The sequence below is a fragment of the Polyodon spathula genome, chromosome 27 (genome assembly GCF_017654505.1).
Source record: "Polyodon spathula isolate WHYD16114869_AA chromosome 27, ASM1765450v1, whole genome shotgun sequence".
Classification (NCBI taxonomy): domain Eukaryota; kingdom Metazoa; phylum Chordata; class Actinopteri; order Acipenseriformes; family Polyodontidae; genus Polyodon; species Polyodon spathula.
Window position 1 is genome coordinate 4,058,516 of NC_054560.1, and position 140,105 is coordinate 4,198,620.

At 42.4% G+C, this 140,105-nt stretch overlaps 12 protein-coding genes across 32 annotated transcripts in view; 6 read left to right on the forward strand and 6 right to left on the reverse strand.

The window, feature by feature from the left end:
• Positions 1-2,198: 2,198 nt before the first annotated feature.
• Positions 2,199-14,369, reverse strand: LOC121301479 (megakaryocyte-associated tyrosine-protein kinase-like). Of its 2 annotated transcripts, XM_041230924.1 has the most exons (13): positions 13,900-14,369; positions 12,980-13,039; positions 10,872-10,985; positions 9,814-9,929; positions 9,066-9,285; positions 7,386-7,479; positions 7,228-7,293; positions 6,715-6,814; positions 5,887-5,971; positions 5,739-5,812; positions 4,630-4,825; positions 3,495-3,584; positions 2,199-2,951 (listed from the first exon to the last, which is right to left on the reverse strand). In XM_041230924.1, exons 2-13 carry the CDS (start codon positions 12,986-12,988, stop codon positions 2,760-2,762), a joined length of 1,356 nt encoding a protein of 451 aa, XP_041086858.1. In that variant the 5' UTR covers positions 12,989-13,039; positions 13,900-14,369; the 3' UTR covers positions 2,199-2,759. The 2 variants fall into 2 exon arrangements, with proteins under 2 accessions (XP_041086858.1, XP_041086859.1); XM_041230925.1 differs by lacking the exons at positions 5,739-5,812; positions 5,887-5,971 and having other exon boundaries at positions 2,200-2,951.
• Positions 14,370-16,918: 2,549 nt separating this feature from the next.
• On the reverse strand, positions 16,919-33,601 carry LOC121301446 (zinc finger RNA-binding protein-like). 11 transcript variants are annotated; one of them, XM_041230848.1, is made up of 19 exons: positions 33,519-33,601; positions 29,671-29,920; positions 28,744-28,858; positions 28,176-28,403; positions 27,135-27,442; positions 26,580-26,762; positions 26,105-26,327; positions 25,618-25,769; positions 24,652-24,771; positions 23,991-24,130; positions 23,188-23,332; positions 22,633-22,820; positions 22,216-22,381; positions 20,178-20,352; positions 18,914-19,008; positions 18,465-18,560; positions 17,684-17,795; positions 17,429-17,526; positions 16,919-17,164 (listed from the first exon to the last, which is right to left on the reverse strand). In XM_041230848.1, exons 1-19 carry the CDS (start codon positions 33,569-33,571, stop codon positions 16,985-16,987), a joined length of 3,027 nt encoding a protein of 1,008 aa, XP_041086782.1. In that variant the 5' UTR covers positions 33,572-33,601; the 3' UTR covers positions 16,919-16,984. The 11 variants fall into 11 exon arrangements, with proteins under 11 accessions (XP_041086782.1, XP_041086787.1, XP_041086789.1 ...); XM_041230853.1 differs by having other exon boundaries at positions 22,633-22,805; positions 23,188-23,311; positions 28,185-28,403; positions 29,656-29,920; XM_041230855.1 differs by having other exon boundaries at positions 22,633-22,805; positions 23,188-23,314; positions 28,185-28,403; positions 29,656-29,920.
• A 931-nt stretch (positions 33,602-34,532) lies between these two features.
• On the forward strand, positions 34,533-42,339 carry LOC121301132 (caytaxin-like). 3 transcript variants are annotated; one of them, XM_041230254.1, is made up of 13 exons: positions 34,533-34,916; positions 35,233-35,330; positions 37,196-37,251; positions 37,842-38,072; positions 38,527-38,706; positions 39,248-39,350; positions 39,636-39,767; positions 40,114-40,200; positions 40,335-40,433; positions 40,917-40,942; positions 41,240-41,278; positions 41,511-41,580; positions 42,013-42,339. In XM_041230254.1, exons 2-13 carry the CDS (start codon positions 35,254-35,256, stop codon positions 42,026-42,028), a joined length of 1,116 nt encoding a protein of 371 aa, XP_041086188.1. In that variant the 5' UTR covers positions 34,533-34,916; positions 35,233-35,253; the 3' UTR covers positions 42,029-42,339. The 3 variants fall into 3 exon arrangements, with proteins under 3 accessions (XP_041086188.1, XP_041086189.1, XP_041086190.1); XM_041230255.1 differs by lacking the exon at positions 42,013-42,339 and having other exon boundaries at positions 40,917-40,952; XM_041230256.1 differs by lacking the exons at positions 34,533-34,916; positions 35,233-35,330 and adding an exon at positions 36,299-36,564.
• Positions 42,340-46,378: 4,039 nt separating this feature from the next.
• On the forward strand, positions 46,379-51,952 carry LOC121301256 (nicotinamide riboside kinase 2-like). 3 transcript variants are annotated; one of them, XM_041230420.1, is made up of 8 exons: positions 46,379-46,496; positions 47,901-47,991; positions 48,761-48,809; positions 49,023-49,197; positions 49,537-49,608; positions 49,988-50,094; positions 50,278-50,363; positions 50,468-51,952. In XM_041230420.1, the coding sequence occupies exons 1-7, from the start codon at positions 46,471-46,473 to the stop codon at positions 50,361-50,363; spliced, it is 606 nt and encodes a 201-aa protein (XP_041086354.1). In that variant the 5' UTR covers positions 46,379-46,470; the 3' UTR covers positions 50,468-51,952. The 3 variants fall into 3 exon arrangements, with proteins under 3 accessions (XP_041086354.1, XP_041086355.1, XP_041086356.1); XM_041230421.1 differs by having other exon boundaries at positions 50,471-51,952; XM_041230422.1 differs by lacking the exon at positions 48,761-48,809.
• Positions 51,953-59,492: 7,540 nt separating this feature from the next.
• On the forward strand, positions 59,493-65,496 carry LOC121301656 (protein-lysine 6-oxidase-like). Its single transcript, XM_041231231.1, has 7 exons — positions 59,493-60,796; positions 61,394-61,502; positions 62,373-62,510; positions 62,695-62,851; positions 62,942-63,037; positions 64,064-64,179; positions 64,451-65,496. The coding sequence occupies exons 1-7, from the start codon at positions 59,722-59,724 to the stop codon at positions 64,455-64,457; spliced, it is 1,698 nt and encodes a 565-aa protein (XP_041087165.1). The 5' UTR covers positions 59,493-59,721; the 3' UTR covers positions 64,458-65,496.
• A 6,178-nt stretch (positions 65,497-71,674) lies between these two features.
• Positions 71,675-75,709, forward strand: LOC121301488 (myeloid-derived growth factor-like). Its single transcript, XM_041230942.1, has 6 exons — positions 71,675-71,870; positions 72,847-72,897; positions 73,103-73,164; positions 73,289-73,370; positions 74,086-74,158; positions 75,068-75,709. The coding sequence occupies exons 1-6, from the start codon at positions 71,694-71,696 to the stop codon at positions 75,145-75,147; spliced, it is 525 nt and encodes a 174-aa protein (XP_041086876.1). The 5' UTR covers positions 71,675-71,693; the 3' UTR covers positions 75,148-75,709.
• Positions 75,710-77,793: 2,084 nt separating this feature from the next.
• On the reverse strand, positions 77,794-87,008 carry LOC121301487 (tumor necrosis factor alpha-induced protein 8-like protein 1). Of its 3 annotated transcripts, none has more exons than XM_041230938.1 (2): positions 82,736-82,962; positions 77,794-80,146 (listed from the first exon to the last, which is right to left on the reverse strand). In XM_041230938.1, exons 1-2 carry the CDS (start codon positions 82,770-82,772, stop codon positions 79,581-79,583), a joined length of 603 nt encoding a protein of 200 aa, XP_041086872.1. In that variant the 5' UTR covers positions 82,773-82,962; the 3' UTR covers positions 77,794-79,580. The 3 variants fall into 3 exon arrangements, with proteins under 3 accessions (XP_041086872.1, XP_041086875.1, XP_041086874.1); XM_041230941.1 differs by lacking the exon at positions 82,736-82,962 and adding an exon at positions 86,141-87,008 and having other exon boundaries at positions 77,797-80,146; XM_041230940.1 differs by lacking the exon at positions 82,736-82,962 and adding an exon at positions 86,550-87,006 and having other exon boundaries at positions 77,798-80,146.
• Positions 87,009-88,271: 1,263 nt separating this feature from the next.
• Positions 88,272-93,100, forward strand: LOC121301528 (coatomer subunit epsilon-like). Its single transcript, XM_041231009.1, has 10 exons — positions 88,272-88,414; positions 88,931-88,993; positions 89,300-89,400; positions 89,689-89,841; positions 90,104-90,157; positions 90,497-90,578; positions 91,170-91,325; positions 91,615-91,683; positions 91,867-91,941; positions 92,673-93,100. The coding sequence occupies exons 1-10, from the start codon at positions 88,310-88,312 to the stop codon at positions 92,718-92,720; spliced, it is 906 nt and encodes a 301-aa protein (XP_041086943.1). The 5' UTR covers positions 88,272-88,309; the 3' UTR covers positions 92,721-93,100.
• An 88-nt stretch (positions 93,101-93,188) lies between these two features.
• Positions 93,189-102,481, forward strand: LOC121301527 (ceramide synthase 1-like). 3 transcript variants are annotated; one of them, XR_005947627.1, is made up of 8 exons: positions 93,189-94,510; positions 96,056-96,215; positions 96,547-96,727; positions 97,286-97,447; positions 98,008-98,155; positions 98,815-98,960; positions 99,236-99,417; positions 102,298-102,481. XR_005947627.1 is itself a non-coding variant. In XM_041231008.1 (8 exons), exons 1-8 carry the CDS (start codon positions 94,253-94,255, stop codon positions 99,336-99,338), a joined length of 1,128 nt encoding a protein of 375 aa, XP_041086942.1. In that variant the 5' UTR covers positions 93,189-94,252; the 3' UTR covers positions 99,339-102,481. The 3 variants fall into 3 exon arrangements, 2 of the variants coding, with proteins under 2 accessions (XP_041086942.1, XP_041086941.1); XM_041231008.1 differs by having other exon boundaries at positions 99,236-99,263; positions 99,294-102,481; XM_041231007.1 differs by having other exon boundaries at positions 99,236-102,481.
• Positions 102,482-102,538: 57 nt separating this feature from the next.
• LOC121301553 (nicalin-1-like) lies at positions 102,539-111,932 on the reverse strand. Of its 2 annotated transcripts, none has more exons than XM_041231039.1 (15): positions 111,594-111,932; positions 110,133-110,323; positions 109,044-109,188; positions 108,703-108,797; positions 108,027-108,107; positions 107,694-107,797; positions 107,104-107,192; positions 106,484-106,623; positions 105,872-106,068; positions 105,636-105,723; positions 105,225-105,263; positions 104,679-104,842; positions 104,521-104,574; positions 104,199-104,277; positions 102,539-104,060 (listed from the first exon to the last, which is right to left on the reverse strand). In XM_041231039.1, the coding sequence occupies exons 1-15, from the start codon at positions 111,766-111,768 to the stop codon at positions 103,998-104,000; spliced, it is 1,704 nt and encodes a 567-aa protein (XP_041086973.1). In that variant the 5' UTR covers positions 111,769-111,932; the 3' UTR covers positions 102,539-103,997. The 2 variants fall into 2 exon arrangements, with proteins under 2 accessions (XP_041086973.1, XP_041086974.1); XM_041231040.1 differs by having other exon boundaries at positions 105,890-106,068; positions 111,594-111,930.
• A 23,236-nt stretch (positions 111,933-135,168) lies between these two features.
• On the reverse strand, positions 135,169-137,672 carry LOC121301259 (sphingosine 1-phosphate receptor 4-like). The gene is made up of 2 exons (XM_041230427.1): positions 137,536-137,672; positions 135,169-136,586 (listed from the first exon to the last, which is right to left on the reverse strand). The coding sequence occupies exon 2, from the start codon at positions 136,466-136,468 to the stop codon at positions 135,305-135,307; it is 1,164 nt and encodes a 387-aa protein (XP_041086361.1). The 5' UTR covers positions 136,469-136,586; positions 137,536-137,672; the 3' UTR covers positions 135,169-135,304.
• A 1,795-nt stretch (positions 137,673-139,467) lies between these two features.
• LOC121301254 (hemicentin-2-like) overlaps positions 139,468-140,105 on the reverse strand; it is a 15,158-nt gene continuing 14,520 nt past the window's right edge. Inside the window, exon 13 of the mRNA XM_041230418.1 lies at positions 139,468-140,105. This exon is cut by the window's right edge and continues 1,791 nt beyond it. The gene's annotated coding sequence lies outside the window, so the exon portion shown is untranslated.

Here is a 140,105-nt window from a genome sequence, read left to right on the forward strand (position 1 = left end):
AATGTCTGTGACCAGTGAAGTCACACATGTGCAGTATCCTTATGTGGTCCAATAACCTGAAACAGACCAACGCTAGTCACTCTAGCCTCGATTAATATTTGCCTTTTACAATCCCCCATCCCCTTGAGCAATAAGCTGCAACATCTTTTCCTCTTAAGAAAGCAAATGCTATTCCACTCAAATCCTTTCATTTGTATTTCATTATATATATATTTTTATATATTTCTGCTAATCCAATTAGGGGCTCCGGAAGACGCAGGAGCAATCCATCTCTGCATCTCTCAGGCTTGTCTTCTCCTGTCCGAATGAGCGTTTCAATCTGCTGCAGTCCCGCGAGGGAACAGGAACAAACAAGCTTCAAGAGCTCAAAGTGTGTGACCTGCCGATTCCAGGGGCAAGCCCCTGCACGATTCTGTAGCTCTCTGTGTTTAAAAAACAAAGTCACATTGCTTCCTGCTCAACCTCTCTTCAGTAGTGGCTGATTGGAAAACTCATACAGTCTCAGGGATGGAAATAAGACTCCTACTGCATAGCACTTTCACCCATTCCAGGTTTTACTAGCAGCTTGATTAGCCACAGTGTACAGGTGACAAGCTCAGGTGTCTTATTAAACTCATAGGAAAATCAGGAATGGGTCAAAAAGCTATACAATGAGAGTCTTATGTCCATCCCTGGTGGACCTTGATACCATTAAGCCTGTCTCCCTAAACCACACTGCCTCTCAGTCTTCTTCCTTTTTCCTCCCAGTCCCTCAGTAATGCCCCCTCCCTTTATGACTAAAGAAACATTCTCTAGCCTGCTGTCTACTGTTTCATTGATCTACAGCGAACACTTTTCCATCTGCCATATCCATGAATTGCTCAAATAATAACGCCCACAAACGGCAGTCCCAGCCCGTAAGTCATCTCCTTAATTTGTTTCTTACATCAGCAGTAACATTCAAGATTCTGCACATTAAGCCTCTAGTCCCTGGCCATATTGCAGGGTAATGATTTGACCGGAAGATGTGTGATCTCAGCTCTAATCCACGATCAGCTGTATCTTACACGGTTCCCAGGAGGGCGTTCGGACGGGAATTGATTTTTCAAACTCGTCTCGTTCTGGGTACAGCCTTCTCAGAAACCCTGCAAGCATTCAGCCCTGCCCCCTCCGTGAACGATTCAATCAACACTCCCCAGCAGTCCTTTATCAATACAACACACGTGTATTTTGATATAGCGCCCTTCACGCCATGGCATCCCAGAACGCTGTGCAGAAGTTGAAAGCAAAACAAGAGTGCTCACTTGTGCAATACACTCCAGCTCCAACCAATTCCAGAAAAGCAGGTTTTCAATTTTAAGATTGCAAAGAGTCAACCAAAATAGAATAGACAAGACCGGAAACCAAACATTGTGAAATATCAGGGCATATATTTTCAATACTCCAGTATATGGTTTCGCAATGAGAGAAAGGTCGGCTTTGCCTTAATGTATTGTGTTGTGCATTAGAAACCGCACTTGCATTTAAAACAACTAAAGTTTATTTTTGCTTTTGTCACAACTTATGTACAGACATTTAACTAACACAGTTAGCTACTATAATATATATATATATATACTGTACAATACAGGCCCATGCAGTGCATTCCATCCTGAATAACAGAAGCTCACAGTGTTTGAAAAATGTATACATTCTTAAGTATTCCACTCTCTCCCAGCCCTGTAAGAAGCCTTTGAGTTTTCCAATCTACACACAAAGACACTCCCGTCCTGCGCTGAAACCAGAAGACCACACCGACTCGCTGAGCTTCTGCCCTAAACCAAAGAGCACACTGCCTTGCGGGAGGCGGAAAGGCAGTTCTAGTTACCCCTGTGCCTCTGTGATGCATCTAAGCTCAGGGGTGACCAATGAAGAGCGTGGGGAAGCCCTTGAGAGCTGACCGGTGCTTTCACATCCATCTCTTACCTCTTTTTAGCTTTATTCCCATCATAACCCACTGCTGCTAGCAGTCTCTTTTAATTCAGGGTATATAATCCACATCTAGATAATACAGCTGGATTCAAGGTGCTATAGCTGCAGTTCACATGGTCTGATTGCAGTTCGAACTACAGCACATGAACGAACCAGCAGTAGCTTTTCAGCATAGTCCTGCATATTCCATAGTGAAAAAAAAAAATATATATATATATATATATATATATATATATATATATATATATATATATATATATATATATATATATATATAATTAAATATAGGTGTAGAAAGACAGGCCAGGTGAGAGAATTCGAATATTGAATTTAGGCAATATTGCATTTAGGGCAATTCATTTCATCACTTTTTAAAAATAAAAAATTACTACCTTTTAGAGTGCCAGCAGCAATCTCACTCGCCATCAAAATGTTCACTGTATCAGTGGCTGTAATGAAAATGGAGCACACAGGGTAAGCTGATAGCGGTGTGGTAGAGTGGTCTCAAGAGCAAGCAACGGCTCTCGGAGAACGTTTCATGTGTTCGAAAGAATCTAGTAAAGTTTGACACTGGCCTGCTCTTTCTGCTCCAGGTGAAGAGCGTGGTCCGTCTGTCGGTGCCAGATTTTCAACACAGTGAAAAGGGGGACCAGTGGTAATATTGCTAGTGCTAATAAAAGAGGCAATAAAATGGATTTGAAAAGTGATTAGCGCTTCCTGAAAGCGCTGTGCAATGGGAGTCTGGTGCTAGGCTGCATGGGAGAAGCCTCTCTGTTGGTGGAGCGGTGGGGGTGTGTGCCCTGGCTGGATCAGCTGCTTGGCGTGGGCTCCCAGCTTCGGTGCTCCTTCTCCAGCTTCTCTCTCAGCTTGCGGAAAGACGGACGTTTCCCAGGATCGTTCTCCCAGCAGCTCCGCATCAGGGCGTACACGGCAGGGGGGCAGTCCTCCGGAGCCTCCATGCGATAGCCCTTCTCCACCTTCTCCTTCACCTCCTTCAGGGTCTGGGGAGTGGGGAGAGACAGCTAGGGGTTAGGATTAGTCTTTTACGTGGTTTATACATACAGGAAGAGACTATTCTGATGAAAAATTGGACTAAAACTGGTCACATCTTAAAAGATTTCAGCATGAAGTTATATTAGTGATATAAAAGAGGTTGCAAAACTATTACAGCTATCCCTCAGCACCCCCTATTGTAAGATCCTTTACACTGCAACATGACAGGCAGCACTAAACACAGAGCTCTTACTCAAATATCTTTTTTTTTGGGGGGGGGGGGGGGGGGGGGGGGTAAACCACTGCCATTCAGAAACCAGGCATGGGAATAAGACTCCGATTGCACAGCAGTTTCACCCATTCCAGGTTTTACTATCAGCTTTTACTACAGTGTATTTAGGTAACAAGCTCAGGTGTGTCTTGCTAAACTCCAACCAGGAGTAGATCAAACGGCTGTGGAATGGGAGTCTCATTTCCATCCCTGGGGAACGCTGTTCTAGTTCATTAGCCCTCTCTATTGAGCGAGTTGGTACCCCTGAATCCAGACTCACCATCTTGGGGTACGGCTGCCTGCCGTAGGAGAATGTCTCCCAGAGCAGGACTCCATAGCTCCAGACATCCGAGCGAGTCGAGAACTTTTGCTGGGGGAAGAAGAAACAGTCAGAGAAGTGCAGTGTGGGGTGGATCACCGGCAGAGACTGAGCGTGCAACACGAACATCAGACACACACTTCCTGCGCAACCTGCCTATTCCACAGTCCAAGAGTAACTTCTGTAAAGTCACATCCCTTACTTCTATCCTATTCACACTGATGCAGGGACAGAAATAAGACACACTGGCTAATGAAGCTTGCATTAAAACCCAGAACGGGTGAAACTGCTATGTAACAGGAATCTTATTTCAATAGCGACTGACCAGAACACCCCCAGTATTTAACTCTGTAAAAAATCACACTGGTTTTCCCCACATGAGTGATGTACTGTAGTGGCCCTTATTAACAACCTATAAGAAACGGGTTTATAAACTTTATTATCCAGCAGACAAGCTGTCCAGCAGCTAAAAAAAGAGCTTGGCATTTATAGGGTTAAGGCTGTAACGTGCTTTCTCTTTGCCTAGAGATTGGGTTACTAATGTCCCCAGTGCTGTCTGCCCCTACTGTAATTGCCTCTCTGACTGTATTGGGCACAGCAAGGGGTCCCAAATCCAGCAGCCGCTCTCCTCTACAATTAGCAGGCCAGCCCCTCCGTGAAAAATGGGGCGCAGTGAGCGGCCCACTCCCCAGTCTGTTACCTTTGTGTCCCGAAGGCTGTAATTAGCCCAGGAATCCCGGATTATCAGGGGTCAGGTACATGACTAGCCCGGCTAGACAGCCAGGAGAGTAACAGGAGATGATAATGGAGCAGAACTGGAGGAAATGACAGGGCGCGACACATCAAACAGAAAACACAACTCTGAACAATCCCCAGAGCCTAGAATAAGTCTCCAAAAATATAAATATATCAGGCCTCAGCATTCCAGTGTTGTCTGTTATAAAAGCCAGTTAAAATCATCTGGGGCAAGAGCTTTTAGTTTTTATGTCCCTCCTTGCAGAATTCAAGCCACACTGATATCAGGAAGTCAGTAGTGATGCATTGGTTTGAAGGGTGCAATATTAAAATGCACCGCCCCCCCCCCCCCCCCCCTCACCTCTTTCTTCAGTGCTTCAGGGGCCGTCCACTTGACCGGCAGTTTGGCGTTGTCTGTGGATTTTGGTTCCACCTTGGCCAGGCCGAAGTCGCTGACCTTGGCCACGTTGTCGCTGGACACCAGGATGTTGCGCGCAGCCAGGTCGCGATGGACAAATTTCCTGGACTCCAGATACTCCATCCCTTCACACACATCACTACCAGCGTCACAGGAGAGAGAGAGAGAGAGAGAGAGAGGAGAGAGAATAGAGAGAGAGAGAGAGAAAGAGAGACACTGACACTAATAAGCCATTCAGAACTTCAGAATCCTCAGTAACTATGACTCAAGCAGACAATCAGCAAGTACCTTCGTCAGCATATACATGTTTATTTCAAGAAAGTGTTTGATCAGACTGGGCTCTCTGTCAGCGTGCATGGATCGGACTGGGCTCTCTGTCAGCGTGCATGGATCGGACTGGGCTCGCTGTCAGCGTGCATGGATCGGACTGGGCTCGCTGTCAGCGTGCATGGATCGGACTGGGCTCGCTGTCAGCGTGCATGGATCGGACTGGGCTCGCTGTCAGCGTGCATGGATCGGACTGGGCTCGCTGTCAGCGTGCATGGATCGGACTGGGCTCGCTGTCAGCGTGCATGGATCGGACTGGGCTCGCTGTCAGCGTGCATGGATCGGACTGGGCTCTCTGTCAGCGTGCATGGATCGGACTGGGCTCGCTGTCAGCGTGCATGGATCGGACTGGGCTCGCTGTCAGCGTGCATGGATCGGACTGGGCTCGCTGTCAGCGTGCATGGATCGGACTGGGCTCGCTGTCAGCGTGCATGGATCGGACTGGGCTCTCTGTCAGCGTGCATGGATCGGACTGGGCTCGCTGTCAGCGTGCATGGATCGGACTGGGCTCTCTGTCAGCGTGCATGGATCGGACTGGGCTCTCTGTCAGCGTGCATGGATCGGACTGGGCTCTCTGTCAGCGTGCATGGATCGGACTGGGCTCTCTGTCAGCGTGCATGGATCGGACTGGGCTCTCTGTCAGCGTGCATGGATCGGACTGGGCTCTCTGTCAGCGTGCATGGATCGGACTGGGCTCTCTGTCAGTGTGAATGGATCGGACTTACAGTGCAAAGCGGAGCAGCTGGCGAGCGTTGATGAGCGAGCGCCCCCGAGACCGCAGGAAGTTCACCAGGTTCCCCTGAAATAACAGACGCATGGTTTAGGACCGAGCGATGTGTAACCCTCCTCGCGCAGGAAGAGCAATGGACCCACCTTGGCCATGAACTCCGTGACGATGTGCAGCCCGTTGTGCAGGATCACCCCGAGCAAGCGCACCAGGTTACTGTGCTGCAGCTTCCTGACAGAGACGGAGATATTCACAAGATGCATTTCTACATTGGACTGTCTACAGCTACGGACAAAGGATTTGTGGCACCCTATTAAATTAACTCATCTTGCTTCATAAAGTCGAATGAAATCTGCTAAAGAATGTTCCGTTAACATGTTGAATTACACATCCCAGCGCTTTGTAGTTTTCCATATACTTAATGAAAAAAGTGATTGAAAAAATTGACATTTCAGATAATCCTGTACCACTATTTTGGCTTCTGGTAGATTTTGTAGTTTCTTTGATTACACGATTAAATAAAGGATCTAAAATAATGTTCACAGCTTTTTTTAAATGATGTCTCAATCCCCAAATTGTAGATGATGCAAAACTATTGGCCATAGGCAATTGTGTGGGGTGATAGGACGAACCAGCCAAAACCTTATGTGAGGCAAAGGGTTAAACAAATATTAGGAGGAACTGAAAATAGGGAACATTTGAACTTGTGCAAAAGATGGTCTGTAGCGGAAACAATATTTCTGACACATCATGAAACTGGTATTGTCAAGAGAACAGAGTGCAAACAAAGTTCAGCTTCACACACACACACAGTTAGGCAAGACATACAAGACAGAGTGCAAGTGAGAAAGCAACCTGAACCCTCTCCTGACGACAGACCGCCGCCATGCCCGTAACTGAGCACTCTGATGTCTCTTATAACTAGATGCACAGTATAGAACACAGTGGTCCACAGACAGGCAGACCCCGCTTACGTCATGACTGCGGTTTCCTCCAGAAAGGCCTGGGCGGTGACATCACACTTGATGTTCTTCACAGCCACCTTCTGACCCATGTACTCCCCTTCAAAAACAGCTGGGGGCGACAGAGAGCACAGAATCCGTCAACTCACCTGCCTGACCAGCTGCTGCTGTAATCGTCCAGAATTCAACAGAGGATGTAAATTATGTATCTCTGGCCGCTGGGCCATGCAAAGGTATTTCCTGAAACTTTGTCCACTTGACATTGTTTCTTCTAGTTTTTATTTTATTTTATGGATGACAGTCAATGAGATCAGAGATCTTTAAAGCTGATGTAGACATAAATTGTATTGCTTCCTTAAATGTACTGTATTCTGATGGAGTTATGGCATCACCTAGTGGTGAAGAGAAGAATAGCGTCTGCGTATGCAAACCCTGCTTGATTTGCAAGGAAGAAATAACTCCCATATACATGTAGCATAGAAATGTACTACTGTGAACTCTAGGAGGGCATGGCATGGCACTGACCTCCAAACTCTCCCTCTCCGATACTCTCCCCCAAGGTCAGTTTCTCCATGTCCAGTAGCCACCCCGCTGCAGAGAGTTCAGGACAAACCATCATCAGCAGGTTGCAAACAGAGAGCTTTCCGAAATGTTTCAGTGCGCTACGGGATTGAAAAGCCCACCTTTGGAAAGCTCCTCCGCGGCTGACTTGGTGCCCTCTTTCTGTTTGGGTTTCTGCAGGGTGGTGGCGATCGCTCCCTTCTCCTTCATGTAAGACTGAAACAAACACTGCCCAGTGAACACACAGCCCGGTGGACACACAGCCCAGTGGACACACAGCCCAGTGGACACGCAACCAGGTAAATACACAGTCCAGTGGACACACAGCCCAGTGGAAACGCAACCAGGTGAATACACAGTCCAGGCTGATTGTGGGGAAGCATATCAACGTTGCACAGGACTTTAGTGTGCGGCGCAATGTTGAAATGATTCCCCACCTCACACTGGAACAGTAAGCATGGCAAATTACGATCACAGCAGAAACAGGGGAACACACAGAACGTACTGGAAATTGGAGATGCTATGAAGTCTTTAAGCTCAAGGTGGCAGTATAACCAGTAGCACAGAGGACAGTGAATTCACTTCGTTCATTTCATTGCATGCGCAGATGCAGAGCGAACTAGGGTTGTGACACATTGTCAACTAAACGCACTTCATTGTTGACAGTGATGGTTTACAGCAGCAGCATTCTAAAAAAATCTTTCCATTTTATCTGAGAGAGAAACGCGGGCTTGCTATTTGCAACTCAGGAAGCTGTCATATGAGACGCGATTCATGACTACTGCACCACAGTACAATAACCTCAGGTGCGAACGTAACGGGGCTGCTGCCAAGAGTGACCGAACCTGTGCAAATAACTTCTCCATTGCAAAATACTGTTAGATGCAGATAACTTTTAAAAAGGAGGTAACAAAGCAGGCTTGTACCCCGTGGGTCATCAACAATGATATTCACTGGCTTGCTGTCGGTAAGTCATCATACGAAAACCTTACAGATAATCACTTCGCAATGATTTTAATAACTGACAATAAAACCATGTGGAAGACACAGAGAAAGTTTTCGCTCGCATTACAAAAGATGTAGAGTTTGGACGTGGCCTTGAGTTGAAGTAGACTTTGTTATCTCAAAGGAAGCGAGAAGTTTCCATTCTGCTGTGGTCACTCACACCTCCTGCTGCTTCTCAGCAGCTTTTCTAATCATTCAGTCACTGGTTTCACACTTTCTGCAATGGGGTTCCCCGAAACATCCGAGGCAGAACAGAGGTGGAAACAAGACTCCTGCTGCATAGCAGTTTCAACCATTTCAGGTTTAAATGCAAGCTTCATAAGGCACAGTCCATAGGTAACAAGCTCAGGTGTGTCTGATTAAACTCCCAATAAAACTAGAATTGGATGAAACTGCCAAGTAATGGGAGTCTTATTTCCATCCCTGCAGCATTTCTTTGACTCACTTTAAACTACAAATGAAGATTAGAGGGGTCACAAATGGAGATTAGACAAAGGGGCATTCAGAACAGAAAATAGTAGGCACTTTTTTACACAGAGAATTGTGAGGGTCTGGAACCAACTCCCCAGTAATGTTGTTGAAGCTGACACCCTGGGATCCTTCAAGAAGCTGCTTGATGAGATTTTGGGATCAATAAGCTACTAACAACCAAACGAGCAAGATGGGCCGAATGGCCTCCTCTCGTTTGTAAACTTTCTTATGTTCTTATGTACAGCTTTCACATGAAGTCACTTTCCCTGCTGGAACAGATTTAAGGCCAGTTTGCTAGAAGGCTGTTGAATGCAAGCCAGTGGTACCTGGATCATGTCAATGAGGTTGTAGAAGTACTGCACGTGGTCAATGGTCAGCTTGCTGTCCTTGTAGATGACCCGGTAGTGGATGACCTCTCTCTGGAAGCTCACACACAGCACGTAATCCCCGGGGTGACGAATCGACTCCCGCACCAGGAACAGCCCGTCCTCGGGGGGAGCGAGCTTGAGGACCGCCTCCGGACCAGAGATCTTCCCATGGAACCACCTGGGTGTGAGAGCGGAGGAGGTGGTGGGTGAGGAGAGGGAGGAGGTGGGGCCTCTCCCCCCTCCCCCAGGGGGTGAGGAGAGGGGAGGAGGGGTGTAAGAAGGAAAGGGGAAGGAGTGTGACGAAAGGGGAAGGAATGTGAAGAGAGGGGGGAAGGAGTGTGAAGAAACAGGAAGGAGTATTTTTGAAAGAGGTAAAACTCCTCTCCAATATTTCAATTAGAACCAAACTAAGCAATATAATCCCAGTTCTGTTAAGCACTCCCAAAGTGTTTGTTTGAATTTTAAAAATATGAGAATGGAAGACAGGAGGCAACGCTTTGAAAATAAGGTGTCGAATAGTGTTAAACATTTACCACACTGACAAAATAAAAATATGCATTGAAAATCTAGAGTTCAGTTTAGTGAAATGTATTTCATATTCAACATTTATAAGTGTTATTAAACCCCATATTGAAACTAATGCTGTAGTTTTCGCACAATCCGCTCCAGTGAACTTGAATGACTTGTGAGTCCATGCTGCACTCACGGCATGAGGCTGAGGCTGGGGTCCACTCTGATTGCCTCCCTCTCTCGCAGGCAGCTGGCAGACACCGTGCCCTTCTCCTCTGTCTTGTTGTGCTGGGCCAGGTAAACCCCTTTGCCCTGAGAGAGAACGCAACATTAGCACTGAACACACAGCCTGCTGCATCACACCAGAAAGGCCACAGGACACACCCAGCCTTAACCAACACTGTCTTCAGTTTCAGAGCTGCGCAAAGAGATTACTAGGCATTTGGATCTAGGTGAGGGCCGCTGGTGTTGATCGGGATAATTCACCACCACAAGCGAACCAATCGAAGCCACAGCTGCTTGGGTTTGTAAGGATCGCTGTTCTCCACAGAGTCTCAGAAAAGCAGCGATCAGCACATATCAAAACAATCGTTTCTTCACTTGAAATGGTGAATCAGCCCGATCGACACCAATCACTCACACCTAATTATCGACTCCTGATTTCAGTGGAGAGCTCACTCAGCACAAGCAGTTTGTGCAGCATAATTAACACGACAATACAATGCACATTTATATAACATTCAGCAGACCCCCAAACTGATGTGACACAGCCGTCGGAAATGTCTTTGTGTCAAACAGTTTGTATTACACAGCTCTTGTCTGATAGTTTGCACCACATGGAAATGGTTACATTAGGATTAGCAATACAGTTCAATTCTCATTTAATTATTACAAGACACGCAGAATTGGGTGCTTTTTCCAGTGGGGTGGATATTGTATCTATCATACTTTACAAATAACCTTTTATAACACAATGCATTATCTTAATAGATTGCTAATTACCTATAGTAGTATTTATAATCTTAGATCTGTGTTTAGGTTTTTCAGTTGTTAAAGTTTGTTCGAATTTGAAAAAAAGGCATTTGGTTTTCTTGCTCCATGGTCGGAAGAAATTTAGTGTCTTGAGACTTTCAAAGGAAGGTAAGCGGGCAGGTTCTGCCCCCAGGCTTCATGTTTAAAAGCCCTGCCGCAGGGGGGCGGTATCCTGATCAGGGTAAAGACACAGTCTGCAGCGCAGCAGGGCAGGGTACTTACCAGGCCAGCGTCCACAATGGTCAGGATGTCTCCCTTGTGGTAGCTCAGCTCCCCTGCCTTGGGCTTGGCATGGTCACACTTGGCAATGCACTGAGTACCTGGCAACCAGCTTTTCTAAAGGGGTGGGCAGAAAGAAAGAAAGAAAATGCAACAGTTAATCGATTAAATAGATTATTTATTCCCATGGTTTTTATTTTGCATGCTAAACACTGATCAATTGATAAATCCTCCTGTGTGTGTGTGTATATATATAGTGTGCAGGGAGAGGGTTAATTCCTCCCTGCTTAGAAAAAAAAAAAAAAACATGTGCAAATGCACCCTTAATTGTTTTGTTAATTATCCCCTGCACCTGATGAGCATTGTAAATTAGAGCCAGGTGCAGGGTATTTAAGAAAGGCAGCCAGTCTGCCCAGGGCTGCTGTGGAGAAAGAAGCAGGAAGGTGTGTGCTCTGTTTCTGAGCAGTCACAACTGTGAGTGCGCTGTGTTAAATTGTGTTCTGTGTACGTCTGTCCAGTGTGTTAGTTAAGGTGATCCTGTCTGTTTATTAGTGCTCTGAGGGAGCTGTTTTTGTTTACTTTATTTTGTTTATTTTATGATATTAAAAGTGCGCACAAGCGCTCTAAAACTTTAGTTTTTAAAGGGGCACCGAACCGTGGTGAGGTGTGGTCATATGTATCTATCTCTTAAATGATCACGTTCTCTCAATGCATATATAACATGTATACCATATGTGTGTTCTGTTGCTTGCCTTGGGATAACAAAGCCTCCTCTGCATTATTGAACAGTTATTTCCTGTCATATTCAATCAAGGGTCTGGTTGCTGTCTGAACTTTAAAACTGACTGAATGGGAACAGTGGGCATTGTTATACAAACAGCACAACAACATGTTTTTAGCAGATTTGTGATCTTGAAGTGGTTTTTCCAATCTCTGCAAGGTAGAGCCCATCAAACTGTTCAGTGAAGAACCAAGAAGACAGATTCTGAGGGAGAGGAGCCCGTCCACCCTAGCGGTGCCTGTCGGTTTCCTGGAAACTTGCTCACCTCAAAACCGTCAAACTGGGTCAAGTTCATTTCACGAACCCACTGCACTGCCTCGCCTGCTATTTCACGTTTAAATGCATGTGAGGAAGCAGCCTGTAAAATATTTCAATGCTGGTATCTGTAGTGCTCTATATTTACTGATCCCACATTGTGAATAGTGTGAAAGCACTTCCTCTGAATTTTGTTTTTCTCCTGTTAAAGTTTACCATGGGTTACAATGCTTTCCCCATAATTGCACTATCCACTCACCATACCCTGGTTTCCCTTGATTCGATTAGTCTGGCAGATTGCAAATGCGTTAGAGGGCAAACACAGCTCAGTGATGGTGAGAAGCATTTTAAAATCAATTCCATTTATCATCAGTCCCAACATTATCGCCGATCAAAATTACAACTAGCAGTATTAAAATGAGCTTCTCACAGTGGTCACAAATTACTTCAATGGAAGCCAGCGTTGGTCAATTTAATTGGCTTCAAATAAAAGCAGTTAAACAAGTCACCAGAATTATCCTTCAAAGGGATTGGAATTGAAAACGAGGAATTGACCCAGACCCTGGTCATAAGACTTGTATATCTATGAGTTATCACTATCAGTAGGTTATCAATGCTTGCTACCACAGCTTGAGAGCCTGGAGGGAGAAAGACACAAGGGAGTGAGTGAGGATGACAGGGTTAAAAACAGTGTTAAACATAGAAGTCTACCCTAATGTGCCCCCATGGCAACTACAGAATGAACTCAAAGCAAGGCTACACATAGATGGGTGTATACAAAAACTTAGCAAGTGTGTGTAAATAAATATATACTTTATTAGCATACAGAGAATTCTGTACTGCATGAGTGGTGGAGCAAAGGTTGATGGACCTGCCAAACCTTCCGCTATGCAATCTGTAAAACAATAACAACCAGGTTCTTTACATTCCCAGTGACGCCTGACAAACAGCAGGCGAGAAACAGGACTGACCCTTCTGATCTGTATTCTAGCAAAGGAATGGCATAATCAACCAGCGTGGAAAGAAAAAGAAAACAATTGAAAAAGAGGGAGAGGGTGGGGGAAATCACACTTACAGATGACATCTTGTTGATTCTGTTTCTGGACTAGTTCATGAAGCTTGTACAGAAGACCACCTGTGAGATGGAGAGAAGGACAGTCAGCAAAGGTACAGTAGATCTGGAGGAGACTCCATTCTACAGGACAGCCACATGCCAATAAGCTTGATTATTGCAGAATTCAATAAACAGGCAGTGATCCTGTGTATTTTAGTATGCAAGTGAAGATGGTTATAGTCTGTAGCTGTTAAACCGTGTGCAGAAGTCCAACAAGCTATGGGAGACTATTAAAACCTATTTCACTGCTGTGCATTTGCCACTAGGTACAATCTAATTGAACCTTTGTTTACTGAACAGAAGGCTCAGGGCTTGGTGAAACAGTGGGGCTATGAACTGGGCGGTCAGCAGGAGACCTGGGCTCCATTAGAATGACAATGACAGCATTATTGAGTGCTGAAATTAATTACAATCATACTAAAAACAGTGATGAACACCTGCACACATTGGATCTGTACAAGGACATCAATCACAGGAACAAAACAAAAATAAGGAAGACTCAGTAATAAACTGCACACACAACAGAAACTCAAAACATATCCTTAACAGACTATCTATCTATCATTATATATATATATATATATATATATATATATATATATATATATATATATATATATATATATATATATATATATATATATATATAAAGTAACCTGTTCTCGATTATTATTGGTGTGTCGACTAAAGGTTTTCATAAATTACAAAATCAACAATTGTATATCTGGAACATGTAGAAATAACATTGTTCCGTAATGTCAAAATTAGATATTGATTTATGCATACAGACAGTGACATTTGTCATCCATCTGTTAACTAGAAATCATACCTAAATTAGACAAGGAACCCCGTCTACATCACCCAGGCTTGCACTCCCTCACCTGCTGCGTTGTGTGTCTGTTTCTATGTCCCGTCGAGGCTATGACATCGCCGTTGTTGTCGCTGGATACTGAGCTCTGTGCTCACCTGCTGCAGAGACAAGGGCCAGACAAAGTACTGCATGATTTCTTCACCCCGGCAGACAAGCAACCAGCAACAACAGCGCTCTCATTTCCTTACACTGCAATACAGAGAGCTGCCTGCCACACACGGTCCTAGTGCCCGCTGGTTTACAATAGTCCGACTGGTTTCACAGCCCACAATCCTAACTAGGGCGGACATGGTCTCAATTGAAATCGATTTGATCTCAGTCTGCTGCCAAAGTAAATGGGCAGGTCTGAATTCAGATCGATTCACCAGTCCCAGTGGCTGATGGAAATGCACGTAGTCCAAGACTAGTGCTAATTAGGATCTGTGCAAACGGCAGTAAATAACACCATGTAACAATTTTTGTTCCTGGGTAGCAAGTGTTATTTCCTAATTGCTTATGCCTCAAAAGTATAGAAAATGGCTATTATTCCTCACAAACTTTGCTTTTGTGACCAGGACAGTGATATTTCAAAATATCACTATTTCCAATAGAAAAACAGGCAAATGTGTGTTTTTCGTTCACATAATGTCAGAAAAAAAACAACATATGAATCCAAATTAAGTTTACAGTATAATCGTAAATCTCAAAACTACTCACTTCTAAATCTTTTGTAGTCATTTTTGTATTACTTTAGTATAAATACATGTTAATTTGGATTCATATGTTGTTTTTTTCTGACTATGTGAACGAAAAGACACACATTTGTTTGTGGGGAATAATAGCCATTTTCTATACTTTTGAGGCATAAGCAATTAGGAAATAACACTTACTACCCAAGAACAAAAATTGTGTTACATAGTGTAATTAAAGGCCACAGGGTTGCACTGCATTTCTCCAGGTTCCTTGGAAATTACAGAAACATTGCACGCATTGCAAATTGCACGCTGTTGTAAATTATCATGCAAACAAACATGTAGAGACAGGTCTTGAGCTGGAATGATCAGTTCTATTGTTATTTGTCCTAAAAGTTCAAAATTATTCATACACCCGCCTTAATTATTGCAGAGAATAAATAAAGCTTTGGGATAATATAATGCTGGTATACTTTGGCATGCCAGCACTGCAGATAACCTTCAGTCCGTTTCAAAGGATTGTTGGCAGTTTCACCATGTGTACGATCGTGATTAAATGGAAGTCACACCACATTTAATTTAACAGTGCATCCCAGGTCTTTGGCAGAAACAATCTTTTTACATACCACATAAGATAAATACAGCAGTAAAGAGCACTTTCAGACAGCATGGTGAACACGTGTCATGTAATGTAATGGGGGAGTTTCCTGCTTTATCATGGCCACAGTTATCAGAACAAGCCACCTGCAGCCTTCAAAAATAAAACAATACAACAACGCGGAAGTCTAACTTCCTCATTGTATTATTTTTAGCCAGCACTACAAAGACATTAAAATATTAAAGCCACATACACACTTGTCCTTGTAACATTTATAAAATAAAATTAACAAATAAGGGAACTGTGGCAAAAAGACCTACTGATTGTGACAGTATAATTTCACATTTATTTATAAAAAAGGGGGGGATTTTGCAAGTAACATTTCGAAAAGATGATGGGAAGTCAAAGTTGTTTTATTATTTTACATCAGTGGCAATAAAATGAAACTCTTATGGTTTAAAAACGTAAATGATATAAACAAAGGAAAACAGCTGTGTATGTACTCGTTGGGCTTTTTCACCCCGGAGTGGCCTCTCGCCAGACTTTTCGCAGCCAACACATTCACTGATCACACACTTCTGTAAACCCCAGGCCCTGTGGGCAGAACCTGCTGTTGGCTCCCCCACAGCCAGTGCCAGCTGTCAACAGCTACACAAGCTCATGCAGACTCTGATTACATAGCAGTTTGAGTCACCCAATATTTTACTGCAAGCTTCTGGCACACCTGAGCAGGGCAAAAACCTTGCTAATTTTGCAAGGAAAATGTAGCCAAGGCTCAGTAAGGCCAAGAGTGTTTCAAACTAGCAACACATCCCACAGATGTGACTTACACACCCACACCCTTGTTCCTTGTGAAGAGTGTCACAGGGCAACACTACTGTTTTGAAAGTACCATCTGCTCTAAGTAAGCTGACTGTGTGTGTGGGAAGACCACCTACTTGAACTGTCTAGAATTCCAGAGAAGACTCCTTCATTCGCATATATCTATTCGATATATATATATATATATATATATATATATATATATATATATTTTTGGCGCACATCTTTGCAACACAGCAATTGGTATGAACGCAACAGACATCACATCCTTCTAAGGAAGATACCCAACACAGTAATAAAAATCATAATACTGATGCTTTAGGCTGACACGACCTCTTAATCTGTTCTTAAGAGATATTTTATATATATTATACCAATTGCCAGCTAGGTTAGGGTAAAAGCCTTGTGCTACAACGAGCTGCTAACATCCAGCCCCCATCAGCACCCACAGCTTTGCAAGTTTAAAAAAATAGAAATAAAAATTATTTTTTTTCAAATATTTGCTCAATTGTAAACCGGTAAAAACAAAACTGGCCTTTTACTAGTGAGGTTTCTGATTTACAGAGGAAAAAGACTTCAAAATTAACAAGTGCGTTGGAAAAAACAGCCTTGGATTTTAACCTTGGAGTTTATTAGTGTTTGGGAGGGGCTCACAAGTATAGTTCTCATATCAATGGTTCGTTTCAGAGTTACCTTACTGTGGCATATAGTATATAGCATATATAATATATATATATATATATATATATATATATATATATATATATTTTTTTTTTTTTTTTAAACCAATTTAACATAAATTTTGTTTAGATGGTATGAAAGTTCCTCCCTCAAATCCACCCTCCCAGAAAAGAGGATTAAGGTACAGTGGGGGTAGATGGTGGAGGGGTGATTTTTAACTGTGTCCAGATTAAAAAAAAAAAAAATTATATATATAGTATATATATATAAAATGAAAGTTGTGTGAACTTCTTTGTTTCAAGCGGTTGTTGCTAGGACAGTGGTTAGGCATCGTCTGAGTCTTCCTTTTTGTCTTTCTTCTCCTCCTCTTCCCCGTCGGCCGTCTCGCTGGTGTCGAGTCTTCGTTTCCGGTTGCGAGCGCTGGTGCGGGCTTTGAGCGTCGGCAGAGAGTCCATCCCCAGGGCTTTGTGAATCTGCCGGAACGCCAGTAATCTTAAAGCGTGCTGTTAAGAAAAACAGGAGACAGGGGTCGAAACCGTTAATCGTCGCTTGACACATCTAGGGAGACACCTTTTCAAGAGGTGTGTTATAAATGAATCAGGGTTTGCAGACGCTGAACGCGTTAACAAAAAGGTTTCCGATTAACTTTTTTAGAATATGTCACTTATTACAATATCGACTATAGGAAAAACTAAAAACACACAACGGTCCAGTCTTTGTGCTTGAATCCTGAGGCAGCTGGTGCATCAAAACACTGTGTATTGTACCTGAGCACTGGCCGTTACGTCATCCCTCGACTGGCTGGTCATACTTTCCAGAGCGTCTGTTTGGTCTTTCTCGCAAGGGTCCAGCAGCCCAGGGCCGCCTGTGTTGCAGAAATAAAATCAAACCTCTGCAAGGCGCATCTCTGTAGAATGCTGCATTCGGCACACGTTTATAAAGCTAAACTGTGCAGATTACTGTATCGCCTGCAGATCACTTAACAAAAGTTTACATGGACTTGTACAATGCTAGATACAAACCTTGCAGTAGAATCCCAGTGGCTAGACATTCTAAAACTCTGCGCATGGCTTCACCCGGGCTGAGGGGTGCAGGCGCGCTGCTAATTGCCTTCTCAACCAGCAGCTCCATTGCCTACAGGAGAAACCAGAGAGGCTTGCTTAACACACTGGAAGCAAGCCTGTGTTCTACCGTTGCCTGCTTTTAATAAAATCAAAATAAGCAGTTTTCTTAAGCAATAGGAACAGTAAAACTATTATTCTGCTGTTCGGAGTCCAATTGGAAGACATTATGTGACTATTGCCACATGGGGCGGAAAAGTGGCGAGGACTGGAATTGCCTAGAAGTATCTAACAGCAAGAAAATACTCATAGTTCTATTTATACAGAAAACAGATTTCCGCATTAGTTTCTCTCTCTAGTAACACCCAATGCAATATAAAAACAGGGGCTGACTTAATTATGTAACAGAATAATGAACCGTCACTCTGATCTCACTGTCATTTTAAATGGAAGGCTATAATAGTTCTGCTTTCTAGTTGGAACTATAGCTTGCAAAAAGGCACTACAAGGAAATAGACTGCAGTCCATTATCCCTAGATAATTCTGGATTTGGAATACCAACAATCACTGCCTGAGTGGGACAATAGTCAGATCCTGATCCAGCTGTTGCAGTTTTGGGAGAAACATTTATAATGAAACCTCAAGCTTACTCAAAAATGCAGACCAAAAGCTGATCAACTCGCATCTGCACCAGTATACCAAAAGACATGGTCCTGGATACAGCTAAACAGTAAGTCCTTACCCAGTCAGGCAGACAGCCCCAGGTAGGCACACGCTGGCACAAGTCCCTAAGTACTCGGATAACGATCACACAGGACTGCAAGCCGTTGGCCCGAGCCTAAAAAACAAAGACATGAAAAAAAAGGGAGACTCCAGTATGTACCAAGACAATAAGCAAACCAATCACCTGTCTGCTTGAGCACAAGCAATTGTGTATCCGTTTCTCTCAAGATGACAAGTCTAAAAGCACAAGGATTACACTGGAAACCATTAACCAAGTGTATAAAATGTTGCATGCAACTGGAACAGTGGAACTGCCAAGAAGATCACAGAAGCGATTAAGGCTGATAATTCCACCTTGCCCAAAATAAATCAAGCATCCTTCACAGACCACATATGTCCCATCAACGGGAATAAGGCAAGTTTCCATGTTTGCAAAGTTTAAATAAATGACTGTCTGGGTACCCTTACCTGAAACCACTTGGCGTGACGGAGGGCAGCGAGCGAATCCAGGCACTTCTGTTTGTTCAGGACGTCCGAAGGATCAGGCTCAGATGCTAGAGTTCCTGGGGAGAGTGGGGGGGGGGAGAAAAACACGGGAACGTCTAACTTGGTGCAAACAGCGACAGCACCTTGGGTTCCCGATTTCACATTCAAGCCACAGTAGGGACGAGGACAAGGATTTATGTTTGTTCAGTGGAGTCCTAAGGCTAAAAAAAAAAAAAAAATTGGGAAATCTGTACTTCAATTTCTGATTGCACAAAAGGCTTGAGGATATTGGTTTTGCTCATTCACTGCTAAAACATGCTAAATTGTGACTTGCACACAAGTGAGGGTAGGAACTAAACCAAAAAGGGTTGAACTACAGAAACCTGACCAGTGAGATTCAACTGCAGCGGCTGTGTTGGGAACATGAACAATTTAATAAAACTTATACAAAAGGCAAATAGCCAGCAGATCCTTTCTTTTTTTTACAGCATCAGGGTCCTGAAATGGAAGACTGCAACTTGGACTAAAGACTGCGACATTCTTCTTCAATATACAAAGAGTTTTCCAAACTATGCACCACATTGCATATGCAGACAAAAAGGCATTACCACATGAAGTGTGAATCGTGGCACTTAAGGAAAAAAAGTGCTTGCGTCCAGTATGGTAGATATTTAAATTAGGATGTCAAGAGATCTTTATTTGATCGAATTTAAAGTTTCTTACAGTTATTCCCCACACTCGGGACACCATTCTACTGGACACTAAAGATGTTTAACTGAATTTGGAATTTAATAAATTGAGTGCATTGGATCCACAATTAAATTTTGGTAAAATCAGATGGCCGGGGGGGGGGGGGGGGGGGGGTTAATCTAATCATTTGTCTACTTACCTCATGATTGAGAGATTAAAACAACAGCATTAACATGGGCTCATGTTTGAGATTGACAAACAGCCTTTAGGTCAACCACATTCACACCCCTCCACCCCCAGCCTCCCTCAAGTTTCCACTGCACACCCAGAAGACAATCCCTGCCTAATAGTGGAGTAACATTTGCCACTGGGACGCAGAAAGGTCAGAGATCCCTGCTTTAAATAAAAATAAGGAACTACTTAGGGTTATATAAAATAATAATCCAGCCAATTTCCTTTTTTTTTTTTTTTTTTTTTTTTTTTAGTTTTAGTTTTGCTTCGGATTCTGAAGCGAGAGGGACACAGTGCAGTGGACTAAAAGCGTGGCTCCTCTAACCTTTCTCAGCCGCCTTGTCTCCTGCCTTTTCGTCCTTCTCAGTGGCACTGTCCTCCCTCATCAGTGGCGACGTGAGAGAGATGGTGACCTGCATTTGAGGTTCCTTGCTTGAACAAATCACGATGCTGGCCTCCTCGGGACGAGCCACCACCTCACACTGTTCCTCCGAAAACGTCTGCCGGTTAAAAGGACACTCAATTACACAGTCTACAGGGTGTACAAAATAGGGATAAATCTGACTTTTTTTTATATGGGGGGGGGGGGGGGGGTGAGAACTGGTTGATAGAAACTGCACAGCCTCATTTCAGGGACATAAATCCCAGAGGGAAATAGTTTTAAATCAAATCACACTGGAAGTCAGATTTCACACTGCCAAGTAGTACCACGGGTGTAGAATGTAAAGAGCAGCAGTCTGCAAAATTTTAACGAGACTGCAAAAACAATACAAATGTTTTTTTTTTTTTAAAAAAACCACACACACAGGCTTTTGAGCTTGTATTCCTTGCTTAGTGAAACAGAAAATATCAGAAATAAATCGGTGGGGCAAAGGGGGTACCCAGAGCTTGCAATATTCTAGATTAGTTCATGCAAGAATCTAGAAAACAGCAGCCGGGGAACCGAAAACCGCTGGCTCCATCTCTCTCTGCAGACGACATGGTCGCTGCCCAGTAGTGGCGATACGAATCCTTGAAACCACCCAACAGTAAACAAGTGGAGTAAAAACCAAAATTACAACACTGAAGCATAAGCCACCAGGGTTTAAAATGTCCACACCCAATCAGATGTGAAAGACAGCGTTCACAGAAAATAGCCAATACCTGGCGACCGCTGTGCATGAATTGAGATCCCACCTATGAACTGGGAGTGAGGAGTTGACTCAGTGTTGTGATCTGCTGTTTTTACTCATCTCCAGCACAAAAGGAATTGAACACTCAGGTCACGCAGTTTTACACCTCGTCTGAAGGAAGTATGTTTGCACTGCCAGTTATGGAAACCGATCAACATAAATAGCATCGCCTTCTCCTTTAGATCCTTCTTTGACCACAGGCTCATTTTAATAGTTTGACTGCAAAGACAGCAGCAGGTGGACATTTAAACTTGTCACTAGAAAAGTACTTCTACACTGCTCCCACACATATTAAATGATGCTCCCAGGGCATAAAAAGTTGTAGTTGGCAAAGGAGTAGTTTCCTTCTCCCCTCCCAGTCCTTGGAGATCCAGTCCAGGTGTTTGTTTCAACCCAGTACAAAATCAAGCTTTAAAATCAGTACTGTCCAATGTATAGAATAAGCTAACTAGCTATTAGAGAGGCTGAGCGTGCTATTAGACTCTGCAAAGCAAAAAAAAATTAAACAGGCTGTTGGAAACCACTTCAATAGAGGTGTCCAACACGCCATATGGGAATGCATGCCCAGTGTTTTTGTTAAAAGCATCCTGCAACTGCAAAATGAAGCCCTGTGTTGTGAAACCAGTTTGCGTTATCCTTGCTAGGGGAGAATTCCTATAGCCTTTTCCTCTTAAGCCTGCAGTTTTTTGATAAAGAAGAAGTGAAACTGACCACAAAACTTAGCAGAATCCAGATGAGGGAAAAAAAATTTCCATATATGGAGCTGGTGCATAATTTCAATAATAATGAGGGTACTTTTTTTTTTTTTTTTTATCAGATTCAACATCTAATATTTCGAGACCTAGAAACCAAATGAACAATCTGTTTCTAAAGAGTACAGATAATGTAATCTAATACTTGTCTCCCCACCCCCACAGAGAATCAACACAAAGCAAATAACACTTTAAAAGACGTGGACAAATAAGTCCCAATTTGCACTGCAGTTTTGAGTAATTTGAGCTTTTACTATAAGCCAAGATACAAGGAAAGCTCACATGCACCCAAGCAGCACAGTAAACACCTGAACACAACGCTTACTGCTATGAAGTTTAAAAGATTCCCCCAGTCTATGTGGACTCGACAGTTTAAAACTCAGATTCGACGCTCAGGGTCTGTGGGTGGTGTGTCACCAGTGAAGAGCTGCTCTCTTACCCGCAGCTGTTTAGGCAGCAGCTCTGCTATCTTCTGCAGCAGGGACACAGTGGGTTTCTTAGCAGACAGCAGGATGAGTTCCACGTTTCTGTCCCCGTGAAGCAGAAGACCCTTGGCAAGGATCCCGACACGCATCACGCCCTTTAGCACACGGCAGTCTGTTTTGCTGGGGGGGAGTGGGGTATGATGGTCAATCTATCACAAATCAACTGATACTTCTAGTCCCTGAGCTCTAACCTCCCCCACAAAGCACACTGCCTCCCAGTCCCTCAGCTTAACCACACACAAAAGCCCTTGGCTCCACACTGCTTCCTAACCACTCGGCTCAAAAATTACTAGACTCAGCTCCCCAACCTCTAGCAGGTCACCTAATGCTTCAGCTCACACTGCCTCCCCAGTCCCTCAGGCTTAACTTGCCTCTTGTCGGGGTCGTCCTCTTTCTCTAGCAGGGAGTCCGAGACGAGTTTGAGCGCGCGCTCCGCGTGCGAGACGATGTTCTGCACAGCCTGCAGCTCCTCCTCCACGGGGTAGATAGTCGAGTGCTTCGCCATGATGTGACGGTCGTCGGAAGAGTCTGGGCGCCGGGTGGGCTTGGGGGAGAAGAGCTAATAAAACCAGGCCCTTTTAGCACACCAGCAGGACTGCACTGCTTTCCCATTAAAACCATTTTGAAAGGTGCAGGCAATTCAAAATACATTTTTCACATAAATGCACTACAATAAAACTTCCTCCTTCAATGCATGTATTAACGGCACATATACTAAGTGACACGGACAGTATCTTACCAATATGTTTAATTGGCACTCCTATTGTACAAATCAGTCTTGCTACTCTTACCTTTTAATTTTACCATCAAGCCTGCAATCAAGGTTTACATATTACAGCAAGTTACACACATCCACTGAACTGACCTTAGGTCAAGCTTGTAATACTGAACATTGCAGGTCATTTTAATCTGATAGTGGTACGCACCAGAAGAGGGGGGACCGGCATGCCGGGTCGCCCCATTAAAGGGGGAGGGGGTGCCATCCTTCGCTCCCCCCAGTACAGCTGCTCTTCCTCAATCCGCCTCCAGTACATCTCCTCTTCATAGCGCCTGCTGGGAAAACCACCCAGACTTTGTAATGAAAAGAAACAGCAATTAATAAAATGCAGTTAAACTGCTTTTCTAATCTTAAAGCACTGTGGAAAGGAAGCACACGACAGAGCGAGCAAACTGCAAGATGACCTTCCAAATATAAAACACAGGGTGATTAGAAAGTGAGTTTACCACATCAATGATATGGTGGTAAACTTATTTTCTAATCATCCTAGAATGATTGAATGAAGGTATGCCTGTATCAATCATCAAGAACAGATTTACTAAACTTAGCACTTAATGCATTTTATACTTTGTTTCTTATAAAATGAAAAAAAAATACTTTTTTTTTTTTTTTAGTGCTGGGACAAATATTCGATCAACTGCTTGAAACATGAGGTGCAAAATGACCATGTTCATATTCGTTTCCTATAATATAACTTACGATTGCCAGTATCAATAGATCATGCCAAGAAAACACACATTCTACAGTACAGTGTTTTACTCAAATAAAATGCATTAGGTAATCTCATAGGGGTACCATTTCATTACTGTAATATGATACTGACACACACAAAACTAATTAAATAGACTATCCATTTGAATTTTGAACAATTTTTTGTTCCAGCACGGTACGTTTTATTCACAGGTGACGGCCATTCTTAGCCATGCTAGTCCCCTCCTGGGGCAGACTGACCCCATCTCCATGTGCCAGTGCTGCTCATCGTCCCTCCGCCTCTTCAGAACCGCCTTCTGCTTCCTCATCTTGCCATCTTGAAGCTTACGGGCTCGGTTACTGGGCTTGATCTCCACCGGCAGCTCAGGGTTCACCTTCTTCTACAGGAGGGAGGGAGGGAGAGAGTGTGAGAATGAGAGAGATTGAGAGAAAGACCATGCAAGGGAGAGGAGAGAGAGAGAGCGTGCAAGGGAGAGGAGAGAGAGATAGTTCATGCACAACTTTAACACAAGACTTCTCTCCAAAACTCCTGCTTAAATTTAAAGGAAAAACAAAAACAAATCTAGTCTGCTTAAACGGGTTGCTGTCGGTATTTAACTTGGATTTTCAACACTGCTGCCCATTTGTAAACTGTGATACACTGATTTTTGACAATACAATGCAGGAGGTGAAAAAAAATTAGTCTGCCTTAACTTCACCTCATAACTATTCATCGAAGTCCCATCTGGAGACAAAACCACTTTGAAGAGAATATTGAAAAGTGTGAAAATGCTTTGTTGGACTGCCACCTAATGGCCAGGATCCTGCATATACACAATCTCACATGTACTCAAGCCAACCTAAACTAGCCCCAACAGTGCTGCTCCTTGACTCCAGTCTGCTCTCACCTACAAGCCCTTACCTTGTACTGCAGCCTGTGGCGACGCCCCTTGAGATGCATGTCCTTAGCATTGGGGTCGTTGAAGCTGCATTCACACAGCTTGCAGTGGAACCGGATCACTTTGCCTTCATCGTTACACACCTGAAAGACAGCCTTTGTTTAGATCAAAGCAGAAACCAACTTGAGTGTTTGCTAAAACCTCCAGAGCTATTGCAAGGTCTAGGTTTCAAATGCAAATCTGAGCATGTAAAATACCACCCTAGTACCACCCCCCCCCCCAGAACACACACCCAAACTATATCAAAATGAAGGCCTTGCAAGGAACTGCCAACGGCAACCCTGAGACCAGGCATAAAATATAACATGTACATTTCTTACTCAACCTTCTGATCTAGTCGCCAGCAAATGCTGATTTCAGAATCAAAAAAGATCAAAATACTGATTCAGGACTACAGTTCTCTCTCCACTCAATTCCTCAGATATGGAAAATGTAAACAAACAACATCTGTTAAAAGTCCACTTGAACCTGAATGTGCTTTGAAAGCTAGCGTTTGTAAATCAGTTAATATAATCAAGTATTAAAATCTATAACCTTTACACCCACAATACAGCTGTGGCCAAAAGTTTTGCATCACCTAAAATTTTAGGATTGAGACCATTTGAAAAATAAAAGTTTAGATTTTCTCTTATCATGTAATCAAAGAAACTACAACATGACATTGCAAGTCTACCAAAAGCCATAACAGTAGTACAGCATTTCATGTTAGACTTCAAAAAGGTCGCATTTCAATTTGTCAGCCTTTCACTAAGTATTTGGAAAGCTACAAAGCGGTGCGCAATTCAATATGTTAACGTAACGTTATTCAGCAGGCTTCGTTCGAATCAGAATTTGTTAATTCTACAGGGTGATACAAAACTTTTGGCCACAGCTGTACATTACAAAAACAATCCCAAAGCCCTCTACCCTCCCCCCTTGCAGTCTCATACCTCCTCCACATAGTCGTGTCCAACAGGCTGCACATCACCCTGCCCCCCACAGCCATCCCCATCGTCTTCGAGATCGCTGTGCGACTCTGTAGCTGGTGCTGGTGACTTCACCGGCACCACCTTTGGTACCATGGTGGCAGGCTTGTTAGCACCTACATGGATCAGGAAACAAAATCCATGAGGAGTCTTAGATTGAGTTTTTATTGAACACAATGACCAGAAATAACCTGATGCACACAGTGTATTACCATACACTCACATTCCTCCTAACGGCCATTGAGAATTATTATTATAATTTTTTTTAATCTTAGAGGAGTGAAAACATCTTGCAAGGACATTATGGGGTAGACAAATGTATACTGCTTGCCACATGGACTGGTGTGGAAAACAAAGCAGGTTGAAGCTGACAGTTTAAGAATCTGTCAGAATAATTTATCGCAACAGAGCAGCTCATCAGTGCTGTGAAAATAAAACCTTCAAGATGTACCAACAAAGGTGATCTTAGGGGTGACGGGCTTCTTGGCGGTGGCCGGGGGTTTGGTGGCATTGCTGGTCGTGACGGCGGTGGGTTTGGGCGGGGCCACAGTGTGGGAGGTGGTGGAGGGAGCTGGTTTACTGGCCGTGGTCGTGGTGGTAACTGGGGCAGAGTTTACCATCACAGGCTCAGTGGAGGGAATGGGCTTCCCAAGCTTGGTGTGCAGCTTCACAACCTAAAAAGAGGGGAACACAAAACGGTTAAAAACATCTTGACAGTTACAGCTTACAATCATCTTCAATTCCACATTCTATTTCAAATTCTATTCCCCTTCTTGATACAAGAACAACCAGTTCCCCAAATGAAATCTGCCTATTTGAAAGATTTGGTGAACCAGCCAACACGCAAGATAACAAAACTTGAGGCAAAACTGCAAGCAAGACTACAATGCATTTCTGCCACTGCCCCCAAAAACTGCAGGGTGTACCTTTTGGTGCTTGGCTCCCCGGATGTGCGCTGCATAGGCGTCTGCGCCAGTGCAGGACACGTCACAGAGCTCACATCGGAGCTGTGTCTGCACACCGCGTGGCCCATTGTTCGCCTGGTTCCCAGACTTGAGGGCTGCCTCTTTCTTCTTGTGCTTCTGGCCCTCTAAATGCTCGTGGTAGGTCTGCAAGGGAAAGGCACGAGACAGTCAGCGCAATGGCTATTAGAAAATGGTCTATTAGGCGAGGGTCAAGCCAAGTGAAGCTCTCCGCAGAGGCGAAGTTGACCGCAGCTTTGAGGAAAGCAGCGAATCAGTGCAAGCAGCAGTTTCTTCAACTTTTTAAACAGGAAAGTTAAATTAGCCCAAAAACAACGCCGTGGCCCTCACCAGGGTCAAATCGAATAAACCGTTTCTCTTCTCTAACTTAGCCCAATCAAGACCACAGATCCTCACTTGTGTGGTTTGTGCAGCTCCAGCTTTAGATCAGATCACCGCAGGTTTCTTTGTATGCAGCAGATATTATAAATGAACAGTTTCAAGCTTGCTGACACACACCTGTGGACCGGCACAGCTGATCTTGCAGATGTCACAGTAGTGGAGCTGCGGCTGTTTGGGTGGACCCTTGGGCTTCTGAATCTTGTTCTGGAAGATGGGTTTCTTATAGGTGTTGCCTGTGAGAGTGGGCGTGGTGATGACGTTGCTCCCTGCATTGCTCCAGGTGGCGTTGGTAGGCTGTTTTGGGGGCTGTGGTTGCGTGTGCTGCTGTGGGGGAGGCTGCTGGTGCTGGTGCTGCTGTTGAGCAGGCTGGTAATAGGAGGGGGTGGATGTGTAGCCACTGGTGTTGTAGCTGGAATAGCTAGAGCCTGTCAAAAAGATTTATGTAGGCAGAAATGTTAGCTGTGCATCATCCATAACCATAAAACACTCGATGGTGTTATATGAAGCAATGCTAATTAAAAAGAACACTGACCAACTAGAATAACCTTTTCAGGCTAGAAGACTTTCTCAAACTTCAACAGAAAATAAGATGAACCTTTAAAGAAAATATTGAATTTGTACCTTCCATTTTAACAATTTAACCACCAGAACAAGCACAGCAGCAAATAGCATGCTAGAGTTGCAAAAATAATTGTACTAGAAATTCATCCTTGAGAGGAAGCTACATGAGAAAAAAAAAAAATGTCCCCACATATCCTAAAAATCCCAAATCAAGGGATGAAAACAAAACTCCCATTCCATAGTGGTTTGATCCATTCCTGGTTTGACTAAGAGTTAAATAAGACACACCTGAGCTTGTCACACACCACACTATGGCTAATCAAGCTTGTATTAAAGCTGGAATGGGTGAAACTTCTATGCAATAGGAGTCTTCTCTCCATCCCTATAAATTTGGTACAGACACACTTATTTTGTGCATGCCAGTACAGGAGCTTTAAAAATCCTGTCCTGTAAAATGGCATTTGATTGAGGGGTGCCTTCTTTGAAGCACTTACTACAGCTGGTTGGTTGCCATACAGGTTTGTCTGTACATCTAGGACAGACAGAATATTTATGAATGGGAAAATAAATAAGCCAATAAATAAAAGGGAGACTAACCCTTCTTACCAGAGTAGGAGGTTGGGACGGTGGAGCTGTAGGAAGAGCTGGGAGCGTAGGAGATGGAGGTTGGGGCTGGAGACTGCTGTACGCTGGTGGACACGGGGTAGATATTATAGCTGGTTGAAACGGCGCTGGCTGGGGCAATGGGCTTTAAAGCTGTGACTGGTCTCTGAGGAGGAGGCTGGCTGTAGCCACTGCTGGCCTGACTGTAACCCCCTTTCACACCTGCAACACACAAAGCGAGGATCAGCCCTTGAATCTTTACCCACCTAGACGCTGAGCTGCCCCGCACAAGACTGGGCAACAAGCATGAAGACAAAATAAGGGCTGCCATCGAAGGGTTATGTATTTTATCTTTTTTTTTTGCTTGCATTCAAAACGTAAAATTTGATTGCCAGCACTGGGGGTCAAAGGCGCCAATATGCTATGCCCCAAAAGCCAGGAGTTTGACAATATTGTAATATCATGCCTTTCCAGACTGAGCTCCAGTCTGGAAACCAGATGTATAAACCTTGAGGGGCTTTATACCACCTAAGGACCCCAGCCAGGATTCCCAGTAACCCACCTGACTGGTAGTACGCTTCTGTAGGCGTGTGCTGCACCTGGGTTGCTGCTGCCAGATAGTACTGCTTATTCTCATAATTACTGGCAGCTGTAGCCCTTCCATAGCTATAGTTATCCTGCAAAATAAAAAAAGTATTTTGACTAATATGAGTAAATACGTGGTGGTGGTGGGGGGGGGGGGGGGGGGGACAAAAAACAGACATGGAGCAAATAAGTACAGCAGTAAATTGCAACACAAAATGCTGGTTTGTGTTTTGTACAAGCTGAGTAACAGCCCTTGACAGTTCAATTGTTCCAGGGAGTAGATATGCAATTAAGTGGGATTCAAAAGTAAAGCGATGCTTTTGCTGGTTTCAACCATTACCGTAATTACAGCGTTATGTATGAACGCAAAATTTTCGGCGAATCATTTGGGGACAATCCAAATGACCAAACTTTATTACCCTTGCAGATCACATTAAAAGAAACGAAGCGACAGAACATGGGCAAGTACTCAAAATATATAAATGTTTTTCTATGTACGGAAGCCTAAAACCGTGCAATATGTCAGGGCACTATTGCCTAAGCATGGGCTATCATTTACACCATGCACAGTTGGTCCTATTAAAAGGTTTCATAAGAAACCTTTAATTCTGTGCACTGGCGGGTTTATGAAAGCCCCTCGTAAGCACAGTTCACTTTCACGGTCAAACTCAATTCAACGTGGCTATACTCAAAATTAAAAGCAAAGTTTTGAGTTTAATCAGGTCAGCTATCAAAAAAAAAACACTGTAGTGCATACACTCAAAAAGACAGTTCTTCCATATCACCATCGGTAAGAACTACTGGAAGATCTGATACTCCGGTATGGGGATTACATCATTCATTTAAAAAAGTCATGCAGTTGATTAAGAGAGATATTGAACGGACTGACCGTTGCTGTATAGACCTGGTACGTCTGCTGTGCTGTTGTGGGCTGTGGTGGTGGCGGCGGCGTGGCTTCCAGCTGACGGGCTCCATACACATACTCTGCCCCCGTATGGGTTTGGTAGCCCTGGTAGGCGCCGGATGCCACTGGTCTGGCAGACTGGGCCGCCGCAGGGGCGTACGAGGCGGTCACTGCATGGGCCATGCCGGGAGCCGGCTGGACCGCATAGCTCGCCGCTGTCGGGTGGGAGTAGGCAGTAACAGGCTGTGTGCTGCAGAGGGGTGAGAGAGGGTGAAGAAAAAAGCAGCGTCAGGTTAACACTGATGGAAATAAGACTGTATAGCAGGTCTGCCCATTCCAGGTTTTACTCTGAGCTTGATTAGCCATGGTGTACATGCAACAAACTTGGGTATAGAGCCCCCTCTTAATAATCTGCAGTCCACCAATCTAAACTTTTAATCCAAACTTTTTCCACCTCCCCAGAGCAGTTAATATTAAAAAAAAAAGGGGTTTCTGCTGTACCACAAACAAAAACTACAAAAATGTTTAATCTTCCAATGAAGATGACATTTTGAGGATCATGGAGTGATTTCTCTTTTACACAACGTGTGCCACTGCAGACTCTGTTCTCCAGTGGTTTCCATGGCAGCCTCATTTAAAGAAAACCAGCTCTGCCAGGTCATAAAATGTGACATACAATTCCCTGGAGGATTAACATAAAAGTTGGCGCATTCAAAATTCCCCGTGCCTTCATCATGCAGATGTATTAAAAAAAAGGTACCATGTGCAATATGGATAATTATGAATAATTGCTTTTTTGCAATGTTTTTTTTTTAATCTAGATAAGTCTACATTTCAGCTTCATTCACAGGTGTTACTGTAACATTTCATTGTGAAATGAGTTCGAGAAAAAGTTCCTAGTGAACAACAAACAAAACTGAAGCGCAGGTGGGAACCAGTAATCATTGTCCAATTACTCATTCTCTAAAAACCGAGGGCAAACTTATTGTCCCAAACACAATCCTGCATCATTGATGAAATTGTCCCCGAGGCAGGGAGTTCTCGCACCAGGGATGCTGCAAAGCACCACAAACTTCACTGGCACACTGCATTTCCAGAACCGATAACGGGCAGGTTATGTAAAACACAAACAGGACAACAAGTCTGTTGGTCCCAGACTTAGAAATCAAGGCTAGTGTTACAAAATGCATTTGGGGCACCCTGAGGTTTAAAGTGGGAAAATATTTTTTTTTTTTTTGCATTAGTCACATGCAGCTCAAGCGCAAAGAAAAACAAAGGGTGGTCCACTCCACCACCAATACGAGTCTTCCATGTCCATGCACTTCCAGCAAGCAGAATATTTCAGCTTTCAGTGGGAAGAACATTTTCTGTTTAATCTGTGTAGTGTCTGTGTATATGAAGTAGCCTCTTAATTAATTAAGATTAATTTCATTTCTTTCATCAGGCTCACAGATACAACAGTCAGAGCTGTTATAATAAAACCAGACCACTGTACTTCAGAAACCTATCAGCTCTACAGGGATGAAAGCAACCAAATGGGTGAGAATATGTGGGTTATGCATTATATCTGGGGAACAGATGGTGAATGGACAACGAAATGTATTCCAGGTGTGGTACAGCATCTGGCGTGTTTTCGGACAGGACTGGAGAAAGATGAGTTGCATAGCAAAACTGACTTTAATTGATAACAGGTTCACGTTCCTTGTAGAAGACTGGTGATGTTAAAGAAACTTGGTGACATTGGTGTTTTGTAACTGAACTGTCTCCCTTTAAGTCTGCCCACGCAGAGCCTGACAGGCTGCACAAAATTTCAGTTTAATTAGCCGAGATGATTATTGGTTGTTAGTTGCGTTGGAAATTAATTGGATCTTGTGGTTTTGGTAAAGCGCAGCGTTTGACAGGCTGCACCAAACGTGACAGTAAACGGGTTTGTGAGATGATTTTAGCAGAGGTCATTTCTCAAAGAACCTGTGGTGCATGGAGTGGTTTTTGAATATTCATAATAATAAACGGGGTATGATATTAAGAGAAGTGATAGAAAACAGGTTAATCTGTGTAAGGTCTGAACATAAGGCATCACAGGAGTAAAACAAAAAAAATCAAAGCAATGAAGCTTGGCTGGTAGCAAGAGGAGTAAACTGTGGGGTTGAGTATGGTACGACCAACAACCTGTTTAACTGTGCCAACACATCTTAGGGTGCACAACGCGAAAGCAATGCCCGATGATGTGAACCACACCAGCTTTTGAACCATCCTGCAATAACTAAAAGCACGCAGTTATATGGCAATTACAGTGTGTCTAACAATCAGCACTTCTCCAGAACCAGGGTGCAGTCACACAAACAATGTATGAAAACATCCCCACTTCACAATCTATTCACAGCTTGCTTGGCTTGTCTTGAGTCAGGATACAAACTGTGCCTTAAACTAGAACTTATTAACCCGCACAGACCAAAGCCATCACAATTAACAAAATTCTAAAGCCACTTTTAGATGAGGGATGGAAACAAAAAACAACATAAGAACATAATAAAGTTTACAAACGAGAGGAGACCATTCGGCCCATCTTGCTTGTTTGGTTTTTAGTAGCTTATTGATCGAAGAATCTCATCAAGCAGCTTCTTGAAGGATCCCAAGGTGTCAGCTTCAACAGCATTACAACCACTCAACAGCTTCTCTCTCTCCACAGGTAGCTGGTTAAAAAGCTATTACCATGGCTAGTGCTGAATTTGTCAAGCATTGGCAGACTCCTTACTGTCAATGGTGTTGCATCCCACTTGTGCAACACCGCCCCTCCCTCCTCCTCCGAGCACACAAAACAATGTACACAATCACCTTCCATTAAAAAACAAACCAGGCCACAACTTTAGACTGGCACATATGAGAACTATATGGCCTTTCCTGATATTCTAGAATAAAATGCAGCTATTTATTTTTTATTTTTTTTTAAATCAAGTGCCTACAAAGGCAAACTACGCACAGCAACAGTTGTATTTTTTATCAATCAATGAAGCAGTTATTACCAAAATTGTTGCACACGCACTTATTTTTATGAAAATGTAAGAGCGTACTGCTATTCACTCTAAACCTCTCCACTGATCAGAGGAAAAAAAAACACTTTGCATTTCTTGCATAAATCTGCTTTTAAGCCTAGCTGCAAAAAAAAAAAAAAAAAAACTACCTCAAATAAATGCAAAAAACAGACATCCTTCTAAAGTACAAAAAGGCTCAGCTTTCCCTTATCTCTGCAGATCAATTAAATTACAACAGATAACGACTTGCACCATCATGGCAGAACTCAATGCAATTGTTTGCAAAACGTGCATTCTGTGTACACAGCCTTCCTGCAAGATTTACAATTTTAGCGTGCAATTTTGGTCTCGTTAAACTAAAACTGCTCCCTGTTTGCACAGTGGACGTAGCCCCCCCCTACCCCCCTACCCTCCTACCCTCCTACCCTTACCCTGACCCCGACCCCCCTCGGGGCAATAATGCACCCTCCCACCGCCATTTTGCTTGATGTTATCCTGCGAGAAAGAAGGGCGGTTCTTCTGCAAGTTCACCCGTGAAGAGAACCTCCCCCCCCCTGGAACAACACCACAATATCACACTTTCTTTCTTCCTTTCTTAACGATTGTCCCTGTGCCGCGGTGCAGCGAAGCGCCGTGGTATGTCGTTTCTAACAGCAACCAGCAACACAGATCTATGTCAAAACAGAGATCCGACTACCCAGACTGCGGCCTATTCTGCCCGGCAGCTGTCAGCTAGGAAACCCCCTAAACCGCAACGCGTTTCAGCGCTGGCTCCTTGACTTGTGCGACCCGGCTGCAGTCCCCTGGGTTAGTTACCTGTACTGCGGGCCGGCACCATGCGTGAATCCGTAATAATTGCTCGCCGCCATCTTGGCGTCTTCAGACAAGAAGCGAGCCGGGTCACGTGAGGCTCATATAAGCCGCCCCCCCCCCATTTAACTCCTTCAGTGCCGATTATACAGTTTTCAGGGGGGGGCTTCGCGACCAGACATTTGCTCCAAAAAGTCCAACAGGTTCCCCGTGACAACTCGGCAGGTAGTGTTCCCCTAAAATGTATTCAGTAAGAACTAAAAGTTGCATCTCCCTGTTGTAAGTCAGTTTCAGTCACAATAGGTAAGACAGCAGATCTGGGAATTCATAATGTTCCTTTCAATAGTTTCCAGTGATATACACAATATATTACAACCCAATAGGAGTTATTTTGGCACCTGGAACACCTATTGAGTGAGCTGGTGTAGCCTGTATGAACCCTATAACCAGCACCTGCAAACTGGCTCTTTTGCATAGAGGATCAGACGCTCCTGTCTGCTTCACCAAGGAAGGAAATAATCTGTGGCTAATGAAGCTCCTAGTAAAACCCGGAATATGTGAAACTGCTATGCAATCGGACTAGTCTTATCTCCATCACTGTACAGTACCAGAAAAGGTACTTAAATCAGTTAAATAGCCGAATAGTGCAGCAATCGAAATGATATAATTACAAAATCCAGGCGACTAAACCATACACATGGGCAATTAACTATACTTCATTATTTGCTTTATAATGCCTAGTTGTATTATATTGCATGTCACTATAAGCATGTATAGAGTGTTAATTAATTGTTCATCAGTGTCAGCGTTTGGTAGATCCGTGCTTTGAAATCCACTAGACTCTCTCCTCAGTGCTGTGCTGCTGCGGCTGCAGATCTTATAGTTCAGGAAAATGGGACGAGCATTGACAGAGATGTATAGCAGTGTGCTTTGGTCTATCTGCCAATGGAGAGAGAGAGAGAGAGAGAGAGAGAGAGAGAGAGAGAGAGAGAGAGAGAGAGAGAGAGAGGGTGGTGGGTGGGAGACGAGACCTCTAGCTATACAGATCCAGAGCAGACAGTCGCCATGGCAAATAGTAGTGGATAACCGATTGGGAAGAGCGGCGACGCTAACATCAGCATCCTGATGCTCTGATACGCCTTGACTAGCGCAAGCAAAGAGAGAGAGAGAGCCGCCGGACTCGCCACTCCGTCTCCATCCCACACCCCGGGAGCTGTCTCCGCGCTGCCTCGTTCTTGCTCCCCTCGTTCCCGTTGTGTTTGCGGATCCGCTCCTCACACCTGCTGCACGACGGTGGTCTCGTTGCTCGGGATTGAGAGGCGAAGTAGCGACGCCTTTGTTCAGACTCCGCATCACTGAAGAGAGAAGGAAAGCAGCGAGCGACGAGAGGAAGAAAGGAACAGGGTAAGAGATAAAGAGAGAGAGAGAGCTCCAGCTGTGAGTATTTAATACCCTTCCATTTCAGCGGGGGAGGGATCTCAATATGTATTAAAAAAAAAAAAAAAAAAAAAAAAAAAAAGATTAGCCTATATGTGTATTATTTGTGTGCATGCATATGTATGCATTAATTAATGTATACATATACATGACATCGTGTTATGTGCATTTTAAATTTATATCATAGCAAAAAAAAAAAAAACATGCAGAATTACTGAGGTAAACTTTCCCAAGGGCAGTCCTGTATGAGTGATCTCTGCTCTCGCTTGTTCTGCATCCTCAGCCCCTCACTCCAGCCCTGAGGATGGGCACCACGGAGGCCACGCTGCGCATGGAGAACATGGAGGTGAAGGATGAGTGGCAGGATGAAGACTTCCCCAGGTAGGGGTGAACACTGAAGCTGGGATAGCATCCTCTAGAGCTGTATTTACCTGGCCCTGAGTTTGCTTGCCTGGGCTCTTCAAAGTCTGTCTTAACTAAATAAATACAGTTTGATAATCAGGAAAGCCATTGTAGACACCGAGAAAGACTTCTTACCAAAGAAGAGAGCTTTGGGGTTTTGCGCATGAAAGGCACTGTCAAAGAATTTGTAGTGCTGTTTAACCCCGTTCATTTTTTTAAAAAAAGCATTGTTTAGCCTAAGAGAACTGCGAATTGCCAATTTGTTTGATCTGCCTGCTTCCCAGTCAGGAAATAAATTATTACATAAAAAAAAAACGACCTGGTCTGCATGCTGGGAAGCTAGTAGGAGAGCTGGAGAGAGAGAGAGAGAGAGAGAGAGAGAGAGAGAGAGAGAGAGAGAGAGAGAGAGAGAGAGAGAGCAGTCGTGTTGCCATGACAACATTCAGGGAGATGGGGAAAGTAAAAGAGAGCCAGGGAGAGAAAAGCAGAATAGAGGAGAGAGAAAGTGAGAGACTGTAAGCTAGTAATCCCTGTGCCTCGTTCCTGATTGAAAAACGGTCAGTTCAGACCAGCTTGTGGCACAGTGATGGTCGAGCGTGTATCTGAATGAGGTCACCACTCAGTTACATCACTACCCTGGAGGGGGGGGGGCATAAATATGGCTCATTTCTTTCGGCGAATCTTTCAGTTTTTTTTGTGCATCATTTCTTGTCTGTGTTTTTATTTTTCAATGCCAGTCCTGCACATTTCTTTAAATATATATTCCTGTACCAGATCACTTTCCTCAGTTCATTTTGTTCGGGCAGGACCTGCATCCGTTACAGGATTACTATCAAGCCAAGTTAAGAATCCAACAGAACAGGGAAGGGTTAATAATATTCGGAGAGAGAGAAGGAGAGAGATGAGCAAAAGAGCCTCCCATTCAGGGAGTGGGAGAGGGAGCAGGTGCAGGCCTGTCCTTATATGGTAAAACTCCATGTCATGTGACACTGTGGGCTAACAACAAAACAACAGCATCCAGTGGAAAATGGAGGCAGGACTGGCTTAGAAAAATAACAGGAGCAGTGGCTGTTTTATTATAAAGCCAATGTCGGACGCGTGTGCGTGCATATCTTCAAGGGGAGGACTGCATTAAGGGAAGAAAAGGCTTCTTAGGACAAAAATAACTGGAAATATCTTTATACATATATACAAATCCCAGCATTGCAGACAGGTAAGTGAGACAATATTGTTCCGGCTAGATTTTGTTTGTGCGTGCAATGAGATTATTTTATTTATTTATTTTTTTTAGAAGAAGCATTTGCTGGTGCCACTTTTTCCAAAATAAATAAAAAATACACTAGCAGACAGAAAGAGATAGACAGAGAGACTTGCCCAACGGGATCGTTAGCCTCCGTATCAGTATTACTGTGCTGTGCTGTGCTGTGCTGTGCTGTGCTGAGCTGTGCTGTGCTGTGCTGTGCTGTGCTGTGCTGTGCTGTGCTGTGCTGTGCTGTGCTGTGCTGTGCCGCGCTGTGCCATGCTGAGCTGTGCTGTGCTGTGCTGTGCTGTGTTGAGCTGTGCTCTGCTGTGCTGTGTGGGGTCCCTCATCACCTTGTGATATATAGCACAGGTTAAATACAGTTCAGTGCATATAGATTCTCTTGCCAAAGCTTGATATAATACATCTGTCAAATTATTCTCCACTTAGAGCTATACAACTCTCGCTGCAGTTGCTGGTCCCCTTGGTTTACATGATCAACGCATTTCTCTAACACTTTGTGTGGGCTCCTCCCTATTCTTTTACACCCATGCGTCGGGAAGCTCCATCAGCCAATGATAACTCTGGCTTTGGTCTCCCGCAGACCCCTGCCAGAAGACATGGATATGGAATGCAGCCTCACTGATGACATCAGGACCTGTGAGTACAGCACACTGCTACCTGCTCCCCCACACCCTTAACCCTCTTCCAGAAGAGCGCTTGGTTAAAAACCAGGGCTCTACAAGATAGGAATACTGCCTACAAGTAACAGAAATATCTACTATGGAAGGCATTTCAGCTTTAATGGAAGTACCATAGGATATATTTGCAGTCTATATCCTATATTTTCAGATATATTTCCCTTATAACAGTGTACCATAGTAAAAGCATTGCAAATTGTAATAAAGCACAGTAAATGCATGGAAAAGCATAGGGTAGGCATGGTAAAGAATTGTACAAGTAAGCGTGTTAATAAATCTGGATAGATTACAGTAAATACATAGTATAGCATGGAAAAACTGCAAAAATATCATGAAAAATACGGTGGTGAACTTGTACAAGGGATGCCTCATTCTAAGGTTTTTATTTGACATTAAATAACAGGCAGATACCAGTTGAAAATGCTCCCAAAAAATTGCAAAGTAGCCTGTCGTCAGATGACAAGCTTTACACTTTAATGGATCTTTAAGCAGCTCCTGTCGTGTCATTCAGCGCGATGTGACGACGCCTCTCTCCTCTCCTCTCCGCAGCTCCGCCCACCTCTCTGAATGTGGACGGGGGGGGCGGGGCTCACAGGAAGAGGCGCACCCTGGTGGCCCCCGAGATGAGCCTGTCCCTCGACCGGAGCGAGGGCTCCCTCCTGTCCGACGAGTTCCTTGACACTCCAGACGATCTGGACATCAACGTGGACGACATCGAGACGCCCGACGAGACCGACTCCCTCGAGTTCATCGGCAACGGCAACGAGCTGGAGTGGGAAGGTCAGGGGGTCAGGGGGTCAGGGGTCCTGTAGAAGGGTTCAAGGTTTTGAATCACAACCCACTCCTAACAAACAGCCCATGTGTTGCTTTCAACCGGGAACTAAATATTGTTTTTTAAATATGCATTGCTTTCCAGCATATATAATCAATATAATCTGGGTTGAAATGAAAACTTGGACTATTAGGGGTCTCTGAGGTTTAGTTTAAGGTATTCCTGAATAGTACAGATATACTGTAGAGCTGTGTTCTGCATGCATGTGTGTGTGTATGTTCGCTCCTGTGTAATGTTTTACATGGTGTTGAAACAGTGGTGCAGCTTCTTACTGTTCGTCCTGCTATATGTATATATATATATATATACAGCCACACAGAGCCAGCTATGGTCCCCCCACATTATCAAAACCCTTGTGTGTTTGTCACGGGTGTGCTGACCCGCTCTGCCTGCTTGTTTCAGATGACACGCCCGTGGCCTCTGCGAAGGCACTTCCCGGGGAGGGGTCGGAGCCAGGGGGCGAGGAGGGGGAGGGGTCAGCGGCTAACGGGCGCCTGTGGAGGACGGTGATCATTGGCGAGCAGGAGCACCGCATCGACATGCAAGTCATCCGGCCCTACCTGAGAGTGGTGACGCATGGGGGTGAGTGCGGGTCCCAGAGGCAAGCGGACTGCAGCGCAGCTGGGAAAGAACTGCCAGAGGTGCAGAAAGACGGGCCAATGTAAACTGTCCTTTTGAACACACGAAATGTTCGCTTGTTGTCGAGACCTTAACCCTAATTAAGAGCTGATTCAACTCAGTATTCAAATTCTCTGAAAAGCCTAGCCAGTGTTTCTACACCTATACCAAAAAATAATTCCAAAACTACCAAACTGTTTTTATATAGCATTGCTAAAGTCTAATAGTTTTTGATACCTTTTCTTTTAGTACTGCTGAATATTTCCTTATGATTAAGGCTTTGTTTTATTTTAAAAATACCATAGTTTGTAACAAGTCAAAATCATAAAACCTATTAATTTGAACCACAGACCCTAATAACTTCTGTTCCACACGATCTCACGAGAAGCAGCGTGTTGCAGGGGGAGCCGGTTAATGGCTACACTGTGGCCGACAGGATGTTCTTAAGGCTTGAGATATTGAAATGATTGGTTCCTTGTTTGAGTGACTGACTGCTTTGCCCCAGGTTACTATGGCGAGGGCTTGAACGCCATCATCGTTTTCGCGGCCTGCTACCTCCCTGACAGTAACTGCGCGGACTACCATTACATCATGGAGAACCTCTTCCTGTGAGTACCAAGGCAGCATGGCCAGCACGCACGGCACATGGCACAGGCCACTGACCGGAACCCCTCGACCACTTGATTTTTAATCTGGCACAGGCAGCGAACACATAGCAGTGATGGCAATAAGTCTCAGAGTGCAGCCCTGCATACGGTCTATCAAACTGCTACCATTGCTTGCTATTTGTACTGCAGGAGTCTATACTATAGGACACTTTTGTAAGGGTCCTGCAGCTCAGTTTCAAGCTGTCGATGGTCAGTGACGGACAGCACACTCTGTCTGCCCCGCAGGTATGTGATCAGCAGTCTGGAGCTGCTGGTAGCCGAGGACTACATGATCATCTACCTGAACGGGGCCACACCGCGACGCAGGATGCCCGGTCTGGGCTGGCTGAAGAAGTGCTACCAGATGATCGACAGGAGGTGGGGTTTATTTTCATACGCGCTGCGCCCACGTAAATCATGCATGTTAACCCTACTGGAACGAACACGGAAGCAAAGCAGCGGCAGACTAGCAAGCAAAGTGGATTAACAAATAAAAGCACATGTTTGCCATAACATGCGCTTCTTTCGAAACTGCACCTGACATGGAAGGGGACAGTGGGTAAGACTGATGGAATCATTTTTGCTACAATTGTTTTAATAAGTAGGGGGGGGGTTAGGTTAGGGGGGTAGATTTCACACAGGGTTAAAGGGTGCCGGTTTTAATGGAATATTTAAGGTTGAGGTTATTGAAATAGCGTGCTGTGTCTTTAATATGTTTGCACAGGCTTAGGAAGAACCTGAAGTCCCTGATAATCGCTCACCCCTCCTGGTTCATTCGCACCATCCTGGCAATCTCCAGACCCTTCATCAGGTGAGAGTCCAAAGGTTCCAAAGAGTTTTTCAAGCTTGCGACTGTTTTTAATCATGCTGCACCAGCTATGAGATCACAGTACTGCAGCCCCAGTCTTGCACTGCCTGTCTGTCTGAATGCCTGTCTGTCCACAGTGTGAAGTTCATGAATAAGATCCGCTACGCCCACAGCCTGGAGGAACTGGGGCAGATCATCCCCATGGAGCACGTGCAGATCCCAGAGTGTATCCTGCAGTAAGTACCCGTCACCACAAGGGGGCACACAACACCTGCTCAATTCTGAATCTTTTCATTGTTTAGACCAGCTGAGCTCATCTCTACAAAACTATAGCTATGGCCAAAAGCTTTGCATCACCTAGAACCTTGAGGAACAGAATCTAGCTCTTTTATTCAACATCATGTAATTAAAGAAACTCCAAAATGATATTGCTGAAGTCATAATAGTGGTATTTCATGTTAGATTTCAAACTGATACATTGTTCCAATTTTTGTCAGTTTTTTGTTAAGTATATGAGAAACTACAAAGCGGGGTGTAATTCAATATGTTAACGTAACATTATTCAGCAGGTTTCATTCGATTATGAAGCAAAATGTGTTCATTCTATAGGGGGATGCAGAACTTTCAGCCATGTGTATATTTTGCATATCCATGTTAAATTCCTTGTATAGTTGCAATGAAAGCCCAGCTGAGCTAATAATGTGTGTGCTTTCCTTTAGGTTTGAAGAAGACAGACTTAAAGCCCGTAAGGACAGGTATAGCTATCGGTTGCTTTTCTCCTCCGTTAAATGGAAATTAGCCATGAGCAAATTCAAACTACACGAGTTGAAAAGCATGCAAAAGCTGAAACTTGCAACCCTAACCTCAAACCTTACCGTGCCTCACACAAACCCTGACCCTAAATATAACCCTCTAACCCTAAATCTATACTGTATAGAGTGTTTGTTTTGGCCATGACATCACTACAGCCAGTGATGTGCGCTTGAAATTCCATTGCAAGTACAGTGCTAGTGATTGCTCTGCTCTCTGCTTCCCCCTACAGGTTGGAGGAGGAACATCAGCAGCCGGCTGAGACAGAGAGGTAAGGAGAGATCACAAGTTGAGGATGTATCAAACCGGCTGGTTTCTGATGAAGTGGAGAATACAGAGGGTGTAACTGCATGAATGGAGTAACGCAGCAAACAGATTTTTATGTTTAAGTGCAAAAATAAAGGGGACACTGCAGCTATATTGTAAGTGGTTGCTGCAAAGTAGTGCATGGATCATAGTGCAGTCATGCCTGAACTTTAACTTTTCACATCTTTGAACCACAGGCCTGGAACAACGACAGCAGAGCAGTCATAGAACTGTGAAGGGGATGGACAGCAGCTGCTTAACATTCAGGTCACAACCCATGATTTACCACAAGTGCATGTCTGCATTGCAATACTCTATTAGTTTCCATGTGGTGCAGTGCGGTTTTACACCACACGAGGGCACTGTAACACAACCGGTATTGGCATGCCAAAAAATTCTGTCTTCGCCACTGAAGCACGTGACAGTACGATCTGCTCATTTTCTCTTTGGCCATAGGTACAAAACAGGAATGGAATTGAGACTCCTATTGCATAGCAGTTTCTCCCATTCTGCAAGCTTGATTAGCCACAGTGTGTAGATAACAGGCTCATGTGTGTCTTATTAAACACACAGTGAAATTGGGAAAAGATGAAAGTGCAGTGCAACCAGAGTCTTACTTCCATCCCGGCAAAGCTGTGTAAAAAAACATCCACTTAATAATCATGCCATCGTTTTTGTTTTTTCTTTCTCTTTCTGCAGAAAAAAAAGAAACTGAAGAAAATTCATGTTTACAGTGCGGGAGGATGGAAAGAGAGATGAATCCATCAATCTTTTATTTTTAATAAGTGACACTAACCCTAACCCTAACCCCAGTATTCCAATGATATTCCATTGTCAGTATTCTGGAACTGTGGCATTCATTCTGTGCAATTTTGATATCGGATCTGACACAGAAAATCTAAACTAGTTGGGAACTTCATAAGCACTTTTTTAAAATATTTATTTAGCTATTCCTCCTTGATTCATATGCTTGCTAATATTTTATTTTCATGACGGTAGAATTTAAGCAGGATGAGGGTAGGTGGTGGGGATCAATTTTTGTGTATATATATATATATATATATATATATATATATATATATATATATATATATATATATATATATACACACAAATGGTTTATTATTATTATTATTATTATTATTATTATTATTATTATTATTATTATTATTATTATTATTATTATTATTATTATTAAAAAACATTGTTAAAGTATGTTGTGAAAAAACAAAACAAAAAAGAATACTAAATAGAAATATGTTTTCATATACCTTTGGCTTCCAAAGTTTTTAAATTAACATTAAATAAGAGAGTGGTCTTCACAGAGTCTTGTATATTCCATTTGAATCACGTTCGTTTTCTTGACTGTAATGTTGGTTTAAATTAAATGGCATGCTTAGATTACCAGTAGGTGTCGCTGTGTTCGGTACCCTCCAGCTCTGCTACGTTTTGTTTCAAAGACTGCAGAATGGAGTACACTTTGAACAGTAATCTCAGTGCTTATGCTTGCTTCTGGGATTCGTTTACAGGTTGTCTTTGCTTTTATTGATGGGGTGTTCTGTAAATTATGCTGTAGTATTTACCATTCTATTTATTTACCATTCTGAGGGAAGCAAGTGAAGAGACAGCTGCTTGGGTTTGCGTGGATCGCTGTTCTCCAGACTGGGAAAAGCAGCGATCATCACAAACCCAAGCAGCTGTCTCTTCACTTGTTTCACTCTGAATGGTAAACCAGCCGGACCGACACCAGCGACCCTCACCTAACTGTCAGCGCCTGCATTCTCTGGCGAGCTCAGGTTAAAATGACCAGCTCTAGCTGCGCCATCAGGACAGCTGTGGTTTTATTTTAAAAAGAAAAAAAAAAAAAAACGAAGGAGTGCGTTTGTTGTACATATGTATTCTGGGATCATTTAAGGGCGATCTTATCGCTAGGTGAATTGTAATTTTTAGTTGTTTTTTTTTTTTTTTTTCTGTCTGAAAACATGTTCCAAAACGTGTTACAAAAATTACGTATTAAACTGCAAGTAGTCACACACGCACTGGAATTTAAATGCTATTAATCATCTTGCTGAATTAAATTACATGACAAATCTGTCCTACACGGTCACAGGAACTAATTGTACAAAGTTCACACCTGCTGTTGCAGCATTCCGAAATCCTCGCACACATTGCTCAAGGTATACGAGGGCAGGCACAGTGCTCATCAGCACGGCGTCAGCTGTCAAAAAGATGCCACAGAGAATATTTTGAACAATGCATCTAGTGCTACATTTATCATTAGATTGCACTTGTTTTTATTTAAGAAATCCAGAGTGTGTTTGTAACTCAACTGAATGAAGAACACTATTTGGTTCCTAATATAAGAAATCTATAAACGACAGTTCAATTTGCCATGTAGACCTACAGCTCCTGTTTAAAGTTTGCAGTCTGTAACCGCTTGTAACTCCAAATGTGGAGGGAATTATTGCCGGTATCACTGATTTAGAAGTTGATTTGAACAACCTATACAGGGATAAACCACAGCTGGACTTATAGAGCATTTTCACCTGCACTGTGTCAGACACCTGTTTTTAGGGGCAATCGCGGGGTAATTCCCTAGTGCTGTACAATTCTCTAAAAATGCTGTAAAAAATAAAAGAATCCAACTGTTGCTTATGTGGTCTGGATAGTGATGTCTGAACTTTTGAAAAGCAGGACAGAAGTGTGTAAACTTTGCACTGGTATAACAGCTTATATTGGTATCAGTAGAGTTCTCTGTCCCATTCCTTCCTCGAGCAGTGGAGGCAGAAAACGAGAGATCAGAGACTTCTAGTGGCCCGCTATTCTTCCAGTAATCAATGCTTGATTGGCACAGACGAGTGTCACGTATCCTTGTCTCAGTTTTATGGGTTGGTTTTTTGTAATTTGGTGCCCCTAAGGAGATGAGGATTAGGGTGACTGTAACTGAAATGCAGCCCCGGTATCTCTCAATGACCTCGCTGAGCATCGCCGTTGAAGTCTGGAGTCTTCCCCACCCCTGTCTGAGCCGTGCCAGCTGCTGTTTGTGTACAGATGTATTTTCTGCTTTGTATGATGTAATTATGATCTGTGAATATTAAAAGAAAAAAAAAACAAATGAATCCAACACCGCCTCGCTGTATTTTTATTTGAATGAAGTCCTCTGGCGTGTGAGTATGCTAGAGATGAGGGACTGACTGAAGCCTTTTGTTATCTGATGAGCTGGAAGACCATGTCTAATGGTTACACAGCTGAGAACTGGTGGGCAGTGCAGCTCAGCGGCTAGGGCTGATGAACTGGGGATTTTTTAAGAGTCCAGAAATACTAGGCAATAAACTGACAGACGTGAACACAGCTGATAAAAATAATAAGTGTACCAATGAGAGAGAGAGGGTGAAATGGAGAGCTCTCTATTTGGTGGACTGATACTATATCAAATTTAAGAGCTCAGGGCTGTGCTGCTGTGCAAAAAAAAATCCCTTAAAATTATTTTAAAAAGGCCTAATGTGTAACCAGAAATGCCCCCTTCTTACACTTTAAGGAAAAGATGGTTCCTGCTGGCATTCTGTGTAGAATTGGAACCCTCTTTAGAACCCAGTTAGGTTCTAGTTGAAACCCTGTACTGTACATACTGTAGAATGTGCATGTGCCCCCCCCCCCCCCCCCCCTCTCTCCTGCCTCAGCTGAGTTACCCGGTGACCTTGGCACGCTTTTCCTATGCACACGAAACCCAATACAGGATGTCTGTCTGCATATTTAATTACAGAGCCAGGGTGGGAATGCTACTCCAGCAGAGAAAGTGAGCACTGTCTTTAAACAGGCAGGAAACATAGAAAATACCTCGATTTTCACTTAAATTGCATCAAACCTGACCGGCAGCAGAACCCTTTGCATGTTAAAAGAATCTCTGCAAACTGTAAGACTCAAGCAGCGGGTGCAAAGAACCTCTACTGTGCTGTATTACTGAATGCATCTCATTGACATCAATATCGTTCAAATAATCAAGATCTGCAATAAAACATAATGATGGTTTAAGAATACAGTTTATTGTGTGCGTAGACATACAGTGCAAGAAAACATCTGGGTTTAATGTTCTATACATTGTCCTAACTTCCTTTTGCCTCATAGGCATCATTTTCTTTGCCATCTGCATCACACACAACTATGCAATGATACATTTCTAGTATATATTTTTTTGCTTAACTCTTTTTGTTAAACTGATACAGTGCTAAATGTCCAAAACTATATAGAGCTATCCTCCCCTCCATGGAGTCAATGATTGAAACGCTGGACAGAGAACACAAATAGAAACGTACAGTTCAACCGTGTGTGTGTGTGTCAGTGTGTTTGTGTATGTGTGACTGTATGTGTCAGTGACTGTGTGTGCCAGCGTGTGTGTGTGTGAGTATGTGTGTGTGTCTGTGTGTGTATGTGTGTGTGTGTGTGTGTGTGTGTGTGTGTGTGTGTGTGTGTGTGTGTGTGTGTGTGTGTGTGTGTGTGTATGTGTGTGTATTCATCTTTTACATTTTTCCAACAAAAGAATAATGAGAGACGCGTTTGTTTTAAAACGCTGCTGTGTGTGTGATATCCTCTTCCACAACAGCGCTCAGACAGCTTTATTATATATTTCAGTAAACGTACTTTACTGTGCGTTATTCCATTTAGAAATGCAACCACGATACTAATTAATTTGAAAACTCGGATGTGATTGCTTATAATAATTTGGGCATAATTGCCCCTCCGCCCCGACATCGCCTAACCTGTTTTATTTTTAGCATCCACGACTAGGCGGAAAAGTCCGACTAGCACCCTGACACACCTCGACAGGTGCAGGTGCAACGAGCGACCTCACAGGAGCATGCGCGCCTCGGCGGCGCTGATTGGCTCTACTCGTGTCCATAGACCGCTTTAGGATGGTTGATTGGCTGCTGTGAAGAAATAAGTCATTGGAGCGAGAAGAGAGAGAAAAAGGCGGCCAGCCATTTGGGGGCGTTTTCGGAGTGACGTAGGAGAGAGAGAGGCTATAAAGTTGAAGGCTCGCTGTCACTTTATCAATGAAATAGTAAAAAGACGGCGAGGTTCTGGACGAGAGAATAGCGTTTATTTTCCCTCCGTTTTTATTTGTGTTGAAAAGGCAAAGTCCTAGGCAAAACCGGCAGCATGAAATACATTGTAGGCATCGGAGGGTAAGTCATGCATTTTTGTTTTTCAAAATATGTTTATTTTGGTTTTGTAGCACACACGTTGGCCGAATTAAAATGCGTGGGAATGTATTGTTGAGATTGAAACGTAAGACTACAATGAATTCTGAGCGAATGTGTTTTTAAAATAAAACAATATTGGTTATTTTTAAAATCTCTGGGAAATACACAGAATAAAGTGTTCGAGTAAAAGCACCACAGCGAATTTATTAAATAGTCACTTTGAATGAAAAAAATAAAATAAAATATCAACTGTTAAGAAGCACCCTAGATGGTACAATAAATAAATAAATATTGATGCAAGACTATTATTCACCAATAACAAACCCGTGCACAGCAGTGACAGGTGTGTAGGATGCTGTGTTAAACTGCTAATCCCAGTTTCAGTTTAATAAATAAGACGGATTTAACATTTCGTGCAGTGCGTTTTAATAGCAAGAAGCTGATCTTTCTTAATTCCTATAATAAATATTTTCTGTGTGGTTTGGATCCCTAGTCGGCGCGCGCTGGGTTATATCTCTTGCCGGTTTGGATTGTGGGCGCGAGATGTCGAGCGGGAGATTTAAACGGCAGCGCGCACTCCTCCTTCGGTTTTAACGGTTTTCGCAGGAAAATGCATTTTAAATTGACGAAACCACAATGTAATTCAATGTAAATATTATGACTGCTAATACTTTTTCAGTATTTGAATTCAAAGGTGACCTGAGGTAAGTCCTCAAAGGGTGACGTTACCAGTGGATATCGAATCGCTTTTTGCATTTGTAGTTCCGTAAAATATATAAATGTCAAATATAACTACATATCGCACACAGATTGATTTTAATCGTTTTTATTAAAGCTATTGACTGAGTTGTAATTAAGTGTATTCGTGGCGGGAAACATTCTATCAATAATGTGTTGTAAACAAGCGAGATGAGAACCGGGGCTGTGAATGTACAGTCATAACAAAGAACTACATTTTGAGCCATTTAAACAGAAGAGCAGAGCTAAAATGAGTAAAATAGCACTGCAACATTTTATTAAGTTAATCGGTACGTGCATGTGAAATTCTGTTTGTTTTTAATGGTGATTTAATCGCACAAATCTGAGACCTTTTCGGGTAAATTGGCTGTAATATACACGTGTCAATATAATAAATTTAAAAAGCTAAATAAACCGGAGATAGTTACAGGGAAGTGCAAGTTAATACAATGTACTGTTCTTGCATGTCAATTCGACAGGTTTTATAATGGAGGGCGTCGAAATGTACAGCAGTGTATTCACGTTTACAGGGTGTCTCGTTACAAGACGAAATGTTTGCCTGCTTCAAAGTCCTATTGCTACGGTGTGCACGTTTGCATTTGTTACAGTGCTTTGAAATGTTTCTGCCATGTTAACTTTTTTCTGCAGTGTGACCAATGGTGGGAAAACCACGGTGACGAACAGACTTGTCAAAACATTGCCCAACTGTTCCGTGGTGCATCAAGACAGCTTTTTCAAGGTAAGCATTTAACTTGGATATTACAGTATAAAAGTAGTTGGTTTTGGGTGGGGAAGGAGGGTGTATGAATGCGGGGTTTTGCTTTCAATGCATGGCCTTTTGTCTCTTGCATTTTAGTCGTCCCTATTTACTATCGCTGCATTCATACGCCATTAATCTACTTAATTGCTTTGTATGCATAGTGTTTTCAGATAAGGAAACACAACTGCATCTAAATGCATTTAGAAGACTGCTTTTAATATCAGATTACTGGAATAAGTAGCAGAATCCACTCTAGGGTCTAAATAGTGTGAAGTAAGTTCAACCCTATTTTTTTTTCTGTGTCTAAAAGACAAGTGCATTTGCAGGCAGGAAGCATTGTTATTGGGCCAGAGATGGACAAAGGTTAGCTGGTGCAATCTCAAGTCAAGTGATAAATTACAATGACTTTCATGGCAAGTTATCTCAAGACTGTCCGATCATTCAGTATAAGCTAATATGCTTTTAAAGTCTTGTGGGTTATATTGACCTGAGCGCTTAGGTTAAGGGTTAAAATTGATACAAATATGACTTGTCTACTTAGTTAAGATTCCACTCTTTGATCTCCTGGGCTACATGTTATTGCTTAGTAACTGCTTTTCCTGGCAATTTTATACAGTGCTGTAGTTAACTCTCTCTTGCTGGCATTTTGCATGTGCTTGGCTTCTGTAGTTCAGGATGTGATCGGATCTAACCAATAACTGATCACCCTGAGGTTGCAGCAATGTTTTATTGGTCACTGTTATTTCAGCCTCCAGATCAGATAGAAGTTGGTGAGGATGGCTTTAAACAATGGGATGGTAAGAGTGGTTTTTGCTGTAGGAAACAGTAAAGTATTTTTCATTAAGTACCTTTTTTAAAATACTCCTTACAGTAATGAATAGAAATTGTGTTCAAATTTAAAATGCACTGTAGAGCTAGCCTCTAATCTTCACCTTCTTAAATTTCCCTTTTGACTATTGCATCTTGAGTGAGTCATTCTTCCCCCTCTCCCCTTTCTCTGCTCTGTTTAGTGATCACATCCCTTGACATGGAAGCCATGATGAACACTATCCGTGCATGGATGGAGAACCCAGTCAAGTTTGCCCGTTCTCATGGAGTTAATGTATTGCCAACAGCAGAGGAGCCTGATTCAGAGAATGAGGTCCACATATTGATAGTGGAAGGCTTTCTGCTGTACAACTACAGGTAGGATGCTTCTGTAATGCAATGTCTTGGTGCTTAGGAGCAGAAGATATTCCTTTTCACAATTAAAGGTTGCCCTCTGCATAATGTATAATGCTGTCCCAGCAATGCTATGCTGAGGAGGGCAGCACTTAGCTCAGACTGGAACAGCAGTGTACTCTATCTTTTAGACTGTAGAGTACAGTGTTTTAATTTGATTGTTTCTTTAGTAATGTGTGCGTTGCCATAAAATGGCACTGCTGCACAACAGTGTACTATTTGCATTCAAAATGTTCAGAGCAGAATTTGCAAACAGATTAAAATGTGTTCAAGAAGTAATAGTAATCCTTTTGTTTCTGGCAGGCCCTTGTTAGAGGTGTATGACAAATGTTTTTACATTTCCATTCCATATGAAGAGTGCAAAATGAGGAGAAGGTAGGTGACTTTTTTGTCTCCTTTTGAACAAATTATCAGGTCTCTCCATCTCGTTGAACACTGTTCAAACCGCACAATAGACCAAACTAAAATGGCAGTCTATCCTCACACTTTGAGGCATCGCCAGCTGTTTAGCTTCATGCTGTCTTGCAGTTTGTGCTGCATGTGTGTGATTTTGCTTTGAGTGTCCCTTATCTCTGAAAACCATGGTTTATTTATAGTAACAATTGGGTTTGCTTTTTAAAGCTTGCTCTAATCATGAGGCTGCTTTGCCATTGAAAAAATCCATGTCAAAAGTCATGGCTATTAACTTGCTAATTTTGTTTTGAATATAGTTTTAAGTTTATTTTTGTTTTACATCAGATTCATTTCTTTGTAGTACAAGGCAATACACTGTTCCCGACCCCCCTGGTCTGTTTGACGGGCACGTCTGGCCCATGTACCTCAAACACAGGAGAGAGATGGAAGAATATTGCATGAATGTCGGTAAGTGAAATTTTAATTTCATTTGAGTTCCATCACTGCTTAAGTTGTAGCCCAAACTGTATCTTGTCAGTTATGTTGGCTTGAATACTGTTTTTATTGTACATTTATGGAGCATAATATGGTGCAATTGAGTCAGTGGCTGCACATTTCTATGATTGTGTGAAATAATTTTATGATTATCAGAATATCTTGATGGCTTGAAATCAAGAGAGGAGCTCTACAACCAGGTGTATGAAAACATCCAGAACACGTTGTTCAATCATTTATAGGTGAGCCATTTGTATGGTACATTTTCAAAACCTACCACCCATAACTTGAAAATCTTCCTGTTCCTACTCATGTATCTAATGCCTTTTTTTAAATTTCTCTTCAGCAGGGCCTGTGGAGCTCGTGAAGACCTGTGTACAGATAATTGTAAATAGAGGAAGACAGGATAGAATTAATAACTTAGTTTCTTCAATGGCAAATATACATTTTTAATCTTGATGTAAATAGTTGGTAGAAACAATAACTTATATTAAACTGCCCTTGGATTGTGGCAGGATTTATTTTTGGTATTTTGTATTGATGAATCAAATGCTTGAAAGTGACAAGAATATAAACTTATTTTTTTAAAACAATTTAACTTCAACAGTGAGAGTTTCCAAAAAGTGCCAAGTTAACAGTGCACAATTATTTGTGTTCAGTGTTTCAGTAACTTGCAATTTTATCTTGTATCTTTTTAAATGGCTTGTGGTTTGTTTTGTGTGTTTTTTTTATTTATTTTAAATGTCAACTATCTCTAACAGTGGGTTTGTCACACCATCACCTAAAACTGAATTCCAGACCTTGTCTTGTGTCTTTATTTACTCCACATCCATACATCCACATTTCCTAACACAATACATGGAATCTGGAGCAACATTTGCAGGGTGTTCCTCTAACCCAGAAAGCATGGCAATATGAGCGTTCCTACAAAGTGACGTGCTTCTGGGTAAAGTTTACACACCCACCCACCCTCCAATCCTCCAATTTGGTCTTTCTTAAAAAGTACAAATCAAACTAGCTCCAATTTGGTGCTTGTATGCTGTTGCCTAGATTGGACAGACTCCAGCTTGCTTGTTTATAGGTTTAGTTATACTCTTTAGCCTAGACAGTCTTATGTAAACAGAGCTGTATTCCTGATAGTGGTATTTGGCAACTTGAATACCTTGGAAGTATACTAAAAGCTACACAACCCTAACAGCCATAGCCGGGGAGATTTTGTGTATAGCTGGTATTAGCCCTACCACTGTCAACAGCAAAATGCATCACTGAGCATGTCATGTATGTGAACTTTAAAAAAAAAAAAAAAAAAGTTTTTAAAACAACACTAGATCCATGCTTTTAGAGTATTTGTAACCAGAGGTTGGTAGTGATGAAAATGCACCCTCCATTAGGCAAGATTATTCTGGTGGCATCTATTATTGGACTGCAGATTCTTGTTTGGGAACTGAAGTTGTAATAAAACAAAAAGCAATCAAATGAGAGTGGTGTCATGTCACCTGGTTCTATAAGGAGGGTTATATTTGGCTTTTTATTGCTGGTTTATTTAATCGGTGTTGCAGATTGGGTACAAATGTGTCAGTGGCACTTTGCCCATAAAGATAACTCCTGATATGCACTGAGGTATGCATTCATGTTCCAGCTTTACTGAACACGACGCATGTGATTTTTTAAGAGGGTGTTATCAGTTTGGATAGAGGAGATGCTATTCGTTACAATCTGTTTTATTTTTCTGGCATCCGAATATGTTTATTGAGGATCCTCTCAATTGCCTGGGATATTGATATTTACTGCAACTGTTTCATATAATGCAAATCTAAAGTGACATTTTTAATAATACAAAACACTATTATCAGTTCTCAGATTTATAATTGGTTCCTATGATGCTGATGCAATATTGCAGTTTCCCTGAATATGTCTTGTCCCCCTTTATCTCTGAAATACTGCTGCAGGCTGATAATTTGAATGAAGTCAGAGGTGTTTATGTAACGCATTCTCTCCATTTTACAAGATCTTAACCCACAGGAGATTTTAAAAAGACAAATTCTAGGTAATGTAGATGTGTGTAATTAGTAGCAAGCAGGAGACTTGCTATAATAAAACCGTTTTTTTTCTGTTTAAAGTCTCCACTGTGTTCTTTTTACTATGTTGTTGATCTTCAGGATTGATTAGACTGCTGTCTGGTTGGTCAGAGGGTTACCTGGTGCTTGCTTAAAGCCATTAGTGCTCTGGATTTGCAGGGCTCAAGCTCTGGCATGTGCAAGCATTTTTTTAATTTCTGGCATCTAGTTTCAAAACCATTGCTGTGTATCTGCTAGTTTATAATCACTGATTTGACTGAATCTATATATCACATAAGGTATTGAATACCTTTTGTTAAACCAGTACAAAACATAGCTTTAAAGACTGGTATTAGGCTAATAAAGATACAGAATTTCCTTTAGTTCAAATAACCTACATGGAGTAATAACAATACAAATTATGTTTTTTTCTGGAAAGTGCAATATGCGGTATAAAAATTCAGCGCATAGGTGAACTTTCACCAGTGAGTAAAAATATCATGAGCTATAACAAAGCGACCCTGCTGTAATCACTGACACCTCGTCCACATGACATTCCACTCCGCTCCGTCACTCCATCTGCTGTGACCGACGCTTCATTTTGGCCATCTATCAGAGTGAGTTTTATAGCACCCAATGCGAACGAAAGAATCCCGCCTCAGTATATGCTGCCCTACCTGCCAAATGACATACACCAGGAGGGGTGGATTAATCTAACATGAAAATAAAGAGACAGGAATGAATGCCCCACAAGTACAGCACTGCACATAGACTGCCTGCTATTTGCTGAATCCAGAACACGCTCTTGCCTGCAATTCGTGACCCATGACGATGTGTAAATGAAAACACCAATAAGATTGGCTTGATGTTGAAAGAAATAGCTGTATCGCTGCAGTATGGTAAAAGCAATGTAAGAAGTTTCTTGCAAACACAGCAATACACAGTGCTGTCTTGGGCCCTGGTTTTGACTTTAAGTGATTTTCCCTGACATGCACCCTACTAGATTATAATTAGATTGCAGCGCTGGTCTCAATGGCTTTCATGCAGCCTCTTAGAAATAGATCTTTTATAGTTCACAAGAGCCAATATTTACTGAGCCAGATTTGGCAGCTATATATAGAGTAGAGCCTGATACTGATGTGATAACAACCATTTGAAATTTCTGTTTTCGATCTGTTGGTTTAGGTCAGACAGAAATCATGTCAAATTAAACTTATACTGCTTAATTATTATTATTACCAATACTTCATTTTAAAGCATTCCTAATCTAAAATAGGAGCGTTATGCCCAGCCTGCATGCCTGCAATGCCAGCTATAGCATTTCCATACATTTTTCCGTGTGGGAATGTTTGGCACAGGGTACTGATATGCTAAAATCAGATATACTGGAGCCAAAAACTGTCAGAGAGCAGAGGCCTCTTTCTAGGTGAAACCTGATGCTAGGTTGCCTAGCAACTGGTTTAACCCCCTGGTAAGCCGGTTCCAGCTGTAGCTGCTTCACAGTGGAAAGTCCCTCGAAATATCAGAGGGAACAGTCAGACCTAACTGGGAGTGAGTGAGGAGAGAGCTTAGTGGTCAGTCAACTGTACAGTTCTGTCTTTCTTCGTTTTATTAACGTGTTCATGTTAAATAAATAAATACATAAATAAATACAAACTAAAACTAAACCTGTGGTACAAAAATGTCGAATGAAACACAGTGACTTTCAGCATCCCTAAATTAAGGACTATTTTCTTTTTCATTTCTTCCTTACTTTGAAAAAAATACTACAAAAATTAAAGGCAACTTTCAGTGTCGTTAAACAAAATCTTTTTTTTTTTTTTTTTTTTTTTTTTTGTTAATACCTCAAACGGTTTCATTTTTCTGTTAAATGGTGCGATCAGCTCACTTGGGCAAATCGCCCAGATACGAGGCTGCAGTGTTGAGTTGTTATCTATCTGAATAATTGTGTTCTGATGAAAGGGTATTTTACTATGAGTAACAGCGAACCAACAACCTGTCATCTGAGAACGACCCAGACCCCAGACCACCCTCAGTGCTGGACTGAACTCTCACAGCCTTGCTTACCAACACAAACCTCTCAGAAATGCAACGCTTATTCCAGCCACCATAGTAAGAGGGAGATGCCGGGTCCAACGAACTCCGCGATAAAGCATGCTGTCATATGTGTTCTGACAAAGCTAGGCAGCCAGGTGACAACAGAGTGTGGGCGACAGGAAAGTGTAGTACAGCACAGTTAACAGATTGTAAAAGCATTGCAAAGCACAGAATGATTAATCACTAGTTCCATGATAAAAAATACGTAAATGCTCAGAATCTATACAGGGGAAAAGTGTGCTCTTGCTTTGCACCGTTGTTCTTTGATGCATTGCTGAAAGACGTTGGGAGGACTATATCTGTCTTCAGCATGACTGCCTGCAGTGTCAGGGAATTTAAATATAGGCCTGTATAAAGATGGTTATCTTCCCATACCCTCACGGTGGACTGGCAGATGGCCGTAGCCCTGGACACAGCCCTGCGAGTCACGCTGGCTTGCATGTCTGAGCTCCGCAGGGAAAGGTGAGCGCAGGGGCCGGTATGTGTAATTCTGCATCCTCGTCATAAACTACTGGCAACAACAGACAGAGGAGAAAGGTGGAGTTACAGAATGAGATGCTTAGTCTTCTTTCCTATTTCAGAAAAGCACCTAAATAAAGGAACCCGATTCCCTTTCTGAGGTTCTGCTGAACAGCAAAGTTTGCACCTTTGCTTCTGAATCAAAGAGCAGCAAAGTTCCCCTGCACATGGCTGTACTGAACACTGTCAGGGGCAGACGGAGGTTGTCGTGCATTGACAACAGTGCAAGCTTGTTTGCAATAGATTACTGTAATATGTTGAAAAGATATTGTAAATAAATCGTTTTGAAGGTTTCACGTGATAATATGTTGATTAAAAATGATCAATCAGTGAGGTGCCTGGTTCCTTCCCAACTCAACTGATCAATGAGGTAGCAGCGCACAGGTGGGCAAGTTGTGTTCGCTCTGACGTGATTGGTTTATGTGTGAATCCAATCAGAGAGTGGATTAGCCCAAAGTCAACCCTTGCTGGGGCGACAGGCGACAGGTTTCCAGTCCTGCGAGTGCAGTATCTATTTTTACATTGAAAACTATTCAAAACCAAGCCAGCTGTTAACCCATCAACTCCTGCAGCACACGTTTTTAAAATATCTTACTGAAGGGCACGTTTAATATATTCACATATATTCGGAGATACATTACCTTCAATATAAATCTATTGCCTTAATAATATATACCGGTATATTGTTTTTCTAAATGTGTTGCAATATTTCAAATGTCCGTGTTATTTTGTTCATTGGCTCCTGCCGCTCTCTGGGATACAACAACTTTTCAAAATAGTATTGGTGTATTTATAACCAGTACTGAGAGGGTCGCCTTTATCATTTCCTTTTTGAAAAAATAACGTTAATAGATCCACCGGCAATAATATCCTTCCTTCAATTACGTGGTTCCAGAATGTATCCCAGCTTCCAAAACTACGATTTCCATAAAGCACCTGGCGGGGGTGGGAAAAGCGCGCTGGTGAAGTTTGTTATAAACAGTCATTCCATCTCAAAGAAATGTTCCCCCACTGTAAAACACTAAACCATTCGCGTGTGGCAAGCACGGGTTTTGGTGTACTGAGAAAAAAAAAACACACAAGTCTTTATTTTCCACAGCAGTGAGCTGTTGCGTTCGTCTAGTTTTCCATAAGAATGCTAAAGGGCAGACCCGTGTTTTTCCTGAAGCAAATGTCAGAGCGAAGCACACAACCTGGATTTGCCAAATGAAATATATGTCGTTTTTTTAAAAACATCACAGTACAGGATACTTTGTACAACATCTTTGGATTGTTTACTTTCAATGTATAACACACACGCACACACGCCGCTTAACTCGTTTTATTGTTTGGGTTTTGTTTGTTTTAGTTTTGTTTGTTTGTTTGTTTGTTTTGGTTCTTTTGTCAATGTGAATCCAAAAACATTTTCTTGTGTTATTAAATAGGTTTTATTAAAACAACAAAACACAATCACTAATACTGTACCAAATGCAACTATGCGTCACTGGGAAGTTTCACTTTGTCAATATTATAAAGAAAGCATTTCCCTGACAGCAGGCTATATTAGGAATACTTACTATTCTGGGGTAATTTTTTTTGTATTTAATCGTTCAGGTTGACGCAGAAAGTCTTGTGCCGCGCAGCAGTCGCAGCCTCTACCCCAGTTATAGACTTGATGACGGGGGGGGTGGGGTGGTTGGGGGGGGGGGGGGGGGTAGAGCTCCAGTCACGAGTGTCCGTGTTATTAATAGCCCCCCGCAGCCTCGACATGTGTACCTATTTGGCCATGGAATAAGCTTAGTGCCCCACTTCAAACGTCGAGAGAACACGAGTTATCCAATTCAGCCACGCTGCAATTCCGCCTATATACTAATACCAGGGAAGGTCACACTTCCCGGGGGGTTTCTGTGCGTTTAAAGGTTACCTTAATCGTTGGGTTGCAGCCAGCAATGCCCAGACAGTTTAACGTGTTCAAAATCGACCTGACATGGGATTGATACAGCGGCGCCCACAGTACACGAGGCGTACGCGACACTGCACAGTGCTGCGGAACACAAGGAACACATCAATAAATAGACTTAATACTACGATGCCTGCAGGTTTAAATAGGCAAAGCATGATAAAGCATAGGTCAGCTTTGTAAAGAATAGACCCTCCCGCATCCGAACACAGTCACTGGACTAACTGTACGTTGGGACACTTCCACGCGTGGAAAATTACGCGTCGCTGTCGGAACTCCCTTATATGACGCTGTAGTTTATGCTATAACATTGCAACGTAATGCATTTACAATGTGCAAAAAAGCCTTTTTCTGAGTGCTTAATATTTTGTATATTTAATAATTACAACAAGAACCATAATAGCCGTAACTAAAATAATAATAATAATAATAATAATAATAATAATAATAATAATAATAATAATAATAATAAAGCACATCAACATCACATTAAGTACATAACACATGTTGACAGGACTCAGAGGGCACCCCATCTAATAATAACAACTGTACACATATTATGATGCTTCACAGGATTTGTTCTTATGCGCACTTGACGATATCATGGTTCTTTCTGTAGCGATGCTTTACTTTTAAGCGTAGAACCAATTTAGCGACAGCGGTACACTGCCCCCGTGTGGCCATTAGGTATCATAACTTTGTTCGACCTAAACTTAAGCCAAACATCTGGATCTCTCGAATCAGTTAAGTGAAGCAAATTGGTGGATTCATGGGGAAATTGCATCGTATATACCTAAGCACAGACACTTTTGTGTTACATTTGGGTTTAGGGAACGTTTTCTATCTCTTGTTTTTCTAAAACCGACCCCCCCCCCCCCCCCCCCCCCCCCGCCCCCTGTTAATATTGTATCACTTCGAGAAAATTTCAAAGCTGACAGCAGTCTGAACAGTGCCTCGCTTTTCACCTCGGCTCTTTTCAAAGCAGCGGGCCCATTTTTAGAACAACCTTCAGTAGAAAACGTGTACCCCCTGCCTAATGGGCTTTTTTCATACCAAGAAGCTTAGTGACTAATATATTTATGTAAAGAAAAGGGGGCCTAGATTATTTCTTAAAAAAAAAAAAAAAAAAAACTTGTGAAGATTCTAAAGAACTATTAGAATCATATTTCGGGGTTCCAAATATGAAGGATCTATTCTGGAAACTAGCCACCAGTAGTCTCGTGGGTCAGTTCCTTAAACAGTGTGGCCTGCAACCCCAATACAATGTATCTTTTCCTACAGAAATATGATATATTTAAAATATTTAAAAAAGTAAGACACGTTTAATGAGGTCTGATCTGTACTGTTTTATATATAAAGCCTCACCTATCTGATGTGGCTCTTGCTTGGTGACGCTTCTGTTTGAGTTTGGAACTCTGTTGTATCCACCTGCCCCCTCACTGCTCTCCCCAGAAGAGGGCGCTGTTGGGGTGGCAGGGAGGAAAGTGTGGGAGTTGAGGTTGAAGCAGCCTACAACTCCTTCCAACAACACAATATAAACATAACCATGTTCTCTGAGCTCTCCATCTAAAACAAACACAACAAAGCGGCCCACTGCGAATTATAAAGTTCTCAGAGTCACTTGAGACCAACAAAACAAAGCAACAAGTCCTTTTAAAACAAAGCTCTTCGGAAATACGAAAGCCCTGCTTTGCCCCTGGTCTGAGTAGCTGTTCTGCCAGTATTAATAGAAGCGTATTCCAAGCTAAATAAACAGGATCTCTTTCCTAGCACAAACAACTCAGAAATAACTGTCCCGAATCCAGTTCTCTGACACAACGTGGTCCCTGACTCTTCAGGGGTGATGGGCTCCAGAGGAATTATCTAAAAATGGGTTAGCTTAGCGCAGGGCTGAAAAACAGGGCTGAATCAAATAGTTATATTGAAATTTAAATACAGATTAGGCATAGCATATTAATATATTAGCTGAGTTTGGCGGCCTGCAGTTTTGGGTGGAGTTTTATTTCCTGCAGTACTCTTCTGCAGTTTTGAACGGAGTTATATTTCCTAGACGTCTATATAGATCTGTATTGTTGACCAGAGTTAGTTATTGAATTGAATAGTCCAGAGCTTTGCTTCAACCAGGGCCCATCAACCCAAACCACAGCACAGCGTATACTTTACAATGGATCTCATGGCTCCTTCATTCTGATTGGACGCAGGATCTGGTGTTCAGTGGAATACTAGACTGTAAAAGGTGTTTGATGAAGTAGTTCTGGTCTGGGCTGAAACCGAGTGAAAGAGCCAGCAGTATTTTATTTGGCACCTATCAAGCATGACTTGATATATATATATATATATATATATATATATATATATATATATATATATATATATATATATATATATAAAAACATAATATTGCAAACAAATTTTCAATTCATGGTCTTTATGGCTTTACTTCATGCGGAGCACAATACACACCAAGGCTATGTGTGTGTTTGTGAATTTCACTGTATAAATGACACTTTGAAGCCCTGCGGGAATCTGAATCACATCTTAAAGACATTATTCCTCTGCATTTTTTTACAGGTTAAATATTTGAAATACATTCAAATTAAACAATTGATTCTTAAGTCAAAATATAACCGTAGTTACCATTTGTTACGTGGACCTGTGTTTCTATGGTTATTCTTCCATTACACAAACACAGTTGTGTAACACGTCTCCACGGCAGCTACAGCGTTAAGTAAAACCCTTAAAAGCACCGTGCCTCTGTGCATGCGTACGCAAACTCAGCCAGTTTAAGAAAGTTACACTTTTCCACCTCCTCCCTCCTCCTTCTGCCCTCCAAAAAGCGAGACCGTGCTGCAGAGCTGCGGATCTGGTACAGCTTAGACTTCTAATCACTTCGGACTAACGCAACATACCCTAACCGGTCGCCGCCTCACACAGCTTCCAAAAAGGGGAAAAGCAGCATTTCTGTGCATTTTACAAACTTGAATTATCATGGTGAAGCTCACGGTTTTATTCTTTTACTTGTTGCACAGCGGGTTCAATTTCATAGCTGGACAGCAGCAGCAGCCACAACGGGGTCGCTTACGGACCGGGATGCCGTGGAGACAGAAGATCCAGTGGGAAAATAACGGGCAGATGTACAGCTTGCTAAGCACCGGGTCCGAGTACCACCCGCCAGCAGTATCTGCAGACAGAAGGACGGGGTCCCACAGCGTCTTACTGAGCACCAACCGGGAGGGAAGCAGCCGCCAAGCAGCGGGCGCATCTTTTGATGTGGATAATGGACCCAGGGCGCCAGTACTGAGCCTCTCGGACCCGGGACCGGCCCAGCAGCAGACGCTCAGCTCCGGGTCAACCATGTTAGACGCTGATTCTAGAGCTTATATGACGGTCAGCCGTGGGTCGGGTGCCAGGCGTTCACCGCAGTCTGGCGCGTCACGCTCGTCCTCGGCTAGATCGGCGGGCAGCCCAGGCGCACGCAGATATCAATCGGGGTCCAGTTCGGGTTGGAATAACGTCACTGCTGCGGGGGTTCTTCCAGAATTCTCAGGCAGCGGAGCCCCCAGAGGCGGGAGGAATCCCCCTCGCGGTGACGTCAGTGTGGCTGGTGCAGGGGTTCCAGGAAGGGACTCAGAGCCACCCTCTTCTGTCTGGCCGGCTCCAGGGAGTTCTAACACAAACGATGGCCGTTATGTGCAATCACCTCACCAACAGGGAAGCAGGGTGCAACAAGGGAGAACTAGTGCTGGGAGTGACAGCAGGTGGGGCCAGTCGGTCGACACGGTGACCATTACCGGCGACGACGCTATGCCTAACCTATCCCCCACAACGTCAATCGCTGGCTCCAACGCGGACCTGCGAGACGTGGCGGTGTTAGAGTCTGACGACGAGCCCCAGGCGGTGGGGGGCATGGCGGGGGACGACCCCCAGAACCCGTACAAGAACAGCAGGAACACGGTGTTCTATAATGTCTACCCCTCGCCCTCGGGGGCCGGGCGGACTCGCATGACGGCTCGCACTCGGAGGCCCCCGGGGACGGGTTACGGTACCAGGTACTTTCAGAACGGTAGGTCAATTGGTAGGACCATTGGCCAGCTCTGCTAGCGTGCACTATCGCAAACGCTAACGTGCCCATGGATTTTCAAACATGCCTGAGCAGTTGCGTAATTAATATTAATCATAAACCAACAAAAAATAACCAAACTCAAATAAATGCAACTGCAGAGGAGATGCAATAAGCTGATAATATAGGCTGTTAGACTGCAGGTCTTTTTACATGGGATATCATATCATTAGTATTGCCCGAGGGGTGCATTCGAGCTGCTCTGCAGACAGGTGACCCCTACACTGATTCAGGTTGTGTCTGCTTTATTAAAAAGTTCCTCTGCCTAACCGACTAACTAATGAACCGGGAAACTGATCCAGCCCTTATATAACCCATATATCAAGTGGTTGCATCATTTCATAATAAAATTGTTATTTTTGTAGGGCAGGATAAAAAATGTTTGGCTTTCAAAGTCAACAACTGCTGTGAATGATTGCACGTGTCAGACGGAGCGGTCTTGCTTTGCGCCGAAGCCACAGGACGCTATACCCATTGTTGCCTTGGTAATGACAACCTGCTTTCAGTAACTGTGGTTTACGATCTGTGTTTCCCATGTAGGTCTCCCGGATCTTATCCCTGACGCCTACTTCATCCAGGCAGGTACCTACATCCAGAGAGTGCAGATGTATGCTCTCAGGTGTGCTGCCGAGGAGAACTGCTTAGCCAGGTACGTGCAGCACAAAGGTGCAGGTGGAAAGGGTCGTCCCCAGGTTACCGGTGTACTGCAGGTAAGCTGCATTTGAGAGCAGCACAATAGCAGTCTAACTGTTCAGTGATACATCACTGGGAACTGGACACAGGATAGCACAAATTCTTGGATCTGGATAGCCAAGGAAAAGAATCTTTAAACAGTAGCATTCTGTTTGCGGAATGGATGCCTTTAGCATTCCGCAGATTGACGTGTGTTGGTGTGTGTTTGAGGACTGCTTGTTTATCTCATGTGAAATTGTTGGACTGTTCAGAGTTCAGAACGCAATGGAGCGTTCCGTGCGGCGAGGTTTAGTTTGGCTTGTGTTTTGCTGGAGAATTGTACACAGAGGGAGGATGCCAACCCCTGTGCCAGTTCCAGATCATTCATCATCACTGTGTGGATCGGTGTGTGTGGGGGTGCCAACCCTGCCTGGCAGTGACACAACCAGCCACAAGAAAATGCATTTTGTGTTAACTCTTTGGGGGCGGTTATTATCTTCACGTATCCAGGATTGTCAAAAAGAATATGGCCAGAACTTTTGCAATTAACTTGAAGGTCCTAAATAGAATGTATCCAGTAAGAAATTGGGAGTATAATTATAACTCTGTGTTCTATACAGGGATGGAAATAAGACTCCCATTGCATAGCAGTTTGAGCCATTCATGGTTTTACTTGGAGTCTAATATTACACACCTGAGGTTGTCGCCAAAACACTGTGGCTAATCAAGCTCATAGCAAAACCTGGAATGGATCAAACTGCTATGAGTCTTATTTCCATTCTGAACTATGACTGACCATTCCAGTAAATGAATGCTTCTAGATCTTGTATTTGTTTGTTTGTTTTAGGTCAGCTTATAGGCCTGGTGTGTCTGACATCCAGTACAGGGTGCTGCTACGGTTCCCCCAGAGGGTCAAAAACCAAGGAACAGGAGATTTCCTACCCGTCAAGCCAAGGCACCAATGGGAGTGGCACAGCTGCCATCAGTTAAGAGTTCAAATCATTACGTACAATATATTAACATTAGCACCCCCTGTTTATTTCTGTCCAAGTAACCAGCATGCAGTTAACCATACATATGGGGTTCCAGGGTATCCCCCAGTCCTTGCCCCCTGCCCATCTCTTTCACACACTAACCCCCTCCTCCCCTTCTCTTTCTCTCGTTCCCAGGCACTATCACAGTATGGACGCCTTCAGTAACTATGACTTGCTTGAAGTGTCCTCTGGCCGTAGAATGGCCGAGGGTCACAAGGCCAGCTTCTGCCTGGAAGACACGTCCTGTGACCCGGGATTCAGACGCCGCTACGCCTGCACAGCACACACGCAGGTGGGAGGGTGAACTGCAGCCAAGCCCTGACCGTCGAATTCTTCAGGAAACTCCACATGCTTCTCTAACTTCTGGTTCGTCTCTCAACAGGGATTGGGTCCTGGTTGCTACGACACCTACAACGCTAACATCGACTGTCAGTGGATTGACATCACAGATGTGCAGCCAGGAAATTACATCCTCAAGGTAACGCCCCCCACCCTCCCTTTCCTGTGCTCTGATTGGTTCATTTTAGTTTTGCGATTAAGAATTCTCTTTCAGTAACTAACCAAAGATGAGGTGTGAACTAGTGTTCAGGATAATGAGGAACGTCCATTAATAGCCACTATCATACTTAAGTGTTCAAGTTTTCTCAGTTCAGCTTTTATAAGGACAGGGCTGGTGCTGCTAGAATATAATTTTTTCATGCTGTGTGTTAGCAGCGACCATACCCTGGGTCTTATTCACAAACTTTATACTTAAAGAATGGGTTGGGCAAACAGTTTTTTTAATGAATAAAAACACAGTTTGCTATTGATGAAAATTTTCCAGACTGCTGTCTGTTTTATAAATATCAAGCATTTCATTTCAAAACACACAAATTGAGCGTGTTTATTTATAGTGAAATGAGAAACAAGCAACAGGTTTCATTGAATAAAGAAAAACAGAGACTCGCGTCGGGACCAACTCAAGTGTTTATTACCCTGACAGGGACAGGAACACAGCAAAGACTTGCATTGATACCGAGGGCATTAGGGCTCTCTTTAGAAAACGCTTTTATTAGTGTGGCCTGGTCACCTTATTTCCTTTAACAGCTATAAACGAGAGGATGAGAGTGCACCCCTTAAACACATGTCCCAGACAGACAGTGCAACAGTGCTGCAGGGAGTCTCTATAGAGTGGAGAAAGAAGAGTAAATATTGACAAGCTGTTCTATAAAGTCTGGAGCTACAGGGGAGCTAACGGAGGTCTATATAGCTGTGTGTAAGGACATCAGGGGGGGCTGGCAGGGCTGTCTACACTAACCTTCCACCCCTGGAGGCCTGGCGTCGAATCGGACTTCAAATTTGGTGATCTTAACTTTTACTTTTGTAGTGAAAAGTAATCCAGAAAGTGAATCACAACACCTGGCACTGACTGTGTTAGACAGGCTGGGGAGGGGATGCTGGAGAGCTGAGGAGGGAGGGTGTTGGGAAGTTTTATTGACCCTTCCCGTCTCTGTTTTTCTCCCAGGTGACTGTGAACCCCAATTTCCAGGTGCAGGAGTCAGACTTCTCCAACAACATAGTGAGGTGTGACATCTCATACAGTGGCAGCTACGTGTCGACACGCAACTGCAGGGTCTCCAGGTGAGTGTGTTATAGAGTGGGGGGGATTGAAGCTATCCGAGTGGATTCAGCCCCTTATAAACGTTTCTCATAGTAAAAGCAGATTAGAATGTAATAAAGCATAGGTAAGCATGGTAAAGCATTTTAAGCTACATGGCGAACCAGGGTAAACTATGGTAAATGCATAGTATAACCATGGGAAAAGTGCTGGAATACTGTGGGAATTGTGTGGTGGTTCTGTCACACTGTGTTAATATCGCTCTCCTCTCTTCTTCTCCTCGTCTCTCAACAGCTACTGAACTGAAACAAGAACCAAAAAGAAGGGACCTCAGTGCTGTCATTTTTATTGCATTGTTTTTATTTTCTCAAACTGAAAAACATGTCCTTTTTTTTTACCGCGATTTCTACAGTGTGTGCAGGTCCTCTTTTGTCTTAGTAGGACTAACTGGATGCGTTTTCTCACATTTAATTACTTTCCTTAAACAAAAATCAGACGCACGAGCCTCGTGGAGAACACTTGCATGGAGACATGTGTAGCTTCGGTTTTATTTTGTTCTGTTTTTCCTATTAAAGTTTTTTTTTTTTTTTAAATTGATCTTTGTGACAGTGCATTAGTGCTGAAGAACACTGTGTTCATTTTACAATATGACTTATTTTCACTACATCTTGATAACTGCCCATCTAGCTGTGATTAAACTTGATATGGACATTCCACAGCTCTAGTTATTGAGGGTTTCACAATGTGTGATCTGTGTTTTATATCGCTGATGGGGGGGGGGGGGGGGGGGTGTATTCTGCTATTCTGCCTCCTCCACCTCACTTTTACATCAGATTTTTTTATAAGCAGTGCAGTACTGAGCTGCTGAGAGCAGCAATAAACACGACCAAGTCAGGTTTGTTTCAGACTGGTGATAGGTGAGAAGCTGTGGAGTACTTTATTTGGAACCCTGTCTGTCCTTCGAGAAGTAATAAAACCCCTGTAGGCAGGGTCCTTGGAATAACCCAGCTCAGCAACACTGGTTTACTGGTGCATCTGTCCCTGTTGTGTGCTCAGTGAAACCTTTGCACAAAACCAAAAGCATGGCACATACTAAAAAGTAAAGCAGAATTGTTACACCACAGAATTGCTAGATGTGTCCATGGTCCACAATGCAAGGGGTATCCCTGTTCTATATTGAAGCTGAAGGCTTTCTCTGCTCATGTGTTGTGTAAATGTCACTGATGCCTGTGCCTATTGTCATGTTTAAAATGGTATTTAATCAACAGGGCCATTGTGTTTCTTTAGAAATATGTTTTTAATACTGAATTTACAATAAACTTTGTCTATTGGGAAATATATATATATAAACTGGTCATTATGTACACAGACACACACACACCAGCATCTGTAGGGTTGTGGTTCAATTTCTTACAATTACAGCCCTAACTGTTATTGTTATTATCAGTGATTACCAGTAAAATGTAATTAAGACTCGAATGACTCATAATTGAAACCAGCTTAAATTTATTTGATTCCAAAGCACAAACTTGCACGTCTTAAAAACGCCTGTGTTTTCATCTCCAGCAACAATATGCATAGGAATGTACAACTAACTCTGTCCAGCCAGGGAATATTTTATTAAAAACACAACCATATCCTGTAGAAAATTAAATAAACACGAAAGTAGACTTCACAGCACTCTGCTTTATAAAATAAATATTCAAGGCAGGTTTTTTTACTTCTTCACATTCTTCCTAAAATGATGACCCATTACATCAATGCAGGAACCTGCCTGCAATGCAAAAGATACAACGTCAAATAAGAGGCTGCAGCTATCATGACAATCCTGTCACCCCTTGTTTATTTCCATTAGCTGAATAGGTCATTAGTCATAAATGGTCAAATCTGGGCTAAAGAAAATGCTTTCGTTTCTCGGTCACTGAAATGATCCCCTCAGTTCTTTCCTTCTGCTTCTGAAGTTCTAGACTGACTCCCCAATTCACAGCCAGTGACACTGTGACCCCGAAGGCAGTACCGGTGACCAACCTGAAATGAATGAAGGCATGCAAACTGAGTTTCCTTTAACCCAGTACGTCACGCCAAAGCAGGTTTTTATTTATTTATTTATTTAGTTAGTTTAATGATAAATATATGTTCGCTGTGACACGTGATTCTTTCAGCTGTGCAGAAGTGGTAACATATTATAACTCCAGAGCGCACAGCCCCCTCTCCCCCCTCTCCCCTTTCTCCCCTCTCCCCTCTCCCCTCTCCGTGTCCACCACGCTGGACCGCTAAGCCACCTGTCTGCTCCGCCTCGAACTCCACCGCGGCTTTTCAGACCGGCGTGTTTACTGACGGGGCGGTGAGAGCGCAGTTTTAAGGATATAAACCTGTCATGTTATATTTACCGAGCCGCTCGCCACGCAAAGGGAATGAATGATTCTTTTTCTTTCGGTCGTAAACGAAAGCACATAGGCTCATCCTTGACCTCACTGCAGCTCTCCCCTCTGCTCTGCAAAAAAAAAAAAAAATCCTAACCTAGGGAACACGAAGCCACTTGGGCTTGGAACATGGTTCCAGGAGAATAGGTTTCACGGCACACCAGGGGAGACTTGGGGTTTGATACAGCGAAGTTGCCTCAGACTAGGTCTCCCAGTCTCCTGGAACCAGGTTTCAAGTCACTGTTCCTGAAAAAGTGGTTTTGTGTGTTAGAAACTGAAAAGAAAAAAAAAAAAATCTATCTTCTAGAAATAGACAATAAACCTCATTCAAACCTTTTCAAGACTTTTGGTTTTCTTAAGTTCAGTTGTGACTAACTGTATTCAATGTGCGTGTGCATTCTGAATTTCACCAGCTCCCTGGACATGATGGGTACAGCCGAAAAAACTCCCTTCAAAGTAACGTGAAAAAGTACAGAGTTAACCCACAGTAACCAGATTTCAGACAGAAAAATAGCGACCTCGTTCTTCAAAACAAGCCCAAAACAAGCGTTCACAACTCATGTTAGCGTATAGGCGTTTATGCAAATTCCAACCCGCGACTCTCAAAAGACAAGCCCAATCCCGCTTATTATAAGCTGACTTGGCAACTCTGGCAGTAACTGAGAGCATTGTTTAAACTTCACTGTACGAAATGGTTACCTAGCAGTACCATACGTCCTAATGCTCAATATAACCCTTTAAAGTTCTCACTCAGTCAATCCTGGACCCCACACAGGTTGCTGTTTGCCAGCTTTGCAGAGTGTGTTTATGGATCGTCTGACAGGGTACTCCAGACTTCTTTCCGACCCGTCTCGGAATTCCAGACCCGCAATGATCCGCAATGACACTCTGAACGTAGTCTCGGCAGGGCTGAGTTCAGTTTAAATTTAGTCTGGTGAGGTTGCCTGCTTGAGTCAACCTGAAGAATGACTGAGAAAAGGGACCAGACATTTAAAGACGCAGGGCTCTTTTTTTCCCCTAAGGATGTGTTTTACCTTTGCTTGGAGTTATGGATGAATAATTCGCTTTTAACATTAAAAGGAGTGCCAATCCAGTGTTTAAAATCAATTTTCACACCTCTTATTAACACTGGCAGCGTTCTTCCCTTGCTTGTATTTTACACCCTATAGAAGTTGACTTTATTTCATTTTTTTTAATTTATTTTAAATCTATAGCGATGTACTTGAAAAAAAAAGGGTTCTGTAAAGCCAACCAAATGACAGATCATTTTAATATGACGTCTTATATAAGGCATCTGATCCAAAGACATTTCAGACGGCTTCATCACATTAATATTAGGGTTTGAAGCCTATTATATAAATGTACCTAACATGAATGACCTACAATTTGTGAGATAGTGCACACAGAAGAATAATGGAAATATATATGGATAGACAGACTCAATACTGTGATCCCTGAGGGTTTAAATAGAAAGGAATAGCAGATTGTTACAACTATGAAGTAAATTACACAACAAGCACATTAATACAGAAATAAGTGAGTGTAGTTCCCAGGGCATCAAAAGCCTATCCAGTACCTGCACTGTTCAAACACACTTTCCCTTGACAAATGCATGTTCAACAGGAAAATATGGCAAGCTGGCTCTTTTGACCAAACACACACACACACACACACACACACATACAGTGCTCACCCTTTATAACACTGCAGTGGGGAGCCATAGTTACAAGACAGTGCTATTTGTGTTCCACCTCATAACGAGTATAACAGGGCTGCTGTAATGGCATTATGGAGCAAATGGGAACCACAACCCTACAGTGCTATAACCGATTCCACACTGTAATGAGGCGTGTTATAACGGGTGAGCACTGTGTGTCTGTCTGTCTGTCTGTCTGTCTATCTGTCTATCTGTATGTATATTTTCACTTGTAACACATTTGAATGCACGACCGGGGAGTCTTTTATAACCCTGAATTTGAGGCAGCTTGACTATCATACTTGACAGCACAAGGACAGCACAGCCATCATACTAGACTCAGCAGTCATCTGTGCAGAAACTGTTTTTTGCAGTGGGGGGGGGGGGGGTCATTGCTAGTAATAAATGATATACTGTGTATTTGAAGTAGAAGATTATGACAAGGAAAAACTATAGGGCACTAAGTCAAGCAGACACATCTTTTGGCTCTTGAAGAATGCACTTGCCGAAACGTGGCTGCACTTGACTTAGTTCCTAATAATTTTCCCTTTGAATTTTGAAGCTGCATCAGAATATGACTCTTTGTTCTGATCACTGTGAGGGCCCCAATCCCTATCCAGAATCATGTTAAATCCGTGATCAGGTGTCTCTCCATGTCTGTGGTGTCGCCCTGCTGTTTGAATTCCCTGAGATCCTCTGACGGGACGGTGAAGATTAAACACTCCCGCTGGGGAGGAGAAGACATTCCTGATCCCGGATCCATTGACCCTTGCTTCTCAATCGGGAGCCCTTTCACACCCCCTTGTTTGCCGGACATTTAAATGGAGAGAACAGAGCCTGTTCCTTTGCTTTGCACTCAATGGAATTCCCAGGCAAAGAAATGACTGGGCTCTTTCACAGCTTCCCCCCCATCTGCCCATCTATCTATCTGAGCAAACATTTACCTTTCCAGCGTTGAACATTCTTCCCCAAGCTTTCACCATGCTTCGCTAGCCTTCCACCATTACACACTGCCCTGCACAATAAAATGTGCCTCTGTGCATCATATTTAAGAGTACATTTCACTCTTTATTTTCAGCCTCCTTACATTTGTACAACAGTTGCAGTTATAAGGCAGAGTGCAGTTTGCCAAACGATCTTCAGTGCAATATAAGGGGGTCAGATGCATACATCTGCATCTAACATTTCTGTTTCTTCGGGACACAGAGCCCAGAGATGGGATCCTGTTATTTTATTGTTTTATAATTTTTGGTACAAACACCGGCCTAAATACCGACGCTATTTCAGGGTTTCTGTGTGCGAGGGCAAGCTACCCAAGTCTGTCCTGAGCACTGCCTTACACACTGTGCTGAATATCAGATGGGTAGATTTGACAGTGAGCAAAACTGAAATATTCCCTCAGAGCCAGCACGGGCTGGTAGTGGCTATTCTGTTTCACAGTGTACTGCCCTGTATCACTTAAAATATGTGCCGTAGCGCTGAAACTCAAGTACAACTACTTGGAATTGCCTTTAAGAAGTATTTCTCAGCAGGTGTTCAGTAAATCCATTCATCCGCGTGTTGATTTCCAAACAAGAGGAGCTGTCCTTCCCTCATGTTTACAACCGAGTACCAATGAACGGCAATGAACTTCCGCTTGCTGTGAAAGTGCCCGACCTGGCCTGGATATCCTTTTCTTATCCGATGATCAATTCTTAGTACAAACCAAATTTGTAATGTTCCTGCCTTGTCAGCTTCAACAAAAATGTATTGAATTGAAGTGAAAAGGGAAGGAGGGGGATAAAGACATAGAGGGAGTGAAGATAGAACAGGGGAGAGGAGGGCAAACGCTTCAGAAGAAATGGTTTGTTGACAGATGAATGTGCCTGCACTTAATTTCTTATAGCACAGCTACAGACAGAGAAAGAGAGAGAGAGAGAGAGAGAGAGAGAGAGAGAGAGAGAGAGAGAGAGAGAGAGAGAGAGAGAGAGGCCCATGATGAAGTGCTCAGACAAGCAAACAGGAAAGTAGACACTGCAGTCTAACTGCTGCTGTGAAACTACACTGAAATAAAAGCAGATGTTTGGAGAGTGATCTGCAAATACAACCAAGCAGTGTGATGTTGCAATCCTTTTTATTGTGCTTACCCACACCATGCCATACCAATATCATTTATATAGTGTCCTTCGTGTGCAAGCATGCCAGGGCACTTTACAAAAACCAACATTGAGCCAGAAGACCTGCAAACTCCTCGCTAGTGAAAGACTGAATCAAAGAGAAATATAGGCTCAGCATTCTGGATGCAGTCTGGAAGTGCGCTCCCGAGCAAAGGAGCTCGAACACTAAAAGCCCTCCCACTGTGGGTTTGTAATCGAGTTCTTGGAACTACCAAGAGGTCTGATCTCAAAGCAGGAGCCGAAGTACAGGGAATAAGGAGCTCACGCGAACAGGCAGGTCCCTGAATATCCTTGTAAAGAGAGGAGCAGCGTTTTGAAATCACTGTGCTGCTTCACAGGAAGCCAACATAGTGACCTTAAAAACTGGGGAAATGTGGCAAGTGTACAGAATTTTGTAAGCTGCAACTTATACAGTGAGGCACGAGAAAATACTCAGTGACTACTGTTGGTTTTTAATTTGTATTTACTTTGATAATTCTGAGTTATTGTTCTTTGACAAGTGGTTCTTGAGTTCCAGTTGCCTGCCAAAGACATATGTAAGCAACAGCGCTATCTAGTGCTGCCAGAAACACTTCAGGTAAACTATCTATAGCCCGCAATTTGTACAGCAAAGCTCCCTCTGGTGGCCATGTGGAAAGTAGTTTGTCATACCACAAGGTTTGATCATAACACCGACTATATGTAGTACTTATATACTTATTATATACATAAGGCGCAAGGCAAAACAAAGGAAAATAAATATTTGTAACTTGAATTAGAAATATATAATATATATAATATATATATATATATATATATATATATATATTATAATATATTCTATATCCCAAATGTAAGCACCCGCCCTTCTCCCATCCCAAATGTAAGCGCAGTAGAATTTTATAATCAGTACAGTACAGTACGAGTCTGCCAATTGCTGCTGCATTCACAATCTTAAAGCAGCCTACAGTATGGATATAAAGATAAACAGACGGCTAGTTGTATTACATCTTCAGCTATTTTAAATATACATTTTCATATTGACTTGCCTTTGTCAAGTGAACATGAATTTGAAAAATATATATAGATTCGTACATTTACAACGCAAAACTTTCATTTTACGAAAGTTCTAATGATGAAACAACAAACAACCATCTGTCCTGGACAATCACAGTGATTAATATTTGCGCCGTCATTCAAACACGAAGTGTCTTTGGTACGGTACCAAGTTTGTAACCAGAGAAGTTTGTCCCCGATGCCTCGCTGTACTTCCGGACTACAAAATGGCTTCTGCAAGCGGCTGCAAGTTCTGTGCCTCTCCGGTTCTGTTTCTGTTAAATTTTGCTTTGATATTATTATTAATAACTGCAAAATCCGCATCGGCTTCCCAGGAGAGAACTAAGACCGAGGAGTTTAATGTCAGACCCGGGGGAGTGGTGCATTCGTTCTCCCAGAAAATGGTAAGATACACCGAACCGTCCCGGAGCCAGAGCGCAGAAAATACATGAAGTGAGGCAAATAATAATAATAATACAATAAAAATATAGGCAAAATAAAAATGCCCAAAAAGTGTATTTGATAAAGTACTGTATGTGAAAACTACACTGATTAGGTTATAATATAATAAGTATATAATTATATATATATATATATATATATATATATATATATATATTTATATAAGGATGAAGTCAAGGTACAATACAGATTGTAATGAGGACCAACGTTTTAAGTTTGTCGTTTTAAGATCAGGACAAAATAATTGTACTTCACATTAATTTTGTCAAATTTACCTAAGCGGTATTTTCGGTGGATTAGTTTGCACTGTATATAACGAACTCAAACATGTAGTAGCGCTTACCTGAGTGACACGTCAGTGTTGAAGACACACAATGGCCACATTGATCGGACTGGTGCGCTGCGTAAAGCTACAGCGCCACTTCCGAATACACTAAAGGAACATTTTCCTTTTTTTTTTTTTTTTTTTTTAAAATCAGTTTAGATTTAACAATGTAATAATTGCATCAGCGAAAAACACCTCGAAAACACCTCATTTGATTGCCTTGTATAGGTTAGCTTTATAGTTGTGACTGAGCCCTGGTACTGAAGTGTTGTCCTCTGCACCAGTCCTGCAGCTTCTACCACTGAGATCGCATTGTCTTCCAGTCTCTAGGAACAGTGGCATCAAACCTAGTTCCAGTGTAGGGAGACCTAGTTTGTGACAATGTTGCTGTATCAAACCCTGAGACTTGACTGGTGTGCCAAACAAAGTCTCAAGCCACAAAGACTGTTCCCTCGACTCCCCCCGGATAGCTAATTGAATAGATTCAGTGTCTTAGCAGATCACACCTGCTTTGTGATGTTTTGGCTGTTGGAATGCATGGTGTTGTTCAGATGAAGCAGCCTTGCCTAACTCTTCTGTGTTGTTTTGCTCAGGGGGAATACAGCTGTAGCTTCACCTATGCTTCCCAGGGTGGCACTAATGAGGTGAGTACCCTCACATCTCTGTCTCCAAGCAATCACTAATATAACAAAACCTAAAAAAAAAAACCCAAAACCTCCCTGCACACTGCTATGGCCAATAGAGAATGAACTCATTTTGCTTCAGTCTATATGCTTCATGAAAAACTGACAAAAATGGAAAACTGTGGCATTAAGAAATCTATACTAACTCCTGCACTGTTCTCTCCAGCAATGGCAGATGAGTGTGGGTGTGAGTGAGGACGACAGGCTCTTCTCCTGCTCCGTGTGGAGGTGAGAGGCTGGAACTCGGTTCAGTATTGCAATTGACCTCGTCACCCTCTCAAAGGCTGCCCTCTCACCGTCTCTCTCTCTCTCTCTCTCTCTCTCTCACTCTCTCTCTCTGTCTCGTTGACAGACCCCAGGGGAAGTCCTACCTGTTCTTCACTCAGTTCAAGGCCGAGGTGACGGGCGCTAAGATTGAATACGGCAGTGCGTTCGTAAGTACACCAATACCAAAGCACAGCCTGTTTTTCCTTTTGTGAGGGCATGTTTTTTTTTAATGAAATATTCCCCTGTTGCAACGGAGTTTCCTCCAGCCCTAGAAAACACCAGCTACAGCATGTGAAGCATAAAGGTGAAGTTTTAAAGATAGGCCAAGTAGGTGAATGTTTTATGTTGGAATCGCTGCTATATAGGAAGCTGTAGGTAGTTTATCATGCAAAATGCACACTGTAAAAACAAGCACCCAGGGAGAATAAACTGTACTGTTTGCTATAGAACAGAATTATAAATGCACTCAATTGCCCACAAAAATACATCTTTAGTGCAGGCATCACATTGACAGGAAGGCTGAAAGCAATGCTGATATTATGAAATATGAAGATTCGTTATTTATGGATTCATTTACAATATCAAAGTACTTTTAAAAAAAAAAAAAAAAAAAAAAAAAATAGATATTGAAACTACATTGTGTTTTGCATGGCTTCTTTTTAACATTCTAAATGCATTCACTCAGGCTGGTTTTCGTGTTCTGCAGCCCTGGCATGGGTGAGGAATTCAGTTTGAATGCAAGCAGTCTTGGCAGAGCATGCGTTGTGACTCTTGAACGGGGAGCCCTGGGAGCAGTGCGCCCCTGTTGGTTTGGATCCGCTCCTCTAGGTGTCCCGCTGTCTCTCTCTCACACCTCCTCTCTCGTTCCTTCTCTCTCTGCAGTCCCAGGCTGCGGTCGGAGGACAAAAAGACGTGGCACTGAAAGCAGAGGAGTACACAGTGGGAGAAAGCACAGGTGAGCCAGACTCTCCATCTTCCCAGTCTGTCAGTCTAACCCTTTCATACACAGAGACCAAGTATGAAAACCTCTCTCCTAGTCTTTTATAGGGGGGCATATGGAAGACGAAAATGCATGATCGCCTCATATCACCCTTCAGTCGCTGCGTGTGTAATTGTACCATGTTCAGGTTCCTATATATATCTATATCTTATTTAAAAAAAAATGTAAAGCAAAGGTGCAAATTAGAATTGGGGCAGTTGGGCGCGTGTAAAATCATCTCAGAGCTGGGAGTGTAAATGATAATTACTCTACAGCTGCCTGGCCAATTGTTACTGACTCAGTAGATAATCATCTGATGCCTGAAAAGCATGATTTTCTTTAATTTGCATTCAGATGGTTGCTTGATACCCACTTTTGTGTTATTATTTCTATCCAGCTTTGTTTTGCCAACTAAAAAAAAAAAAAAAAAAAAAACAGTATTAAATGTGCACGCATTTCTACTCTCATGGCAAAACCACATGGAAATTCCCATCATGTCATTGTAATTATTTGGAATCGATGGATATTAAAGCACTCCGAGTGATGTGATGCGTGCGATCAGTCCTTGAATTTCCATTGAAGTGATGTTCCTGTAAGGGTAGTCCTCAAAGCCAGGGCTGGGCGCTGGGCTACTGCTAGTTTCTATATCATGAAACACTGTGATAAAAATCACTGATCTGGGTAAGGGTTGTGGGTGTAGATTTCTACATGTGTGAATGTTTGTTACATATTGAAGAGTATGCTTGTGTTATAAGATTGCATGTATGTTGTTTAAAAATGTAATGCAATGATTTATATCAAATAAATAAAGCCGTGCCAGGCTCCTTAGCCCAGTGCTTCCACGGCTTGATCCTAGTGTTCATGGTTCTCTCTTCTTGTTTTCAGTGACACACAACGAAGGCAAGTTTCGTGCAGAGCTGTCAAAACTCACCATCATTGCGAGAACGCGCCACGACGAGCTCTGATTGGCCTAAAACTGCAGGGAGGGCGGGATAAGCTCGGATTTGCTTGGAACAGTGTGACGGATTCAATGAACCACCTTGTGAATAATCTGCACTTCTAGAGAAACTCTGGAAGTGAGACAAGGATCCTCCCCCAACACAGTCTAACGATTCTGTATGTTTTTTTTATTTTTTTACAGTAGAGCGAAGGAAGCAAAGGCCTGTTCTCTGTGCACACCCTGTATATTGTAGAATTGCAGATATTCTAAACAGTCAGATAGTTTCAGTACAAATAACTTACAGTACGAGCATTCTGCGCCCCTCAGCCAATCAGTGCCTGGCGTCTGCAGAGGTTGCTGCTCCATTGTGACATCAGTACTGTGCAGTGGCTGCAGTCTATCTCTTCAGCCAGTCATTGTAGAGAAAAAAATGCAGTATAACACACGATTAAGAACAGGGCTACTGGACAATGCTTTTTTTTTTTTATATATATAAATGTTATTGTTTTTTGGTGAGAATTTCTGACTTACTATAAGCAGCTGACAAAAAAAAAATAAAAAATAAAAGATCTTGGTGTATAATATGATCTCTTGTGATCTTGGTGTATAATATTGTATCTCATGTCCTGTTTCATGACCTGGGGGGGAAGAGGACAGAGGGTATTTTGATAGTTAGGGCAGGGGGAATTTAACCAGGCCAGGATTTCACCTCTTGGAATGCGGCTGAGACCTGCTCTTCTAAAATAGTCTCAATGGGTCTTTAATGTCCTCAGCTTGTCCATCCCAAAGACTGCGTCTCATACACCACTGTGCGCCAATATACTGACCTTCCATGCAGCCAGAGCGCTTCAAGCTGCATTCGCCCCCTGGTGGCTGTTGGTGGAAGGTCTCTCCTTACTGCTACCTGCTGCAACACAGTGCTGCCATACACTGGTTTCACATGTAAGAGCTAAATTAATTTGACTGTAATTGGGGGAACAGTCTTTTTATTCCAATGTTTTAACATGCCTTTGTCAAGGGAAAGTGTAGAGTAGTTGCCATGGCATCAAAAGCCTGCACTTCTATTTAAATCTATTGATGCGTTTGTGAAGTCATTTACTTCATAGTCAGAACAATCTGCTGTTCCTTTCTATTTAAACCTTCAGGCGTCATGGTTTTCCTTTATTCTTCTGTTCATTATCAGATTTTATTTCTTCTAAAGCTGCACACTGTCGGTGATTCCTGTTCTGTTGATTAATTGTTCTTTACCAGCTGCAGCAGCCTGTCTTTACTAATTGAGAACCAATTACATTTTTGTAAGTTGCTCTGCACAGTTCACTCAGTTCCACTCTGCCTTTTATAGTGCCAACTCGTTTTAAGTGGTGATGGAAAAACAATGACGTAACTTTCTCTCTGTTAAAAACTCAAGTACTTCAGCTTCCTATAAAATGACTTTTCATCTTTTACTTCATTCTTCAATAGCAGTCTTCTGTTCAGAGCTTTAGCTAATCTTGCCCAGTCCATTTATAGACTAATTTGAAAAGGCTGCTACAACACTACAGCACAAATAACTTTACTTATTAACTTGGGGAGGGGCTATCCTTTTAGAGCCCATCATTGAAAGGGTGCCACCCAATTCCTATACCCAGTGAACTGAGATGTGCGCAATGAAATAAACCCGCTCACTCCACCTCGCCTTGCACAAACACAGATCCCATATAATGGAGCAATTATCTTAAACGTTTTAAAATTCCACAGCGACTCCCTGTTAGCGGTGCTGTAGAAAGTGCGTTGCTCCACCAAGGGCTGATCTAACTGCTTGAGTTGTTTATTTGCCAATGATTCCATGAACGCTTGTGGGATTCCAAATTGGCCAGTTGGTTCACAGCTGCTTGGTCATCTGCTTTAATGTGGTCATTTACAGCAGGCAGGATAAATCTATGTACCTCACGTTGCAGGTGTTCAGTGGAACAGTCAGTGTTGTGTGATGCACTTCCGTTATGGATTCTAATCCCTGTCAGCTGAGATGAGACTCTATAACCACCCCTGCACATAGGCCTGGTTTTGCATAGTGGTTAAGGTAATGCGGCGTGGGCGGTCCCCAAATCCCAACCAGCCTCTGCCCTGTGACATCAGCATTCTAAAGGTAGGTCATGATTTCCTAGATCCAGAGCATGTGGAAAATATTCTGATAGAAAAACACGCATGGGCAGGTTCATCAAAACCAGACCAACTGGTTCAGAAAGAACTTGAGATCAGGTGTCTAACGCTGAAAAGTTTGATAGAAGCATCTATAACCTTGCACACCTGTGTACGCAGGTAACACGAACCTACACAGTTTCCAATATGTGCTGCATGAAATGTGAGGATAAGGGGTTGTTCTATTAGTGAACTTATAAGAGCTCGGACAATTAGGTGTTAATAATATGAGAGCAGTGATTACAGAGTGGTTCTGATGGCTCACATGCGCGCCACTTATTTCCTCTGTCCTGTACGCAGTTTTGTAATTTCACAATCTTAATTTGAAACACACACACACACAAACCTGATTGACACAAGCAATTGCACAAATCCCACTGCTTATAATTGCTTGGAAAACTAATCATGTTTCTAGGATGACCGTTTCTTTAAAAAACTGGGACACAATAGCTTGATTTTAATCAGGTGTTCTGAAGTATTTTTCAGACTCAATGTTTATGCCACATGGTTTCTTGCTTGCTTCACCAGCTCGGTCGGCGCGCTCGGACTGAAACACTGACGGTGGCGCCTTGCCCCCTTTGGAAACCTTCCTGGCTCTTGAGGTTCAACAGAGTGACCCAGGCAGTAGGTCTGCAGTTTGCTCTTGTAGACAAATAGAAAAAAATGTGTCTTTCAAAACTGCACACTGGAGACCGATGTAGCGGAAGGAAAAGCACGACAGGTTTGATTAAATGATTGTATTAGCGACAATCACTTGACGTTCTTTACTTTTTTTTTTTTTTTTTTTTATAATATAGCATCCAGCCCGGATAAGCCACAGCTAGATTTATTTCTAGGGCATAGTACGCTGTCATGGTGATGGTGGGTCTGGGCAGTTTACTTCAGAATGGAGAGAGGCAGTCAAGAGCATGCAGTCAAAGAACAAAAGAGCCGGACTGAAGTTTTTGAGCAATAAAAAGAAAACACAAAAAACATGTTTTTAAAAAAAAAAAAATTACACAATTATTATTTTAAAGTAAGCACACAACAAATTGAATTAACATCATTGTTGCCTTCATCAAACATTTTAAAACAATAATAACAAATTTAACAGCAATGAGAATAATTCAAACCTGGTGCAAACGTGCTTCTGAAAGACAAGACGGCATGAGATGTACAGCTGAACCTCATATTTACAAATATAAAAAAAATGACCTATTTTCTTTCTGTGTGGAGCATACAGGCATTTAATCTGATATTCATTTAGCTTGACAATGCTTTGAACCGCTATGCAGCAGACAGTTTGTTTTACCTCTGCCTTCCCTCCAAAATGTACCTGCATGTTAATCAGGGCGAGGCAAAAGGTCCAAACTTGATGTGCGCTAACAGTGTATTATTTAGGTTCTATTTTTTCCCATTTGAGCCCTGATTCACCAGGGGGTGGTTCTGTGCTTGTGGTGAATTACTTGGGAATCGACTGAAATCGCGTTTCAAACTGCAACAATACACCATAAAATAAAACATTTCAATAAAACGCACGTGTTTGGCTGCATGCAGAGAATCGGCAGCAACAACCACCTCAGGTCCTCGTTTCCCTGGGGTGCCTGTTTGGGGATGCACAAGCTCCGTACACATCACCATGTTCAGGTGTCGCCACACAGCTGTGTATACCTGTACAAGGTGCCTGGACTTGTTAATGTCAGGGTATAAACAGCCTCGGTAATGTATCTTCAATGTATCCAGGTGCTGGGCAGAGCACTGCCACTCAGTCTTATATATCTTATTATTGCCACAACAGTCTTCCCCTGCCTCCTGCACTAACCGCATTCGCAACAGTTAATTGCAATTCAGGAAAACTTTCAAACCATAAATATAAATGAACATAACTTATTTCCATCCAGTCCCGTTTCTTTGGTCGAGAGAACGTTACAATTGCAGGGGGCTGCTTCTTTAATGCACCTGACTTTGTTTGGTAAACTAGCCCTCCCCAAAGTGGAAAACAAATATCACATCTTCATTTCATGTCTTCTTTGAATGACATTCTACAATTTAAGTCTTATTTTATCACTTGCACAAAAAACTAAATATTAGCCGCTATGTCGGGGATGGCAATATGACTCTCATTGCATAGCAGTTTGATCCATTCCCAGTTTCACTATGAGTTTAATAAGACACACCTGAGCTTGTTACCTACACACTGTGGCTAATCAAGCTCATGGTCGAAACTGCTACGCAACAGGAGTCTCACTTCCATCCCTGTCCTAATCAGGGAATGGGTTGAGATAACGGACATTGAGAAGGTCAGAGGCTACCATCGTCCAGCACTTTGTTGATGCCCTCGCAGATCTTCTGCAGGTGTGGCCGGTAGACCTCCGAGGGCCCGTAGAGGGCAGCCAGGAAGTCGCAATCCGCGAAGAAGTTGAAGACGTGGTTCATCCTGGCGTGGAACTTGCCCGTCAGGTGGCGGCTGACAGCTTGGTGCAGGAGCTCCCTGCAGTCGTTGAGCATGGTGGAGAGGACGCGCCGGTCGAAGGTGAACTCGATCTGGTGGAAGCTGACCGCCGTCATGGCCAGGGTGTGGACCTTCCTGCGGAAGAGCTCCACCAGGGCCAGCTCCTCCCCGTTGAACTGGTTGTTGCGGTAGAGCACGCCCAGCTTCATCACCATCTTGACGAGGTTCTTGATGACCTTCTGCGCTTCCTTGCGGTTCTGCGTGTACTCCTTGGCCACGCGGTACAGCTCGTCCAGGACCTCGCTGCTGGTGTCGTCGATGAACATGTTGGCCACCGACTTGGTCGCCATCTTGCTCATCAGCTTCTTCTGCGCCTGCAGGGCCAGGTTCTTCGTGCTGAAGGTATCCATGCTGTCTATAGGGGAAGGCAGAGATGAAGGGAGATGGTGAGACTGGGACAGAGCAGAGAGATACATCAACACTGATATGACACCAGATCATAGCATTGAGACATGTGTCACTTTCTTTTTTTTTTTTTTAAACCCCAACCCTGGAGGGCCAGGTTCCTAGTGCTGAAGGAAGATGGCGAGCTTTGGAGAGCTCTGGCATAGAATAACTTTTTCATCTTGGTTACCATGTTGAGTGTTTTTGGTTTTATGCCATATCACATTAAGAAAGTATCCTGATTCATGGAACCACAATGATTCGTTACACCCCTAGCTTCCACTTGCAGCAAAGCACAACTAATGATCCAGCCCCTATGCCTATTTAAAACCAGCACTCGGTTGCATTCAACACAGAGAGTTAAATTCCCTGACCTAGGTACCAGAGGTGAAGACTGCCAGCTCTGTGGCATTCCTGCTGTGTTGGCTGGGTTTAACTGGCTACTGGGCACGAAGGAGATCAATCAAGGAAGAGGGAGGCTTATTTGGGAATGATTTACCCATACAAACATGCAAAACTGTGTCCTTAGGTGCCATGACAATGCCGTGGTTTGTTTCACGAGCCCACAAACGGCACTTGTGACAGACGTGTATGCAAAGTCATCATTGTGCCCAGCTGTGTGTGTGAGTGTGAGGATCTCATATCACCGTGAGGAACACAATGACCACAATACAGAGCAGGATCTGGTCTCTCTCTTATCTAAGAGCAGAAGTACAATGCCTCTCTGTCACTGCTAGCAATTCTGGGCTATTTTTGCATTTCCTCTTGTGCAGATTTGGCAGATCCTGGTCTCTGATTGGCCCATACGTTCCCAGCTCTAGAAGGGGGGGGGGGGTGAGGATAAGGCTGCAGGCTTGCAGAGAAGGGGTCCTCTGTTCAAAGCCCCCTGGAGGGTTTAACCCTGCGTGTGCAGAGTCTGCAGGTCATTAGGCTGGTCACACTTTAGCTGAGCTGTTGCATTTATTTAAAAAAAAAACCCTCATACAGCAGTTTTCTCCATAACACCATTTCACTGGCCCGTCTCATGAGAAGACAGACCATGCATAACACTGCAAACAGTAAGTGAGGGTTTTGTACATATGCAGCTATGGACAAAGGTTTTACATAACCCTATAGAATGTACTAATTTTGTTTCATAAAGTCGAATGAAACCTGACGAATAACATTACACTAACATACTGAATTACAGACTGCTTGTCGTTTTCCATAAACTCAATGAAAACTGGCAAATATAAAAATGTGGCATTCCAAAATGAAATACTGTACTACTATTACGCTTCCAGTAGACTTTAGCGAAATCATTTTGTAGTGATGCTAATTGTTTGGCCATACCTGTGCACAGACACACAAGCTGTCACAATAAGCCCTGTTTTCAGTTGATGAATTCTCCCTACCATATATATATGGACCGCAGCAGCAGACCAGGTCACTTCAGTTCTGACGTCACGGTTTAAAACTGCTCAGCAAAGTAAGAGTTTGCATTTTATAGCAGCGAGTTTGGGGTGACGAATATTCAAAATTCAAATGAAAGGGCACTTTATAGGACTATGTTCCTAGGATTTAAACAAACATATTCTCCTCTTACATTACATCTCTAAAAGTGGCTATAGGTTAAACAGCTTTTTCTTCATCTCAGCTCTTCCAGAGCATCCTGTGCTCTGCCTGTGATTGAGGGGCTGGCTGCCTGCTTTCCCAGGAAAAGTCAAGGCTGGAATCTCCAGAATGCATCCCAGCACGCAGTATGGAATGGGAGCCAGGGGTCAGTCCGAATTGTCTCTGTGTCTCTCCATCAGAACCTTGCAAATGTTTGCACCAGGTTACCAGGAACTGCAAAATTACTATTTCCTTGTAGATGTCTGCCATGGTGAATGTACATGCTTTTCCCCATTTACTTTGCAAAGTTTTTGCTACAGTGCAAAAACTTTAAAATATAATAATAATACTAATAATAATAATAATAATAATAATAATAATAATAATAAGCACATATTTAATTTAATTTTAATCTGAAAGATACATTGCTTAAAATCTTTTTAGCCAGTTCTTTACCCAGGATTTGTCGTCCTATCTGGTGGAGAATTTTAACATCTGTGTAACTGACTTCTATCTTGTTATAAAAAAACACAAATTATAAAAGCCTCTGAAGACTGCAGATTCAGAGATTTTGTTTACAGCTTCCAAGCACGCGATGCTGCTTGAGACAGAGCGCTGCAGGGAAGCTCGCAGGCTTTATAACATGAAGAATTAGAAGCTGCTGCCCTGCAGTCAAACAGAGACATCAAACTGCTCAGAACTAGCAGACTCCTATTGAAACAGTGACCTTTTTAATAGGGGCTGTCAAAGAACCTGACGAGAAAAGATGAACCTAACACGACGAACTGTTTGTTTTTTGAACACGCGGCAAAATAAAAATAATTAAAAAAAAAAAAAAAAACCCTTTAAATTGTATTTAAATCTCTAAAACACTGATTGCATTAAATGAAAGAAATATGACTGTCACCGAATCTTCTAAAGTTAATCTTTTAGTATTTAAACCTGCATTAAAGTTAGCCCTACTCACCGTCCAGGAGCTCAGAGTCCACATCCATTTCTTCCATGGCTTTGTATTTATTTGAACTTGTAAACTAAACTGGATGGATTTGAAAAAGATGCTGTGGTGTCGCGAGTTGTAGCTGTGCCTCAGTGAGTGACAGAGTAGACTGCCTGTCCTGTACTCAGCGAGGCAAGTGAAAGAGGACAGATGCACCTGGAATGATGTCATCACTATCTCCGAGGCGGACAGTCTGTCATTGTCCTGCCTCTTCCCCCCCCCCGAACACAGCCACACCTACAATGCATATTTACAATACTGTAGAAACGCAACAGTCTCACAATCGAAATACTGCACTCATCACAAAAACCTTCCAGTAGCAAATTATTACACACAGTAATACAGCATGTGTCAGTGTTCACGCAACCTCTAATGAAGCTGAGATTGAATTTCTCGTGTATACCTTGGTGCGTCAGTTCTACCATACAAAGAGTGCAAGAGAAAATACACTCAACGTGATTAGAGGAAGCCACCGAACACTTACAAATATAATCGAAAATTCAGTACCTGGGCCTAATGATTTAGCATATTTACACACACGCCCACCCACGTCTTACAGATGTGACAAGAGCATTTCTGAAACGTGTTTCCAATGCATGTGCTGTACAAAAATAAGAAAATTGCACATGAAGCAATTCTTGTAGATGTTTTAAGCACCTCCTGTTATTGCAACACAAGCACGGCTGTGTTTTAATATACTCTTTCACGGCTGAATTTTGCTATTGTCTTGCGCAATTATTTTTCACCTCCAGGAAGATTCATTATTAATGCAAAAGTACTGCACATTTTCTTTGAATATGAATAATTTATCATACTGTAACAATGAGAAACAAAGGTTAGGCAGAATAATATAGAGACAGGGGCTTCACTGACAATCTGTCATTCAGAAACGTCAAGTAAATTCAAAAGCATTAACTTCAAATATCTTGTAACAAGTAAACTACGGGTTCCCAAACTTCCTTGACTTGAGGCCCCGCATCACCTTGCGCTTCCTGACTGAAGTTTGAGAAAGCGCTCCATAATTACTGTGCTCAGCTGTACACTGTGTCTGACTGCAAATGCACTTTTATCCTGCCGGTAAAGGAAAGCAGGCGCGGTACGGTTTATATTTATGCATTGGCAGAAATCCTGCATTAATTTATGTATTTGTTTAAAAAAAGTTCTAAGCGCATTAATACACTGCAATTGCCTTCTTTGTTCTCCTGACAGTCACACCCTTTTGTTGCATAATGGTACATGCTGTTAGCGCAGGCATCAGCTGACGTCAATGTTACATTCAAAACAACCCCAGGCACCCACACTAACAGCAGCAAACTGATCCCCCGGTCTGGGGAGCATTGCTTTGTCACGATCATTTAGGAAAAAAAGCATTTTTGTAGATGTTGCACCCCCTTGAAACCATCTCACGGACCCCCATGGGGTACCCCAAAAATAAACAATAAGTAAATGGTTCTGATAAGGAGGCATGGTAAAAACTCCAGGATCGTGCAAGAATGTAGCCTATAACTGCATTCAAAGGCTGGGTTAATGATACAGTATGATCCATAATCTATTGCTTTCAACCTCCTGGCACCACTGATTACCGAGCACTGCGTGATGCTACCTTGAATCTTCGCTGGGAATGCATGCCACACTGCAAATCGACCTTCAGTGTGTTGCATTAAAACATATGTTTTAAGCATTGAATTAAAATGACTTAAATTACACCGATGCAGTGTTTGTGCTTGGCCAACCTGAATTTGTTTCCTAAATATATCTCAGGTCTGACTAATGCGTTAATCTCACAGTAAAATGCAGACTCATGTTGACATGCATCTATCAGCTGTGCAACTATCAACAGCAGACACTGACAGGATAGCTACAGCCTGCCTGGGGGCAACTCAGCTATCTTAGCTTCAGTTTGGATAACCTGTCTCAGAACCTAAGGTATGCTTGTAGAGGTTTTTTTTTTTTTTTTTTTTTTTTTTTTTTAAGGCAACAAGATTGTATCTCCTGAATTAAAGGGTTCCACAGGGTACAGTAAATACTGAGCCACAGTTAAAACATAGAGATTGTGGGTTTTTTTTTTACCTTCCTCCAAAAGGATTGTTTTTTAGTAGTCAACATTTATTAGGGTGAATTAACTTTTGACAGTTTAATCTGCAACTAGAACAAATTAGAAAGGAGCATGGTCCCCAAACAATTTGTAAAAAAATTATTAAAATTTATTTATTGTATTGATTTCAACCCATCACGACCTTGTCTCGCTTTTGTTAGCCGTTGCCAAGGCGACAGCCAGGCCAGCCCTACCCCGCCCATGTGAATTGTGCTGACTGGATCGTCAATCTGTCACTCACCGCACCTGTCAGGTAACAGCACAACTCCGTGGGTAAAATGCGTTGTAACCAGTATAGTATGATCAGGCTTTGTAAAGGTCTGTTTATAAAAGTCTGGCTGAATATATTATACTACAGGTAAGGTATTAGTAAGCTACACCAGCCAAAGACGTGGGCTTTTCAACTAAATGTCGAATTATATACATACGCACATACATAGATACATACATAACAAACACCATATACCAATGCGACTTTTCTCATAAAAACAGCAATAGTACACAGTGGTTCTTTGTAAAGCAGTACGCATGATGAATACCAGAAGACTGACACACACTATGCACCTGTACCAAATATTCAATGTAGCAAGACAGAGAAAAAAATATTGCAGTTGATATCGTCATAAAAAGTGACCGATTTATATTTTATAACACACAACAGGAATGGAAATAAGACTCCTATTGCATAGAAGTTTCAGCCATTCCAGATTTTAGTGCCAGCTTCATTAGCCAGAGTGTATAGGTATAAAACTCAGGTGTGTCTTATTAAACTCCTAGTAAAACAAGGAATGGATCACACTGCTATGCAATGGGAGTCGTATTTCCATCCCTGCAAAAATATAAACTAGCTAAAACGTAAAGATTAGATTCACATTATTATTATTATTATTATTATATTATTATTATTATTATTATTAACAGAAATGACATTAGCTAATATACAGTACTAAATACGACACGTAATTGTTGTCTTACACACCTCAATGTTTGCATGTAACAAAATCTTACAAAAAGAAAATATTTTTTGAAATGCTAATTTTATCGGCCAAAATACTCTCCCTCTCTCAATATCTTGACTTGTCAAACTCGCTCGTGTCGCCACGCGTGGGTGACTGTGATGGAATGACAGCTGTCATGTTAAAAAAAAAAACTGACACCATCTATTAATACACCAACGTATTTATTTATTTTTATGTGTTTTTCATTGTTGTTATGATAAATACTTTTTTTTTTTTAAATGGAAAACAAAAAATATTTACCAGAAAGAATTTTAGCCTCACCTTTTTATCAAGCTTTCAAGACCTGGAAAGGTTTCTTCGGGTGAAAGCAGGCAGAGAGACCTTTGACATCTTGAAAGCGTGTGATCAATTATGGGTTAGTTTGCTTAATAAAAAGGTATCACATCTCGTTCTCTGCGTCTATCATCTCTGAACTGATACGGCTACCATTTCATGGATGTAAGACTAACCAGTACGTTTTAAAATCTCTTGGAGAGGCTACGCCTCCTCTTGACGGGGCAATTACTATATTACTCTACATTACAATTACAAGATATTACATATTACAAGAACTAGTATTTACTTCTAGTTATTTAGACGTTTAAATTCCTCTCTTTTTTTTTCCTGTTTTAAATGAACTTATACCACTCCCAAATACCTCACTGTTTGTTTTAAATGACTAATTTCTTACCTGTGTGTGTGTGTGCTTCCCTCTCCGCCGGACACTACAGTCTGCAAACAAACAAACAAACAAAAAAACTCCACTCAGTTACACTAGCTTGTGAAACGTTTTTTAGTTTTTTTTTTCAAACTTTTTTCGATGCAAACAAGCAGTTATTCCAAATGAGTCCTTCTCTGTCCCAAACAATTCCCCGGTTAAATTCAAACCGTGTCGTGCCACTCTGAACCTGCCTCAGGTAAACATCAGTGTAAATAATAGAAGGGAGGGTTGTTGTTGTTGTTGTTGTTTTTTTTGTTTTGTTTTGTTTTGTTTTGTTTTGTTTTGTTTTCACGGATCTGTTACAAGCGCTTGTAACTTGACTCCCGGAGAAAAAGTTTCAAATTTGAGGGGACTGGACAGCGGGAAAGCTGGACTGACATCGAAGCTAGCCAATAAAAACCACCGGGTCAGCCTTGAAACGGGACAATTGGTTGATCGGAACAAAGGTTAGGTTTCCTTTACCTCGTCTCCCGATTTCCAGCAATTATCCCTCAAAACTCCCGAGTGTATTGTTTCCCACAGGAAATGTACACTAGCAGAACAATGAGGAGCTGCGCACGTGTAAAATAGAAACACATTACATGCATGCGAGAGTTTATATAAAATACATTTCTGCCCGATGAATAATGTCGTGAAGGTTTTAAAAAATAAACACACATGGACAATCCCAGATAAAGACATTATTCAAAAAACAGGCAGAGGCCTTGAACCGTTCTAGAATGAAAGGAATTTCAATTTGGCACCTGGAGCCATTCTAGAATCTCAGTAGCGCTTGTCAGCGGGTTGCTTAGCAATAATCATGGATCAATTTAAAATAGCGAGAAGTGAGAAGTTAGATACTTAGTTATTTGGAGACGCTTACAAGATTTTGTTTTCTTCTCTTTTGTCTGTATGTGTGTGTGAAGCGCTTTGGGATCCTTGTGATGAAAGGCGCTATAGAAATGTGACTGGTCATGTTTCGATAATGGCATGCAGTTAATACAACGCACATCACCTAAGCATTTAAATGCAGCACACATTGCTGTTCTGATGACGTGGGTTCCCATAGCTTCCTAAAATATCTAGTTTCCCATCCCGGGCCGGAAGAGTGACCGTTGCTGTAACCATCCGTTCAAGGAATACAAGGACCTTCGGGGAAGTGCTGCATTTCCTAGTAACGCCCTTCCAGACTGAATGTCCGTAACAACGTCTCTAAGTGTGAATAAAGTTTTTCCACCGTGCCATTAAAACGACTTTAGCGGTAATAATGGTGTATTGACACAATTACAAATAATCCAGCGCAGATTTTCAGCAATACATCGATAATCCGCAACTGTTTAAGAGTTGAAAACAAGTAAAAAGGTCTAATTAAGCAAATTATTAGTTCAATTAAGGGTCTAGTTTAAGTAATTGAGAGATCGGCTGGAATGAAAAGCAGCAGCCACAGGGGGTCCCCAGGATCTTGGTTGAGAACCCCGGCATTGGGGCATACATGCAAGTGTAATGCTCTAATCGTCCAGCAGGTGGGATTGATGTGCTTAATACCCTACAGGGAGCGCTTGACACTTGTCATGTGTGATAGTGCCATTTATTATAAACTGACTTCAACAAAAAAAAAAGTCCACGGACTTAAAAACTACATTGCCCAGAAGTCATAGCGCTCTGATACAGGCCGAGTACCACGTGGCTTTGAGTTCGGAGATGACGTGAGTGTTTCCTACGTGTTCAGGAAGTTACTGCATTCAGTGAACATGGCGTCCCAGCAACAGAGTGAAGTTGATGAGCTGTTTGATGTGAAAAATTCATATTATATCGGCAGCTACCAGCAATGCATCAACGAGGCACAGAAAATCAAGGTAAAACACGAGCGGAAACAGCTTACTTACACTTGATTAAAAGCTACAGTCCCGTCTCTCATCACTCGGGAGCGATTGATTGGCTGTTTATGAAACACACACACAAAAAAAACAAAAAAACAACTTAAATACATTCCCTACATTCCGTCCGTTTATTTTTTAATGAGCTAGGGTTGCTGTATTTTTTTAAGAACTACCGGTATCACTATAGTAATAGTGTTGTTGTTATTATTGTCACAAGGATGGAAATGAAGACTCCTATTGCACAGCAGATTCACCCGTTACAGGTTTTACTTGGCGCTTGATTAGCCACAGTGTACAGGTAGCGAGCTCAGGGGAGCCTTATTAAAATCACAGTAAATCTTATTGCCCTCCTTATTATATCACTGTCAGAACAACTAAGTGGATTGCAGACTTCTAGACCAGAGGAAACATCGACCCCAGGTGAAGAAGCGTGCAGCTGTAGTGTTTCCACGATTGCTTCTGCCCTTACTGTAATAGTTTTGTTTTTTTCAGCCATCAAGCCCCGAGAAAGAAGTCGAGAGAGATGTGTTTTTGTACAGAGCTTACATTGCCCAGGTAGGTACTGTACAGCCTCTTCCACTGCACTTCTGTATCGTAAAGAATAATAATACCAGATAGTGTTTTAAAAGTTGCACCTTCCCATATTGTTCAATTGCTTCTGGACCAGATGTTATGTCTTTTAGAAATACTTACCTGAACAGAATAAGCTAGAACCATGTTTACTTGAAGAGAACGCCGTGGACATGCCAGGATAGATCAGTGAACTATTAAGGTTACTTGATGATGTATTATTTCTCATTTAATGTGAAGAGGAGTAAGTGAGTGACTTTATTAACTATACTGGGTGTGAATTTTATGCAGAGAAAATATGGTGTGGTGTTGGATGATGTCAAACCCAGCTCTTCAGCGGAACTTCAGGCTGTCAGAATGTTTGCAGAATATCTTTCTAATGAGGCCAAAAGGTGAGACTTCTGTGGTTTGTGTGCACGTACATTATAACTAATAAGAAACCAGCACAGGCTTGGAAATAAGACTCCCTTTGCATAGCAGTGGGATTCATTCCTAGTTTTACTATGAGTTTAATAAGACACACCTGAGCTTGTTACCTGTACACTGTGGCTAATCAAGCTCTATATTGAAACCTGGACTTTGTGAAACTGCTATGCAACAGGAGTCTTTATTTCCAGGCCTGGATTATCTGCGCAGTAGTCAGCTTCAGAAGAAATCTGTTGTAACTGTAATAATTCCAGAGACGCCATTGTGGCCGAGCTGGATAAGAGGATGGGGAAGAGTGTTGATGTTTCCAACACCTCTTTCTTGCTGATGGCGGCTTCCATTTACTTCCACGACTCCAACACCGACGCAGCCCTGCGCACGCTGCACCAGGGAGAGAGCATGGAGTGGTAAGTGGCTGTGCTGGAAGTATATTGAACGCCTGTGCTCAGTAGAGGCTTCTGACAAGGGCAGCAAGCGTGTGTAGACGTTTTCATGAAATGACCTTGCTGTGCAAGGATTGTGCAAGGATTGTCCCCTTGACGTTACTCTGCTACTCCATTCTTGCATCTACCTGCAGGTGTCGCTAGAGAGTCACTGATGGGGAGGGCTGGTGAACAATGGGCCATGTCTATTAAATCTGTTAATTCTTTTGTTCTTTTCTGTTTTCAGCATGGCGATGACGATACAGGTATTGCTGAAGCTCGACAGGCTTGATTTGGCACGGTAAGTTCGTTCTGGGTAAAGCTGGGTGGTAGTTTGCCTGAACTGAAGTACAGCAAGTGCATTTAATAAAAGATATCTCTCAAAGAAATCTCAGGTTTAAATTGAAGTGAAAGCATAACTGTAAAACATTTTAATTAACTTTTTTTATTGCATGCTAGCAGCGCTTGTTAATTTGCACGCTACGTTATGGAGCATTGTTACCTGAGCTGTCGAAGTTAATCATTTTTTTATTTGAAGAATGACCCTTCTACATGATCAAATGAATAAACTGAATTTGTGTTTTTAACCCATAAATTGAAGGATGTACTAAGGTCTTTGTCATGGGATGTTTTTTTGCAGCAAGGAGCTGAAGAAGATGCAGGAGCAAGATGAAGATGCTACCCTGACTCAGCTTGCCACAGCCTGGGTGAACCTGGGGATGGTAAGGGTCTTTGCTAACTGTTATAGGGGACCCTTGGCATGTTACTTCAGAATTTACATTGTCCAGTCAGGTGTATGAAAGCTAAGGACTACAACGTGTTACTGAGACGACCGTTTGATTCAGCACTGACCGGACATGAGCTTTCCTCTGTATTAGTACTAATGCTAGGGTATATACCAGATCCTGATCGCTCTCTTGTGCTGATTGAAATTATGATTATTTCAGGGATGGGGAAATAAGACTCCTGTTGCATAACGGTTTGAGCCATTCCTGGTTTTACTGTGAGTCGAAGGCACACATGAGTTTGTTACCTGTACACTGTGGCTAATCAGCCCAGAATGAGCGAAACTGCTCTGCAACAAGTCTGATTTCTATCCCTGATATTTATTAGTAAAGAACAAAAAACAGCATTGTTACTCGCCAACCCTAACTGTTTACATCATGGATCCGAACAAAATAACGCTTATGCAATCCAGAAGAATCCCTCTAATACAACTGTATTAGCCTCTGGGTATTTGCAGTAGAGGTGGTCTTAATGTAGGGCTGGTCTTCATATCAAGCAGGGTCCTTCAATAAGTCTTTGTTTGCCAGGGAGGTGAGAAGCTGCAGGATGCCTACTACATCTTCCAGGAGATGTCTGATAAGTACTCCCCGACTCTGCTACTTTTGAACGGGCAGGCGGTCTGCCACATGGCACAGAACAAGTGGGAGGACGCAGAAGGGGTGCTGCAGGAGGCACTGGACAAGGTAGGGGTGCGAGGGTCTGTCCCTAACGCCACTGTCACAGCACCCAGCGGACACCCTGCACTGCATATATCATATACTGTTGCTGTATGTAAGGACCTATTCTGCCACCTATCTGATTTATATTGAATCTGCACGTGGGTGTTGGTTTGGAGATTGTATTCCAATTGCAGTGGGTTCAGGGCAGGATGCCAGGTTCTTGTGCCTCTAATGTGTTTCTTTTACCCTAGCAGTGGATTCCCTGCTTGTATATCGCAATGCAGTTGTATAATACCTTTTTTCTCTCTTGCAGGACAGCAGTCATCCTGAGACTCTCATAAACCTTGTTGTACTGACACAGCACCTCGGGAAGGCTACAGAGGTAAGACGTTACAAGATCAGATGGGTGTATGGGGGCTTCCAGGTTATGCCTGGAGTCTTTCTGATGGGCTTAGAGACACTGATGTTCTGATTTCATCATAAACGTGTGCAGTACAAGTCTGCACGTCCTGTCTGCTGCCTTTATACTGCCATCTCTCAATAACTTGTTCAATCTTCTGTCTAGGTAACAAACCGCTACCTTTCTCAGCTGAAAGATGGACACAAGGGGCACCCTTTTGTTAAAGAGTACCTGGCAAAGGTAAGAGGTGAAGCTTTCATGTGCTGAGTGCTGCACCAGTGGTAACAGCCTGCTCCATGTGGCTGTGGTTTTGGCTGAACGCTGCCTCGTTGGTTGGGGGGCGGGGGGGGTCCTTGGCTCGTCGTGCAGCAGCGACCCCTGTAGTCTGACCGGGTGCCTGCGGGCTTGCCTTTAAGCTGCCCAGAGCTGCGTTGTGCTCTGACGTGGCTGCGTGGCGAGCCTGCAGTGTGAAAAGAAGCAGTCGGAGGACGGCGTGTGTTCGTCTTCGCTCTCCTGCAAAAGCGCGGGGGAGGTAGCGGTGAGCTGAGCCTGAAAAATAATTGAATATTCTAAATTGGGAGAAAATAATTGGCGACTAGTAAATAAAAAATTAAAATAACATTGTTTAGATGCACTTTGTATAATATGTTTTGTTTCTATCCTCAAGTCCCGGGGACTTTTAAACAATCAGAGGTTCAAAGCACCCCTGCTGCCTCTCAGAATCGCATGTACTCAAATCCAGTACAGCAGAGTGTAACCAATAACCTTTCCCACTGTGGATTAAAGACAGACCTCATGTGTGTAATGCTGTATATTCTTACTGTGTTCATGCATCTGAGGTATATTGCTCTTTAGTACAGACAGCACAGTGAAGATGAGGTGGAAATGTTTGCTGACTGCAGTAAGACTTTGCATGCATACATATATCTAGCTCTTGTATGACAATCCTCTTGTTGTTTTGTGCCTAACAGGAGAATGAGTTTGACCGGCTGGCAATGCAGTACGCTCCCAGTGCGTGAGAATTCAGGGGTTACCCATCCTGAAGCTTGCAGCATTGGACCTTCCCAATTCAACAGCAGGACATGTGCAAAACCCAGAGTTCCACGAAGGATTTTTATTCTTAATTCTTTCATAACTCAAGAGCTGATTTGATTGAATCAATAAATGAAAAGTACAAGTTCGGTGTTTGTCACATTTTAGTATATTGGCGATTTCTACTTAAACACATACCACAGGACCAGGAGAGAGTCTATACAGGGCTGGGGCTGTGAGTATATCTTGCTGGACAATTGCACTGAGCGATGTCTTCATCATTATAGAGGACTATATACTGTCTGAATCCCTTAATGTAAGCATTCCTTGTCTATTCTAATTAACAATAAAAAGTCAACTTGTTGTATTTGATGTTTTTATGTTTTTTTTTTTTTTTTTTTACCAGATTATGAAAACCATGCTGTGCGGATGCTTGAGTTCACCCAACAACATTCTGTTTGTGCCGTTCCATTCCACATTGGAGACACTAATAAGTCATCAGGTTCAGTCTGATGTCAAACCCCAGATTCCTGTGGGAGTGTGTCTATCCTTATACACAGTAGTATGATCATCAAATCTATGGAATGGTTCATTATCACTTATTTCTGCCACTGAATTCTGCTAAGTAATCCCACTCTATCACCTTGCTCCTGTATTCCTATATAGCGATGCTTTCTCAGCTATTTTATTTCGACTCATGCATGTTTAGCTGTAGGTGCTCACCCGGCTGCCAGACTGACTGCTATATAGAAAAAAAGCCATCAAGCACTGCCTACAGGTCTAAAGGATCCAATGCATGTTTGAAGGTTTGCACAACGTCTACTAAGGTCCTTCAGATAAGATGTAAATCGAGGTCTTACTGTAAGTGACTGCAGTTGCATAGTCCACCCCCTTACCCCAAGTTTATGTAAATCGCGTTGTACTGCTAAATGACTAACAATAATACTTGTAATAATCCCTCCCCCCCCGGACACGGGTTCTGAAGAACAGTTTAATGTTAATAATAACACTGCGCCTTTAAATACAAAACAAACGGGCATGATTGTTTTTACCTCAATCTGGTGCATTGCTTAACACGGGCTGGAGGCGGCGACTGGAGGCGCTCGGTCCTTTGTCTCCAGCATAAATAAATAAATAAATGAATGACCGAATTGGTAATCTGAAGGTTTGGTTGCATTCGAGAATAAAGAAAGAACCGCCGCGGGATTTGAATATTACAGATTGCTGCACCAGCGGGTTTTTTTTTTTTTTTTTTTATTGAATTGATTTATTTATCAGAAGAACCGCTGCACGGTTAAAACGACTCAACTACCAGCTGTCTTGAATCACACCATTGCAGAATTGCATTACGCGGGGAAACCCATACGGCGTGACTGAGCAATGAGGCTGGGATACTGTGTCTCGCACTAGAAAGCAACCTTGTTATGTCCTGAGAGGCACGGAGCTGGATAGCTAACAGCGGCTAAAACGGACCGCCGCCTGTTGCTCGTCCTTTTCTTTTAAAAACAGGTTTTCTAAAATGGGAAGACCACCTCAAGCGGACGGGAATATCAGCGTCAGGGCGGTGGAGCCCATGCCCGGCTATGCGGATCTGATAACGAGGAGCTGTTCCGCTTTGCTCCGTGCCTTCAGCGAGTGCAGGGGCTGCGGGTTTGAGCTGTCTAAAAGGACATTTTTGGAAAACGCCATCTTAACATGGAGCGACGTGCTGCTGTTTGTGGTGTGCGCCCTGGGGTGGACGGTCCTGCGACGTGCGCTTTCTGCGTATATATTCCGGGTAAGCGAGTGTGGCTGCACACAGCAACGCTGCAAACAATCGCACAATTGACGAAGGAATGCCCAGTCTGTGTTTAAAGCACAGTTTGTCTGTTCAGGACTCTCTGTGTCTTGAGTTATGCCAGTACTCAAAGGAAGACGGTGCATGTGGTCTGCAGTGTTCTGAATTATGAAGACCTTAAGCCTGCAATGCCCATTTCTGTGCCGCATCTGATACAAGGCTTAACAACGATATTGTCGTGTTTTTAAAACACTGGGCATTGCAGGGTTAAATTAATTTGACTGTTTGTATCTTTGCATGTTTGTCATTATCAAGCCCCAAGCCGGTATGTTGCACTGCAGTTGTGTGTGGCACACAGAAGCCCTGCTGGTATAAATAGGGAAGGAGATATCCCTTGTCTGGTTGGAGGGAGTTTGGATCAGTATTTTTTTTTTTTTTTTTTTTTTTTTTTTTTTTAGTTTGGAGTGAAGGTGAATAACCAGCCTATAGGAACTGATTGTATTGTTTTTCTACCAATTGGAATTGGATTATTGTTGTGTTCCCTGTTACAATGCACTTAACAGGCTCTCCAGGGAGAGACAAGCATGTGGTTAGTTGGTTTTTAATCTTACCCAGCTGTCATCAGACAATACACGACCCGACCTGCGTTTGTTGTGGAATTAATGCCCAATTTATAGCATATTTAGGATCGGTATTTCCTGATCGCAGACAGTTAAGAGTTTGATCCTAGCTGGGTAAATAAAGGGAGTGAAAAAAAACGGTCTCGCCCACCCGTACCTGTCAGTCTGGCAGGAATTAGTTGAATGACTGGCAGTGGGCTTGAAGACCGCAGACAGGGGAGTTCATTGAATGGATGGATCTCCCCATGAATATCCTATCCCAAGCTGTATTTATGTTGGTTACATAACCTGCTGGGAACATTTCACATTTTAGGATGAGAGAGAGAGAGAGAGAGGTGCTGCGTTGCTATGACAACGTTCAGGGAGATGGGGAAAGTAAAAGAGAGCGAGGGAGAGAACAGCAGAATAGAGGTGAGAGAAAGTGATGCATTGCCACCTTGACTGGCATCGTTCTACCTTTGCTGTGGAAACTGGGAGTCACTAGAGGATCGCCCTGGTTACTTGAAAAAACAACAAAACACACCCCAGATTCTTTGTGTGTGTGTGTGTGTGTATATATATATATATATATATATATAATATATAATTTATAAAATATGTATGTCTGTTAGTGCCCAAGCCAAGGCGGTCCTGCACCTCTCATTAAAGGATGCTGACAGCATTTATTTTATAGTGTTGTTTCCGTTCTCTAATGCTTTATTGACAGCACTTGATGCTAAACCTTGGCAAAGTGGGTTTAGCACTGCCCTCATAAAAGTTTACTCTGTGTGGTAACCCACGGTAAAAGCCCAGCAAGTACATTAGTATCTGACCGAGCAAAATGCATGGTGAAGCACAGGAGATGACAAAACCTGTTGCAATCTGTAAAGTTCTGCTAGGAATTTGGAATGAAGCCGTCGTCTCTGTGTTTGAATTGTTGTTCCAGCCGCTGGGACGCTGGTGCGCTCTGCAGCCCAAGGATGCGTCTAAAATGCCAGAGAGTGTGTGGAAACTGCTCTTCTACACGGCATCCTGGTCCTACAGCGTCTACCTGCTCTTCTTCACACAGTACACCTTCTTCCATGACCCGCCTTCCGCCTTTTATGGTATGGTAAACGCTAGGCTGAGCCTAGAACCGTGTGTTAGCCTTTAACCCATATGGGGGGTGGATAAAAAGAAATACAACTACATTTAATGAAGACCAAAAAAGTCACGGCATTATAGGATATGGGGATTCATTTTCGGAAGTGCGTAGTAGACTATGGTAAATGCAGAGTATAACCATGGGAAAAGTGCACTATTGCCGTGTAAACTTTTATAAGGGAAGAGCCTTCCCGTGCTGCAAATCTATATTTTACAAGAACTGAAATAATAAAACCAAAATTAAAAAATACCAATAAAAGCAATTGCCTCGCCCCTGCGGCTCTCCTGTCCCAGGCTGGAAGCAGGGGATGGCGGTGCCCACTGACATCGCGGTGGCCTACCTGATCCAGGGCAGCTTCTACGGGCATGCGATCTACGCCACGCTGCACATGGACACCTGGAGGAAGGACTCGGCCGTCATGCTGCTCCACCACGTCATCACCCTGGCGCTCATCGCCTTCTCCTACGCATTCAGGTGAGATTCACGAGACAGATACCACCCTGGTTCATCCTTAACCTGCATGCCCTGTACTGTGTATATACAGGTGTGTGTGTGTGTAGCTGTTTATACAGGTGTGTATGTACATGAAGATTACACAGATATGTTTTTATATATATATATATATATATTATATATAATATATGTATGTATATGTGTATGTATGTATATATATATATATATATATATATATATATATATATATATATATATATATATATAGAGAGAGACAGCTGATCTAGCCTGGGCTCAGTGCGTATATTGTGGGCAACTAGACCTGAAGAGCTGTAAGAACCTAACCAGAAAATATCAAAAAGTTTAAAAAAGTTTTAAAAAAAAAAAAAAAAAAAACATAAGGCAATTGAGTAAATTCAACAGGAACGGGATTGCAAAAATCCTTCGTATCGTTCTTGTTCTGGGCCACTTATGAGGGTGTGTGCCGAGTTCCAGGACAGGGGTGATGATGGTGTGTGTTTGCAGCGCTCCCTCGTGTGTGTGTGTGTGTGTGTCAGCTCCCTCCTCCCGTCTCGCCAGGTATCACAACGTGGGAATCCTGGTTCTCTTTCTGCATGATGTAAATGACATCCAGCTGGAGTTCACCAAGCTCAACGTGTACTTGAAGAACCGGGCCGGAGTCTACCACCTCTTCAACGACCTGGTCTCCAACCTGGGCTGTGTGAGCTTCAGCACCACCTGGTGAGTCTCCATCCTGGGCTGTGTGAGCTTCAGCACCACCTGGTGAGTCTCCATCCTGGGCTGTGTGAGCTTCAGCACCACCTGGTGAGTCTCCATCCTGGGCTGTGTGAGCTTCAGCACCACCTGGTGAGTCTCCATCCTGGGCTGTGTGAGCTTCAGCACCACCTGGTGAGTCTCCATCCTGGGCTGTGTGAGCTTCAGCACCACCTGGTGAGTCTCAAGCCTGGGCTGTGTGAGCTTCGGCACCACCTGGTGGTGAGACCAGCCCACTGCAACACAATGCCTTACCTGCAGGGTCCTCTGTTTACTCAGCAGTGCAACTTACCTTAGATGACCAGTAGGAGTCGCTGTATTACTGTGATGGGTAAATGGAGCCTGGACAACTGTAGAAATAATCATCAGAGACTTGAAAGAAAGCTGCTTCTCCGTTACATTAGAAAATTGACTTCATCTTTTCAGATTTAGACTTCTACACAGGGTTTGGGGTCTATGAGGGTCTCCCTCCCTCTCTCTCTCTCCCTCTCTCTCTCTCTCTGACTCTGTCTGTATTCCTGTCGTAGGTTCTGGTGTCGACTTTACTGGTTCCCTCTTAAAGTCCTCTATGCTACCTGTGTCTCCAGCCTGCAGTCTGTTCCCAATATCCCTTTCTACTTTTTCTTCAACACTCTGCTGTTTGCGCTCACCCTGATGAATATCTACTGGTTTCTGGTGAGTAGACCAGCTGGCTTGCCCGCAGCCTCGCTCCCGACCCACTCAAACGAGCTGGAACGAGACACATTCATGCAGCTTTACTGCTTTACGCCTCTGTCTTTTTCAACAAACTGTTTTCATTTCTTTTTCATCCTTTCTGTATTGCAAGCATTCATCTCTGAAACTAAGACTTGACACTTAATAAAGCAGCCTTGTTTTTTTTTCACTGTGGAGACTAACTATGATATACCGCGGCACATGCTAGTAGAATTCAAATCTATTTATTTAACCAGGATATAATCCTTGAGAGAGACGTTTCATTTGCTAGGGGGTCCTGGCAAGAAATAACCTGTTATAATAGATGGCAATAAAAAAAGAGACAAATCGTTCAAACAGGACAAAAAACAAAAAAACCCTTAACAATCATAGAACCAGTAAAAAAAACTAAAGTATGCCCATTAGAATCGTTCTGTTTTTTTTAATGATCCTGTTCAGAGTCAGTATTTACAGGGTTTGCAACCCTGGTCAGGTTTAAAATACATATTTATCAGCGGTTTAAAAAGGAATTGTCAGGAGGCTGGCTTTGTTTTGAAGGAAATTAATTCCAAAGACACGATGCCTGGTAGACAATGGCACGTTGGCCCGTATTCAAACCCTAGTGCCTCCCCTCTCTCCAGTACATTGTGCTGTTCGTGGTAAAGGTGCTGACAGGGCAGATGACGGAAGTGAACGATGTCCGGGAGTACGATATCGAGGACAGCAAGAAGACCGCTCTGCACAAGAAGGAACCCGACCGACCGCATCACAGCTCCTGGAAAGAACGGTAAAGGTCTTGCGTTCCTTTAATCCTGACGCACGCACTGTCGATTCCGCTCCCTGTTCCCCCACACGGGAATGTATACCTCACTCACAAGGAAGGGAGTGACTCTAACAGGGCGGGGGCAGGATAAAGGGGTAACAATGACAAAGAGACTAAAAGAAAGATGTTCTGCTTAGAAAATGGTTTTTTTTTTTTTTTTTGTAATAGCAATAGTAGTTTTAGGATTAGTACTGTTCAGCAGTTGTTTGAATGAGTCGGTATGATTTGTTTTATTTTAGGACTTGCTTGAAGAACGGCACTGTGAAGGACAAGCGCTTGAAGAACGGCATTGTGAAGGACAAGCGCTTGAAGAACGGCATTGTGAAGGACAAGTTCTTGTAACGGCCCCTGTAGCACCACCTTGTGGCAGGGAGCTGCACTGCAAGCCCAGATGATATCCCTCCTCTGTATCCAAGTCAATGTAAATATGCTCTGCAGTTCTACACCCTTTTTTTCCTCCAAATTGCACTATAAAAAGTCTTGGTGTGTTTGAGTTGATTTTCTCCTTCAAAACTGAGTGAAACTGAATGCGGGATTAATCAGAAAAAAAGATTTGAAATCAGTAATGTCAATTCACTAGCCCCTCTTGCATGAAGCGGGCTCAGGTCACAAGTGAATTGAGTTTGCTGGTCTCAGCCAAGCCCTTCACTGGATGTTGCAAAGCCACAGGCACAGTTCAGCGCAGCTGGCAGCCTTTTCTAGTACTGAGAAGCCTGGGACTTGACATCAGGCAGGGTAGAGCTGCGCTCGCTGGCAGAGCTGTGAGAGGACTGCCCTATAGCACCTACCTGCCTGCCGGCTCCATATACCTGGCTGAATCTAGTGCCACTGTCTCTGTCTTAATCCTAAAAAAAGAAGAAAGAAAACAGGGCTTACACTGCTTCTGTATGTAAGTGAAATTGGTGACACGTCTTAAGGTAACCTTGTTTAAGGACGGGAGAGTGAGGGCTAATATGACACTCTACAGTGACATCACCTTCCCTCCACTGCACATGAAATCTTATATAGAATTCACAAAATCATGTTAAAAAACACTTCTTAAACACAGTGTATCTTACTTGCAAACTTCAGATACCTTTTAGTAAAGCTACAGAGAGTACTGTACCTGTTTTAAAGATGGATCAGTGCTGCATAGATAGGAGTTGCTTTACTGAGCTCAAGCAAGCCCCGCTGTCTGTACTGGACATCCTGCAGGTGAAATTACAGCAAGCTGAACAACTCAATTCTTTTAAGAAAGACGTTCGCTCTCCGGCTTCTTCACAATGAATCCTCTTGAGAATTGAACTGAGCTGAACGCCGTGAAGCTAATGCAGATTTCTCCAGAGGCAGGACAGCTCTGAATGACTGCGCTGTTTTTTACCCCACTACAGTATTGCATGCAGCTGTACATACCTCGCTGTTCACTTGTCAGAGGATTCTATTCTTTTGCATGGTGAACATGTTTTTGAGCAAATGCACGCAGCGATCCGACACGTGCGTTGAGAACGTTTCTTGAGAGCGTTTTTGTGCCTCTTCAAAAACCTTTCTCTGTTAATGTTAAAGTCCCCTCATTCCACAAACTGGGTTCAAATGCATTTTCTTGTTGCAATTAGTAAAGCTCTTAATTTATTTTAACTGTAGAGTTTCTGCAAATGTGAAACACAAAGCTCTTTACTGATTTCGTTTTTATGGTTAAACATAACTTATAATGGAACTGGTAAGTTTTGCAGAAGTTAGAATGCACACCAAGTTTCGCTGTACATTTCATAGCATAGCATGGGTTACAGTGAATGTAGGAATTATCTGGGAAATTGCTCTTGGTTCTGGTACATCAACATGATCTGATTTCTAGTGATCTAAGAAGTTCCACTGTTAATCAAAAGTCCCTTCATAATGTATTAACTGGTCTGTCGATTACAATCAGCAACTGCCCAGACAGCATCTTAGTATTTAAAAAAAGTGATACAATAGTAGAGCCACACTGCAATGCTCAAGGATGAATTAACATACACACATATATACCTACAGTGCATGTGAATTATGTTAATTCTTTTATTTCACACTGATCAGAGTCAGGTTTGGAATATACTCATAAAGTCTCTTTAGCATGTGTAGTTGTAGATTTTAATTTTTGTATCGCTCAGTGGCTGTTTAAAGTACACCTGAACTTTTATAAATATAGTATTTACTGTAGAGCTGGTTTTAAAACACAGATGAGAGATTTAAAGCTCAGGATTCGTGCCGATCGGGGTCTGAGAGCATATGGTATAAAATCCTTTTGAAGTTCTTTTTTTTTTAAGCTTGAAAAATTAGCATTTTGGGGGAAAATAGGAATTCATGGAATAAACAAGAGTAAATTATGGGTTCTGTTTTTTTGTATTTGGGAGAAATCATGTGATTTGTATCCCACTCGGCACTGAATGCTTTTTTTTAAGTTTGTCTTTGGAAAGCATGCACAATGGCTACAGTAACAGAGACCCGTCATTAGTAAATATACAGCTGTTTTCTTGTGACACACCTGCCAATGCAGTTTGAGTTAAAACTTAGCTTATGACAGCAAAAAAGGACCAGGCAAATACACCTTGAGACCCCAAGAGGGAGCTGGAATGCTTGAGGCTATAATGGACATGGTTTTTGATTTAAAAAAAAAAAAAAAAAAAACTACAGAACTCTGAATATTACTCCACATTTGCATCGCCGACCAAAAGTATTAGTATTTTTCACTAAGCTAAAACATCCTTTTTTTCATTTCTTAGATTTTGTATTTAAAGTCAGACGTGTTTCCATCTTTATTTTTTTAAATACCAGAGTTTTGTGAATGAAACTAGTCACATATTCAATGTAGCGCACATGCCACTCTCTCTGGTTTTTGTGGTTGGTGTCTGGACAGTGTTATCACAGATCTAGTTTACACGTGTTACATTTTGCTGATATGTGGTTCTTAAGCTACCTGGGTACATTACTCCTGTAACAGTTCCTGCCAGTCGTTGCGTTTGCGTGGCTGGTGTACCGCAGGCTGGAGGATCCTGTTTCTTGCTGGCATCATCGTTTTCTTTCAGTGCTCTTGAACGGGTGGTGAACTCAACATTCATGAGCCTGAAACAGTAGGGCTCTGATACTGTGTGAGCGACTAACTTAGCAGTGTCTGTGCAGCCTAGATTGCTTAAAAATATTGTTTTTAATCTTTTCTATTTCCTAGTAGTATCAAATTAATCTTAAATGGATCTGTGCATTTGTTGATTTTTTTTTTTTTTTTCCTGGGGCTTTTAGATCTGCAGTTTCCATTTGACCCCAAATCAAGTGTTTGCATTTATCCACACAGATTTCAACCCATCACCCCTCTCCTCGTACCAGGCAAGAAACGATGAACCCCAATCCTTCTAATTCTGCATGCATGTTCAGTGGATGTGAAAAAACGTGTAAGAAATTTTTTTTTGTAATAAAATGTAAATGTTTAAACCACTAAAGTTTTATCTGTTCACAAGAATAAAAACTTTTTTTTTGTATATATTCTCATTGTTTATGGTATGTTGCATCAACTCAAGATCCAGAGGCACAACATTTCAACAAATTAATTTATTTCTTGTTCCAGCAACTTTCAAGGTTGTTTTTTTCTTCTTCTGATCACATATAACACAATGATTCAGAGTAGGGTGAGAGAGAGAGAGCCATGGAAAACCAAAATAATAATTACAAGCTTCAATAAATAAAAGCAGTAAAGTACCAGCTCATTTCCCTGTAAGAGAATTCATTACCTTTTCAAATGCATTGTTTTACTTAATTTCTAATTGAATCTTTTTAATTTTAAGCACAGATGCATGTAGTGACCAAGGCTTTGCTTGTGTTGCATTACAGCTAATTTAACCCCCAATTAGCATTAAGCTCTCTAATTAGGCAAGGCAGGCCTGGTCAGGGTCTGTGAAACGAAACAAGAGTCCTAATGAAATACATTGAGTTTGGAAACAATTATAAAAGATAACAGAAACTATTAATAGAGTCTGGCATAATACATGCAAAACACTGTCCCACCGAGTATATCACTGGAGCTATGTTTTATAGTGTGACTAGCGCAAGTGAAGTCATAATACTTTGTGTTGTGACAATGCAAGGCATGTGAGCATTACAGCACCTCGCAAAGTAAAACAAACACTCCGAGTGCTGGAACGGAGAGGCTTGCCATGTAACAGCACCATCAAGACGTTAGAAGCGTCTGCAGTTTCAGTTTGAGCATCATGCCAGCTCCTTGCACTGAAAGTGGTGTCCGGACTAGATTAGCAACGCGTCACTCCTGAAACACTGTTCCGGTATTTGCAGATCTGACATCTCCGAACCATCAAAAACACACCAAATCTGGAAACACGAGAGCATTTGTTTTAAGGTATATTTGTAATTTATTGTTTTTTTATTTACTTGTATTACTTAATTGTTTTCCTCCAGTATCCTAAATCTCACCGGGACCATCGCACATTCTCCCATTTTATCCAGATAAACTTTTCCAAAGCTCTGTGCTGAAAGAGGTGCAGCAGAATGTGTCGGGCTGAGTGAACGTTACCCCCCCCAAACACAGAGCTTTGGTATGATCCTATGCCTGACATGCTGTTATACCTGAAATCTGAGCCACCTTGAAAACCTGAAGCGGAAAAGCTCATATGGCTAAAGAGAAGGGGAATCCAGCAGGACAAACAATGTCAAATCTGGGGCATACCTGGGATAGGAAAATTGATTTAATATGTATACCTTTAAAAATGAAACTCCCACACACACTGTAGCTTCCATGCAGGGTGCGGATAACCTTGAAAGAGGTATATTGACTTTCTCTCTGCAAAGACAGGGGCTTGGTCTATCAACCTATTGATCCTGTAAAGGGGTAGCGGCTCTAGGCTCAGTTCAAATTCTGCAGGGAGAATTCCAATTTAAAAAAAAAAAAAAAAAAAAAAAAACAGTTTTAGATTTGTTTGTTTTTTTTGGTTGATCATGATTTTTCCTCCAAAACACACAAGGAATGAAAAGTTTATAAAAAGTTTAATGCTGCTTAGTCTTGGGCTGAGTCACCTTCCGTACCAGACTGTAGAGAAGCCCAAAGTTCTGAAAAAGAATGCAGAGGCAGGGGGAAATTAGAAAGGGACAGCCGTAACAAACACAGAACGTTTTCATTCCAACACCATCCCTGCCGTAACTCAACGTCACAATGACAAGCCCTCTCCCTCACGTTAAAAAACTTACCTGGATTGCTAAATACATCACCCCCAGATAGACTGCTATGCAAAGTGCAAGCAGCAGATCAAAGATAGCAGGCTTCACTCTAGAAAAATACAATAAAAACATTTGTCAATGCAAGACCGATCTGATGTTCGGGGAGTTTATTCTCTAAAAGCAGCTACAGGTTCGGTTCAAGTGTATACAAGCCATGGATTCCCAAGGTGAGAATGCATTTCCCTGTGCAGCATTACAACACATGCATTGTAAAAAGCCACACTGCCGGGTCTACGAGCTCCGGAAAAGGACGACTGAATTCAGCATTCTTTTTAAATGGAAACCGATTTACCTGTATGCGTTCATGACCTGCTTCAGCTGATCGTAGAAGACAAATTCTGGATCTCTGGAAGACGAAATAAACGTTTAAAATCAGTTACACAACCACCCCAGCATCAGCCTGCATGTAAATTCAGCAGCACAGACGCTGCGTAGAGTCCCGCGCGTTACCTCTTGTCCGCCTTGACGTAGTGGCGCTTGACATCCTTGAGGTATCGGTTCAGGTAATACTCCAGCGTGCTGACCACGGGGCTCTCCTTGTCAACGAGCTGCGCTGCCCGGGGTTGAGAGGTCAACCAGTCCAGCACAGAAGACAGCTGGTCTTCCTGGACTTGCTGAGGGGGACAAGGGACAGGGACGGGACAGTCCGTCAACATCGTTACCACTACACACTCAGTTTAAAGGTCACCCGGTCACGTGATTTAAATGGAATGAGGAAGGCAGTTAAATCCCAGCAATTAGAATTCTACTGAATTGTTTTTTTAAAGAAAAAAGTTCAGCGCCAAGCAAAGCTGTTGTCTTGCTCTCATATCTGGGACATCTCTTCTCTTGATCAGATCTCCACGATCTCTTGGTCATTAAACTCCTGGAGGGAGTCTGCACTAGTTGTGTGTGTGTGTGCGTTCCCTCTTTTACCACGCTTGTGCAGGAAGGATGATAACTAATCTAATTAATAAACAGGAACGGGATGAGGTGAGCGTTACTGCAGATGCTTACCATTTGTTCGGTAAAGATCTGCAGGTCCCCTGGGGCACCCTGGGAAGAGAAGAACACAAGGAAAGGTTTTAAGGGATCCTGAACCTATCAGGTTTGTGAATTAAAGTCTGTGATCCAACACCCATTATATGCTGCAGTAAAAAAAAAAAAAAAAAACACTCAATATTCGGATATGCCCGTTTCAGAGCCAGATATAAATGTAGCGATCACCTGCTTTCATCTGAAGCCAATTTAAAATGGATGAACAGCAACTTCACTGCATTGCCACTGTGAAAAGCTAATTTTAACAGACTACATTGCTAATTGCAATTTTAATCAATGATGTGTTGGAATGGATTAAAAGGGAATGACATTGGGGGGTGTGTGGAGATTGATTTAAATGGAATTGGAATTAGTAAAAACAGGACAGACCTTTTCTGTGAGGTTATAGATGACTCTAGCCAGTGCCTCTGCTATGATTTTAGTATTACGGCTGAGAGTTTGCAGATCTACCTGGGTCCTGAATAAGAAGAAAACAAAAAAAAAAGAAGCAGCAGCAGACACCTTTATTAGAATCAGTTATTAACAATAAATAATAGAACCCTAACTCCCCCCCTCTCCCCCTTCCACCCACGCCTTCCCAAAATATCCAAGTAAGAGACACATGCCCTTTGCCGGGCACTGACCGCACGTCCATGATGCTGCTGCGGAGTGCGCTGCGGTGGCTCTCCAGGTGGGACAGGGTGAAGGCGGGGAGCCGGCGGATGCCGAAGCGCTCGTGCTCCCAGGCCAGAGTGTCGTCCGCCAGGTTGATCTTCTTGTGCACCATGGAGAACTTCACCTCCGGGTACTGGCTGGAAGACACCTGGGGAGGAAGGAAGGGGGAGAGAGAGAGAGTGCTCAAATGTGACGCAGGCTTACTGCAGGTAGCTACAGTGAACATGTGCTTTCCTTGAACGCCGCAAGACTGAAGCTCTTACGTGAGCATTTTGTTATAACTGTCAAGATCTAATGATAGAATCGAGATGCAAATGAGGAAACCCTGGTGCTCTTCATACAAATACAGGCTGGATTTGTACAGATCCCTCTCATCGACTGCGTGCATAAATTTCCTATCTACACTATATGTCTATTATTTAATGCATATATATGCTTTTTTCAAAGTTATTGAAATGCAGCTTCTCAAACTCCACAGCGTTCACATGAACGGTTTTAAAATAAGAACTTGTGATTGAAGAGCCCCTTTGACGTGGCGCTGGCATTTCAGAGCTCAAACTCACAGTCTCCAGCTCTCTGAGGAGCGTGTGCTGGGGGCTCCCCTCTTTCGGGGGCTTGGAAACGTGCAGGTGAAGGTTGTCGCTGCTCCCCAACGTATCGAGGCACAAGACGAAGGCCACATTATCCTGCAGCAGGCTGGAGTCTACAAGGGGATACAAGAGAGCACAGAACTCAATGTGAAACCTTTTTACACAAAATACAGTACTGTCAGAACATCATCCAAGGGCATAGAATTATTCTCTAATAGCAGGTATTATTAGACAATAATTGTATTTACTCTTTTACAGAAATACTCTTCAGCAAAGGTTCAGGTAATCATTTCATAGCTTTTATAAAAGACCAAAATTGGTTTGCAAGTACCGGTAATGCACTTTGAAACATTTACTTGATTGAAAGCAAAAGGCAGCAGAATAAGATAGAAAACTAAAAGACCTCTGTATGTATGGAACACTTTAGCGACCGGTAGTTGGTATTAGTAATGGTTACGTATTGTGTTTTTGTAGTAGTTTTTACAATGTTGTATGGTTTATCTATTTCAGTCTCAGTGAAATGACTGCACTGCAACATAACATAAGTTTAACATGCATTTAAAAAAACATGGCTTGGGTAAGGTCTGCTGTACCTGTGTGATCCAGATTGTCTTCTAACCAGCGTTTAGTTCCTTGATAATTAAACTTCCCACCACCCGAAACGAAGAACAGCAAGTTGTATCTGGGGATAAAACAAAGGCATTATCAATCAATCACACACACAGGTCTGATTAAACCTTCACTCAAAAGGTTAACTCAAGCCCTACTGAGATGTATAATATATAGACCACGAGTCAGGTTTAATTTTAATGATGTCAGTCTAGCCAAATTTGGTTCCTCAGTGGTTTAGATCCATCTGTTACATTTTTCCTCTTGATCAAAACAGTATATAGGGCACAAATCCTAATCAGACACATCACAATTTACCTAATATAATACCATGCCAGTTCCCAAAACCAGGGATAGAAATAAGACTCCCATTGCATAGCAATCTCATCCATCCCTGGTTTTACCAGCGTCTGGTTTCATAGATCCTGGATTACCTTGATTAGTGCTGATCAGGGTCTGTGAAACCATCTGTTTAATAAGACACACCTGAGCTTGTTACCTATACACTAAAGGGGGCAAAGTCCCCAGTGAAGGCACTACCCACGCAAGCACCCCACAGAATGAAGAAGCTTACGCAGCATGTGTTCTCTTGTAGGTGTAGAGCCTTGAGAAGAGCCTGGCCAGTTCCAGCAGGACAGACACCCCGCTGCCGTTTGAGTCAGCCCCATACGACAGCCACTAAACAAACACAAATCACCGCACAGTATAACACCACAATGTTACAATAAATGAAACTGTAAACCTCAGTTAATAAAAAGGGGTTCACCTTGAAACCTAAATATTGCATTAAGTCAAGCTGCACAAAACATTACTACTCAGTACGATTTGGTCACAGTGCAAATGCAGGGTGTGAAAACGACGGGGAGTGAACACAAAGGCGTGTTTGCAGCCTAAAAATGGCACTTACAGGAGCCACACCGAAGGAGTCGTAATGTGCTACGAGGACAACGGTCGGAAGATCTTCTCCACCTACACCAGCTAGCCTTCCCTGCAGGGTGAAGAGATCGAACGATTGGTTAGATCCGGACATGTTACGTTAACCCCACCGCTGCCACCAACATGCATTTCAAAACCAAACATCAATCAGTCCGAGCGTATGTAGACTCTAACTTTAACCCCTCATTAATTAGACTACATTTGACAGGCCTTTATGGTACCGTTATTGCAGAAACTGCAAGATTTTAAACGGCACGAAATTAAATCAGAGCCGTACCAAAAGATTGAGCTCGATGTGGATAGCTACAGCTTTACAGCAACGCCTCTCAAGTAAACACCACGACGAGTTTGCTTATGCAAAGCTAAAGGTCCTTCTCTGTTTATCACCCACTCATCTACAACCAGGACTGTTTTAACAGCTAGATGCACAATTATTGAGCACGAATTACTGAGAACTGAATTACTGACAGTAACGATTCAATCTGAGGTTTGATTTTACTGCAGCAGAGCAGAGCTATGAAGTCAAGCCCGGTGGCATTAGCAGATAACGGGGAAAGGTTACAGCATGGTTGCTTTTACGATATAAACCCACCCCAACCTCATCACGCGTCAGGTGAGCTGGTTAAGTCAAGTGGTTTTGGACTCACCTCCAGGCTTGTAATGGCCCAGTCGCTGACAGCCTTGCTCTGTGCTCCGCTTGTTACCATCTGGAAACCGTTTGCAGTAGCTGTGTGTAGCAGCACTAAAAGAGGGAAAGAGGAGTAAAAAAAAAAAAAAAAAAAAAATCCATCACTAGAATTCAATGGGAAATGTCTAAAGGAACTGGTTCCGTCCCCCTCCAACAACTAAGCCTTCAAAGAGGGGAGAGTTTAGGCTTTGCATTGGCTTATCGGGAATCCTTGCAAAAAACTGCTTTGCAGTAACCCCAGAGTAGTAAACAAGTACAAATGGAAGAACAGATCAGGTAATTGGATCGAGCTTCCCCTACCTTCTGCAGCAGAGGCCAAGCCCTGGGAGGAAGAGGAGGTCAGGGTCTGCTCGTATATCGAGAGCAGCTCCTCTTCTTCCACAGCGAAGTACACAGGAACCATCGTCTCTGTGGCCAGCAGCTCCGGCTCAATCTCCATGAATTGCTGGAAGGGGGGGGGGGGGGGGTCAAGCAGAAACCAAGATCACAAAACGAGAATCCCATACAAAAAAAAGGGGTCTGTTTTAATGATCTGAACCGTGGTAGATCTCAATAATGCCACCTCAAAAGATTTTCAGAGGACCATATTTCACTGCACTGATACAGCAAGTAGTAATTTTAATAAGTGGTCAGTCAGTTAATCAACACTTGAGGAAAACCCCACTTGGATCAATACAGAGTTAAACCAAGGCAAGAGTATTTAGAGCACACCGCACCCTCGTAACAAATGCCAGGGACGGAAATAAGATTCCCATTCCATAGCAGTTTGATCCATTCCTGGTTTTACTACGAGTTTAATGAGACACACCTGAGCTTGTTACCTACACTGTGGCTAATCAAGCTGGTATTAAAACCTGGAATGGATTAAGCTGCCAGGCAATAGTTTCCTTATTTCCATGCTTGATTGCCCATGCACACTAGGTAATCAAAACATTTAAACCTCAACATTTTAAAAATGAAAAGGTCAAGCAAGCAAGACTACTATAGTTTCTTGCAAACCCTCCTGAAGGCAAATACCAGAATAAAAGATTGACATGCCAGCGCTTGCAATAGCAGCAGGTTACTATAGGTCACATTTAAAATATAATGAGCATTTGATATTGTTAAATTGAATGCAATACTTGTAAATGCAAATACAACCAGACCTTTTTCTTTTGTGACCTTGTGCATACATTAAAAACTTAGCTGACTGCTCAACACATTTATCCAACTGTAATGTAAATGATATTCAGTGATAAGATAATAATTGACTGCCCGCTTGATTTAGAGAATATTGCCTCAGAGCTTTGCAGTGCTCCATAATGACACCAAGCGCTGCCCCGAAGCGAAATCTTCGAAAGTCGAAATACCCAAGAACCAGCTCTGGGTCTCATCACTTCCTCCCCTTACCTGCACAATGTCCTGGGGCATAGTGGACATGTTTTGTGGCAAGATGATGACCACAGCCCCCGCGGACTGGCGGAGCGCTTTCTGATACTTCTCGTAGGAGAAGTCAACCAGCCGCATTATCACGCATCGGCGACTGAGCACTTCTGCTTCCACCGTGCGGGCCTCCGTGTTTAACACTGAGCTCCTGGTACCTGGGCAGAGAGAGAGAGAGACAGAACAAAACAGCGAAGCATTACGCACTGGGACAGAACAGCTCTTCAATGCAGACCTCCAAGCACACCGAATGCTGTCAGTCTCCGTTAAAAATATCAAGACACCCAAAACAGAAGCTTTGACGCAAGACTTTTGAAAGTGGGCACTGAACAGCAAGCTATCTGGAAAGTGCTTGAGAGAACAGGAGGACTTGCTGGCTCATCTCATACTGCGGTACATGAATAGACAATAGGATGCCAATTATTATTATTATTATTATTATTATGCACACATCACTGATGAGCGACCCTGATAGCACTGGTCCTAGCCTTGGATTGTTCTAGATGCTTTCAGAAGGCTTTCAGTTGAAGCGCTGGGAATGGGTCAGGGCTGCAAAAAGCTATTCATTCATAAAAAATAAGTAAACAATAAATAAAATCACACAAGCAATGGCAGCCCATTTAATCACTGCAGTTCTTTGAACAATCACCAGACCTCAATCAATCACCTGCCTGGTTTTGCAGTGTGCAGGAGGGTGCCAAGACAGCTCATTCCAGTTTCCATCTGCAGTGAGGCTGCGGATCATGCTGATACTATCTGTAGCCACAGTAATGTGTACTTCCGCCTACACTATCGATAGATGATTAACCCATTAAGTACCAAATGCACAATACATGCCTTGTTTATGTAGTTCGTTACATTACATTTAGACTTCACTTTTGCAGGTTAACAAAATCAGAGTAAGTTATCATAACAAAACAGATGGATAACTTTTAAACAACAGGTAAAAACTACAAAGTACCTTGTGGTCAAATGAGGACAATGGCTCTTAATGTGTTAAACCGACCTGACCCCTCCTAATACAGGATTTAATCACTGTATGAAAATAATTCACTTTTACCAAGGAGCTATTTGACAGTTTAGAAAAGACCTCCACGCTTGATGTGTGGTCTTTCTACAATGGATTTGGACATTACCACTGGAAAGCGGCGACTGGTCCCGTCGCTCTTACTGGCCAGCTGACTGGCAGTCTAAAAACGGTAAACAATTACAGGTAGCTTTTGTTTATCACAACGGCTGGCTCAACACAGGCGCGATCAAAATGCTACTTCCAAACACATACACACATTTGCCGAGTCTTTGTAAGGGGAGAAGGGCCCCTGTGCTGGTGTACGGTCTACGCGTCTTTCGCAACGCTCCCCAAAGGGCTGTTGCACCTTCTACACACGAAGCATTTCGTTACATTTTTTATTTCATCCAGTCACTTACCGTAAGCTTGCCCCTGCATATCATACTGCTGCATGCGATAGACCGTGAACTCATGAGCGGCCTCGGCAGGCAGCGGAGACACCAGAAACAGAACCGCAGGTAACAGCACGATGAAAGTCAATGGGAAAGAAGCTTTGAACATGTTCTCGAACACCTCGCTGGCTTCCTCGAACATGACGACGGGAGGGCGGAGATGCTCAAAACTGGAAATTCAAACAAACAAACAAACAAAAAGAGCCACCTCGACTGAAGCAATGATTTGGCAGTGACAGCTATCGCTCACACACACACAGGGCATTCGTGAAAGCCGTCTAGGAAACATTGTACGGTGGGGTCCTCGAGGCAAGAAAAGGGCACCGTTATATTTAAAGTCCCTCGGTTAAAAAAAAAAAAAAAAAGGAAGGATTTGTTGTTGTCAAAAAGCGACTAGAATTCGAGAAACTCAAAATAAATAAATGAATAAATAAAACTAAATATAATTTCAGTGAATATGATAAATCCTAGACACCTGAGTTCGGGATGAGAGCTCTCTCTGCGGTCCTACTTGGTTGCAGCAAAGGATTCTGGGTGTTGTAGTTGTCCAAATGGTACAGGTACTTTATTTTTTTTTTTCCTTTGGATTGGAAACTTTCCGATATATAAATCGTTTAAGATGCTTCAAGCCACTGAACAATTAATTCTTACTACGCAGCGCATGCAGGTTGACTTGTCGGTTAGGCAAATGTGCAATGAAGTTCAAAACAATATAATGCAAGAGCAGAAGAAGTTACCGCAACACGAGCGGTGCGAGTCCTCGAACATTCTGGTACCTTCTGCTCCTCTTTCTACCGAATGCTAATTAAATGCATGCTGTGCCTTGTACTTGCTGTGAGATACTTACACACCGTGCACTGTTAATGAGCCATTACGCTTCACTACTTCTTTAGCTGGGGGTTTCGCCCAAGTATATAAGAGAGTTCTATTCTGGGCAAAGGGATTTGTATTGGTTTATTTCACCGGCAATGGGATGTCTGTTATTTCATCCTATCACCAGGGGGCGCTGCAGCCCTGCCATTCAAAACCAGCAGCCGCTAGTCCTGATCATTTGCAAAACCCGTCAATTATTTATTCACTAAGACCTTCTGCTTTGATGTTTATTGTAGCGTGTAATGCATAAAAAAGCTCGTCACGATGCGCCCCTCCTGCACTCGGTATTACATAGAGTTTATATTATCACTCTGATAGTAATTCTTAAACATATACCTGCATTGTATTACACTGAAACGCAAAGGCGTTAGTGCAGTTTTCAATGAGAAATATCAATAGACATGCGGTATACAATGATAAATACCGCATAGCAAGGCATGTCGCGCAGTGGTATGGCAAAGCATTCTAATGCATGTAACAGTTTGAAGAATGGAAAAGTACAGCATGAATTCTGGTGTAGGCTTGCAGAAGGGGTGGCTGACGAACATGTCAAATTAAAATTCAATACCACCGCGTTGTGTTACTAGTGTACTGTCACAGGATTGACATTAACTGATTAATTCAGTTTCATTACCCACTTTCAAACAGAAAGCAAAGAACCATACCAATGAATCTATTTACCTTTATATAAATAAAAAAAATACATATATTCTGTAGGTTCCCATATAATCCAATATGTATGTTTTATTATTAGTATATTACACATTTAGTTAGAATATCATTTTGATAGACAGCTGAGTTAGTCTAGATGCAGTTCAATTTTCCACTTGGCAACAACGTCCAGAAGGCTTTCTGATATAATGTCAATAAGAATTACATTTAGTGACTGTGAAAGCTCCACGATCAATGGAAATGGAATCTAGCAGTCTGTTTAGTCCAGCACTGGCTGCAGCAGCATTTAGCCTAGCCTAGTGAGCTCCTTTGTTCAACCCAGAGTCCGTTTCATTGCATTCAGCAAACCTGGGATGCAAATCCATGGCACTCCAAGTCCAGTCCTGGTCTTCGTTTCAACCACGTCTCAAGTTAGCATAGGTTTCATGAACTGATCTGATTGAAATGAAGAATGATTGTGCTGTTAAACTTTGTATGGTAGTGTGGTGCCATAGTGTATACCAGCCATGCTCTGGCAATTATACTAAAAGTTGTCAAATTCAATGACAACCATTTAGACTAAAAGTCTTTCAATGTCTTAAAGAATATAATAATTCTGAGACATTGAAACGCTTGTCGCTGAATTATAGTTTATTTTGGTGTTTCTTAATTCAACACCTTTGAGTGTATATAGTAACGGGTGAATGCTCGGACAATGGTTAGCTATGATGAAGGAGGACCTTATCCATATTTTATGGCTGAATGATACAAAACTAACGCAGTGTATCATATAACAGTTTGATTCAATAATATCTGGTCTGTTAGTTCCTCTGGGGGGCAGATTATTCAGAATTAAAGCATTCAGAATTGAGGGACGGCGGGAGGAATCTAACAGTATAACCACCCCATGCTGAACTTTTTGGGCTTCCCACCAGGGCTTTTCCCGATGCTTTCAAGAGCCCCGAAAAAAACATAATCTCTGCTCCATAAGGCCCATGAAAACAGATCCCTTTCCATCACAAGGTTTTATCAGGCTGTAAGTAACAGGAGCAGATAGGAGACAGACATGCTCACATGACGAGATGCGTTTCACAAGAAACAAGCCAGAAAAAAAAAAAAAAAAAAAAACAGCACAGCACAGTGTTTTTATACCAAACTGAACTGGCGCTCTCAGGGCTTCAGCAGCTACAGGCGAAAAAGAAAAAAGAATCTTCGAGAATGTTGGGAGGGGTTAAATCAATGCTTCCAGCCTTGCCGAAGCTTCCAGCAGGGAGCGGAGAGGACCAGACACCCCGCCCCTGCAGCAGATCAGCAGTGAAATGCGATGATGTCATTTGATTCGCTGGCAAGCCTCTCCAGTAAGTGGAAGATTAATGGCAAAATAATGCCCCTCTAATAGCACGTAATGGACCCTTTGGCTTCATTATTTCTGTTGTCACAAGCAAAACAAAACCACCAAAAACAATCAGGTTAGCTAGGCACCAGCAAGGTTTTTCATTCATGACTTTACACCTACCTCATCAACTAGCCTTTAGATGCAGGGCTTAGAAACACAATTTATGGTCCTCTCCTGGGGCAAAATCTTGACAGGTAGTGCAAAAGACAGAAATGCATTATATATCCATATATACTGTATATATGCTAATGTAAACGGTAATATAAACAGTCATTTAGCCAGTCTATATATGTTTAGAGACTCTCTTATTTTACCTTTACTTTACTGTTTCTGCACCCAGGGGGTGACCGCCTGCAGGCAGAAAGGAACGCTCGAGATCATGCTGTGTGTATTACTGTCTTAAAGCTGTGGTGAATTTCAGTGTTCAGCTATATGTTAAATACTCATTCCTGGTGTCTGTTTACTACTGTAGATCATTCCAGTTCTTTATCTTTATTTTATCTCTGGCTATGTTAACCTGACACCCACCACACTGTAGATCCACTTCCTGTGCAGCAGGTACAAGGTTCCCACCAGACCCTTATAAAGTTTCCCACAGTAAAAACACAGCAAAGTGTAATAAAGCACAATGAAAGCACGATAAAGCATAGGTAAGCCTTGTACAGAATAGCGAGGTATGGTAAAGCATATTAATAAACATGGCAAAACTTTAAAGAAGCCTCTGAATTTGGGTAATTAATGTGTTTGTAATCATCATTTATTGCTGTTGGATTTGGGAGTGCATAATAAAGTCACCAGCATGTTGACCTTTGGGGCTGTCTCTGTGCAAGAATGAGCAATTTCTGTAATGTGGCCATTCTGAAAGTGACCACTAGGTGTGACCGATAATTTCTTCCCCCCCCTAAAACATTGTGTCTGTTAAAGATCTGCAATGGAAGATATCCACCTGGATGCAGAAACAGTAATATAAGAGAAGACCACATATCATGGGATAAAAAACAGAGCTAAATATTCCTTTAAATGTGTGCAGGTGGGACTCTAATGTGCGTTGCACAGGGAGCCCACAGATCAGCAGGTCCTAATAAATGAGCTCCACTCCAATTCTTAAAACTTAAACAATTTGCAAGAATGTTATTTTTGTCTCAACGAGAAGCCTTTGCTGTTACCCCTTTAAATATCTTCAAATAAATAAACAAGATTTAAAAAAAGAAACAAGTGTGCAGTTTCAAAAAGGAACCCGGTTCGATGAATAAGTTATCAAGGCCAGTGAAGCAGTTATCTGGCAGAGTAACATCACAATTGCTTCTTAATAAAAGCCATCTTAATGAGAAGGGACATCTTTCCTGTAACGCTAAGCCTGCTATAATGGATGTTAGGGTTTTTTGGAGCCAGATATTCCATTAGGTTGCATTAAGTGTGCTCAAGAGTCAAGAGATCAGTCATTCCTGCAGATCTCGTTTCAGAGCTGGTTACTCTGAGGTGTGCATTCGTTCCAAATGACTACTGCTGCTATTTTTTGGTCACCGCTAGTAATATTTAAGAGTGGACGAAGACACACGTTGTCCTCCGAAACTTATGCTGTCAGAGGAACTCGGTCTAAATCGACGCACAGTAGGTTCGAGCCTCCGACGAAGTACGAGCGTCCCCCCCCGCGAAGGTAACGTCGGGCTGCGAGACACTCCCGACGTCACTCTGCAGGCCTGCCATGCAGCCACCTCTGAGCTGCAGAGGACCATGTAGCTCTGGGCAACTTACAGGCAGGCCCGCAGGCGCCCGGCCAGTCTACAGGGGTGGCTGGCGTGCAGTGAGCTGAGGACACCCTGGCCGACCTAGGTGTACGGAATCTATTTATCCAAAGGCTGCATGCAAACCAGTTACCTTACTCCCTTCACCACTCTGCTGAAAGATCAGCTTGCACAGGTAGTTAATAGCGCTCACCAGTAGGGGTCAGCATTGTCAGTACCTTTATCAGCTCATCACTAAACATGTCACATCAAAAGTCTCTCTGAGAATGAGAATTCATATCTAAAAAGCAGTTGCAGTTACTTGTATTTATTATATATATATATATATATATATATATATATATATATATATTATATATAATTTTTTTTTGTAAAAAAAAAGTAATCATTAAGTCTTTTATCTTTAGGAGGTTTGCAAGAATTCTGAGTGGCTCTTATTGCAATTATTTAAATGCTTTGCTTTTTCTTTTACTTTTGATAAGTCTGTGTCAAGGTGTTAACCTGAGTTCCGGAATTCTCTTCAGTTCTAGTCGCCTGCAATTGATGTCTTTAGAAAAGTAAGAGCCAGCGCCATCTAGTGATCTGCCACTTTGGATCACATTTTCTTTAGTTTTTCTGGCAATATATTGCAGATGTCTGTGGTAGTCAAAGCAACACAGACAGGGGGAAAGATTATTGCAAACATAATGACATTGCTTACTCACAAATAACAGTGCACACAGGATGCAGCTAGGATGTAATTGGTTTTGTCAAGAGAAAAAAAAAAATACTATATCCTGTTACAATGTGTAAACAACAGCACCTTCAAGAGAAAGTGATATTTGTTTTAACAATTGTTTTTGCAAATATCTGAGGCAGTTTGCGTCTGTAGAAGTGTTTGCGTCAGCTTCTTCGCCGCACACCGCTAACCACTTCCCGGAGTTCGTTTACCACCCTGACAAGACCAGTGAGCCCTACCCTTCACCACTCCTTCCTCTAAACCAGTGCGGTCTTGCACCTAAAAAAAAAAAAAAAGATGCATTTTAAACCTCTGCCTGGACATGACTGGACATGATGCTATGAAACACGATATAATGACAGCAGACTGCATTAAATCATTTTTGGGGCGCATCAGAATCTGTCAAAGTTCCAGTACATCTTATCCTTGGTACAGATGTCACCACCCCCCCCCCCCCCCCCCCCCCCCCCCTTGCACAGGAGACTATAGAACAACTTGAAAATACATAGACGATATAATGGTACACACTGGTAACCCAGCAACACGCTGCCATATCACAACACAATATGTGTTGCAAATTCATTGTGCTGCTCAGTGACAGTGATGCTGTGCTCTGCTGATGGTCCTGCCAGTTAAGGTTGCTTCATGATAATATGCTGATGTCAGTACAGTAATAGGATTACTCAAGTATTTCTGGCAGGGGTGATGCATTTTCTTCCTGCGCTGCTCAATAAGTGCTGAGCACCTTTGTTGCCACAGAAAGGCACTGCAAGAAGATTCTGTTGTCCTTTGCAGTCGGAGTCTCTTTGAAGCAGCATCTGAAAGGGTCATAAATAAAGCAGGAAATTGCATCAGGTGAAAAGCATGTTCCTTGTGGGCTGAGCCCTTAATGTAATAAACTCAGCAATGGAAACACAGGGCCATTAAACTCCCACAACACTTCCATCAGAGTGGCAGAGTAAATAGATCCATTTAAGACTGCATGAGTAAGAAGTGTGGGCTGTCTGATCGCACTTCTGTGTGAATTAGTAATGGAACTTATATTAGCGTTGTTTTTTGGTGAGAAAAGGAAATGATATCAATTACTTGATTATTTATTTTTTCATTTTTGGGCAGCATTAAGCCAGCAATACTACTACTACTACTACTACTAATAATAATAATAATAATAATAATAATAATAATAATAATAATAATAATAATAATAATAATGCTGCAGGCAGATGGCAGGTGGTTTGAAGTTCAAACCTTTCACAAGGCAAGGTAGATGTAACAACACTAATGACCAGCACTGAATGTTATACAAAGACCCCTTCGGCACGTGATGGGATTTGGGGTTCGGCTTCATTGTGCACACAGCAACTTGACATTACTTTGGGCTATATAGTAATTACAAATGTTACGTTTGGCATGTCCTGTATTTAGAAGCTAGAATCAGAATGTCTATTGTAGTCGGTTTGTGTGTCAGAATCCACCTGTAGAATCCTAGTTGCCGGTTCCTTTTAAATACTCCCTGTTACCAAAAAAAAAAAAATCAAAATGATCTCCAACATTTGAATCATTAAAGCTCGAGCCCTCCCTGGCATTTTGAAAACTTTCACAGCAATAATCCTCCAACAAGATTCTCAATAGCGTTGGTATTTAGATGAACTGAGTACACTCTCTAATATCTTTTAATACAAATAGCAGTGGGCATTGGCAGACAGTATCTGTAGGTGTCTAATAACAATTAATCAGCCAGGATCTCACAATGAAGAAAACAAAATGATGTGTGCTTTAATTATTTATTATATGCATAGGCTCTTTGTTCTCTCTGAATTTAAATCAGGACAGGTCAGCAGAGCCTGAAGCAAACTGCGTGGTTATTTAAATTCAAGAACGTTGCTTGCATTTCTTTATGTGTGTGCTATCCAGGGATGGGAATAAGACTCCTGTTGCAGAGCCATGTGCAAGCAAGGCATTCACTACTGTTGTCTTTTCTAGTTTCTTTCCTGTAGTTCACTTTTATTGTGTTGAAAAACCCTTTAGGGCTATGCAAACAGCAATGAAGCCAGTGAGCCGTGATGTTTTTCTCAAAAGTAATTATTTTTTGGAAGCAATGGAGAACCTCTTTACTTTCTTTCTTGCTGATTACTCACAAAAGGGCTTCAAAATATTTTTTTTACAAAGTAAAATAACAAATCCATCGAAAAACGTATAAAAACTATTAATTCTATTATTTCAACGCAGGAAAATGGGGAGCGCGCTACAACCAGAGGGAAGTTCCGAATTTTTTTTTTTTTTTTTTTGCCATGAATTTTTTATTGAGGTTTGCAAAACAAAAGCCGTGATTAATATTGCATCCCTAGTATCCAGTAATAAATCTGCAGCTGGTTTATTTCATTCATAAATAGTCACCAGCACTATAAAAGCTCCTCCAGTTTTCAGCAGGGAATGCATCCACATATAATAATTGGCACACGCTGTTTGCTGGAGCATTTCTTGTTCTTGTTCCTGCAAACGTTTTTAAAAAAGCAGAACCTTTCAAAGCTCCACGGGAAACGTCAGCTGCACACAGTCATTATTATATTGTGCGCTGTGTTCCTGCCATTGCCAAACACACGAGACCCTGGCAGTGAGAGCAGCGTGCTGTGGACAGGCTGCTGAAGCAGTACAGGACGTGGAGTGACACATTCTTCAAACCCAGATTAGTCAGTATCCTAGCCTGCTTCTGACAGCAGTGCATTGTAGAAGTCTATGTGTTCAGCTACTGCCATGTGTTCTAGTGTGCTTGTGACTGACGCTATTGGCTGTGTTGACGTGTATTATACACTTCTTTAAGAGTTTTGGCATTGATATTCACAATAGCAGGGGTGGCAGTAAGACTCCCAGTGCATAGCAGTTTGATCTGGGAAACTGCTATGCAACAGGAGCCCATCATAAAGGAATACTAACAATGTGCTGTATCACTCTATAAGAAACTACAGACTCAGAGCCTCTAACATCCACTCGGAAAGAATGCCATGCTTTAATAACTCTCTGTGTCAAAAAAAAACAAAAAAAATCAAAGTGCTTCTTGCCTTTTAAAATGGGTGTGCTGCTGCACTATCTGGCTGGTCTCTGTGCGAGCTCCATGCACACAGTAATGATTGCTTGATCTGTGAAGCAGCTGCAATGTAATTCTGAAGGCGTCTGCCTGTCTGCCACTGCCAGTGATGTGATAATGAGCCTGAGAAGCGATCAAGGCTTGAATCGGCTGTCTATTCCATGCTGCTGGTTAATATAAGTTACAAAGACCCAGATTCATCCAAGTGAAGGCTGAACCAGGGTGGCGTGACTCAGTGTTCCTATTATTATTATTATTATTATTATTATTATTATTATTATTATTATTATTATTTATTATTATTAATCATTTAGCAGATACTTTTATCCAAAGAGATCCAGAGAATAGGGGTGAACTATTAAGTGACTTGCACAGGGTCACACACATTCCGTGAATATTAAAGTTATATATTTAAGTTTGTTATCAGATTGCATATGCGTTATTTACAAATTTAAAAAAAAATTATAATATTTATAAAGAACAAATGGATTTCACTTGCAGAGCTTTTAATTTGAGGCAGGCTCTAGCCAGGCAGGCATGTTGGAGACTGTACCCAGGGGGTGCATCCAAAGACAGTAGGAGGGATCTGAAAGAGGATTACATAACCACTTGTCTGCAGCGTGGCTCCTGTTTTTAAGACAGCATGTCCTGAGAGACAGCACTTTAATCTATCGCTGGCTCTGTGTGTGTGTGTGTGTGTGTGTGTGCGTGCGTGTGAGTTGTGATGCAGAGTGCAAATGTGCATTACAGACTCTTCTCTGCATCTGCAGCAAGCATCTCCTGGAGCGACACATAACTCCGGAACTGTTTAGTATTGTAGGATCAAGCGTTAAGGGCTATTCTTGTCTGCCTCCTCTCTTTATAATCACCAGCCTCCTTAGACCAAGCAATCCAGTCACTGTGATACAGGACTGTGGCTGATGACAGAGAGATTTAGTTAAAAACTTTTGCACAGTTATTCTCTCAACCACAAATACCTCTCAGACTCTGGTCTTCAATTCACGTTTTCAGCCTTTCTCAACTGAAGTGGAGTTCATGAAGAAGCAAAAGGGCTTTGAAAAGCTAACAGCCCTAACAGCTCTCTTGTTTTGCAGTCGGCCCTCCCACGACCCCTGAGTCCTGTGTTTCACCTCCTGAGTCGGCAATAATAAAAGGCTGTGTGCGAAATAGCCTTTGAGTGCTGCTTGCACACCTTTTCAAATAGCTTATCAGCAGCCTTTTCTCGTTTTATCAGCGTGTGTCTCCATATCTCTCCCATCCACGCTGAGTGTGCATTTCACACCAGAGCAGGGCCTCTGTCTCTATGTATATGTGTGTGTGTATATATATATATATATAAGCAAACAGGCTTTTCATTCCAAAGACTTACCCTGTAACCAATATCTTGAGCAAACATCCCCCGGTCCTTTCACACAGTCTGTATTGAAGTGTTTATAATTCTACTGTCAGTAATGTGCGCCACTATTGTTTTTTGTATTTTTTCTTTCATTTAAAAAGATCAGCGGCTTTCCTTACCCGGCTGGAACCCAGAACATTTTCTTTATGCTGTGTGTGTGTGCCTGGTGCAATAGTTTGAAAGGCAATAGCCCCGATTTCAATTCAGTTCAAACCAATCAGGAGCTCCCCCTCTTTTCGGGTCCAACTCCAGTCTTGAAGGAGGAACATGGTTTTAGGACATGCAGCTGAATGAACGCCTGGTCTTGTTGATCACTTCTCACGTCCATCAAAATCGCGTCTGCCTGTTCCTTCATGGAAACCTGAAGCTGCTAATCATTAAATTAGGGGAGGATGAAAGGGATGCATCAGTGCTTGCCTGAGTGATGGTAGCCAGCTGACTGTGTTGCTCTCTGCAAAGCATGTCTTTAGCTTATTTTCAAGCTGTACTCCAAAAGCAGCATAATTACGTTATTCCAGTTTTAATAACTCATTTGAGAAGAAAATAACATCATCTGTCAAAATGAGACTGTAAATGTCCTGTGCTGTTGCAATTCCTCACTCTATTGTGTGCCCTACATTCATTACAAACCCTTAAAGAAGGTTTCCTGTGTCACTATACAGTATTGAACAATCCCACGAGTAGCAAAGGTAAGCAAACACACCTTAAAGGGGAAAGCCTTGTTTCCTTTATTTTTCAGGTCAGTTATACTGATATACCACCACCACCACCCCCGCCCCTCCTAAACACACACACCAGCTTAAACACAATTCACACCCTCACTTAAATATGAATCAAACCCACTGGTAACTGGAGACAAGGTCAGCAAGCACGAGATCCAAGCTCCCAACCAGTAAACCAGCTGGTGTTGGAATTTCCTAACCTGAATATTCCTTGGGGGGGGGGGGGGGGGGGGGATGAGACGTTGGCCCTTTAAGTAGTAAATCATATAAAGGAGCAAAAACAAAAAGAGAGGGAGAGACAGAGAGAGAGAGAGAGAGAGAGAGAGAGAGAATCCTTGCTGAGCATTCATTAGAGAGAGGGGAGTCTTCTGGCTGAAGGCTATTGCAATTGAAACAATCAAGAAGTCTGGGTGGAGCTCAGCAAATGGGAAGAAAGGAAAAGAGAAAAGTGGAGAGAGAGAGAGAGGGAGAGGAGCGATGCTGACCTCCGAGAAAATTTGTGCTTGTTCTGGATAGGAGCCCCTCTGCTCTCTCTCTCTCTCTCTCTCTCTCTCTCTCTCTCTCTCTCTCTCTCTCTCTCTCTCTCTCTCTCTCTCCCTGCATTCTGTATTTGTTGCTGATGTATTAACAGCAGTGACTCATCATTGGTAACTCCTGACTCCACTGGAGGAGTAGCTGTGTGTGTGTGTGTGTGTAAATACGCAGCTCAGAAGTAGTGCTGTGGATTGGGATCTATCTTGAAGGGAAGACAAGTGTGGCTGGCTGGAGTCTACAGTCTGAAGAAGACCAGACTACAACCAACCAGTCCTTGGGATCTTTTTTTTTCATTGCTTTTTTCTTTTAAACTTTCTATTCTTCCCCTGCTCGGAGCTCCACGCCTGGCATGTGATCACTTTTCGGCTCAGGTAGGTTCTGTGCTGTGCTTTTGTGTCTGATCTCCACCTTATAACCCACATTACTGTGAAATCCTGTGTCTTCTATACAGCAGATGTACAGTTCCTATAAAGTTTTTTTCCCGGCCATATTGCCAAACTTTGTTTCAAGTTTTAAGTAGCAACCCATGTCTAATTCTTATGTTCTGCACTGTATCGGTTTCCATGTAATTTTAATATGATACTGTATATAAATGTCCCACTGTAAATCGAAAGGGTTTCAAAAGGAAAAAGTCTGTTGTACTTAGTTTAAAACCAATGATTTTTGGTTTCACTACAGCATGCATCTAAAGGTAAATATACAGTATGTTAGAGAAAGTACTTTTATTCCAAAAGTTTTTTTTTTCTTTTAAACATACAAGCACAAAATTTAGAACAGTGTCTATATATACAATACGAGAAATGAAGACAGACCTGCATACGTTGGAGTCTTTATAGGTGGGCACATTGAGGAAATATACAGACTGATCGGAAGACGTTTCAAAACTGTTCACAAGTAGTTCAGATGAAGCAGTCAAAATAACCAACCGCACCAAAACACCTTGTCGCAGATATCTGTTTGTGTTTGGGGGGGAAGGTTCAAACACCACACCTTGCAGGGAACAATTCTAGGGGGGGGATGTGGGGCTCTAACTGACTGCTTCATAAACAGTGATCATAATGTGCCTTTCTTTTTTTTTTATAAGACAAATACATTCTGATGGGCACTGAGTTTCAAGATTTATTTGTTATTCTCTAAAAAGGCAGACCCCTGGCTTAGCGCTTGCGGAGAGAATCCACGTCGTTAAATTGGCCATTGATTACGCCTCCTGATACCAGAAAAATCGCGTGGCAGGGTGACCTTTCAACTTAGCTGGGCCTAGCTGCATTCCGGTATTGTATCGAGGCAGCAGGAGTCAACAGAATGGAAAGATCAGAGTCTTGCAGGAAGCACAGACTAAACAGAGAGTCAACTAGGACTTGGGTGACCTAGAGGCCTGATACACAGGGCTATCTGGTTGGGGAAGGGGGGGGAGGTTAACATCAAAGACCTTGCAATAAAGCTAATTGCACACGATATTGTTCATCCGAATGGTAATTTTTTTCATGCGTTCCCGTCTCAGTGCGAGAGTGAGACGCCCATGCCACGGGGGTGAAATGAACTCAGAAGGCATAATTATCAATTCTCTCGTGTGAACGGCAGGGCACGGCACATTTTAGGGCTGTCCCTAAAAAGACAATCTTTGTGGAAGAAACTTGAGAAGCGATTCCCTTGCTTCAGCACAGAACAGATGCCACTGGTGTGGGGTTGCAGTTGCAAGTCCCAGGACCTGTGCGGAGTGAATCCGTTTTATCGGAGGGCTCTGTTTGCATCCATTATCGAAGAACAAGGGAACAAAACAAATCCCAATTAACCTCCAGACCCCTAAAGCAGTATTTGTTTTGCTGCTAAATCCTGGAGATGAAAACAGGTTGCTAGGCACCTGAAAATTGCATGAGCCAGTCTCTGATATTTGATTTTTTTCATTGCTGTGCTCTAAACCACGCTGTAGTGGAGTCTATTTAAATTAACTAAACAGAGACTGTTCTAAATATCACCCTAACCCTATATCAATCACGCCTGTGTTTACCTTCCACTTAATAACAGGACTGGGTATATTCAAATACAGAGCATTGAAGGAAGAGAAAAATCTAATTTATACATTTCAGGATGGTGTTGTGAAGCCACTGTTTGAACTGTGAAACAGACCTCGGTGGAAAGCGAGTTTAAAGGGGGGGTGAGGACGCTTGTCTCCCCATAGCTACAGCTGAGACTATACCTTTGACAAGACCACATTTTTCACAGTTAACAAATCAGAATAAGACAAAATAATGATTAATAACAGTTGGTGCTTGTTGTCCATCTTGCAAGACATCATTTTTTCCATCTGGTTAACAGAAGTGACACTGACATCTTTTGAAGGTAAACTGTGCTGCTCTTTGAACTGGCAAATTCAACCAGTTTCTTCCAGCAGAACTGTTGATCACACTGGGCGGAGCAGCGCTCACTGTCAATGTGGCTATCAGGCTCTGTAATGTGATTATTGGTTTTGTTTTTATGTTTGTTGTTTTTCTTTCAATTTTTAAGCCGGGAAGACCGGATTTCAATGCTTTTATTTATTTCTTTATTTATTTTGTTATTTTGTTTGCAATTTGCCGGTGTCAAGTAACGGCACTCGTTATATCTGACCGCTCAATAAGCTGACGTTCTATTGGCCGAAATGAAACAGTAAACTTTTCCGATGCTGCAGCTGATCTGTCAGTCTCTTAATCAGCAGAGATACAACTGAAACATCACATGACCTTCCATAACTATTAAACACTCCACATGTAAGATTTCCTTTTTTCCCAGTTTTAGAAAGTAGGACGCGTCACGTACTTGCACCATTGGCACCTGCCTCTCAAGTTATTTGCTTTGTGCTTAGTTGAAGCGCTCTGACAAATTACATATTAAGCAGTACCTCAGTCCTACAAAGAAAAAGCCAAATGACATTTTAATGTTGTGCAGCATTCTGGATCCTGTGGCCCGCGGACTGGCTCAGGACCTCAGGGCTGGTACCATCAGCCCTGCCTTGGTCCGATAGCTGCTGGAGCGAACTTTCAATGGCCTCTCATGAACACTACTCTATAGTGCCAGCTGCTCTAGTACTACAAGAGACTGGAAAAACCCTCCTTACGTTTTACACTGGCAGCAAACACAATGTGAAAGAAATGTAAAGCCCTGTAATAAAAAATATACTTCATGCAAGGTAGAAATCTGATAGATTGCATGGATTTACCATTATGTTCTTAAATGGGCCAGTAAAGACCCACTCGTAAGAGCACATCTATAGGTCCCTATTCACAATACTACTATATTACTGTTATTTTAATTGTATTTAATAATGTACCCCAATGGTACCAGAATGGCTTTATTATACCATTAAACACCTAGTCCTACTGTACATGCATAGCTATGACTACAAGTTTTGCATCACCTAGAATTTTAGGATTGATATATATATATATATATATATATATATATATATATATATATATATATATATATATCTATACTATACTTTTTTTTAAAACTTTTGATATTTTATTTAATATAGTGTAGTCAAAGAAACTACAAAATGATATATTGAAAGTCTATCGGAATAGAAGTATTTCATGTTAGATTTCAAAATGTCACATTTTTCAATTTTTGTCAGTTTTTCTTTCAGTATATGGAAAGCCAAAAAGCGGGGTGTAATTCAATATGTTAACATCACATTATTCAGCAGGTTTCATTTGTCTTTATGAAGCAAAGGGTGTTCATTCTGTAGGGTGAGGCAAAACTTTTGGCCAGAGCTGTAAATGTAGTACAACTAATTACCACTTAATGTAAGAGAAGAAATGGGTTTGTTTGGTATTTAATAGACCCTCATTAAAGTTCCCCATATTAAAATCATAGCAAAGTGTAATAAAGCCTGGTAAAGCATAGGTACGGTAAGCACTGTAAAGCCCAGATGTGTATAGTAATGCATATTAAAAACATGGCAAACTATGGTGGACTATGGGAAATGCATATTACAAGCATGAGAAAAAGCAATGGGGAACCGCAAAATTCCAGCAGTAAACTTTTGCTAGAGGTGCTATTATATCTGGCTGGGCCAAACTGGGGGCTCAGAAAATTGAATTACAGTGTAACTGTTTACATAGTGGGAAATTGTTTAGTGAAAATCTTTGGAGACTGAAAGACAAGGCCTTACACTGTTGACATGCGTCTTCTTACAGAACAGAAATATGAAGCTACATGTCTTTGTTCTTTGTTTTGGGTGCGTGACACTTAGTTATATTATATAGCCTGAAAAACAGATCTATAAATAACTTATGGGGCACGCAAAGATGATATGACTAGAAGCTTGTATTATAACATTGTACTGGGGGGGGCAGACAACTGCTGGATAAATTAGCCCACAGTGAGAAAAACTATAGCACACTAGTCAAGTCTCCTTGACTTATTCTTATCTTATATTTTGAGCGTTTTTAAATTATGAAGCCTTGAGGGGAATGCTGACGTCTTAAAGCACTGATCACGACAGCTTTATTGTTTTTTTTCTTTTAACAAACCTTGGTGTCTGAACTCTTTCTATCAATAAATGTTGAAAAAGTTTGTCTGCACACCATCTAGGTATTTCATTGTCTGACCCCCCCAGACAAGCACCTCCATTCAGCTCGGGTTTTCATGAGGTCACAGAGGAACCAGAGCCAAGACAGCAGGCGCCTGGGAATAATTACCCGGGACTCATCGAGTGGATAGTGATGTCAACACAGAAACATTTCCTGCTGCACACACCTGTCAAACAGCAGTGCCGAGGAGCATGGAGGAAAACAACCTCTTTGACTTCAACCGGTCAGGGAAAGAGAAAAACTGTTAACACAGCCTACCAAGCTACCACTCAGTACGAATCTTAAACAGTCCCCTTTGCAGGGGGAGGGACAGCCCAGTGAGCGAAGCGGGACAGGTACACACACAAAACAGAGCAGGGCTGTTTCACACATACTGCAGATGCTGTACCTCGAGAGGCTGGGTTAGTTTGAGTTATTTCCTGTTGGGTTAAAACAACGGCAGAAGAAAGAGCTTTAAAGTAAAATAATATTAACCTTCGTGGATTCCCATGGCGATTTCACCTCTTCTAAGATTGGCTTGCAAAATTATTATATCGGCCAGAGGTAATTGCAAATGGGATCCGCTACCAGGAGAGCAAGGGTGCAGGTTTTCAAAACAGGGTTCCTCTACATGCAGAGTTAAAGTACCTCCATTCTATTGTAAGGTTGTTTTGTTATAAAGGCTTTGATACATCTGGGCCCTTATAGGGTGGTGGTTAGGGTGACAGTGGGGTTGTGGGGTTCACTTCTCCCCCCCAGCATAAGAATCAAATCATAGATTCCACTTTAAACTCTTAAAACGCTCCTTCCAGGTTCACAATTTGTGTTGCCTTGTTATTCTGTGAAATGGATACCTCTTCTTATCTAAGAGGCTCTAAGCTGCAATTCTTTACAAGAATGCAAAACTAGGGGTGGGGGGTGAGGGAAGGAACTCAGGGAACACTATCCCAGCGACTGGGCTGAAGGATATCGTTTTAAAAGAGCTCCTTTGTTCCCCAGCTCTAGCATCTGCAACACAAACTGTTAAATAAGACACGGGCTATTGTGGGATCTTAAAGTTTCATTCTCCCTGAATATATCAGTTACAAGCAGGCTGTATATCATCTTGGTCTAGCACAGGTGTTATAAATGAAAACGACATGAACTGTTAGAGCTGCTGGCTCAGTGGTAAGCACATTTAAGAATCAGATACAGGATATCCATCACCACCATGCCTTAGTTTGAACCCACTTGCATCAATGCTCTGCAACAACGGGGCCACAAAACTATAGTTAACTGAGAAAGTCAGGGGAGCGCCGGTGCGCATCCTGGTTGTGCCAAGTTGTCGGCCTTCCTGGTTTGCCATGATTGTTAATTTGCTTTACCATACCTTGCTATTCTTTGCTATGCTTACCTGTGTTTTGGCATGCTTTCACTGTGCTTTATTACCCTTTGCTGTGTTTCTGCTATGGGAAATATTTATAAGGGTCCCCATCGCTGAATTCTGTGTTTCTGTTGTCTTTGACAGGGGCTGCAGCCGCGCAGGAGCAGGTCTGGATCGGAGGCAGCCCCCCCCCCCCCCCCCCCCGACCGCTGCGGCAGTGTGGGTTCCTGGCATCGTGATTTGATGCAAAAACAGAATAAAAAATCACATTGCCAGGGATTTCCGCACAGCCACAGTCCTCAGCGACCTGTCACTGGGGTGCAACTCCAGCTGTCACTGTTCATGGAACGTGTTGCAATAGCAGACGAAACCGAGAATATCCTAAAACATCAGTAAATCCATGTTACTTTTCTCAAGGTCTTTTCTGCATCACCCAGCAGCGCACTCTCTATCTGAAGGCACAGAGCTTAGCTAATTGGCGAGCATTGTTCCCCCTTGTATGTTGTTCACAGTGGCTAAGTTCAGTGCCCTAGGAGAAAAAGTGGATTGGATGCAGAGCAGGGGTCCGTGATCCGAGCTTGCCTTTCAAGGAAGGGGAATCTAAAGCAGCAGCACGGAAGGGAAGCTGGCAGATTGCTCTAAAAACACTCAGGAATGTTGCATGCAGGTCGAGCCAGTGCAAGCCTGTAGAGTTCCACTTCTCTTAATCAAAAGTGCATGTTCCTTTGACAATTAGCAGGAGGTTTACAGCAGAACAGACAGAGCTTATGAACTTTTAGATGAGTCAGAATCAAAGGCACGGTGCACAGTGCCGTATGCGGCTGGGAACTTTTCAATTACTGTAAGTTTGCTACACCTGGCTATTATTATCCCATACTATACTATACAGCTGTGGCATCACCCTGTAGAATTAATACCTTTTGCTTCATAAAGTCGAATGAAACTGCTGAATAATGTAACGTTAACATATTGAATTACACACCGCTTTGGAGTTTTCCATATACTTAACGAAAAACTGACAAAAATTGGAACAGCACGTGATATTTCGAAATCTAACATGAACTACTGTGCTGCTATTATGGCTTTCCGGTAGTTTCTTTGATTACATGATGTTAAATAAAAGATCTGAATCATCTACATATAGTTTATTTTTATTTTTATTATGTCTCAGTCCTAGAATTCTAGGGTTATAGCTGTTAGGAAATCTACAGAAGCAGCAGATTCAGCTGATGCTAATAATAATAATAATAATAATAATAATAATAATAATAATAATAATAATAATAATAATAATAATAATAATAATAATATGGAGCAACAAAACATGTGTTATTTACTCTTTCGCTGGAGGTCACTGCATTGGCTGTGAAGTCTTTTTTTTTTTAATTCCACTTGCATTGGCCATGAAGACTCAACCCAAAGCAATGTTCCCTCTGAGCTGACTAGCAGCACCAATGGGGTTTGGACCTCCAGTGCCTACTGAGCTGATATCAGTGTGTCTACAGAATACTGGCTCAGTTCAGCAGGAACAGGAGTGAAGCCCAATTCACACCATCCTCTCAACACCGTCCAATCAGAGTGCAGAAAACCTGCAGGTTATTCAGTCACAAAGCACAGCCAATAATGTGCCTTTAAGCATCCAACCACATGCCCCTCCTCCCAAGCCCCTTTACATGAGCAGACTGTGTAGCATTGTGATTGGTTGTTACGTGTTTAAAAAGCCGTGACGGGTGCTGTGAAAAGGGAGGGGAGAGAGAACCGCCAAGGTAATGTTTGGAGCTTCTACCAGCGGGGCTGGTGGAGCTGCTTCTGTGGCCCACCTGGTAGAACAGGGGTGCCGGGTGTGCAGCAGCATGGTTTCCATCATATACAGGGGTTACAGTTTTGTTCTAGTGCCACTGGCTGCCACCACCTGTAACGTAGCCCCTTTAACAAAATCTGAGTAAGTTATCATAACGATTACAAAGTCCTCAAATGAGGACCATGGCACTTAATTGGTGAAAGAACTACTAAAAATCAAAAGCACACACAAGAGTCAAACCCAGACACTGGTGTGTCATTATCCAGAACAGGGCACAGAAGGAGTAACCTAGGACAGAGATTAATATTAAGGGAGTAGACTAGGCCCTCTTCCTAATAAAAAGACCCACACCCTGTGGCACACAATACTTAAGGACAGTACAAGCCCAAGCAGGCAAGGAGGTGCACTCTGCTAGGCTTGGGAACTGTTTCATGGCTGGCTGCCTGCTCCCTTGCACCACACCTGAATGCATTCCCTTCAGCAAAGAGAAGTATACCGAGACCGCACGCAAGAGCCGTGGATGAACTGAGTGTAACATTTCAATCAGGTGCAGAGAGACAGAGGGGGGACTGCCGTGAGAGAAGGAATCAAGGGGATCAGTTTGTGACACGCTGGATAATTTATGGCAGGTAACTTATCAGTTCATAAACAAAGGAATTCAGAAGGAAGACTTATGTTTCAAAGTCTGGCAGGGTGCCATGTGCTGTCGGGCTGCCACGAAACTGTTTTACAGGAATGTATTTTTTTCAAGACAAGACACCAGCTTGCTGTTTCATAAAAAACAAACAAAAAGGCAAACGAAATCCAACTGTAAATGCAGGCAGTTTCCACGTTATAAAGGATTGCAGTTTCTGAAACATTGCTGTACCAGGTGGGTTAGTGGAGTTCTTCTTCAGCTCACCTTACCTGCTTTACCTGGGCTGCACCATCATTTTATTGTGCTTATGCACTGTCCTATGCTTTCTCAAGGTATATTGCAAACTTTCTTTTTGTGATACCAAAAACAGGAAACATCCAGCGAGATACAGACTCTTGTTCAGGGTTATCGTGTCCACTGCAAATACAGTACACCTCCAGGATTTGATGAAAATGAGACTGTGCTCCTGTGATCTAGGCTAAGAGCAGCAAGACCTCACGTGTGCAAAAGAAAATGACAACGTTTCATTAACTTTCTGAGTCGGTATTAAAAAGAGTTGTGCCAAAACCCCTAAGCCACACGTACAGTGCACATGCACATTATCAGTGGATGGCTTTCCTGTTTTGAACTTGTAACCACACAGTCCCCCCCCCCCCCCCCCCCCTTTTGATTCCCTCTAAGCTCTGTCTCGACAGTTTCTAGTAAACTGAGGTTCTTTTAAGCAATCAGGGCTTTGGGATTGGCAGGTGAACGAGAAATTTATCTAACGCAAATCCTGGATGTTTTTTTTTTTTTTTTTTTTGTGAAGAACTCTCTTTTCTTTTCATTTGGCACAGACATTGCTTTTACAAAATGCCTTTCAAATTACCTCCTGAGTAACTAATTATTAGGCAAAGATTACAAGACAGGACAAGTGCTGGGGTATGCACAGTGCCCAGGTGCTGCGGAAATGTTTCCTTTCATGCTTAATTACAGCTGCCATTCACGTTCTGCATTTAAAAGATCATGGATTGTACTATTAAAAGGATTCAGATTTTTTTGCGGCAAGGTGTTGGTTGGAAGGTTTTTCCTGTAATTAACGTTAGAACTTTCCCCAAAGGAAAAATATAAAAAACATTTAAGAAAAATAATAATATAGGAAATTAAGTATTTGGAAATCCTTAATTGAAATATAACAGCAATAATACTTTCAAATAACCCTTTACTGCCAAAAAAAACCCATGATTGACCTCCACTTTACGGTGTTATTGTTTACCTTTAATTTTAAACACATGCCTCTAATGCTTTGCTTCTACCTGTTAGAATCCTATCAGAATCCTTGTACCCTGCACACTTGATCATGTGACACACCACATGGTTCAACTCCTTTATCTCTGTTTTAATTTTTCTAAGAGTTCCTTATAGGCAGGGTTGGTGGTGCAGTGGTTAAAGATAGGTGCTTTTTATCAGGAGGTTCCCAATTCAATTAACTCCCTGAGCAAGTCACTTATCCTTCGGATGAGAACTTGGGTAATAAGCCTCACACAAGCAGCTCAACCTCAGCTGAACTTAGGTGATAAGTCTCAAACAAACAGGCGTCGTTTTTCACACAAACAAACAAACCCACTCACAAGGCCACCTGCGTTCCAGCTGTGAGAAATGAAAACAAACGTCGAAGTAATGAGAAAAGTTTGGAGCTGGAGGGAATTGTCCTTGTGTTCCCCCAGTCTCTGGATCTGTTTGTTTCCCACGCTGAGCTGTGACTGTAGAAAGCACTCACTAAAACATTTTCATGCATAGCGACTTCATATGAGAACGGATAAAAAACACCTCTCTTTATGTGGGAACATGCAAATGCCTGACGGCCTCACATATTTTCCCCCATATAAAGCAATGGAAAATAAAAACATGTGTTTGGAAAATGTATTCATTATGTGCCAATGGTATATACCTTCTTGTTGTAATGAACTATAATCTAGAAAACACAAAAATGTAACTAATGCAAGCTATAATTACAATGAACTGGAGCAGGCAGGAGCAAATCATTTTTATATAGCAAGCCATCTCAACGCGCTTCACAGTCAAAGCAAATAAAATGAAAACAGAAATCAAGCAAATTAATTTTATAATTATTTTTATACGATTATTGAAGATACTTTTGGGATTATTATTATTATTATTATTATTATTATTATTATTATTATTATTATTATTATTATACTTTTTTTTAATGATCATGCTGACCGTTTTTTACAGACCGTTTTTTTTTTATAAACTGCCTCTACACATTTTTCATATTATATCACTACAGTTTATGATATTGTAATTAAAATATTGTACTGTATACCCATTCTTTCATGCAGCACCGCCCCCTTCTTGAACAATTTGGAAATGTTGCAAAAGTGCAAAACAGCACATGCAAAAGTTTTGATCTTCCTGTGTTTTAGTTTTCTTTTTCTTTTTTTCTCTGTAGTCAACATAATCTGACAGTTCGATCACAAGTAGAAAATCTGGAAGGAAAGGAAAACCGATTCTCTCAAAAATAAGCAGGTCACATCTGATGATAGTGATCTTTATTGGTATTGACTCAAAAGCTACCTTTAACACATGTACAGATTTACAGTATTTTCCCACTAGAGGGCGCTCACAGCTTGCAGCAATCTGTTCACACTCTCCTACAGTTCAATTATATATATATATATATATATATATATATATATATATATATATATATATATATATATATATATTAAGCTAACAGAAGAGCATCTACTTTTAAAATGATACTTTAAAAATCTTTTCTAATACACAACAGGAGGAGCGCTTAATTTACAGATGCATTCATAATCTCCTATAATTAAACTGCAGCCAAACCAGGGTATAAGATCACCTCTCTGTGCAGCTCCTAATAACAGAGGCACTAGTCTTTAAATCCTGTATGGTGTCCATTGGTGGTCTTTAAATACTGGGTAGACTTACATCCCTCATAATCCATAGGAGAGGTGGGCAGGACCTCTGTATTTACATACATCAACAAGGAGTGACTAAACAATACAGTTTTAATTTCAGTTCTCAGTTAATCCGTTCAATTGCTATAGTAACATTAACATATAGTTCAACGCTCTGCCATGCACTGAAGCGTTTTAAAGCACTTAGCAATCACAGCCTATGGATGCAACAACTGCAGCCTCTATGCAATCAATCAGACACACATACACTAATCGCAGCCTGGTGCAAATGTTGTGTTGATGATGTGGCAATGTACTATATCACTATTAAAGTTGGTGAATGGACATAAGTCAAAAATGTCACAGCTATGCATCTAAAGCATTGGTTAACAGGGCTTTGTTAGCAGATCTTGGCTCAGTCTGCAAGTTCTTTTACATTCATGATTGTCATTGACAGTCAGGGGCAGTGACAGTGTTAGGGTCTGGCCCCTTCTGACTTCCCTCGCCACAGCTGTGTGCAAATCTTGTTCGAGGAGCTCCTCGTTGGATGTGGAGCAGAGAAACAGCAATGCATGAGTTTTGGGACTCACCCCATTTCAGGATCTAGATATTAGGGACATGAGATACAGTCCACTGCTTGATATTTCAGGAGTGGAGGAGTTACAGCATCAATCAACTGAGAATAGGAATGCCATGCTTATCTGATTCCTGGGATTTTAAAAGTCTTTCGTATATTGCAGAATCTGAAATGACCCCCCCACACACACACACGTTGTTTTGCCTGCAATAACTGTTTGCATTACAGCTATGGCTAAAAATTTTGCTGTGGCCAAAACTTTTGCACCAACTAGAAATTTGGGATTGAGACATAATTTGAAAAAAAAAATCTGAACATAATTTTGATCTTTTACTTAACATCATATAATCAAAGAAACCGCCAAAATGATTTTGAAAAGTATAAAGGAAGCTGTAATAGTGGTAACAGTTTTTAATGTTGGATTTTGAAATGCCACATTTTTAAATTTTTGTCAGTTTTTCGCTAAGTATACGGAAAACTACAAAGCGATGTGCAATTCAATATGTTAACGTAACATTCATCAGCAGGTTCCATTCGACTTTAGAAGAAAAATGTGTTAATTCTGTAGGGTGATGCAAAACTTTTGGCCAAAGCTGTGCAATGTAATTACAAAATTCTGCTGCATTGTAACTACACAACAGTTTGTGCAATGACAGTGTCGCTTCTTGTTTGTTGCACATCCCTAACCCCTCAAAGCCCCCTACCCACTGGATATGGACATGGTCATGGACAAGCAGGAGTTGGTGGAGTTGAGCCGGCTCTTCTTCACTTTCCCTGCCTCTGCGTGGTTGCCGTGTTGCACTCTCCGGAAACTGTTCCTGAAACTCTCCCGCAGCTTCTGAGAGCTCTCCGAGGAGACCACTGTCTCAATGGACAGCAGAGAGGACGGGTCAACCAGGCCGGTCTTGAAGCAGAAGCAGCACAGAACGCTGAAGATGGCCTTGCGCACATCCATGCTGCCCAAGGAGTAGATGATCGGGTTGATGGCTGAGTTGAGGACGGCCAAGGCGATGGGCCAGTCCATGCTATAGAGCTTGGCACTCTTGGGCTCGCAAAAGAAATCCAGGAGCAGCAGGATGAAAAGGGGGCTCCAGCAGATTATGAAGGCGCCCACGATCAAGATGACGGTCTTCAGCAGCCTCAGAGACTTGTTCCTGCTGCGAGAAGAACTGACCACTCTTTCCGTGCTGTTTCGGACGTGGCGGTAGATGGAGATGTACAGGAACCAGATCCCGGCCAGGATGAGACTGAACATGATGACGCTGAACAGGATATAGTTCTTGGAGTACAAGGGGAGAAGGGTGGAGCAGTCCTGTATGTTGCAGAGGCAGTTCCAGCCCAGCAGAGGCATGAGACCGATGCCTAAGGCCATCACCCAGCTCAGGGCGATCAGGGCGTGGACGCGGTACCTCTTGCCAGTGGACTTGTAGGACACAGGAGTCATCATGGTGGTGTAGCGCTCCACGGCGGTGAGTAGCAGGCTGAAGATGGACTCGGCCAGGGCCACGAAGAGGATGCCTTCCCGGAAGAGCCACCAGCTGGGCGTCAGCTGGAAAGTCCGCTTCCCGGACAAGCACAGGTTGACAATGTAGGCGATACCGGCTAGGAGGTCGCTTAGGGCCATGTTGACGATACAGATGTAGACCCAGTTCCTGAAGCGGATGTGGGTCATGATGGCCACCAGCAGCAGCAGGTTCTCCATGATGATGAAGCAGCTGATGAAGATGAAGCCCAGCTTGACCCCATCCACCCCGTCCATCTGCAGCCTCCGCCTTGCCAGCCGCCCTGTGTGGTTGTAATGCTCCAGGATGATGCTGGAGTTCCAAATGTCAAACAGGGCAGAGCATGAGCTGATGTTTTCCATGGTGAGCAAAAAGCTGAAGCTCCTTGAGTTCTGGGACTCTGCTTCTGTCCTATTGAAGCCTCCTTGGAGAACGTCTCCTATATGACCTCAATGAACCACAGACTGTCAGGGAGCTGGGCTATGCAAAGAAAGCAGAACAAAAAATGTAGAGTGACAGCCCTGCATTTGCCCCAAACTCTCATGCCCTCTTGGTTATGTTAAAACCACACATAAAAGAACTGCACGTCTTGAAAAAAAAGTGAATTTATTATCGTAAGAAGTATTTTCCAGTATACATTTCATTGTAAAGCGCTCACTTTAAATCAACTCTCAAGACCCATCTGTTCTCTCTTGCTCTCCATGCTCTTTAAGCCTGATATCTGCTATTAGCTGCTGTGTTGCTGCTACCATTTCATGTATTATGCTGCTATCGTTTATTATGCACTTTCCACTGTATTTAATGCATTTCTCTTTTACTGTCTATCATGTATTATGCATTTCTCCTTATTTAAAGTATTATGGATTTTCTTCTTGCTGCTGCATCTTGTAAAGCGCTTTGTGATGGTGGTCAACTATGAAAGGCGCTATATAAAATAAAGGTTGATTGATTGATTGATAATATAAAAATGTATTTGTTGTTGTGTATGCAGTGTTAACCCTTCAAGATGTATTATACTGTAATCAAAATGTAGTTACATGGGAAATATACAAATATATTTACAATACAAAACACTTCTATACACATACAAATGTTCATATACAGTTTAATTACATGTTGCTTAGTTATTACACATTTACTACATTGTAACATCATATATGTATGTGTAATTACTGTATAATTACAAACAGTACTCCACTACCTAACACACTTTATATATATATATATATATATATATATATATATATATATATATATATAATTGTAATGTAATAATCTATATAGACATTTGCAATCTCTGTGTTAGTACAGTCTATGTAATCATTTAATCAGTATCAGTTAGAGGATTACCCTGCAGATGTTTTTCATGTATTAAACAATAGTACTACACCACTATACTCATTACAATAGTTCCCAGTGAGTCACTTACTCGTTTCTTTCCTCTGTGATGCAAGCCCTCCTCACTGCTGCTCCGCTCTGTCTCCACACTCTGCTTGTATCTGCAGATGCTTTCTGGTTATATATAGAATAAGGGAAGCAAACTTTCTGTAGCTTCTTCACAGATCTGTGTCACCCATGGCAGTGTTGTAAGCTAGGAGGTGGAGAGACATACCATCTTCACAGACCCTAATCTTCAAAGACAGGTTACTGTGTGACAGCGTTGTTCAGCAGGGTACATCTGTACTGCACCTAGAGCCGCACGAACCCATTATTCGATTGTCCGGCTCGAGCTCTCAACTGGTGAAGGCTGCTGATCGTTATGCAGCACGACATGCACCCTGTGCCTTGGTGCCTCTCAAAGGCATGGTTTTATGAAGGGTCTGATAAACTGACATTTCCTGGTAATGCTTTAGTTTAGGGATCCGTTACAAGTACATGTACATATTTTATAAATGAATCATGTAATGAGGTATGTTATATTTTGTAACACCTTGAAACAACAACAACAAAAAAACTTCCAATGTGTAATTCAGTGTTAATATTTCTGATGATTGTCAACGTAACCAGCATGATCAGTAACATGTTTATGGAACAGTATATAACTTTAACGATTTCTTTAATAGAGGGTTTTTTTCCTTACAAAAATTCATACCCACTACCTTCCACCTTGAACTTTAAATTCGTAATCTCATACTGGAGAAGCATATTCAACATGCATCTTCTATTGTTACAATATGAGCAGACACGGCTAACAAATATGAAACACTTTGGAAGAGTTATTTGAGGGCAAAAATATGATTTTTTTAAAAACATTTATTACAGGTGTAGTTAAACCGTTTAACTTTAAAAATGCTTTTTACATTTTGTAATCGTTCTTGGTTTACACGCAAGATCTTGATGAGACATTGGAAGGTTCTTACAAAAGCGTGCCAAACACTCGAAAACAACAATGCTCTGCGTGTTTACAATCTAGACTTCTCAGAAGTGATAAGCTAACTTGAGCCAAACAGGAACTATCGAAATCTGCTTTATCAAATGAAGCAACACGGCCCATCCTTCATTAACATTGCTGATATGCAGCCCAGAAACCGAGCAACAGCTGTATCTAACCCTCCCAACAGTTCTGGTTAAATGGATACTCACTGAAGCTTATAGAAACCTTGCTGTGTGCAACTCAAGGGACTTCATCGTAATGTCTTACTATAGTACCCCTTTAGCCTTGTGGTCTCAATACTTTAAAGATACAGGTGCAGTGCCCCATATATATAGTTAAAATAGCTGAAAGGGTTATTATCACGTGTGCAGCGCTGGGGTCTAGAGGTGTCATGTAATTTACATGCAGAAGCCTAGGTTCAAATATATTATAGAAAAAAAAACAAAAAACAGAAATTGATCTGTGGGGCTGTGATCCTTCTAAAAGACTGTGTGGTCCTGCGGGCTTTAGCGACTGTCTAAAATGTTCATGGTGTAATTGCACTATGATGACACAACCTTGTGTGCAAATACAGTGTGATTAAGTGATTCCCAGCTATAGCATGTACTGCAATAAGACTTGTGCCCTGCAGTGCTGGTGTTTGCAGTCTATGCGTGTACCATGCTTTGCCATTCTGGCCTATGCTCCCAACTTGAGTTGTGTGGAATCTTTCTCTGGTTTTACTAGAGGGTGTCACAGTAAAACTTTGCAGTTGATCTAATGCAAAACAGAAACTTGTGCCTAGGGGGCTCTGCCCACAGAAACAGGTACTGAAACTAATCTCTGTGACACAAATGCAATCCTGGGACAGCCGCTATGAGCCACTTTTATTATTATTTAAATTTTTGCTGCTGTGCTATTAAGAAACTAGATAACTAGGCACTGGCATGCAGTTCCAAGGCAGTGTATCTCACAACGAGCATCTCTTTGCAGAAAAAAAGGGTCCTGTTTGTCTTCTAAACGCACGTCTGGGAAAAGCGAAAAGGAAAAAACATCCTGAGGTGTGAGCTGACCGGTTAGGGAGTGGCACAGCGCCTCATCAAAACAGGGCTTGCAGGCAGCCTTCAAACCACAGCCCAACCCCCGAAGCTAGATGCCTTTCAGTTGTTGGTGTAGAAGGTGAGATTATTCGAAGAAGTCTACTACTGTACCAAAATCTGTTTATTATAATAGAGCTGTGATGCCCCATACAGTACTCAAAATAGGGTTTATGTATCAGACTGAGGCCGCCTACAAATCGGCAACCGGACTCTCTTTCCTGAGCAGTTACAACACTTGCAACCTCGCCTCACCTACAGTGCTCACAATATCAGTGTGACACACACACAGGTAGGCTTTGACACATGTCCTGTGAAATGTTATCAGAATAACAGATGCATCATGTGTGCCTGCAGCTTTCGCTATTCAAACAAACTGGAAAGCCAACCAGGCCTGCTTTGTAACTGCAGACTGGACAACAGCCATCCAGGAATTCTGTTTAAAACTGATGACTAAATAACAGCAGGGTTGTCTCTGTTGTCAATGCAATGTTAGTTGGTGATCACACAGCAACGTTAAACAGCAATAATCCACAAGGTAAAAAGCTA

Coding starts and splice junctions, on each gene's coding strand:
- LOC121301528 (XM_041231009.1), top strand. CDS start 88,310: ATGGCGTCCCAGCAACAGAGTGAAGTTGATGAGCTGTTTGATGTGAAA. Junction 91,326..91,614: donor TGCAGGAGGCACTGGACAAG/GTAGGGGTGCGA, acceptor TCTCTCTTGCAG/GACAGCAGTCATCCTGAGAC. Junction 91,942..92,672: donor TTAAAGAGTACCTGGCAAAG/GTAAGAGGTGAA, acceptor TGTGCCTAACAG/GAGAATGAGTTTGACCGGCT.
- LOC121301487 (XM_041230938.1), bottom strand. CDS start 82,772: ATGGAAGAAATGGATGTGGACTCTGAGCTCCTGGACG. Junction 80,147..82,735: donor GGACTCTGAGCTCCTGGACG/GTGAGTAGGGCT, acceptor CTTCCCCTATAG/ACAGCATGGATACCTTCAGC.
- LOC121301488 (XM_041230942.1), top strand. CDS start 71,694: ATGGCTTCTGCAAGCGGCTGCAAGTTCTGTGCCTCTCCGGTTCTGTTT. Junction 73,165..73,288: donor TTCTCCTGCTCCGTGTGGAG/GTGAGAGGCTGG, acceptor TCTCGTTGACAG/ACCCCAGGGGAAGTCCTACC. Junction 73,371..74,085: donor TTGAATACGGCAGTGCGTTC/GTAAGTACACCA, acceptor CTCTCTCTGCAG/TCCCAGGCTGCGGTCGGAGG.
- LOC121301656 (XM_041231231.1), top strand. CDS start 59,722: ATGGTGAAGCTCACGGTTTTATTCTTTTACTTGTTGCACAGCGGGTTC. Junction 60,797..61,393: donor TACCAGGTACTTTCAGAACG/GTAGGTCAATTG, acceptor TTTCCCATGTAG/GTCTCCCGGATCTTATCCCT. Junction 62,511..62,694: donor GAGTGGCACAGCTGCCATCA/GTTAAGAGTTCA, acceptor TCTCGTTCCCAG/GCACTATCACAGTATGGACG.
- LOC121301259 (XM_041230427.1), bottom strand. CDS start 136,468: ATGGAAAACATCAGCTCATGCTCTGCCCTGTTTGACATTTGGAACTCC.
- LOC121301132 (XM_041230254.1), top strand. CDS start 35,254: ATGGGCACCACGGAGGCCACGCTGCGCATGGAGAACATGGAGGTGAAG. Junction 35,331..37,195: donor CAGGATGAAGACTTCCCCAG/GTAGGGGTGAAC, acceptor GGTCTCCCGCAG/ACCCCTGCCAGAAGACATGG. Junction 41,279..41,510: donor CAGCCGGCTGAGACAGAGAG/GTAAGGAGAGAT, acceptor TTTGAACCACAG/GCCTGGAACAACGACAGCAG.
- LOC121301256 (XM_041230420.1), top strand. CDS start 46,471: ATGAAATACATTGTAGGCATCGGAGG. Junction 48,810..49,022: donor TGGCTTTAAACAATGGGATG/GTAAGAGTGGTT, acceptor TGCTCTGTTTAG/TGATCACATCCCTTGACATG. Junction 49,609..49,987: donor GAGTGCAAAATGAGGAGAAG/GTAGGTGACTTT, acceptor ATTTCTTTGTAG/TACAAGGCAATACACTGTTC.
- LOC121301446 (XM_041230844.1), bottom strand. CDS start 33,571: ATGGCGGCGAGCAATTATTACGGATTCACGCATGGTGCCGGCCCGCAG. Junction 26,763..27,134: donor TCAGCTGTGCCGGTCCACAG/GTGTGTGTCAGC, acceptor TTTCCCTTGCAG/ACCTACCACGAGCATTTAGA. Junction 17,165..17,428: donor ACGTAACGGCCAGTGCTCAG/GTACAATACACA, acceptor TTTTCTTAACAG/CACGCTTTAAGATTACTGGC.
- LOC121301479 (XM_041230924.1), bottom strand. Junction 9,286..9,813: donor CCCAGCCTCAGCCTCATGCC/GTGAGTGCAGCA, acceptor TCTCACACCCAG/GTGGTTCCATGGGAAGATCT. Junction 4,826..5,738: donor CAGCTGCTCCGCTTTGCACT/GTAAGTCCGATC, acceptor TGACGCTGGTAG/TGATGTGTGTGAAGGGATGG.
- LOC121301527 (XM_041231007.1), top strand. CDS start 94,253: ATGGGAAGACCACCTCAAGCGGACGGGAATATCAGCGTCAGGGCGGTG. Junction 96,728..97,285: donor GCCTTCTCCTACGCATTCAG/GTGAGATTCACG, acceptor CCGTCTCGCCAG/GTATCACAACGTGGGAATCC. Junction 98,961..99,235: donor CACAGCTCCTGGAAAGAACG/GTAAAGGTCTTG, acceptor GTTTTATTTTAG/GACTTGCTTGAAGAACGGCA.
- LOC121301553 (XM_041231039.1), bottom strand. CDS start 111,768: ATGTTCGAGGAAGCCAGCGAGGTGTTCGAGAACATGTTCAAAGCTTCT. Junction 108,798..109,043: donor CTTGGCCTCTGCTGCAGAAG/GTAGGGGAAGCT, acceptor TCCCTCTTTTAG/TGCTGCTACACACAGCTACT. Junction 104,278..104,520: donor CAGGTCATGAACGCATACAG/GTAAATCGGTTT, acceptor GTATTTTTCTAG/AGTGAAGCCTGCTATCTTTG.